Below are 141,829 nucleotides of genomic sequence, written 5' to 3' on the forward strand. Positions count from 1 at the left end.
AAAAAAAAACTTCAGAACATATAAACTACTTTGTGTTGGTCTGTGCACTAAAATCCATATAAAGTATTTTACTGCTAGATTATACCGGTCCCTGATGGTGCAGATTGATTAATATCTTCTTATCTTATTACACAATAAAGTAAGTTTCTGCATGAATTTCTTTCTTTTAGATGTAAAATCAGGAAACAAAGCAGATTAAATCAGAATTTAAATAGTTTATTTTAAGCATGTAGCAGGAAATGCCTAAAATAGTTTGCACCTCTGTAAAACATACAGAAAATGTATGTCACGCCTTTCTCTACCAATAAATGTCAGAAAGAAGAGTTATTGCTTACAAAGGCAGGTTATGTACATTATTACAAGCTCCTCACCTCTCATTACACGTTCACATACATGTTTATGATGAAATGCAAAACACACACACACACACACACACATACACACACAAACACTACACAGATATAGTCCTGAACACATTAAACCCTGACAGAGCTGTGGAGATCATCACGCCTGGCATCTGTGGGTGCCAGTGGATCTCTTTGATCTCCGACTGACCCTGGTGCAGGAAGAGCAGCTGAGGGGGCAGGTCCTTCACCCCCTCCACCCTCGCACCCACGTCGCACGACTCCACGGACAGATCCCACTGGCTGATGACGTCGTCCGCCCCGGAGGCAGCGAACACGCTGGAGTCCATGGGGCTCCACTCCACGGATGTGATGGGGCCGCAGTGCTGCTTGAAGTTGGCCACTGGACGACCCGTCTGGAGGTTGAAGAGCACAGTTAAGGGGTGGGTCGACCGTTTTATACTTGTTGATACTCAGATTTGGTCATCTGTATGCTAACTTTTTTGTGGCAGCATTAATGATCCTATTCAACTCTTGGAACCAAAGCTTAGTGTCTTTCCACATGGATTGAAAGGAAGGATTTAATTACCAGTGTAGCCATTGTTGTACTTATGTGTAACAAACATAAGACGGAACAAATGTCTGTGGTTAGTTGACGCTGGCTAAATAACAGGGCAGCAGATAATCTGATGTTGTAACATAGAAACCTATAAACGCTGTTTTTCGTGTTGCAGTGATGGAGATTTACTGAGGTCCCAGCAGGAATTGTCTCACATGTAGGCATCTGAGTAAGTTAGAAAATGATTGAAAAGCTGATTTATGTCAGTAATTCAATTAAAAAAATGAGATTGACAGAGTCATGGTTTTGATTAAGGCTCACACAGCTAGTGAAAACCTCAAAATTCAGTTTCTCTAAACATTTTCTTTATTACAGAAAAGGTATTTAAAGGGCATGCTAATCCCACTGACAGTTGTCCAGCAGACAGTCAAAAACAAAAAAATATAATTGCTTAAGAAGCTAAGTGTTCCCAAAGTGGTGTATTAATGGAAAGTTTAGTGGAAGGAAAAAGTGAGGCAGAAAAAGGTGGGCAAGCTTCAGGGATAAGCCTATTGAAGAGCCACCACACAGATTTATCAACGACATGGGCTACAATGGTCACATACTTTGGGCAAAGCCAAGCCGGAATCAGAAGCCTCTTTTAATGCTCACCCTCTACCGATGATCCACATGGACCTGTCTTTCAGTGTTTAACCCTTTCTCTCTCCTAGACATGGCGATTGACTGAGCTTCTACTGTGACTAACTCTATGTGCTTTCTTTCAGACTCTAACCTTGAAAACTGGCTCAGAGTTTATCTGTTCTTTCTTTCTAGGTGAAACGACTAAAGGAGCTACATCCATTAACATTTACTTTTCCTTCCCATAGAAAGTACTCCCGGATCAGTGCTTCTGTGTTCTTTTTGTGTCTCTGCTCTGTTCTCTCAAACCCCCAGTCGGTCGTGGCAGCTGAGCCTGGTTCTGCTGGAGGTTTCTTCCTGTTAAAAGAGAGTTTTTCCTCTCCACTGTCGCTACATGCATGCTCAGTATGAGGGATTGCTGCAAAGTCAACGCCAGTGACTGTCCACTGTCTCTACATGCTCATCCGGGAGGAGTAAATGCTGCAAGTCACTGACTGGATGCAATCTGCTGGGTTTCCTCAAAGAGAAAAACTTTTTATCCAATTTGAATAAATAACTGAATCTGACTGCACTGTTCAATGGTTACGATTAATTGGAATGTATGTACCTGACTGTTGTGAAGTGCGTTGAGACGACGTGTTGTGAATTGGCGTTATATAAATAAACTGAATTGAATTTTCAGGCCTAAGGAGAAACTGGACTGTTGCCCCTTGGTCCCAAGTCCTTTTTTCAGATTAAAGTAAAATTAGCATTTAATTTGGAAGTCAAGGTTTCAGAGTCTGGAGGAAGAGTAGGGAGGCACATATTGCATGATGCTTGAGGTCCAGTGTGAAGCATGTGTTACTGGGCTTGATTGGTCAGCAAACTGGCCTGGCATGAACTCCATAGAGGATCTACAGTGGATGGTCAAGAGGAAGATGAGAGGCACCAGACCCAACAATGCAGATGACCTGAAGTCCGCTATAAAAGCAACCTTGGTTTCCATTAAACCTCAGCAGAACCACAGGCTGATCACCTCTATGCCACGCTGCATTTCATGCAAAAGGAGGCCCAGTGCATGGACATGCTTTTCAGTAAGCTGACATCTCTGTATTAAAAACCCTTTATTGGTCTTGGGTAATGTTCTAATTGTCTGAGAATTTTGAATTCTATGAGCTGTAAGACTGGATCTTCAGAAGTAACAGAAACACTTCAAATATAATCGGTCTGCAGGAATGACGCTGTGGAATATATGAGTTTTACTTCGTGAACTGACATTTTAAAGCAAATTAACTTTTCAATAATATTCTAATCCATTGAGGATCTCTATTCAGCGACCTGTCTAGATAAATTGCTCTTGGTTCCTACCTTAAACTGTCGCAGGTCCCAAACCTTAAGGAGTCCATCGTCCCCTCCTGAAAGCAGGAACGGCTCGCTCTTGTTCCAGCTGATTACATTGACGTCTGACGAATGAGCTTCATCGGCAGAGAGCATCGAGCTGGGCGGGGAGCGGATATCCCAGATACGGATGGACTGATCAACAGAGCAAGATGCAAAAACCTAAAGGAGAAAGAAAACATTTAAACTGTTTTAACTGAACCCTTCTACCTCAACACTGGATCACAATCAATATAAATGAGGCCTGAAACAAACCAAATCCTGTTTTTGTTTCCTTTTTGACAAAAAAAACCTAAGCCAGCCTCAATTTGCAGACTGCTGACTCCCATACCTCAAACTAGTTTGGGGACTATTTCGATTATAGCTGCAACCATCTGTTGCGACATGATTCCAGCTTTACCAGGTGTTCCTTTACAATAAACATATTTTCATCCCTTCAATCACTTCACACGACACACCCTGTTTTGATTTAATTTCCCACAACCAGACACCAACCGAGCACAGAGGAGCCGTTGAGCTCGATATGATGTCATTAACGCACCTCTAATCAAAGCCTATGTAACCTACTCTTCACAAACTAAAGCTTTCGCTCAGCTTGTCTAAGTGGAGGTGAAAGAGAAAAGACGATGACCACAAGAGACATCCGCCACTGTGAGTGTGACCCACGGTGTCATTATTATTGTACATACTGTGGCTTCCGTGGGCGACCACTGCAGATCCTCCACAGACTTGCTGTGGGAGCTGAAAGGTCTCTGGTCTATCTGCCACGAGGTCCCACCCTCACGTGGCTCCCACACGTGGATGTTCTTCCTGCAGTCGCCGCTGACGAGACGACCTGGTGAGGGAAATGCAGCGAATCCATCAAAAATGGAGACTTTCTTTTTCGATACTTTTCTTTTTAAAGCGATGACTTACTAGATAAAATATTAGGCTTTAGGATAAATGTTCCTCCATCCTGATGCATATCTGGTCATAAGGACAAAACTCCTGTGTTCCAGTTTGATTCGTTAATGAAATCAGGTTAGGTTCTCAAGATCTTTCAAGTGCAACAAACAGCATCACACAAAAACATTTGGACAAACCAACTAATTTATTTAAAATCGTTTGGACCCGACTAAATGTTTAATTTGGTTCTAGCGGGATATTATATCATGTTTGCTGCCTACTTTGCTGAGAAGGATTTCTTTTCGATCCTATTCTGTCGATTAGATTTGTCATTGATTGTAGACCAGACATTAAGAGATAAAAACAAAAGAAAGCAGATTTCACTTAAATTATCTCCGTTACAGAAAGTTATTAAACTGATGTTATTACATTATCAATTAAGCCGGTCAAGCTGTAAGCAGCTAAGATTTCGCTCTCAAGGGCGTCTAAGATGGACTGCTTGAGCTTTAACTGAAGGTCAGCACTTTGGTCAGTGTCTGTTTATTATTATGTGCTGCAATTGATACAAAGCAACCCCTAAATACAAATTTCAGAGACATAAGCATCCAGAAAGATAACTCTGCAGAGGTCCCACTGGAATCACATTGAAATAAAAACAAATATTCCCATTTAATGTTTTTTCTGTCTAGGTTTGGTAAATTATATGCTGATCAGAAACTGCACAAATCTCGACTTGGATAGTCAGCCTAAAAGATCAACAAACTTCTGTGTTTTTTACTGGAATATGATTAGATAGACTAACATAATTCTGTAGTAGAAGGAAAAGCGTGTGAGGTCTGAAAAGTGTGGCATGGTTTTGTATTCACCCACCTTTACTCTGATTCCCCAAAATAAAATCCAGTGTAACCAGTTACCCATATAAAGCTTTTGTTCCTGGCCTCAGAGGTTTGTTAGAGAACATTGGACCAAGGAACACAGCAGACAGGTCAGGGATGAAGTGGTGGAGTTTAAAGCAGAGCTGGATTATAAAACACCATCTTACATTTTGAACATCCCATAGAGAACTGTTCAGTCCATCATTGGAAAGCAGAAAGATTATCAAAACGTATCAAGACACGACTGCTCACTTAGTGACAGGCGGAGCAAGGATAGCGTTAATAGGAGACGCAGACAGGAGGCCCATGTTAACTCTGCAGGAACTGCAGAGATCCACAGCTCAGGTGGAAGAATCAGTAAACAGGACAACCATTAGACCTGCACTCATTAGATCTGCCCTTTATAGAAGTGGCAAGAAAGTCATGGTTGAAAGAAAGCCATTTGAATTATTAGCTACAGGTCCTTCTCAAAATATTAGCATATTGTGATAAAGTTTATTATTTTCCATAATGTCATGATGAAAATTTAACATTCATATATTTTAGATTCATTGCACACTAACTGAAATATTTCAGGTCTTTTATTGTCTTAATACGGATGATTTTGGCATACAGCTCATGAAAACCCAAAATTCCTATCTCACAAAATTAGCATATCATTAAAAGGGTCTCTAAACGAGCTATGAACCTAATCATCTGAATCAACAAGTTAACTCTAAACACCTGCAAAAGATTCCTGAGGCCTTTAAAACTCCCAGCCTGGTTCATCACTCAAAACCCCAATCATGGGTAAGACTGCCGACCTGACTGCTGTCCAGAAGGCCACTATTGACACCCTCAAGCAAGAGGGTAAGACACAGAAAGAAATTTCTGAACGAATAGGCTGTTCCCAGAGTGCTGTATCAAGGCACCTCAGTGGGAAGTCTGTGGGAAGGAAAAAGTGTGGCAGAAAACGCTGCACAACGAGAAGAGGTGACCGGACCCTGAGGAAGATTGTGGAGAAGGGCCGATTCCAGACCTTGGGGGACCTGCGGAAGCAGTGGACTGAGTCTGGAGTAGAAACATCCAGAGCCACCGTGCACAGGCATGTGCAGGAAATGGACTACAGGTGCCGCATTCCCCAGGTCAAGCCACGTTTGAACCAGAAACAGCGGCAGAAGCGCCTGACCTGGGCTACAGAGAAGCAGCACTGGACTGTTGCTCAGTGGTCCAAAGTACTTTTTTCGGATGAAAGCAAATTCTGCATGTCATTCGGAAATCAAGGTGCCAGAGTCTGGAGGAAGACTGGGGAGAAGGAAATGCCAAAATGCCAGAAGTCCAGTGTCAAGTACCCACAGTCAGTGATGGTCTGGGGTGCCGTGTCAGCTGCTGGTGTTGGTCCACTGTGTTTTATCAAGGGCAGGGTCAATGCAGCTAGCTATCAGGAGATTTTGGAGCACTTCATGCTTCCATCTGCTGAAAAGCTTTATGGAGATGAACATTTCATTTTTCAGCACGACCTGGCACCTGCTCACAGTGCCAAAACCACTGGTAAATGGTTTACTGACCATGGTATCACTGTGCTCAATTGGCCTGCCAACTCTCCTGACCTGAACCCCATAGAGAATCTGTGGGATATTGTGAAGAGAACGTTGAGAGACTCAAGACCCAACACTCTGGATGAGCTAAAGGCCGCTATCGAAGCATCCTGGGCCTCCATAAGACCTCAGCAGTGCCACAGGCTGATTGCCTCCATGCCACGCCGCATTGAAGCAGTCATTTCTGCAAAAGGATTCCCGACCAAGTATTGAGTGCATAACTGTACATGATTATTTGAAGGTTGACGTTTTTTGTATTAAAAACACTTTTCTTTTATTGGTCGGATGAAATATGCTAATTTTGTGAGATAGGAATTTTGGGTTTTCATGAGCTGTATGCCAAAATTATCCGTATTAAGACAATAAAAGACCTGAAATATTTCAGTTAGTGTGCAATGAATCTAAAATATAGGAATGTTACATTTTCATCATGACATTATGGAAAATAATGAACTTTATCACAATATGCTAATATTTTGAGAAGGACCTGTACTTTGTGTTGGTTTATACTCAACTGTTCTATTAAGAATCAAAGGAACAAATTTAAAAAGATCTGAGGACCTTACCTGACCTTTTTACATCTTGAGTTTTAGCGATACCCTTGTTCATTATAAATCCCATCTATGTTTAACTCTCTGACCTTCCAACTCAACTGAAAAGGAGCCTTTTCTGTTCTACTTTTCCCCTCTTGTTTTTTTTAACGTTCCTTACACACTGAAGTCAGACTTGGATTCGGTCCCCTGTTTTCCTTCTGCTTAGGATCATGGCGAGACATCCAGCTCAACGGTGTTTTACACGAGCCACAAAAACCACTTAAATGTAAATGTGAAACAATTCAGGTATGTACAAGTCTTTCAGTTTACGTATTTTTACCAACCCTGGTGTATTTTTCCCCCATTTATTTTTGGTCTCTTATGACAGGGGTCAGGTTGTGTTGTATATAATTTGTGAAATAATATTATATTGGTAAAAAACCGAAGTTAATCAAAATTCCTATTGATGTGCTTAATTTTTGTATAATGTAGGAGCACCTGAGATAACAATGGAAGCAGTTTAAATAAAATTATTCATCTTCACTCATCAGTTCTGGTTCTAACCGTATTGAAAACGGTATTAAATATTTTGGGATTATCCTTTCACTCTAGCTGACATTATGCTGAAAGCCATTGTTATTTTTGGCCTACAGCCTACTTGCAGGAGGAAGACTCACTCACCGGGGACTTTAGGGGACCAATCAATGGCGAAGCCTTCACTCATGTGTCCTGAAAAACTGAACAGCGCAGTAGCTTCCTTCTGCTGCTGGACGAATGTCGCCATGGCAGCAGAACTGTGGACAGCATGCAGCTGAGGTCGAATGTCGAATACCTCCACCTGTCCCTTGTCCGACCACACAGCAGCCAGTGAGAGCTCCCCACAACAGGTCACCTGGAAATTCAAGAGATGAATTAGTTATTAAAGATTATGGTTTATTTGTTTATTATTATATATAAAAACAAAAAACATACTCTAACTCTGTTGATCCCTCCATAGTGAGGCATCATGGCCAGCTCCAGCTGCGGTTTCTTATCCTCTTCCTCCTCGTCTTCATCGCTTTCCTCATCACTGCTTTCCTCCTCTTCGTTGTCCTTCTCCGTTCCATGAAGGTTGTGCATGCGCATCACAAGCAGTCTGCAACAGGTTGAACATATTTGCCAAAACTTAAACAAGTAGGAGCGAAAGTGAAAACCTCCATCACCGTCCAACAGACTCTTGATTTGAATTCCAGCGCTGACAAATTTTCTGCTAAATCCTGACGGACGGGTAAATCTTTAACTGAAAGCAACTCTGTGGTTCCCATGAGAATTAAACTGGCATCTGCTCACTACAAACAAATGTACTGTTATCTGTGGCTTTATCTGGTTGTATTAAATGTTTTCATCACCCTGATTCAGAGTCCATATCTGATGTACAGGTCCTTCTCAAAATATTAGCATATTGTGATAAAGTTCATTATTTTCCATAATGTCATGATGAAAATTTAACATTCATATATTTTAGATTCATTGCACACTAACTGAAATATTTCAGGTCTTTTATTGTCTTAATACGGATGATTTTGGCATACAGCTCATGAAAACCCAAAATTCCTATCTCACAAAATTAGCATATCATTAAAAGGGTCTCTAAATGAGCTATGAACCTAATCATCTGAATCAACGAGTTAACTCTAAACACCTGCAAAAGATTCCTGAGGCCTTTAAAACTCCCAGCCTGGTTCATCACTCAAAACCCCAATCATGGGTAAGACTGCCGACCTGACTGCTGTCCAGAAGGCCACTATTGACACCCTCAAGCAAGAGGGTAAGACACAGAAAGAAATTTCTGAACGAATAGGCTGTTCCCAGAGTGCTGTATCAAGGCACCTCAGTGGGAAGTCTGTGGGAAGGAAAAAGTGTGGCAGAAAACGCTGCACAACGAGAAGAGGTGACCGGACCCTGAGGAAGATTGTGGAGAAGGGCCGATTCCAGACCTTAGGGGACCTGCGGAAGCAGTGGACTGAGTCTGGAGTAGAAACATCCAGAGCCACCGTGCACAGGCGTGTGCAGGAAATGGGCTACAGGTGCCGCATTCCCCAGACCTGGGCTACAGAGAAGCAGCACTGGACTGTTGCTCAGTGGTCCAAAGTACTTTTTTCGGATGAAAGCAAATTCTGCATGTCATTCGGAAATCAAGGTGCCAGAGTCTGGAGGAAGACTGGGGAGAAGGAAATGCCAAAATGCCAGAAGTCCAGTGTCAAGTACCCACAGTCAGTGATGGTCTGGGGTGCCGTGTCAGCTGCTGGTGTTGGTCCACTGTGTTTTATCAAGGGCAGGGTCAATGCAGCGAGCTATCAGGAGATTTTGGAGCACTTCATGCTTCCATCTGCTGAAAAGCTTTATGGAGATGAAGATTTCATTTTTCAGCACGACCTGGCACCTGCTCACAGTGCCAAAACCACTGGTAAATGGTTTACTGACCATGGTATCACTGTGCTCAATTGGCCTGCCAACTCTCCTGACCTGAACCCCATAGAGAATCTGTGGGATATTGTGAAGAGAACGTTGAGAGACTCAAGACCCAACACTCTGGATGAGCTAAAGGCCGCTATCGAAGCATCCTGGGCCTCCATAAGACCTCAGCAGGGCCACAGGCTGATTGCCTCCATGCCACCCCACATTGAAGCAGTCATTTCTGCAAAAGGATTCCCGACCAAGTATTGAGTGCATAACTGTACATGATTATTTGAAGGTTGACGTTTTTTGTATTAAAAACACTTTTCTTTTATTGGTCGGATTAAATATGCTAATTTTGTGAGATAGGAATTTTGGGTTTTCATGAGCTGTATGCCAAAATCATCCGTATTAAGACAATAAAAGACCTGAAATATTTCAGTTAGTGTGCAATGAATCTAAAATATATGAATGTTAAATTTTCATCATTACATTATGGAAAATAATTAACTTTATCACAATATGCTAATATTTTGAGAAGGACCTGTAGATGCTGTAATAAAAACGTTACACAACAACAGAGAGAGCCAAGAGCAAACGTTCAGCGCTTCACCGAAAGTGTTGGTTCACTGGGAGGATTTTACTGAGGTTCAAAAACACACAGGTTGACTCAACTTAATAATTAGGTGACTTCGAAGGACAACAAATTGGATTTTATTTTAGAGTTACAGAATAAAGGGGGTGAACACAAATACACTGTGAAGATTACTGAGAATAACACTCGAGACACCTTTAAAATTGTGTGAAACTATAACCCTGAGGGTAAAAACGGTCCCTCTCAATAAAGTTTGATGAATATATATTACATTTAATTTTTGTTTCACTATCAACACATTGAATCTTTTCACATACCTAAACACAGATTTTAAGTTTACCATAATTTAATTTATTAAAATTCTTTACGGGCATTTTTCCCTTGATGTGAAAAATACAAAATATCCAACATCTTCCAAAACAAGCTGCAAAGTGGAAAATTTGTTATGAAGAATTAACGGCCTTGATAATTACTTAGTAAGATCAATAATTTACATTCATTATTGGTATTAGTTATTAGAACAAGAAGAATAAAGAAGAATTAAGTAACTTCTGACCTGAACATACACAGTATGTATATAAAAATGCATACTTATATGTGGTCTATCACATAATATCTTAATAAAACCAACTCAAGTTTGTGGTTGCGGTGGGACAAGTAAAAGAAAAACGAGGCTTCAGAAAAACGACAAACAGAAACACATCAAACTTCAGGAAATCTGGTGAAAGTCTGCCGGTGTGCATTTCTGAACATTTGACAGTTTTATGGATTTATCTTCAAACTGTCTAAGAATTGCGTAAACACCTGACTTGGAGTCTAAACAAACGTAATCAGTTCTGTGCATGCAGAACTAATTCTACAACCAGTTCTGTTAAACAGAAGACAAATGTTTACACGAAGTTAACTAAACAACTACAGGGGTCTCATATTTCCATCAAATGGTATTAAAACAGAGAATCATCTGCTATATTTATGTCCCAGCATAGGAACAAGGCTGTATCAGAACAGCTGCCTCACATCAGCTCAAAATATGTGCAGATGTAACATTTCTGTTCTCTCTCAAGGCCTTCTTTTCCCACTCTCCCTTTCACAGGAAAAAACAATCACAAGTGTTAAGACAAATATTTGTTTTTTCTTCTAGTCATTTGTGCCGCGAACCTCACTATTGAGGTCCAAATACTGGCTAGAATTGTTATCGATCAGTGATGATGTGAAAATGAAAAAAAATCCCCCTCTATCAGACATTACAAAAGGTTTTCACACTGATTTCTCCTGCATTAGTAAATAATCCTGCACATAATCCTGAACACAGCAAGAGAAGCAGGGCGGTGGCAGCCTAATGCTGTGTAGGGCTGCAACTAACGATTATTTTGCTAATCGATTAACCTGTTGACTATTTTTTCAATTAATTGATTAATAATGGAATAGCAAAAGGTGCTTAAAATAATTTTTTTTTTACAGAATTTGGACCAGATGACGCTAAAGCTGTGCCACTTGAGTTCTGGATAGAAGATATTTACAGGCGAAGAAGGGTTTTCATCTTAAATGCAAAATGTATATATTTTTTGCATTTAACTACTATAAATGCTATGTCCAGTCTCTAAATGTGGAAAGCTGTAACAGACAAACCCCAAAGGGCTTGCAGCTATGACTGCAGTAAAGGTTTGCTCCACAAAGTCCTATCCCAAAGGAATCTGAATACCAGTGAAGGACACCTATTTGTAAAAAATAGGTTAACAAAATATAGCATTTATTCCACATCACACATTTGAACTACAGGTCCTTCTCAAAATATTAGCATATTGTGATAAAGTTCATTATTTTCTATAATGTAATGATGAAAATTTAACATTCATATATTTTAGATTAATTGCACACTAACTGAAATATTTCAGGTCTTTTATTGTCTTAATCTGGATGATTGTGGCATACAGCTCATGAAAACCCAAAATTCCTATCTCACAAAATTAGCATATTTCATCCGACCAATAAAAGAAAAGTGTTTTTAATACAAAAAACGTCAACCTTCAAATAATCATGTACAGTTATGCACTCAATACTTGGTCGGGAATCCTTTTGCAGAAATGACTGCTTCAATGCGGCGTGGCATGGAGGCAATCAGCCTGTGGCACTGCTGAGGTCTTATGGAGGCCCAGGATGCTTCGATAGCGGCCTTTAGCTCATCCAGAGTGTTGGGTCTTGAGTCTCTCAACGTTCTCTTCACAATATCCCACAGATTCTCTATGGGGTTCAGGTCAGGAGAGTTGGCAGGCCAATTGAGCACAGTGATACCATGGTCAGTAAACCATTTACCAGTGGTTTTGGCACTGTGAGCAGGTGCCAGGTCGTGCTGAAAAATGAAATGTTCATCTCCATAAAGCTTTTCAGCAGATGGAAGCATGAAGTGCTCCAAAATCTCCTGATAGCTAGCTGCATTGACCCTGCCCTTGATAAAACACAGTGGACCAACACCAGCAGCTGACAAGGCACCCCAGACCATCACTGACTGTGGGTACTTGACACTGGACTTCTGGCATTTTGGCATTTCCTTCTCCCCAGTCTTCCTCCAGACTCTGGCACCTTGATTTCCAAATGACATGCAGAATTTGCTTTCATCCGAAAAAAGTACTTTGGACCACTGAGCAACAGTCCAGTGCTGCTTCTCTGTAGCCCAGGTCTGGGGAATGCGGCACCTGTAGCCCATTTCCTGCACACGCCTGTGCACGGTGGCACTGGATGTTTCTACTCCAGACTCAGTCCACTGCTTCCGCAGGTCCCCCAAGGTCTGGAATCGGCCCTTCTCCACAATCTTCCTCAGGGTCCGGTCACCTCTTCTCGTTGTGCAGCGTTTTCTGCCACACTTTTTCCTTCCCACAGACTTCCCACTGAGGTGCCTTGATACAGCACTCTGGGAACAGCCTTTTCGTTCAGAAATTTCTTTCTGTGTCTTACCCTCTTGCTTGAGGGTGTCAATAGTGGCCTTCTGGACAGCAGTCAGGTCGGCAGTCTTACCCATGATTGGGGTTTTGAGTGATGAACCAGGCTGGGAGTTTTAAAGGCCTCAGGAATCTTTTGCAGGTGTTTAGAGTTAACTCGTTGATTCAGATGATTAGGTTCATAGCTCGTTTAGAGACCCTTTTAAGGATATGCTAATTTTGTGAGATAGGAATTTTGGGTTTTCATGAGCTGTATGCCAAAATCATCCGTATTAAGACAATAAAAGACCTGAAATATTTCAGTTAGTGTGCAATGAATCTAAAATATATGAAAGTTAAATTTTCATCATGACATTATGGAAAATAATTTACTTTATCACAATATGCTAATATTTTGAGAAGGACCTGTATTTTGTGTTGCCCTATCATATAAAACACACTGAAATGTGTGGTTGTGACACGGATTCATGTGAAAAACTTTAAGGGGTTTGCATGGCGTTATATTTGGCCCTGGGGATGCATTGTCCCAATCTCAGTTTAAGAGAAAGAAAACCACCCTAAACCCACAAATCAATCCCTGGCACCCATGTGTTTTATGTACTCGTTGTGTGTTATTTGATTAGTTTCTAACACAGATGTGCAAGAATAACAATCTGAAAACCAAAATCTAAATGAATGTGCGGTAACACTGTGTGCCTTGCGGAGATGTTTGCGCTGTACCTGTTTTTCAGAGCTGTTTCAGCCTGCGTACCCGCACACAGCAGCATGGACAGGGGGAACTGCTGCCTCCCGTCTCCGTCTCCATCCTTCACCACGTCGAAGCTCAGACAGGGAGCACCTGAACGACAACCACAGTCAAACTTAAAACATTTAGATCCAGGATGAAGCTCAATCAGATTAACTCCAGCAGAAGCAGAACATTCAACAGGCCGGGCCTGAACTCGCCTGTTTGACACTCGTGGTACATGCGGTACGCGGAGCGGTCCATCTCCAGTTTCTCTCCGGGCCGAAACGGCTCGATCCCGGGGACGTACACCATCTTCTCCGCCTCTCCTTCCTCTTCCATTTCTACCCCTTCATCCTCCTCCTCCTCCTCCCTGCCCGCTTCCTCCGCTTCCTCCATCTCGCCCTCGTCTCCGCGGTTCAGCGCGTGCTCATCGGGCGCAGACATCTTGGAAGGTTACTTCCGGTGTGTGAAGCGGCCACGTGGTCTGAACGCCCACTCCCTTCTTTCCCTCCTCCTCCTGTGCCTCGCCTCCCTCTCTCCCCCTTTTCTCTCTCTCTCCCACCCTGTTTACGGGAATTCAGCTGTCCTCTTTGGCTCTTGGGTCCCGGCTGCCAGGAAAGAAAAGCCTTTCAAAGATTTCTCATGAAAATATAACGCCAGCCTGTTGACTTTGCTGTGCATTGTCACCTGATCTCTCAAAAAGCCCCCATTACATGTATGCTTATCACTGGCTTGATCTTGCATGCTGTGACCCACCCAGGACAAGCTCTTTCAGTGAATCACTATTAGACCTATTTAGAGGAATTATGAAACCTCCGCCACTCTGGCATTAGTACCCCTGTCACAGACTGGAAACCAGGATTTATCCCAGCATCCCAGACAAGGAGACATCTTAAATATTTATGCAGCTGACTGGAAAACATACAAAGACGCAGGCAGGCTCCATCAAAAGTAGTTCACAGTTTAAAATTTAAGTACTTCTATCCCCATTTGTCCAAATATGTTTTTCTCCTCATGGATCATGACATAAATTCAAGGTAAACAATGAACATGCAAAACATGGTGCTGCCTTGGTGACAGCTAGGAAACGCACTTTAAGGGTGAGGAAGAAAATGGTGCAGATTAGATGTCTGAGTGTGTGTGCAAGCAGAGGCAAGTGCTAGCATAAAGATTGCACTTTTATTCCTCATATAGGTTCAGACAGAAGCTCAGTGCATTCCTCCCATGTCGGCAGCTTATCTTTGAGTTTTCTGCTTTCATCCGACTTGCAAGGTGACTGTTAGTGATCCGTTTGCGTCTTGGGAAAATAGCTTTCACAGTTCATTTCACATGCATACATTCTATAGATATAGGAATCCAGCGAGCATAAACAAAAGCATATCAGCACTGAAAGGACCACCAAAGCACCCAAGTCCTCTAGCATAAACAAGTAAATAAAGGATCACTTTGTTCGATTTAAGTAAATATAAAGAAATCAAAGATGTTAAAGCTGTAAAATAAAATGTATGAAAAGAAGCATTTTACTGTTTCAGTTTATAACAGAGCATTGATCTGTGCAGCAACAATTACGGCTTGATAAATGGCTTGGAGAGAAGATACACTATTGCCATCAGGTTTTCATCTCATTTACCAGAGCTAATTCACTCTCCACTTTTGACAAACAACAAAAAAAAAAAACCATAATAAATATAAGTTACTGGATAATTCTAATTTAAACCAAATGCTAACAATGCATATACCTACAGGTCTTCAATTTACATTTATGTACAGGAATAAACTCCCACAACATTCATTTGTAAACAGTGAAGCAACCACAAAGAATGGCTTATGTGCACTTACTAATTCAGTTTGGATCTCTTGTTAGCATGGAAAGCACAATTAGCTGGAGCTTGTGACTTTTTTACCCCAAGAGAGCGACTATAAGGGTTAACATATATTTGTTATAAAAGAGCAAAGTTTTAGCTGACTTATGGCATTTCATTCAGCCTGTGCATGTCACTTCATTTAAGCAAAGCTTACTGCATCAAAACTCAAAATAAATCATTCAGTGCCAGGTCAAATTTGCATTATTGTGCAATAAAACAAAAAACATTGTTGCTACCAGTACAGTCCAAATGACAAGGACAATAACAAGGGGCTCCAGAAAGCTGCAGAATAAAGCAGGGATAGAGACCTTCCACAGGACGATGATGGTTTACGGTCTATCATTTTCCCACGTTGGTGTTCCTCGCTCCTGATGCCTCGGGTGGTCAACAGTCTGACCCTCACTGGACCGAAGTCCTTTCTTTCAACAGAGGGGGGCAATGTGGGCGGCAGACAAGTTTCAATTGAAGGTGAGCAACCCACCTGGAGCCACCGAGCAAAAAGTTCTGACGTTAGATTTAAGAGTTCTTCTGGGGAGGAAGACAACGTGGGGTACTGGTCGAGATCCGTCTCCTCCTGAAACCTCTGAGAAAAGTAAATGATGCAATTAGAGGTTGTTAAGTCATAAAACCAGTGACATTTATAGCTTCAATGTCTTTTTATATTAACTCATAAAATTTACATGTGACAACAGGGACATATATCAGATAGACTGAAAAGCCTACCTCTATATTTTTGTTTCTTTTGACAATTATATCCAGTGTCTGCTTCAGCTCGAAGATGAAGGTGTAATTAAAATGCTGATCCCAGAGGTTTGTAAGGAGCACATGCCAGGACTTTACAAGGACCACTGCTGCAGAGAACACGCAACACTGCAGGGAACACCTCAGAGTTAGCATGAACAACAATGTGACAAATCACCACAAGAACCACATCAATAACACTAGAGAGCAGCTGTTTGTTGCAATCTGTTAACATACTTGAGTTTTTCTTGTTAAGTTTATGAAAGATATTTAAATGAGTGGGAAAAAGGAAATAACTACACAGGTTACAAAGTCAAAGATGATCCCAAAAGAGTTGATTTTTGTGAAAACTGCAGGACCATAAAATGTACAAGCAGTTTATGACCTGTGAGCCCTATGCTCTCTCTGTTAACCTGATAATTAACTCACCGGCTCAGTTTCGCACAGCATGCTTCGGGTGTAGTGGTGCACTACACGATAATCTTTAGGGAATACAGACCGCTAAAGGAGAGAGAGATGAGAAGCAAAGATCAGGATGGGTTTGCATTTTAACCAGTGTTGTTAAAGTGAAACATATCTTTGATAATTGTTACAAATCTGCAGTGACTAAAAAATGCAAAGCATCATTTGATAATTATCATTTGATAAGAAGCTACATTCTATTCCTTCACATCATTTCCTCGCGTTATTCTTCAGGTCTGGGCAGCTATTAGAAAGTTAAAACTTACAAAACCAGTTGGATTAGAATCAATTGTTGCCTTTATGTTCTCAACGCCTTTCAGGTCAAAGTCACATCCACCACATTGGACGATGAAAAGCAGCAGCAAGAGTAGACCTGTTTGACACATGAGTTAGGATGAGATGAGTAGATGACATTCAGACTATAGGTGGAAACTTTCTGTGGTTTCTAACATGTACGAGCTGCATACCTACAGAGAAACATTTCAACATATCCTGTGTCAATTAGCCATTTCTGCAGAAAACTGACGAAAATACTCTTGAGCTTTAGCTATACCTCCAACTGCATTACATTAGCGTGGCTGAAATTGTTACGACAGTAAAAGTCAGTAGTAATACCTGAATAAGCGTGTGTAAGAGTCTGCTTTACAAGTCCTATAAGTGTGCATTTTGAAATAAAAGCAAGTGTAAAAGCATTAATAGAATTTTTTATTTCTCACCTGGCATTTTATCTTTCTAAGAATGGACACTTCTCCATTTCTCTTGTTGACAGCAATCACTCTTCAGCTGTGGCTCTGTGAAATGCTAAGTTTCTCCTCTGTGGTTTGTTGAGGTCTCTGACAGAGCACGCTTCTGCCTTTTCTCTCTCTCAGTGGTCGATGTTCAGTCCCTTTGGTCCCATCCCTTAGTGCATTCTCCTTTGGTTTCCTCCGGTACTTTCCAAAATGTGTCCCATTAATCACCATACGCCATCATTCTCTTTCACTTTGGATTTTCCTACTAAACCCTGTAGTGGCTGAGGTCTTCTTTCGTTTTCAGAGCTTCCTTTTCTTTCCCCTCCTTTTTCTGCCCTGTAATACTGACCTGGAATTTTCCTGAATTTTAAGGGCTCCTGGGTTGCTTAAAACTGGCTATAGGATAAAGCGGCAGAGATGCAGACCCCCCTCCTCTCCCTCTGGTCATTCCTTGTGTTCTCCACTCAGACACAAGCGCCGCTCAAAGTGAAAGTGGATTGCCTGCCTGCTCCCTTTAAGTCCCAGCCCCTCCCACGCCACACGTTTTACCTCACTATTGACTGACCCTGCTCCCTCCCCCCCCCGCTCCCCACATTCTCTGACACCCTCACCCCCTTCCCCCCCTTCCAAACAGGGTCCAAGGAGGCTTAGTCATGCAGTTGGATCGTATGTTTCTCATTTGGAGTCTCCCCCGCACCTCTGTGCCTGCAGATCTGCTTGTCTTCATCCCCTTAGTCATTATCATCCTTATTAATTGTCTCATATTCTGTTTTTGTTTTTGCTTTAAATAAACAAAGAATCATATTCCCTGTCAATCTTGCAAGCAGGATTGCAACACTCCACTGCCAGAACATGCAAGTCATTCCATGTGTAACGGCTCTCTACAGTCACTGTCTTTAACACAGCTTCACAGATGTGCCTCATGTGATACTGAAGTCCAGTACTTGTGAGCAGCTGTCAACATCTTGTCAGTAACGTGTTGATCCGAGGCCTCGGGTCGTCTGAGGCATCCTGTTGCTTCTGATTTCAGCTATGTGGGATGTTAATTACTACTGAAAGGAGTGAAGAAAAAAGTTGTTTTTCTGCATGTTCTTTCTCATTGTTGGTCAGGGGAAAGTGGACCGCTTACCAGAGTACCATCTCTGCTGAAGGGAAATGGAAACTAAAGAACAGCAGCAAGCGCGCTGCAAGCAAAAAAAGCCCCCCTCCAAAACTCCCCGAGGCCTCATCAAGTGGAAACCTCTCGACCTTTACCATGCGCTACAATGACAGTTATAAATATTCGGCCCTTGTGCCGTCTTCCTGCTTCACGCAATAACTTGCACGTTGAGAAAATATGCAAGTAATTTAGAAATATTGTTTTTTTGGATCTAGGAGAGAGTCAGAAAATAAATTAAATCCAGATTTGAGTTATGAGACAAAAAGCATAACACCAGAAGCATTAGCCAACATGTTGCTTCTAGAACGAAAGCTACGTTTGATCCAGAACTTAAAAACTCAATTTAAGTGTAATGGATGGATGGATGGAAGGACAGACACGACATTTTAACAATAGCACAGCAAATAAAGACTGGAAATCCAAATCTTTTTCTACACTCTTATTTTCTTATCCAGATCTGGAAACTACTTAAATCTTATTCCATAGTTTTCCAGACTGTGCAGTCACCCTAGTTGCACAATCATCACATAGTTTCAGGTCAAGGAAAACAAATGGAAAAAAAAAAAAAATCTTCCCAGTTTAAACAGAGCCGTATGTTTCCGGGTTTTATTGGCCAAAGTCTGTGGAGCTCAGCAAAGCAAGAGATGCTTTGGATTTTAAAATAGCACAGAGGATCAGTGTGTGACTGGCTCATTAAGGAGCCAAAAATGTGCAGATGCGGTTGGCCCTAGTGCTGCGAAAAATTGTTCTGCAACCATTTTGTATATTTTGGAGTTGCAGAAAACCCTAAAAGTCATGTCTTACACCACTTGAGATTTGCTGGCTGACACCCAGTCAAACAAGTGAGTGGGAATTTTAGAAGAAACACTAATCTCCCCATGCATTAAGCACTTTAACACATTTTATTCTCACAGTTAACCACCAGATGGAGCCAATTGGAGAATAAAGAGCGCCAGACTGATTAGTTTATTTCTTCAGGAGGCATCGGCATTAATAAACAAATGCAATAGCTTTTGTATTAAGTTAAACTTCGCATTGAAGGTTCTCTACAAAAATTCCCTTTAACAAAAAAAGTCCCCATGCTTTGTCCAAAATTACTTCATCTGTTAATCTGTGCAGGATAATCATCTGAGGAGAGCACACGATAGATTTCTCATTACTTAAAAAGACAATAATGGATGGACATTCCTGTCATCCATTCACAGTGCTCCTTCATTCCACACTGAATCCATATATTTAAAAAAACAACCCATGGAAAGACTCACTCTTGCTTCGTTTAGCATTTGGATACTATTGCTGTCACTGTTCTTTTTTTTCAGCATGTCCCACCTCCTCCTCCTCAATTTATCACTGGCTGGGGCTCCTCTCCCCTCCTCGCACAGCTGTCATTAAATGACTCTTGTAGGTTTTGCTCAATCCGGTCATCCAGTACTTTAACAGCCTGACGTTGTCTTCCTCGCCAGGACCTGCGGCACCAAGCAGGGCCAGGACCTTCTGGGTGTCCTCCCTCCCACGACCGTCCACTTTGGAGAATTTGAACAGCACTTTGACTTTGCTGAAAGAGGGAGAATGCGTGATGAGACCACAATAATGTTTCTATGTTGACCTTAGTTGTTTTACTCACTTCATCCACTCCTCCTTCAAACACAGCAGGCAGTGAGACACAACATCCACAGACAGGTTCTCATTGGACAGGGCCACCTCAAGTTTGTTCAGCAACGTTGGACCTGGAAAAAAAAAACATGCCAAAGATTCAATTAATGTTAGTTTAACAACTCAACATTTGCTTACAGAACAAGTTTAAATTCAAGCTGGGGAAGGCTGGGGAGAGCCAAAGACCAGTTAATTACTTTCTGATGTGGATCCAGTGGATCGAAGTTTGTTTATGCGCATAACAGCTTCACAGCTTACACAATAACCACTGCTCTGGCTTAAATCAAACTGAATGAGGGTCTCAGTATTAACAAATCATACCGACTAGAATCCAAATTACAGAATTACAAGTTATTGGGGCACGGCGCTGGTGGTGTAGGGGTTAAGTGTGCGACCATGTGCAGAGGCTATAGTCCTCAATGCGGCTGTACTGGGTTTGAGTCCTGGATCTGGCGACATTTGCCGAATGTCTTCCCCTCTCTTTGCCCTCTTTCCTGTTTACCTACTGTCGCAAAATGAAAGATAAAGGCCTCTAGAGCCGTAAAAAAAAATAAATTACAAGTTATTCTAAGGGTCAACATAGATTGTTTAAAAAAACACCATTTGATTTTCTCTTATACTGTAGACGTCAGTCAGCTTGTCTCATGTTATTATTTTAAAGAAAAGTCAAGATTACAAACAGACTACAGCTAATATCTTAACTTACTTCTACATCTTTTGCATTTTATCTTTAGCATTTTTTTTTCTCCGCTCTATTTATGTCCTCTCTAGATGAGTTTAACGTTCAAACTTGTTTTATGTTTTCAGATTTTATCCCCTCTAGTAGAGATGCACCAACAAAACCTGATCAGTGAACACACCATGCCTAGATGCTACCAGGGTGCACTAAGTTGTTACTGTAAGAACACTGCTTTCAGTATCACAAAGTGTTTACAAATAAAGTCTAATTTATTGAATATGGCTGTATATTCAGCATTAATGTTTTAAAACAGCAATTTGGTTTTATTAAAAACTGTGACATAACAAAATGGGTTTGTGGTTACTTCAGGTGGTGCTCAGACTTTATTGTTGTGTTTTCTATGACCTCAACAAGCACAGCACTACTCTAAAGCTATCTTAGTGCCATCATCTCTGCAACTTAAAGCAGGTATACTCACCTCTGTCTGTCGGCTGTGTGTTGGCGCTGCTGATGGTGAATTGATAGAGTGCACAGAGTTCATCTTCACCTGCAGCTAAACCCTGACGGAGCTTTAAAGTGACGTCCACCAGCACTGAAAACTCTACATGACAAACAGAGCAGACATTACACAATCATCCCAAGGTGGCCTGCAGGCACCGCTGAACTGCATCGTTGAGATCAGGGGATCGTCTTGTACCTGAGGAGCTGACGTGGGCCGGGATAGGAACATCCGTGCTGAGACCCAGGAAGTTGCATTTGTAGGCCTCTTCATACTGAGCGCTGTATGGCACAGAGCGCACGCAGCCCACTGGCAGCAAAGACTAACAGGAGGACAAAAGTTCAGAGAATAAACTGTGCTGGATTAGAAACGAAATGATGAACTGATTATGTTGACCTGGGTATTAGAGATGCATAAAGAAAACAAATAGTGACCAGAATTGGACTGGTGACCGTTTGGTTAGTTAACTCACAAATTATATCTATTTCCAACCAGTGAAGTCATCGCCCACCTAAGTGCTACCAAGTCACTGACATCAATCTTCGCTGTGAATGCTTTTACTAAGTGAAGCAGACTCAGCTGATAATGGAAGGTCTGAGCATATTACCCAAAACAGAAAGAAATAAACATTTTTTTATTATTTGTTTGTTTATAACAAGTTGTGTCATTATAGCAACATTCATCAATATTTTCACATATCAATTGTTTTCCTAATATTGTAGCCCGAATTACAGCAATGTTGTTTGATCCTTTTCCAGTTTTTGACGATTGAATGTAATGGAACATGTTGGATTTGTAAATGTAGAGACCCAAAGGTTTCTGGCACAACCTCACCAACTCTCAAGGTGCATGAAGAGGGACAAAGAGACTCTTGGGAAATCTAGGGGGTTAAGGTAAGGATCTACAGGGGTTGGACAATGAAACTGAAACACCTGTCATTTTAGTGTGGGAGGTTTCATGGCTAAATTGGACCAGCCTGGTAGCCAGTCTTCATTGATTGCACATTGCACCAGTAAGAGCAGAGTGTGAAGGTTCAATTAGCAGGGTAAGAGCACAGTTTTGCTCAAAATATTGAAATGCACACAACATTATGGATGACATACCAGAGTTCAAAACAGGACAAATTGTTGATGCACGTCTTACTGGCGCATCTGTGACCAAGACAGCAAGTCTTTGTGATGGTTCAAACAATGTATCCTGAAGGCGGTGCTGTGTATCAGGATGACAATGCACCAATACACACAGCAAGACTGGTGAAAGATTGGTTTGATGAACATGAAAGTGAAGTTGAACATCTCCCATGGCCTGCACAGTCACCAGATCTAAATATTATTGAGCCACTTTGGGGTGTTTTGGAGGAGCGAGTCAGGAAACGTTTTCCTCCACCAGTATCACGTAGTGACCTGGACACTATCCTGCAAGAAGAATGGCTTAAAATCCCTCTGACCACTGTGCAGGACTTGTATATGTCATTCCCAAGACGAATTGATGCTGTATTGGCCGTAAAAGGAGACCCTACACCATACTAATAACTTATTGTGGTCTAAAACCAGGTGTTTCAGTTTCATTGTCCAACCTCTGTATTTTCTCTAGGAAACACCCTGAGTCTGTGGTGTTGCGGTGTTAAGCTAATCATACTAATTACGTAAATGTAATGCTAGAGACAGTTTAAAATGTAAGTTCCATGATAATTATGTATTTGCTTAAAATAATAGTGAAACCCTGTTTTGCAGTGACTGCTCTCTTGCCTCTGCTCCTCATATAAATAAATTATGACCCCTAAAAGCAGTAAAGCTAATATAAAATATGTTTAAATGTTGTTCCTAAATCTTAATGTATTATATTTTTAAAAATATCTCTAGTGGATACAAACTTAATTTGTGTAAAACCTAATAGCAAATACTGAATATTTTGTCATTTGAATTCATTTAATTCCAGGTAAGCAATGAAATCTACATTTTAAAAGTTAGCAACAATTATTTCAAGTTTTTATTTTATTGTGCTGTGTAACAAGGGTTAAAGGCTTGGAAGCAGAGTACCTTTAGCACAGTAAATGCTGACTGGATGAGTCCAGGGTCTGCACTTCTCCATATGACCTGATTTCCCATGAGCACATGCCATGCTAGCTGCCGAAAGTCATTCACCCCGAGGACCTGTAGACAAAAACACAAACAGCTCACAGAGTGTATTTAACCTAATGGAAATACACGACAAACATCTTTCATATATTTAAATGCAAATTTTTCTCATATTTTTCTGTATTTTGGTAATATAATCTCAGTTTTCCGTGATCATGCACAATAAAATGATGAACGTGCACATTTACCTGTCTCAAATGTCTCAGTGATTTCACTTTTGGACCAGGTAACTCATTTAACTTTGAAGCTTCGCACAGGAAGTCAAGGCCCAGTTTGCTCTCTGGTTGGAGTAGCTGTGACTTTGACCCGCCTCCTTCTGCTCCTTCCCAGCAACTCATTTCCTCCTCTTGCTCTTTGGGAGACAAAGAAAAGTGAAAACTTGTATTTTTTCAGGGTCACTTAACAATAATAACAATTTAGAGACACTTCACAGGAAGTTATTACAAAAGGGATGTATCTTTTCTGGGATGTGATTGTGCTCATTTTTTTTTTTCCAGCAGTGCCCTCTCACCTCTTAATTAAGACTATCCACATTACTTTTAATGACTTCATCTGAGTCAAAAGTGCAGTTCAGGAGTACTTTTACTGTCTGCAACAGTGCCGCTGGTGCTGTTTCGTCCTTGTGCTTGTTTATGTATCGTGCCTACACAACTTTTACCCTACAACACCATAATAACGTTGGGGGCTTTCCATCGTTCTCCATGTTGATGACAAAAAGAAAAACTATCTACCTGCGGTCAAGCTACATCTGTCATTAAACCGTCCACATCATTATGAGGTAGTTTCCATTGAATGAAAGATCTACCACATGAATTTCACTCTAAATGAACAGTTATTCATCCAAATGGAAACGTTGCGTATAGAATTTATTGTGTGTCAAAATCTGAAAACTTAATTGTTTTTGATAAACAAGGAAATTGTTATCAAGCCAATAACATGGTTATTGCTATGATGCATTCATGGAAAAAAAGTAAGTTAGGTTTTGTGCATAAAGAAAATATTTAAAAAAAGATTACCTACAGATTTGCATCTGCTTTGTTAGGGATACACCACTTACCAAATTTCATTATATTTTGAATCCTATCAAAGTAGTTTTTCTTGTACTTTTAATCTAGGTTTTAGTTTTCACAGTATTTGCACACATTTTTCTTCCCAAAGGTTTTCATACTCAACATTAATACCATTTATTGAGCGCAGAACATCTACCTGGAAAATAATAACAGCAGTCTTACTTTGTTGGCTACGTTTTCACAAATCATTAAACAAAACGATGCAGAAATGTGTCAAAGTGTTTTTTTTTTTCACTGCTTCTTTGCCACCTGAATAAAAAAAACAATAATACTTAGACTGATCCAGATTTTCCTGGCCGACACCAGTTTCGGATTTTCTTCGAAGTCTGGCCTGTCAATTACAATTTATTTTCTAAGGACTATAACACAGGGAAAAACATGAGCTGCGGGTCTCTTAAAGTAGATTTGAATCTAATAGAAAATCAAGGAATAAAAAAAAAAGATCCCAATTCCCAAAGCAAAGCATGTCCCTTACCTTTATTTATACTTTTTAATTTAACCCAAAAAGTGCATCAGACCACATTCTATTAATGCATTTATAGGTTGTAAATCGCGGGATATCTTATTTGTGATGCATTTAATAAATAAGAGAAAAAAGATTTTTCAGTATTTGACCTGACGACCCCGCTTCAGAGTCATTCAAGGGGAAACTGACCGATTTACATCTCTGACTGACTGCTGGTGCATTGCTATATACACCCAAAGACTTGTTATTTTTGAACGAGTGTGTTTTAATCTACAGGATCCCAGCCAGGAACTGAAAAACTCAAATACGGTTAGCTAAAAGGTTAAACTAATAAATACTGCTATTAAAATATAGAGAAATTTACATTTTTATCTTTTAGAAAAATAACATAATCCAAGCATTTTTCATTTTTTCATGTTTTTATATTCCTTCTCCCAACTCATTAAAATCATAAAAACCAATTTCCATACTTTTCAATGCTAATTTTTGTAAAGGCAGTGTTGAATTGGAAAATAAATCCAATAATTCTGCATATTTCAAATTGCCGGATAAAAAAGGAAAGATAATTTTCTGTATTTCGACGGACTCTTACTGTCAGACTAGGATGCCATAACTGTCTTCTCTGTGGTGAATATTACCAGGGGGAAATTCTTCCAGCTTCCTAGAGGCTTAGGTTTTATAGAGACAGGAATAAACAGTACTATTTTCTTTTCCAACCTGTTACTGCAACAACTCCCCAGCCAAAAAAAACACATGACCGACTGAGTTATTCACTGAACAGCTCAGTTCTTAGGGTACTAAAGAATGCTGACACATACTGAACCAGAAAGTCAGACTTGCTGTTTAAAATCCCAGACCAGAATACCATAAGTTCCCCTTTCTACCCATTCCCATGGTTGTTTTTTTTCCCGGCAACTTTTCGGAACCAAAGTCAATAAGTTATTGCTAACAACGCAAGAAAAGAAAAAGCAGCATTAAAAGTGTAGTGTTGTAATCTGCTGTCAAGCAACTGGCATAAGGGATTTATTTCCATCTACAAAAAACTAACAGTTACCGGGTGTTTTGGTCTCTGAAGGGGCTGCAGAGCACTTTGATGTAGGATAATTTTTACGATTTAATAAACAAATTTCTGTGACAGTAATAACGACGGGTCTCTTTTTTTTCAGTTTTTCAGGGTGTTTTTAATTGGATTGGATCACAGTGAGGGAAGTTGGGATGAGGACAACTACAGAATTTATGTAACTTTGCAAAATCATACAAACCAATAACGCCTGAAAATGTGTTGCTTTCATCAGAAACAGCTTTGTAATATAACTGGGTTTATGAACAGCTCCCAGAGAAGCGGAGGAGTCAGAAGTAAATATGTGCAAAGGATTTGTGGATAGGAGTTATTTACAGTCCAGACTTACTGAAAGATATGACGACGTGTTCACAGAAGCAACAAGATGGAAAAACCGATTAAGTGCAAACATGAAGCTGACATGAAATTCTCTCGTTTGCATTTTCAACATCTGATATGACTTTGTGTTATTGTCTGTTTCTTCATGAATGCTGATTCTGTACAAATATTAACATTACGTTCATGGAAATTTCAAGGTTATTGAAGTTTTGGAGTGATCTTCTACTGAAGAGTATGAAAAGTACACATTGTTACTGAATTTACATATACAGTGCACTAATTATTCTTCAGTATTATTCTGGGTCTATACATTATATCTCTAGCTTGAAAAATACTGTAATTTATAACTGTAATGGACAGAAACCAAAATGTCCGTGAGGCTCGGTTTCCCTAAATAGACCCCTTTTTTAAATTGCCATAATAAACTGAATTTGACATCATTGCATTTTGACTGGGATCAAATTTAACTGTATTTATTACATCTGAATCAGTTTGTATAACTGGACTGAATTAAATATCCATTTGTGTATATAAATAAGATTTGTTTGTCCCATCCTAATGGCTCCCAATTCTTAAAAGCGTAAATGCGTTTTTATTCAGCTCTCCGAATTATTGCTTTATAGAACTAGCTATTTGGATATTTGTAAAGCAGCTTTGCACGTCTAGAGACCGAAATCTAGATTTAGTTCTAAGCCAGTCTAATACATGAATATAAATAAAGCATTCCAATGTAGCTCTGGCTGTATGTTTAGGGTTATTGTCCTGCTGGAATGTGGACCTTCGCCCCAGTACCGTGTCTTCTGTAGCCTCTAACTGGTTTTCTTCCAGCATTGCCTTTTATTTAGCTCAATTTATCTTCCCTTCAACTCTGCCTAACTTCCCTGTGCCCTCTGAAGGAAAGCATGCCTACAGCAAATTCATACAATTTCTAAAACATTAGTTCTGTTCTGTGCTGTTTGGCATTTTAACCAGACCCAGTTTAAGGACCACAGGTGTGTTTCAACCTGAATTTAAATTTGTATAGAAATGAAACAAATAGTGAAATTACCCTTATGATAAGGTGATATAGGTGATATATAAGGTCAGTAAGTCACAAACCAAATGGGTAAAATGTGAAAATCAAGGTGTGACATGGCAAATAAAATGTCAGTCATTCAGTCAGTCATTTTCTACCGCTTATTCCATAGTGGGTCGCGGGGGAGCTGGTGCCTATCTCCAGCAGACTATGGGCGAGAGGCAGGGTACACCCTGGACAGGTCGCCAGTCCATCGCAGGGCAACACACACACAACCAAGCACACACTCATTCACACACCTAAGGGCAATTTAGAGAGACCAATTAACCTAACAGGCATGTCTTTGGACTGTGGGAGGAAGCCGGAGTACCCGGTGAGAACCCACGCATGCACGGGGAGAACATACAAACTCCATGCAGAAAGACCCCCGGTTGGGAATCAAACCCAGGACCTTCTTGCTGCAAGGCAACAGTGCTACCATCTGCGCCAAATAAAATGTATTTATTTTTTTTTATTTCAGATTTATTCATATGGATAAATTCCATTGAGACATGGGGTCTCATTTTCAAGAGAAAATCTTTTAAAGAATTTAATTTGAAAATAAATCAGTGTATTAGATTTATGCCCTTCAGAAAAGTGAAGAGAAATAGAAAAGTCTGGAAAAATCAAACATTTTTCCATACACGATTTTTTTTTTTCCAAACCTTTTCCAGACCTGGAAAAAGGTCAAATGAAATTCCAGACTTTTCAAGCCTGTGTAGGAACCCTGACCCAGGAAAAAAAATGGGACAAACCTCAGGGGTATTACTCAGAAAGTATTACTTACTGATCAAGTGGTCGATATGTTGATGGGTATTAAAGCTTTTATGATACTGTTAGAAACTTATTTCTTGATCAAAAACAACTCATAAACATCTTAATGTACAAATAGACTTTCTTATTTCTACTGGAGACGTTTCATTTAACAGATGATTTTACTGTCAAATGTTAAATTCCAGTTTTTACTAAAATTGCACAATCTAACAGCTGCATTGGAGTCTGGAAACTTTTCTGTAAATCTTTTAACCACTTCCCAAATCTTGTCTAAAATTATGCAAGTGCTGTCTGGAAAAGGAAAGGTATCTGGGTGTCGTCATGGCTTCCTGGCTGCACTGTACTGAGATTCAGTGACTCAGACTTTATCAGGAAGTTTTTCAGACTTGAAACAGGACACTGAGGAAACATGCGGCCCCGACTGTTACCATCCATCATCAAGAGGCTAATGCTTTCCCATTTTATGATATGGATCAACACTTCATACTGACAATTTTATCTTGGTTATATAGTCAATATAACATGTTGTATGATGTATACCTGTTTGCCTCTCTATAAGCACCAGTGTGTCCTCTGTGGGTGCCCCTTCAAGGAGCTTCTCTGTTAGCCGACTACCACTAGCCTTCAGCAACCTGGAAAACAAAAAATGAGAACACAGATCAGCATTATACAAAAAAAAAAAATGTTGGTCCTGGTGAGGGAACGTTTTTAACTTACCAGCTAAAGGAGCAGTGCAGACTAGCCCAGAGGTTGGGGTGCTGGGTGAGGGAGGTTAGAGATCGGGCCGCATTGCCGCTCCTCTGGTGTGGAAAAACTGCAGGAGAAAATACGCTGTTCATCCTCAGAGCTCTCTGGGGACAAACTCCTTGTTCACTGTCAAAAACCTGACAGGGGAAAAGATAAATATATATGATTAGAATGAGGATAATTTATCTATTTGTTTAAACCAAATAATAATGGCATGCAGTGTCTAAAATAATGACCCACCTTTAAAGCTGTGCTTTGCATACTATGTATTGTGAGCTTGAGGTGACGTAACAAGAAAGGCCAGGAGTTGATAAGGTAGATCCTGTCCATGGCGACCAAAACTATACTGTACCACCGCTGAAAACCCCTGGCCAGGCTGTCTTTGATAAAGAAGGTGTGTGAGAACACAAACCCATGCTGCTCATCGCCAAAAAAAATGGGCCCTTCACGCCCAGGACAAACCTGAAAACAAAGGACGAAAACAAGTTTAAAGAAATTTGGAATCAGAGTGTTTGAAAAATAAATAAAACTGTCAATTTAATGTAGTGGAATAGTTCAAAGCTTAATTTCTTTAAATGTTGCCTCCATGAATTCATGTGGTCATTTTTCAAGGGAACTTAAGGACTGGTTCTTTATAATTTCAGAAAGTTTTTCAAGGTTTTTATTTAGACTTTGGCAGTTCTTTATTTTCCGCCCAATTCAGACAATTTTAAGACAGAAGTTTGGTTTGTTTTCTTAATCCGCTTACCACTGACCTATAAATTTTTGAAGCATAAGAAGTCCCTAACCTAAAGAGTGTCGTGTTGATACATAAAAGACAAGTCAGGAAAGAGGAAATCTGAATCTTTAGCCACTACGTTACTAGCAGTATGTGTCATTGGCCGTGTTAGGACCAGGTATGGGGCAATTACCGGCGTCAAGGTATACCGAAGTTTTGAGAGGTTATTTTTTCAAAACCAGAAGCGATTTCCATCAATATCGATCCTGCGGTTCAAAGTGCTTTTAATTGAATTTGCTGGAGCAATCAGAGTTTTCTACACCTGCATCAGCACAGAGTGATGCAGCACTGCCCCACCCCCACCGGTTGCTGCATACTGTTAGTCAGCTGGTTGAAAGAAGGCTACTACACATTTCCTTTGCTTACAAGAAGGACAAATTTATCTCTCTGGAAATAGTTCCAAATGCAAAACCACAGACAGTTAGAGAAGAAAACCAGGGTGTCTTGTCATAATATACGATTTCCATCTCTTCCAGATTTTTTCGAGTTTTCCCTTTTGAACTCTCAATTAAAATATTATCTTTCCAAAGCTGCAAACAGTTGTGACACTGGGCATGAGCATTATTCCAAATAGCTATTTATTTTATGATTAATGCTTTCCAAATGAGAAAAGCCAAAAAGGATTTCCTTTATTAATTATAAATAAATATTAAGAAAGAAAGTGCTAGCCTGACATTTCATGAAATGTCAATCTGGGTTTCTTCCTTGCCAAACAAAGTGTGAAAGTAATTTATCCCACTCATATTGGGGCAGAATATTAATTCTAACTGATTCAGTTTGATGCTCACACTCTGATATAACTATTAAACTCCACTGCTGTATTTCTTCATGTATGGTCTGATTTAAGGAGTTACATTTTAGGCATCTGTTCATTTCTTTGGAATATGGCAGCAGTGTTCATTTACCTCACAGCTGAGACTGCGTACACAGGCCTGTCTGACCACACTGAAAAGCTGGGGCTGCCTAGGATGCTGATGGCTCAAGAAACGAATGCCTGTTTCATCATCGATGCTCACAAAGCCAGGATGAGATGCAGGTAGAGATCGACAACCCTGTGAAGAGTGGAAAGAAGGATTACAGAACTTTATTTCAAATACTGGCAATATACTCTGGGTCTAATGACCTTCAGTACACAAACCTCACACATCTCTCCTCTCTGTGTAGCAGAGCTGTTGGCCCTCATGGTCAGACCTTCGCCCTCCCGGTCAGCATCCCTGTCCCCTGGCACTGGGGTCCCCATCTGAGATGAAGGGTCTGGGGATGGAGGGTGCAGTGCCTCGGTGCAAAACAGTGTCCGAGGGCCGTGGAGCTCACAGAAGTGACAAAGAGCCACCAGCGCGTTCATCTAGAAAACATATGGTTTTTCAAATATAATCTACTGAATGAGAGTTTAGATTTTGTACAATTTACATCCAGTGGTTCACTTTTGTTTCCAGCCAGTACGCGACTTTACAGTGTTACACTTATGTACGTTTTACGTACGTTGTCATAACAACAAGCTAAACTAGAGTGTCTTACCTTGAGCGCAAAGACTGGTGCTAAACAACAGCTGCTTCACTACACATAAAAAGATATAAAAACCAACAGCGGTGAGAGTAAAAAAAGAACTCTTCCTAAAAATGTTTAACGAAAACTCATAATTTAGCGAGAGTAAATGGATATTTCCTGTACTTCCCCGTCTTTCCTGTTTCACGGTGATGTTAGCAAACAACAGAGGAGTCACATGACGTTGAGGCACGTCGCACGCTGACGCACGGCTGACAGCTGCAGTTGTTGGCGTCAAATCACATAGTTGAGACAAAATTAAATACATTTTCTTAGTATCCAAAGAAATTGGTTCATCACATATGTTTCATATTTTGCGGGTAGTTTTGAACTTTCAGTTGCACACTTAAACTCGCTTCGTCGACGGACTTTTTTTTAATTTTTTTAATAAACTACATTAACCATGAGTCTACTCGAGAAAACCGACTGGGTCAAAGGTTACTAGAAAGACTCACATCAATGGTATAACTTCATTTCCCTTTTTAAAAAAGATTTTTATGTTTCACACTTTACATAAATAGCCTGTATACGTGTTTTGGTGACCTTACAAACGTTTCTGCAAATCGGTTGGCTAACCAGGGACTTCCGTGTTTGTTTTTCTAGGTGTCTAGGTAACACTCAGGGTAGCAGTATCAGTTCACTGTCAGTAAAACACTACGGGGACACCACAGCCCCTCACAGATTTAGAAATGGCGTCAGAGTGTCCAAGCGTTTCCTTAGACTCTATGGAGAACCAGAGGGACGGAGGTGGGAGCCTCCTGAAGCCCACTGCCCTGACTGACTCACCGGATCCGAATGCTTGGTCTAGAACTGACCGGAGCAATGACACCCGGAAGGCCGCGGGAGGTAAATGTCTCTCAGTCTAATACTGTTGCTTCATATCATTGGTCATCATATTTACTAAAGGCGTTCATGCTTTTGTTAGAAATCCGTTTATTTAGGTGGTTTCTGTAATAGATTTGTTCCATTTACTCTAGAAGCCATAACAGTTATCAAGTCAGAGTCAGTTTCACCCTTTGCCCCTCGTTATTATCACTAAACCTGCTTTTTGTGAGGTGTAGGACATGTGTATTAGGTCTTCAACTTTTTTTTCTTCTTCTTTTTCTTTTATAGCGCCAATTCACAACACATGTTGTCTCAAGGCACTTCACAACAGTCAGGTACATACAGGTCCTTCTCAAAATATTAGCATATTGTGATAAAGTTCATTATTTTCCATAATGTCATGATGAAAATTTAACATTCATATATTTTAGATTCATTGCACACTAACTGAAATATTTCAGGTCTTTTATTGTCTTAATACGGATGATTTTGGCATACAGCTCATGAAAACCCAAAATTCCTATCTCACAAAATTAGCATATCATTAAAAGGGTCTCTAAACGAGCTATGAACCTAATCATCTGAATCAACGAGTTAACTCTAAACACCTGCAAAAGATTCCTGAGGCCTTTAAAACTCCCAGCCTGGTTCATCACTCAAAACCCCAATCATGGGTAAGACTGCCGACCTGACTGCTGTCCAGAAGGCCACTATTGACACCCTCAAGCAAGAGGGTAAGACACAGAAAGAAATTTCTGAACGAATAGGCTGTTCCCAGAGTGCTGTATCAAGGCACCTCAGTGGGAAGTCTGTGGGAAGGAAAAAGTGTGGCAGAAAACGCTGCACAACGAGAAGAGGTGACCGGACCCTGAGGAAGATTGTGGAGAAGGGCCGATTCCAGACCTTGGGGGACCTGCGGAAGCAGTGGACTGAGTCTGGAGTAGAAACATCCAGAGCCACCGTGCACAGGCGTGTGCAGGAAATGGGCTACAGGTGCCGCATTCCCCAGACCTGGGCTACAGAGAAGCAGCACTGGACTGTTGCTCAGTGGTCCAAAGTACTTTTTTCGGATGAAAGCAAATTCTGCATGTCATTCGGAAATCAAGGTGCCAGAGTCTGGAGGAAGACTGGGGAGAAGGAAATGCCAAAATGCCAGAAGTCCAGGGTCAAGTACCCACAGTCAGTGATGGTCTGGGGTGCCGTGTCAGCTGCTGGTGTTGGTCCACTGTGTTTTATCAAGGGCAGGGTCAATGCAGCTAGCTATCAGGAGATTTTGGAGCACTTCATGCTTCCATCTGCTGAAAAGCTTTATGGAGATGAAGATTTCATTTTTCAGCACGACCTGGCACCTGCTCACAGTGCTAAAACCACTGGTAAATGGTTTACTGACCATGGTATCACTGTGCTCAATTGGCCTGCCTACTCTCCTGACCTGAACCCCATAGAGAATCTGTGGGATATTGTGAAGAGAACGTTGAGAGACTCAAGACCCAACACTCTGGATGAGCTAAAGGCCGCTATCGAAGCATCCTGGGCCTCCATAAGACCTCAGCAGTGCCACAGGCTGATTGCCTCCATGCCACGCCGCATTGAAGCAGTCATTTCTGCAAAAGGATTCCCGACCAAGTATTGAGTGCATAAATGTACATGATTATTTGAAGGTTGACGTTTTTTGTATTAAAAACACTTTTCTTTTATTGGTCGGATGAAATATGCTAATTTTGTGAGATAGGAATTTTGGGTTTTCATGAGCTGTATGCCAAAATCATCTTATTAAGACAATAAAAGACCTGAAATATTTCAGTTAGTGTGCAATGAATCTAAAATATATGAATGTTAAATTTTCATCATTACATTATGAAAAATAATGAACTTTATCACAATATGCTAATATTTTGAGAAGGACCTGTACATTCCAATTAATCCTAACCATTGAACAGTGCAGTCAGAGTTAGCTTTTTATTCAAATTGGATAAAAAGTTTTTCTATCTAAGGAAACTCAGCAGATTCCCTCCTCCTGGATGAGCATGTAGAGACAGTGGACAGTGACTGGCGTTGACTTTGCAGCAATCCCTCATACTGAGCATGCATGTAGCGACAGTGGAGAGGAAAAACTCCCTTTTAACAGGAAGAAACCTCCAGCAGAACCAGGCTCATTGTGAGCGGCCATCTGCCACGACCGACTGGGGGTTTGAGAGAACAGAGCAGAGACACAAAGAGAACAAGAACTGCAATAACTACTACCAAAAGTTCTTCTTAATACCACTAAATAGTTTTTGTGGAGTAGGGAGAACACTGACAGACATGACTCTTAAACATAAATGTTTTTGATGGGACAGAAAACATTCTAGTGTCTAGTTTTATGATTTTCAACAGTTGACATTACTGTCAATCAGCATAAAAATAGCTTAATTAAAGTTTTCTATTTAAAATATTCTTACTTTCCCAACAAGCACATATATAATTTTATTTAGTTTGATGTCTTATTTAATTTTTCTGGAGCAAAAATGAAATGAAAACTAAAGACAGGAAAGAACAGTTTAAAATATGTCACAAGAATTAAAATGCAAAACTGCTATAATGTTAGTAAGATGCATTCTGATGTATTACCCTCGAAAACATTCATGTACTATGTATGTTTGAAGTTTAGTACACTTACTATAAAGTATTATATCTTGGAACACAGAGATTAAGGCTGCACATTATATTGAAAACCTATCGTTATCACAATGTCACTGGAGACAATTGTTTAATGCAGCATAAAAAGTTTTAGAAGGGAAAGAGGTAGTACAGTGGTCAGTTTGTTAAGGACCAAATGTCAAAACAGTAGCAGAAGCAGTGGAAATAATGAATTTTTATTTTTACCAGTTGTTTACTAGCAATGCATGACCAAAAACCTAAATGCTTTTTATATACCTTGGGTAGGTATAACAGTAGGAAATGGGATTCAGCCTTAGACCAAACTGACTTATGGACTTAAAAACAAAATGAGAGTAGGATGTTTACAGAAAACCCAAAGTTACACTTCTCTATTGTCCCTCTATGTTCTCATTTTGTCCTCCATATCAGGATCACAGATATCACACCAATATGTAGGAGTGTATCTGGTAAAACTTGTGGTCTTGGAAAAAAGACATTATTGCAATGACATTGTTGAGCCATCTTGCACTGGACAATTCCAGTATTAAAAAGAATGTTTAGCATTAGTTATTTAAAAAGTAAATACAAACAAACTGACTGTGATGCAGTCCTAATACACAACAACAGCCAAAAAGTTAAGATCTTAATGCACATTGATTTGAATTGAGTATTTCAGCTTTCTCCTGCGGTTAAAAAACATGTGGGGGTTAATTGATCACACTAAATTGCCCTTAGGTGTGCTTCGTGTATGGTTCTTTGTCCTGTTTTTCTCGATGTAATTCTGTAATTGTGTATGTATAGAAAATGAATGGGTCCGTATGACACCGCAACGTCAAAGACTTCAAGTGATCTTGGGATACAGTTTTAAAATGCCTGTCAGTTTGGTGGAACTTGAAAAACTTGGTATTTATAAAAAGTTGAAGAACTGTTGTTTTAAATGTTTTTTGCTTGACCACGCCTGCATTAATTGAGTGGGTGATTAATAGACTTCCTCAAAACCACAAACGGGCTAAGGAGAAAATTCACCCTTCTGTTTTCAGGTGTGTTGGAGCAGAACGCATGTAGATCATGCAGGAGACTGTCTGCTGAAGACTGGAGTTGCCCAGTTATTTATTGGCTGCATTTAAAGAAAAGGTTCGCTAAAATTTTCAGTCAGATTCAGATCAAATGTCTCACTTAACCTTGGCAAGCTAATCTGGTTTTCAGATTGCCCATTTAACGATAATTCAATCATCAGGAGCTGATTTCAATTACTTTCATGTTTACAAGCACATTGATAAGACATTTTATGAGAGAAACTAGCCTATTACTGGAAATGAATGGACTTTATGATGTTAAGTCATAAAGGATTAGAACATGTTGACGAAACCCTAAAAATCCGTTAGTTTGTAAAAGTCAAATTCTGTTCATTGTTTTGATTTTTTTTTTCCTCCTTTACCTTTAGCTTCATGAACTAACCTATATGTAGTAAGAGTGCGTTTTACCTGAGTGTTTATTTTTGTTGACCATTCAAATTAAGATACCATTTTTGAGTTAGGCTAGACAGTCAAGTCCACTTTGAGCAGTAAAAGTCAGTTGTACTTGACACAAGTGTGAAAAACTACACAAACAGGTGAAAATATGATACAAATAGTTCTTTTTGGCTCAAATTCTCTGTTTTTTTTGTCTTTTTATGCAGAAAGAAACTTCGATAAAATCAGAATCCTGATATTTCTGTCACATTGCCCATCCTAGTCTGATTTCAAAAGAATAAAATGTACTTAACATCACTTTAGGAGCCTATCCTGACAATCTGCCAGCACAGTAAAGAGGCAGTTGATAATTAACAACTTATTTCAGTTTCTTTGACATTAACTCACACATTAATAAAGTTTTTTTCTGTCTGACATTACCTTACTTGTGGGTTGGCAGTGAAATAGCATGTGTGGCTGCCTGTTTAAATATAACATCTAACTTTAAAATTATATTTATAATAATGAGAAGTATGTAATTCCTTACAGCATTATTTAAAGTCTGATTTAGACGAAATGTTGCACTTGATCTCAGCTGTAGTACAGTATGGTACAGCTGCAGAAATAAGAATATCCTGAAAAGGTTCAGTATTTTTTGTCACTCATTTCAAAAAGTGAAACATATGAGTTACATTTGGAATGATCACACACAGAGTGAAATATTTAAAATCTTTATTTCCTGTAATTTTGATGATTACGGCTTACAGATCACGAAAGCTGAGGTGTGGTGGTAACCCAGGTTGCTTTTATAGCGGCCAGTTTAACTGCATTGTTGGCTCATACATTTGACGGTTGACAGATTCTCATCTATTTTAGATTTACATGCCCAATGCTGGTTTTGACACAAACCTTTTAGTGGTTTAATGAGCTACAATGAATGGGCAGTCTTAACAATCCTTGAACTGCATGGTCTACTGTTCTAACTAATTGACTGTGAAAACAAACTCTTCAGTCCCCAGTATTTCCCACTTTCACCCAGAGCAGCTGGGATTCTGGTAATCATGTGGCTATCAAGGCAGCTGTATTCATGATGCAGTGGGGTGTAGACATATTTTCTGACAGAATGTTCTGCTGGAGCGGTTCCTGGCTTTAACAAATGAGTCAAACCTCAAGACTCTGACTCCCAGAGGATGAGAAATGTTACTGTCTGCCCTAACATCAGCATCTATCACTTTTTATCCAGATAAAACTCCTAAAGAACAAGGACATTGCTACTTCCTGGAATTTATAATGTCTGGAATTGGGTTATATGCTTCTGTGCCGGCTGGAGTCCTCTCGGTTCTCACAGGAAAGACATTAAAGCATAGTTTAGGTATTTGGGCTGTGAGTTACATTCAGTTCATTCTCAAAATAGAATAACAGGATGTGTGGTTGGTGTAACCTCTCAGCTGACCTTTCAGTCATTGGCATTTAGTCGTTGCTGCCTGTTACATTGTTGAAAGGAAAACATAATATCCAGAGAGAATCTTTGTGATGTAAACATTAGACAAACAAACACATATTAAATTGCTATACATGATTAACGATGATGGTTTTTTACACGTCTGCACATCATATTTGCCTGGTTAAGAGTTCATTCATCTAAAGACACATTTTCATTCTGCTAGAAAACAGCTGTAACATGGTGTGAATCTCCTGTTTGTTTTTGAAACATAAATCATCATGTTCAGTGACCTCACAAAAGCAATGTCGGTCATTGTGTCTTTATCCAGAAGCCATAAAGAGATGAGACGTGACTGCATGTGTGGCCGGTTTAGCAATTGACTCTTTCTTTGCTGACTTTGCCTTTGTTTTCCTTAATGGGATATTAAAGGCAGCACAACTTTCCTTACAGACTCCCATTCTGATTTTCTACCCATCTTCACCCTGTCTTCTCTGTTGTTGATCTAATTCATAGCGTCGGCACAGCAGAACACGGATGAATTAAAAGTGTGCCACTTTTTTCGGTTGGGAAAGTGTCACTTCGGAGGCAGATGTCGTCTTTCACACAGGTTTGCTCACTTCAACTTGTTCTCCATAGTAACTAGAAGGGTAATGGAGGTTTCTAACTCTATGTTTGAACTGTTCACTCATTTGCTACGTTGCGTTCTACTACGTTTTTAAATATTTTGTAGTCACCTGTTTATACTTGACACAGAGGCATATAGGTTTAATCGATATTTGAAATAATTTAGTAATCGGATAATTGTTAACTGAAGTATACAGACTCTAAAATGTGTCATTTGCTAAAGGAACAACCCATTCAGAGCAGTAAGTAGTCCAAAATATTACAAAAAATAAATAGATTTTGCATTTAAGATGAAAATCCTTCTTGGTCTGTAAATATGCTCTATTCAGGACCCCTCAAGTGGCATAGCTTTAGCTTCACCTGGTTCAAGTTCTGTAATAAAATCTCCTATTAAGCACTGTTTGCTATACAATTATTAATTGATGAATCAAAAAATATTCAACAGATTAATTGATTAGCAAAATAATCGTTAGTTGCAACCCTAGTTTAGTTAGAGATGCACAGAGAAATTGGCTGAGAATTTTTTTTTTCATTCCATTTTCAGCTTAATCAGCTCTGACTCGATGGCCAACTTAAACAAATAATTTCTTTCAAACAGTGAACACACCATACCTAGCACTAGCTATTTAAAGGAAAACAGGATTTTCTAGAACATGTCCAGACATGTATGCCATTCTTTCAAGCTGCGAGAAAGGGAGAGAGTGCAAAACTTTCCGCAGAAAACAGTTAGGCTGAAAGTAGTACACCAAGGTTGCTCTGTTTTATCCTTTTGAGATTTGAACTGAGTTTAGAAATGTTGGCACTCTTTTGAAAATCACAGGGTAAAGATTATAATCCTCATTCTCTAGTTTACACACCTAGAATCTACTGTTTTACTACTGGTAACCACTCCAACCATGCTCATCAGTAATATAAGATGCTAGTTAAAATGTCAAAATCCTGTTTTACAGCGACTGCTCTCACAAACATGGTATAGCATCACTACTCCAGATCTAAATAATAAATGAGCTGCAGAAAGGCAAGAAAAAACAGTGAAATCATATCTTCTTACGGTATAGTTAAGAGGAAAAAAGGAATAAGCTAAGACTTTTAATGACAGGTTAAAGTATTACAAAAATAAGAGACTGGAAATTGGCCACAAAGTCCTGATCAGGACATACAGGGGTTGGACAATGAAACTGAAACTCCTGTCATTTTAGTGTGGGAGGTTTCATGGTTAAATTGGACCAGCCTGGTAGCCAGTCTTCATTGATTGCACATTGCACCAGTAAGAGCAGAGTGTGAATGTTCAATTAGCAGGGTAAGAGCACAGTTTTGCTCAAAATATTGAAATGCACACAACCTTATGGGTGACATACCAGAGTTCAAAAGAGGACAAATTGTTGGTGCACGTCTTGCTGGCGCATCTGTGACCAAGACAGCAAGTCTTTGTGATGGTTCAAACATTGTATCCTGAAGGCGGTGCCGTGTATCAGGATGACAATGCACCAATACACACAGCAAGACTGGTGAAAGATTGGTTTGATGAACATGAAAGTGAAGTTGAACATCTCCCATGGCCTGCACAGTCACCAGATCTAAATATTATTGAGCCACTTTGGGGTGTTTTGGAGGAGCGAGTCAGGAAACGTTTTCCTCCACCAGTATCACGTAGTGACCTGGCCACTATCCTGCAAGAAGAATGGCTTAAAATCCCTCTGACCACTGTGCAGGACTTGTATATGTCATTCCCAAGACGAATTGATGCTGTATTGGCCGCAAAAGGAGGCCCTACACCATACTAATAAATTATTGTGGTCTAAAACCAGGTGTTTCAGTTTCATTATCCAACCCCTGTATTTTCCTAATGATCTCACAAATCCTCCAACTCAGACTACGTAGGAGAAACGGCTCTAAACTCAGTATAGTGTACTATATTGTGAACAAGTAAACCATTCAAACAAATGCTCATTTGTTTTAGATAACTAAAAACATTTTTAAATTTTTCGCTGCTTATTTTTAAAGAAGGTGAAAATCCCTGGGAAGTTATGTGCAGAATTTTGTGCATTATTTTTTCCTGTGTCATTTGCCTTTTAGTTGGGATATTTCTATGTTGGATTTGAATGGAAAATTGGATATTAGACTGCAATTAGATGCAAATAATTCTTGACATATTTTGTATTGTTATTATTTTTATTAATTGTGGAGCAAAACCCTAAATATAATTTTTTTATGGTTTATTAGGATTTTATTATTAACTTTTCAGTGACATCTCTGTCACCTTTTAATATAGGCTCTTATCTTTATAATTTGTCATGCTTTATGAGGGTATTTTTACATTTTTCTCCCCTCATGCTCTTGCTCTCATGTGCCAGTGACCCATCACCACATGATTCAGCATTCCCATCCCCTGACATGGATGACAAACAGGATGGAGAGAAGATGGAAAAACACAAGAAGAAAAAACCCACTGTGAATAAAGTAGCAAAGCCCAGAGACAACGAGGGCAAAGGTTGTTGTTCCTTATTTATTCGTCTTAACTTTGTCATTCGATAACAACATCATAATCTGAAGAGGCCTATATGTTTTTATCTTTTCTCTTTCTTATTCTTTCTTCTTTGTTTGCATGGAAATGATTGAATTCTCTGCAGCAGATGTGAACAAAAAGCCCCGTATGCGAACAGCTGATGAAGTTATATCTCGCATCCTGTGGGACACGTCAGTGGATGCTTCAGAGTTTGTGGTGGGCTACGTGGATCGCTTCCTTGGTGTGCTGGAGCGCCCATTCTGTGACTTCAATTGGGACACCAACCCCTGTGATTGTGACTACTCCACCGAGTTGGCTCTGCCCAGGCACAGGATCCAGTACTTCGCCTACAGAGGCCACCGCGTCTGGGACCGCCACAGCAGAACTGATAGGGTTTTTGGTTCCACCGGTCAATCTCTGGCTCCCCCCTTTGGAAAGGAGGAGGATGTAAAGGGTGAGACCTTTTCCTGCCTAGGTTTTGCGTAGAACAAAAGAAGGGGCCTTGTAAAATTATTCATACCCATTTTACTTTTCTACATTTTGTCACATTTCAACCACAGATTAAAATGTATTTTATTGGGAACTCTTGCAAAAGATCATCATAAAGTATTGCATGATTGTGAAGTTGATATAAAAAATAATACAAACTTTGTCTGCAAACTAAAATCTGAAAAGCTTATCATGCATTTGGAGGCTTCAGAGGTATGTTAGAGAACATCAGAGAAGTTTAAAGCAGGGTTAGGTTATAAATGAAACATCTTAAAGAGTAGGTTCAACCCACCATCTGAAAATAGCAGCGTCATGCTGTGGGGATCCTTCTCCTTAGCAGAGAAGCTTGTTGTGTCTTGATTGATGGAGCTAAATACATACTTCATATTTAATTTGTTAGAATATTATTGAAAAGTTCATTTATTTCAGTTCGTCAGTTCACTAAGTGAAACACATTAAAAAGATTAATTACACGCAGGCTGTTGTTTTCAAGCCTTTATTTGATGATTTTCGGCTACAGCTAAAGAAAACACGGCATTTAAGATTAGAATATTAAATCAAATCAATAAAAAAATATTTTTAATACAGAAATATGGGCTTAATGAAAAGTATTTTTAATACCCACTTAAATATATTACCGCAAGGAAACCTGCTCGAGGCTGCAAAAGACTTGAGGCTCAGCTTCCAGCTGGACAATGACATCCAGCCAGAGCTACAAGGACTGGTTTAGGTTAACGCATATTCATGTGTCAAAATGGCCCAGTCAAAATCCAGCTCTCAATCCAGTATACAAGCAGGATTTGAAAATGAATGTTCATAGATGCAATCTGCTAAGAAGACCTTGAAATAATTTCTGTCTCTAGATGTGCAAAACTGGGAGAAAAATATCACAAAACACCTGCAGCAAAAGTGGTTTTATGAAGTATTGACTCAGACTGGCTAAAAACAAACACCTGCCACACCTTTCAGATTTATACCTGTAAAACATTTACATTTCTACTATACATAATTATCCACTACTTTGAGCTGGCTTCTCACATAAACACCAGTGAAATACATTAAAGTCTGTAGCTGTAACACCTCAAAATGTGGGAAAGGTCAAGGGTTAGGAACACTCTTACAAGGCACTGTTCGTCTACACAATTACACTAACTGAAAGCGATCATTTATTTCAGAAGAAAATGACACAGAAGACCAGGAACAACAACAAGACATTGGTTCTGAAACAACAGAGGAGCAGACAAGGACTGTCTGTGGTCAGGATGAGGGTGAAACAGAGGACTGCTCTCATACCAAAAACAGACATGTGGAGGAAGACGGGCTGAATGAGATGATTCACACCTTTGCCTCCAAACACTGTGGAGGAAACACTTCTCAGGAACAGCAGGAATCTCATGGATCATGTGTTGCAGAGGAGGCTGCAAATAGGTCTGGTGTTTATTCTTACTGTAGGCTTTATCTTTAACTCATTACAGACAAAATTCTTTGGAAGAAATAACCACATTTGACCAAAATACGTGCTTTACCTCCATCTCAGCTGGATAAAATTCTTAAAAGTACATAATGCAAGTCTTCTTAGAGGATTCATATCAGATGCTTCAGAGTTAAATGAATTATACAGATGCTGTTTAAATATTTAGAGGACAACTGACCTTCAGTCACCCACTTTCCTGAAGCAGGTGAAAGAAATGAATGAATTTATTACAATTCAGACATGAAGATTTTTTATTTTAATAAAGTAAATCAGTTTTAAAACTGAACGGGTTTTAAAGCACTCTGTATTCATTCTACTTTCCTGGTTTAAATTTAGACTTGAGCCATCAACTGAGCACAATTCATCATTTCAAGAACACTATGGATGTGAGGATGTGAGAGAGGAAGGAGAGGACAGGCATTATGAAAAATGGGAAGAAACCTTGGAAGGCAATGAAGACACACAGGTGTGCATGGCACCTCTTGCTCTGGCAGAGATCGTTGCAGTTACAGTTTATGTTTATCACAGTTTTGATGTTTCTCCTCAGAATTCACCTCTGAAGCAGGTAGAAGAGAAGTGTGACGGTCGGCCTCCTAAGAAACAACCGACACACTTCATCAGCTTCCCGGCGAACACTCCTGCCATCCTCTCCTGTTTCCAGCAGCTGCAGGAGGAGCTCACCGCCCTCCTTCCTTCTTCTGCTCCTCACTGGCAGACCACCTCCAAGCTCCACGTCACGCTGTGCCTCCTGGTGCTGCGCAGCCCGGCCGAGGTGGCGGCCGCGGCGGAGATCCTCCGCCAGTTCGCCCATCTGGACCGCAACCCGCCCGTGGCCGTGACCTTTCCTGTGAAGCTAAAGCATTTCAACGGCAAGGTGCTTTACCTGAGCCCCCAGCCTCAGCTGCATCTCCACCAGCTGAACTGCGGCCTGCAGGAGGCCTTCAGGAAGGAGGGCTGGCTCCACAGGAGCTCCTACAACCCACGGTACCACCTTACTCTGGCCAAGGTAGAATACAGGGAAGGAGAGAGGATTTTTGAAGGAGTGGGGGACCTGAAGGTGGGGAGGGGTTTGAATTTTGGCCGGCTACCTGTTAACACCTTACACCTTTGTAGCGTTGGTGGCTCAGAAGTGAATGGTTTTTATGAGATCGTCTGCACAGTGACTCTTCGATAATGAAGAAGTATCTCCCATCTCTCGCACCACATCACATGAATGAATGTAAGTTACACCACATACATTAAATATATAGTGCTGCATACTATGAAGCAGCACGTGGCTTGGTGCAATGGGCTGTGTTCACATTTAGAAAATCCATTCCTTGTTTTACTTAAAATAATCACTTAAGACTAAGGGCTTTTGGCAATTATACTAAGCAAACATATTTTTTAATTCAAATGGAGCAGTTCTCTCGCTTAAATTATTCTATTATTTATATTTTCCTTAATTTACACATTTAGATATTTTAATCCTCTGATGTTCCTTCGTTTAGAGCTCCGTGTCCCTCGGACATAAGAAATGTTTTTTTTAAAGACTGCCAAAGACATATCACGTATCAATATTTTAATTATTTATTAGCTTCAGTGCTTACCATTCATGACCAATTTTCATTGTTTTGAAGGTGTTTCAATAGATGGAATTGGAAAAATAAATAAAAACTCAAATCAGATTGCAATGGTAGTGTACTGAAAAAACAGTATTTTGAATGGGAGTCAATGGCATGAAAAACGCTGAAGGGACACAGATTGTTCTATTTAGTTTAAAAGGTGTATTAAAAAATTGAAGGAAAAAAAATCCCCCCAAAAGACAAAACATTTTCTGCAATTTGCATAAATATAATCAAATATGTAAAATGGCAAAAAACACAAATTGTAGATTTTATTGACAGTTTAAGATGGAATGGTCACGGAAATTTAATTTTGTTGAAACAAAAGCGACAGAACTGAACTTTCTGGAGGCAATGATGTTCTATTTAAATCTTTTAGTTTCTAGAGACCAACAAAAAATAAACATTTAAATTAGATCTTAAATCAATTGTTAGACTTTTGAAGAGTGTGTTCTCAAGTTGGAAACGATCCCACTAAAGATTGAATTGTTGGAAATTCCCATCAGGCAGTTAGCACTTATGAAGCTGCTGGGATTAGACGTTTCAGCACGTTTGAGTACATTTGAAATAATAACAGGAACATGATGCTTTATTAAACTGTACCAGAATTAAGCATTTAAGTTTATGACTCTTTGTTTTAATCATAATTTTACAGAATGTCATTGGCTAAAGGTAATCAGATCAAAAAAATAACAGAATATGGTCTCTGCCTACATTGAAATTAGCTGTTTGTCATTTCTTCTGCCTTTTCTGTAGATGATGGATCTAACCTCTTGTTGGGATGAACTCTGGCCATTTTTCTACTACTTATGTAATTTGTTACAATGTGATAAATAAGTTGTTCCTAAAGGGTTAAACGTTTATCTTTTTGTTTTCGTTGTAAAGCTAACTAGGATAGCTCTCTGTGATTAATTCGATCATGAATATTCTATGGACTGTGTTCCACAAGACTGATCACTTTGTATTCTTCTACCAAATATTATGACTGCTGGTTTGCTTTTACAATTAAACATTAAATGGATGACTTTAAGAGCTGTGAGTGGTGATTTTCCTTTTTACTGGAGTGATGGATGCTGCTTTCCTCGCTCCCTAAGCTAAAGTCTTGCATACATAATGAAACTAGCTGTTTTCTTCCGCATTTTCCTTCCAGATACATACCCTTATATACACTATCCATAAGCTGAGTGAATGTGCGAGTTTGTTCCCTGGTTTGCTGCTGTTTGCTCCCTGCTTGCATTATCTCCCTTCCCCCACTCTCTTTCAGTGACACAGAAAAACCAATGCTGCCCCCTCCCTCTCCTCTTCTGTGCCTCTGCCCCGTTTTCTCCAATAGACAAACAATTTTACTCTTTTTTTAAATTTTTTTTTTTTATTCTTTCTTGTTGGAGTTCACCTCCATGTCTTTTCTTCACTTTTCTTGCTCCAGTCCCTCAGAGAGCATCTCTCTGAGCATGCACTCATCACATCAGTCACGTCGTTACACGTCCTCCACCGCCCTCCTTGTCACTAAATCAGTGTCGGTACTGTCCTGCAGCCTCCACTGGAAAACTGCCTTTGCCTACAAATCCATTGCACGCTGCTTTGCCCCTTTCTGTTCATTGTTAGTTGCTCCATCTCTCTCACCCTCCCTCCTCTTTCTCTCAGCATCCCTCCCTGGGAACCCGGATTTTTATTCTCCTCAGGATTTTGTGTTCTCTGCATCCCTCCTCCCCAAATTCATCTCTGTTCGTGCTTCTTCCTCTACTTTCAGGGCATCTTTTACCCCTTTAGCTTTTATATAAGCACAATTTGTATCCAAAGTGTGAGTGGTGTACCAAAGTCCCCCCCCCCCTCTCCAGTTTGTTCACCCAGTTTGGAGACACATTTTTACAGTTTGCCTTGGTAAACTGGTGTGGATTCACTCTGGTGGTCTGGGCAGAGATTGGTTGTTCTGATGGGCGAGCTTTCAGATGTTCGGTGGGGGTCGGTAGTATAACTGAGCCTCTGGAAGCCAAGACCCCACTAATCCGCGTTAACAGATTAATTATCTTGGAGCAACATCGTGTCACTGCAGCATTTTGAACTCACTTGGGCATTCAGCAACGAAGGGCTACAATGCAACGATAAAGAGTCCCTCAGGGGTGTCTCCTCAATCCTAATCCCTCCCACCCTCCCTCTTTCTCTCTTTCACTAACCCGTGCTCACCGAGAGCTCCTCTCCCATCCATCAACACAAGCACCTCTACACTGTCACCAGACGACTACATAATTATTGACCATTTAATATTTCAGCAGCCTTCACAGTTACCCCCTCGTTTTTTGTTTTTTTTTATCCCGTCTTACGTTGGCATGTCTCTGAGCCGTTTCTTTGAGGATGATGAATTTTCAAGAGCGTCCAGCGTTGACGGCAGGCAATATAGCTCTCTGAGCGGGTAAATATTTCACGGACACCGGCGAAGAGAGAGAAGACAGAAGGAGACAGAAATCTTCCAACAGCTGACCGAGGTAAGAAACTGATCACTCTCTTGTCGCCATGTCTTAATTGCTGCTGTTGATGCAGAGATTTATAATCACTGAAATGAAACATGAGATAATGTAGATGTGTATTTCATAAAATTATACAATTTGCTTGAAGGTTTTCTAGTTATCATTTCTAATTGATGTCCTTGTGAAAGCATTATTCCTTTTTAGTTGTGGGTGATTCATGTTTATCCCGTCAACCATCAAACCTAATGGAAGTATCCACTGATTGGCATTTATTGAAGATGCAGCTATGCAGATGATGCTGGAATGTTTTGATTGCATCCAGTTTTTTTTGTTTTTTTTCTACAAATTGAGGTTTTCCTCTTTCATTGATTTCAATCAATTAAAGAAGACATATTTTGTGCCCTCTCCTCCTTAACTTCAAATCATGTTGGACACTTCCCTGAGAGCTCCAGTCAGCTGCACTTTGAAGGATTTCACTTTTTCTTTTGTAATTTAAAGCTTCAAGATGATATAATGCTGTCTCATAAATTACCGGTTCTGTTAGGAAGCTGTGAAACAACTGCTCTATATGTAATCAAAAGAGATGTGCAGCTGCACAATATTTATATCGTCTAATTCAGAGCATTTGTCTTAGTGAAGGAGAGGAAAAAAGGTGCACTAAAGATGATCCTAAGTTCAGCTGACAGGCGAAGCTTTAGCCCCGTTCTCATTAGCTGCCTCACAAAATGGCCCTTTTTCTTTATATCATGGAGTCTCAGTATGCAAAGAGAGTTGTGTGTGAGCTTCACAAACAAACAAAACAACAAATGGTTTCTGTTTTTAAAGCCTTCAAGCTCATGCTAAGGTTAGAGCCTGTGGGTTTATTCCATCTCCACTTGTATTACCCATTTTGTCCCCTTTTCTCCCCATTGACTCGATTCATTTATTTGCCTTCAGTTATGCAACAGTAACAGGCATTATAATAAGAAGCTGGCAGGAGATATCACGTCACCTTGAGGCTTCCTCTCTGTGACAGCTGCTGAGTAAACCCCCCCCTGCCTCAGGACCCCCCAGCGACTCATTTCCATCAGCAAACCATTATATATCCTCCATTTTTTGTGTTTGGAGGAGAATCCTAACCTGGACTTTAACATGAGAACTGCCATAAATATCCAATTCTTCAGTCACATTAATGTGCAAAGAAGATGGAGGCTAAAGGATTATACTTTATTAATACCTGCCCTAAAGATTTTGATTTACAGGATGTAGTTTGTGTTGTCTTTTTTTTTTTCCTTACATTAAATGCACAACATTCTTTTTAAAATTTTTGCCATCAACCCTTTGCTTATTCATTAAACCTCTGACTTTTCAGTGATGTACATAAAATTACTTCTTAACAAACCTATACATACAGGTATATAAGATGCTTCTTGCTACAGTTTCACAATTAGATCAAGAAAGGTGCATGGGAACGTTTCTTCAGGCTGCAGAGCTGGATGTGTTGCCATGATCGCTGAAGGAAGGCAAACCCAAAACGAAACGGGCCGGATGATTATTCAGCAGCCACACCATTAGGATGAAGATTTTAATAAAACTCAGGAAAGAACTCCAGATCTGAACAATTGTATTACATTTATTGTTCTTATTAGAATCAATCTTTTCAACACTAATACAAAACGACAAAGCCATCCAATAAGGATAGGCTTTCTATCTCCGTATTACAACCCACGTATCCGGAATAGAACCACAGGGCAGCAACTGAATGTTCACAGAAAAAGTAAAATCTTCCTTACCAGAGAGAGGGAGTAAAGGGTTAAGTTTCAAGGCATTGACTTTACTCGGGTGTGAAAAACCTCCTTCCAAACGTTTTGTGATGCAGAAAATGTCCAAAACGAATGGATTAGTGTGGCTTCATCACTGCCACACCTGTTATAGCAAGGATCCAAACATGAGTAGAACTTGTTGGTAACTAACTTGAATCTGAACAGGTGACCTTTGAAAAAAAGAAGTAAGGACTAATTCCAAAACATCTAAAACGGAGTGGTTTGTGTTTTTCTCTCATTGTTTCTTCTCCGAGGGCTGGACTTGTTCAGCATGTTCCAGCTGAAAAGTGAGTTTTGGGAGGAGTTTACTTTTATGGACAGCTACTCAAATGATGCTAGGTTGTTCTGTGTAAAAATATCTTTAAAATGATTACACTGGCTCCATAACAAACCTGAAAAATACTGTTTGAGGTGGAAGTTGGGGATCAGTGGTTGAACAATATGGTCCCATAAAGCAAGACACTGCAAGAATTTAAGCGTTTTTGTGTTGAGAAAGTGTTGGATCACTAAATGAACTACCCCATAGGTTTATCATTAGAAAGGACAGAAGGACTCAGAAAGGAGGCACAAAAAGATGTCCTGGATAGGATCCAGTTCCATCGCCAGCCAGGACTTGGACTTACAGTCACTGGCCACTTTAATAGGTACATCTTGATAGTACTGTGCTAATTATTCATGGCATAGATTCAACAAGGTGTCGGAAAAATTCCTGAGAGATTTTGGTCCATGTTGACATGATAGCATCACACAGTTGCTGCAGATTTGTCAGCTGATCGTCCATGAATCTCCCTTTCCACCACAAAGGTGCTCTTTTGGATTGAGGGCTGGTGACTGTGGAAGCCACTGGAGTACAGGGAACCCATTGTTATGTTCAAGAAACCAGTTTGACATGGTGCATTTTCCTGCTGGAAGTATCCATCAAAAGATCGGTATTCTGTAGTCACAAAGAGATGGACATAGGCAGCAATGAATCTCAGGTAGGCTGTGGAGTTTAGGTGATGCTCACTTGGTACTGCAGGGCCTAAAGTATACCAAGAAAATTTCCCTCACACTCACACTGTTACACCACCAGCAGCCTGATCTGTTAATACAGGACAGATGTTTGAGCTACTATTGCCTTTCTTCTAACATCCACAAAACTGCCGCACACTGGATATATTCTTTATTTCAGACCATTCTCTGCTAAACTGAATGTTGTTTGTGCATGAAATTCCCAGTAGATCAGTAGTTTCTGTAATTCTTGAAGCAGCACGGCTCGCACCGACGACCACACCACGTTCACCTAAGAAGCAGTGGTCAGTGGAAGCCTCACCAAGTCATCTTCACCCCATCAAGATGCCTAAATGCACTGAGTTACTGCCATGTGATTGGCTGATTTGATATTTGTTTTAAAAAGTATCTGAATTAAACAGGTGTACCCTTTGACGTATTCAGTGCCAGTCCACCCTTCCTTTTGGATGACGTTAAGTGCATCTTAGGTGGATTTTCTGGATTTTCCAGATCTTTAGATCATGTTGTGGAATCTATAGGGCAACACACAACAACGTCAATAAGCAAAAAGATCTTTACAATGTGTCAACAGACAATTATTGTCAACTGGCACAACTAGATAAAACAAATTTGTCTCGTTCAGGTAATGACTGAATTAAATATAAAAACCTAGGAAAAATATTTTAACATGAATTAATGCAACTCACCAAATAGTTGCACGTCTTACGTACTTTCCTGGTTAAAGTTTGATCAATGTGGATTACACAGCTTTAAGTGAAATAGACTCATGCCTGTATACATCATGTTTAAACACCAGAGCACTCATGTGTGTTCACACCACTGAGGTATGGATGGATGTAATGTGATTTGAACCAACTTGTTTAGCACCATTTTAATAAGAGAAATGGAGTGCTGGCAGTGATTCGATTTGTGACAGTTGGGCAGCTGGACCCAGTAAGGTGAACAGGCTTACTGTAATGGGCTTAGAGCGGGCCTTGTCCAGCGTGGGGGCGATCTGTTAACTTGTTCTTGACCCGTAACCCAACCCAAACCCGAATGGTTATACTGTTCAGGGCGTTGTTGAATGAATATGTCGTGGGGCAAAGTCAAAATCTTTACCATGCTCTGTATTGAACTTGCAGAGGTTTGCCCTTGTTTGAGCTGCCACTGTGTAAGAAATCAATAGAAACAGAAATAAAGTAGAACACTGTGCCGAGTGAAAGTTTTATTTATTGAAGGATTTTTTGTTACTTTCCTTTAACATTCAACACAGGCCATCAGATTAGAATGAGCCCATTGATGCCGAGCTGTGTAGTTCAGAGCTCTGTGACGTCCAATATTTACTCTTCTAACATGTTTGTTCAAAACAGTGAAGCTGTGATGGACTCTTAATCTGGGCAGCCAGTGTTTAGCAGCCTCCTTCGTGCCCTCTGTTGCCTCCATCTCTTAATGAAGATTTCTCTGTGTGTTTTGACTAACCGAATTTGTCCTCTGTATTTACACTACTCTCTACCCCCATTGGCTGGCTTTGGGAAGAAATGGTGAATGCAGAATACTGAAGGATGTCAAATGCATCATTTTCATGACCTTTATGGTAGCTTGTCCTGACTTGTTCTGTATAACGTCTCAGTGGAAAACCCATCAAAGACTCTGCATTGTATGTCCCCTGTCAAATTTATACAACTCCATCAATTCATCTCTTTTCTCCATTGGGCTAATCCTGATCAGGGTCAAGTGGGGGGTGGGAGCCTAAGCCAGCAGTCACTGGGCAAGAGGCAAGGCCATCCTGGGCAGGTTATTGGTCCATCACAGGGCCGACACAGTGATGCACAAAGCAGGCAACCAGTGGCGGTTTCTTGCCAATTGACATGGGCAATTCAGGACCACCCAGGATGCCATCCTTTCAGAGGGTGGCAAATCTCTTGGTTGAAGGGAAATAAACAGATGTGCCTTTAAATGATTTTGTATCACTTATTCACATGCCTAGTCAGTATCATCTAAGTTGATATTGGTGGTCATGTCATTTTCTACCACTTATTCCATAATGGGTCGCAGGGGAGCCAGTGCCTATCTCCAGCTGATTATGGGCAAGAGGCAGGGTACACCCTGGACAGGTTGCCAGTCCATTGCAGGGCAACACACAAACAACCACATTCACACACCTAAGGGCAATTTAGAGTGACCAGTTAACCTAACAGGCATGTCTTTGGACTGTGGGAGGAAGCTGGAGTACCTGGTGAGAACCCACGCATGCACGGGGAGAACATGTAAACTCCATGCAGAAAGATCCCCAGCCGGGAATTGAACCCAGGACCTTCTAGCTGCAAGGCAACAGTGCTACCAACTGTGCCACCGTGCAGCCCTTTATTGGTGGTATTTTTTTCAAACAGATAAATTTTTTAAATCTGTATCTATACGGTCCCTGGTATTTCAATGAAAACAAAGGTATATAAGGAATATTGCAGTAGGAGGCAATAATGCTAGAATACGTGATATCTAAATTCAGAAGAACAGCCTGGAGATGTTGTAGAAGTTAGTTTTCTTTTAAATGGATTAATCCTCTACATCATCCTCAACATCTAAACAATACTGGAAGTAGCTAAATAATAGCTAAATTTGAGTCTTTGCTCAGTAACTACTTCTTCCAGTCTGTCAGCCTGATGTTGTAGCGCTTAGGTAAAAGATCAGATACTTTCAGATTTAGACTGGCTGTGACGACTATATGCTGTAAGGATGGGACAGGATTACTTTATGAGTGCGCCATAGTGAGATTATACAAAACAAAGACAGGAGCAGTCTATGGGCGCAGAGAGCAGATAAACTGGATGGTCCTCCAGTGTCCGTCTGATGTTAACAGAATCTGATGCAGATCAAAAAACACGTTGAGGTTGGTGCATAATAGTTTATCTTGTGTTTAAGGCAATAAATTCACTGAATTTCACACACATATCTAATGCATATTGAGTACATCTTAGTTCTGTGATCTCAGCTGCATGCACTGAAAGCCTACATGGCCTGGGATCCTGCCGATTCATCTTGTATTACGTACTATATGTGACAAAATTATTCATAAAGGAGTGGTTCATGGTTGTGCTTTCAATCCATACCTACAATCTGAAAGGAGCAGTAGAAGGGCAGTAGTGGGCATTCTCAAAGCAACTCTCTGTATCAGCGTTTTTTGAAATCCAACTCAAATGAATACAACGCAAAGAGCAATTTTAAACACCTCAACTTAGGAAAGTATTTTAGAAAATTAATTTCTAAAAATATGGCCCTGCGATGGACTGGCGACCTGCCCAGGGTGTACCCCGCCTCCCGCCCATAGACTGCTGGAGATAGGCTCCAGCTTCCCCACAGCCCACTATGGAAGAAGCGGTATAGAAAATGACTCACTGACTGACTGAAGTTTCTAAAATAAAGAATACGTTTTTCAATTGGAAACTCTGTTTGAATGTAGAAGGGAGATGCAGATGCAGCAGAAAAGGTTTTTGCGAAACGTCCGTGTTGGTGTGAACAGCATGCATGTTCCTGTGCTTTAACACTTCCAACTTCCAACTTTTAGATGTGTCTCTCTATCAATATACCTGAATCAAATAATTAGGCAATTAGGAGGGCTCTGTAGAACTCAAGTGCATGGGGAGGAAATTCAGTCCTTTGATTCAGAGGTATTGGACTTGGGACACATCAAAAACTTTAATGCAAACTTATAGATTTCCAGACCCCTGTTACCTGTCAGTCCAGTTGATCGCCTATCACAATGATTCTGAGAAGCTAAGACCTTGTTGTCTCTGCACTTTTGGATCCATGCTGTACTCAGGAAAACCCTCACCACTGCTTGCCTTTTTTTTCTTCCTCACATCCTGGTCCATCTGACCCCTGTGTCTTCTCTCTTGCAGGGTGGAGGAGGGGACTGCTGACAGTGGAAAATGGCTGCCATGATCACAGTGCCCAGCTATTCTCCTTCAATATGGGTGAGGATGTGTCATGCCTTGCCCCGGCTGGACCTCAGCATGCAGATGAGGGACAACATATTCGCCCCTGACAGCTGGGAGTACCAGCAGGTAACTCTTACCATAGCAACCTTGTAACCACTTTGTGCCACACTGCATAACAATCTGAGCCCTGTTTCTCTGTACAGAGGTTTAGTTTAGTACCTGTGAGTGGGATGATGGGCAATTTGTGCCACAAGACTCTCCTAATTGCTCCATAAATCCCAGAAGTTCCAACAACCTGCAGAGCCTTGACAACAGCATTTATAGCCATTTAAAACACGTGTTGTTGCTTTTTAATGGACCCAATTACAAGAGGGAAGATTGTACTTGAGCAGTGCAATTACCCCTCAACTCTTGCCCAATCGTTATTTTGCTTCTTGATCTTTGTTGAAATATAGCAGTGCATCTTAACTGTGCAAATCTGAGCTATGTGAAGCCAATTTAGGTTCCTTGTTTCCACAGTTGCTTTTGTTTGGATGGTGGTGGTGTTTCTGCAGCAAGAAAAGCAATATTTGAACTCTTTTGCTACTCCATGGTACAAAGAGTAGGCAGGTTAGGGAAGGAGGAGCCCAAATTATCCTGCAGAATAGAAAGACAAAAGAAACTGAAAGTGCTCGGTGACAGAGAGAGAGAGAGAGAATGAAGGAGGCAATGAGTAATATATGGAGGTTCATGTGCAGAAAACTGGGCAGAGAGAGGAAAAGACAAGAAGAGTTAGAGTGGGAAGCCAGAGAGAGTGGCAGCGAATGTATTTAAGTAGGTCACAGATTATTAATAGAGATTCAGTGGTGTGGATACAAGGAAAGAAAGAGACGGCAGAGTGGGGGGAGAGGAGAATGCAAACCGGAGAACGTGAGGGAAGCAGGGATGGGATGGGGAGTCTGAAAACAGGAGGTGAGAGAGAAGGAGTAAGGTGGAGGAACAGGGAGTGACAGACGGGCAGATGGATGAAGGATAATGTTGCGGAAATGTGTGGGAGAAAAATGCATTTTAGTGATGTTGACTTTGTGACATGGAGCCTGGTCAAAAGCAGAGTCTGATATGGCTTAGTGTTGTTAAAATCTATCATGGTGCAGACAGCTATTAAGGTTTTAGAGCTGAAAGCCTCTGAAATAAGGATAGAAGATAAACAATTATCTCAAGTTTGCAACAAAATCTTCATCTTTGCTTAAAAGCATTTTTGCATTATTTGTCTAAGGTGTATTTTAAGTTCACATAAACTTTTCATTGGCATCCCCTGGCTGTCATCAATGGCGGGACAGTCTGAGAAGCTCTAGAGTTCGACTTTCTCAAATTGCTCCCTTTTATTCATAATAATTTGGATTAAAATTACATAATTTTTTTCAAACACCCAATCACTCTTCTCTTCTCTTCTTTGTAACCCTCAGACTCTGCTGGTTTTGTCCAGTCTGTCGGCCATCGCTCTCATCATCTCCCTCCTAGTGGTTCTGTCCTTCCTCATACACTACTGCTGCTGTCAACGCGGAGACCGGAGCGAGGGATCGGAGGAGGAGGAGGACGATGAAGACGGCAGCACGGGTCACGGTTACAGCGGGAAGAAGGGGAGGGGCATCTGCTGTGTCACGTGGGTGGCGGTGGCTGCTGTTACTGTGTGCTGGTGAGAGGCGGGTGATGGACTTCATTAGTGGTAGTAAAAATGGACAAAATTGCAAACTGTTGTAAAGTAAAAGTCCCACATTTAGTCATTGTTTTTGACACACTTTACCTCTTACATTTAGAGAGGGAAGTAATAATACATCATTTCATTCAAGATGTATCCAAACTATATTAACATGGAAAACTATTAAACATCTCATTAAAACAGAAATTATTACATTCAAAAACTAGTTCTCATCTTGTCAGAAGAAAACCATGTATTGCTAAATAGTTGAAGCCGTTCAAACCATTTTTAAAATAGTCTTCTAAATCAAATGTGGCCTAATTCCTTCAATACAATTCCTGAATATTACCAGAGACAAACATGCAGTTTGCATTATATTCTGCACACTACATTTGAGGTTTTACTACCTTGTCATGTGACTCTTTGCCAGAAAAAGTTTTATTATAGTGAATAATACCTGGCAATAATTAAGATAATATCCTAATATTACAAACTACTCCTCCAGAATGATAGTGTGAATGCTAAAAACTAGCACTGAGGGTGTGATGGAGTTGAACCAAAGATTAAATGAAGGCTCAAGAACTGCAAACCAGTTCTACTTTAATGATTTTAAATACCTTTACAGTATTATGACCACGACATCTGATGGACCTTCAGCATTTCTACAAAGCTCTGGTTTGATGACACAAGGACAGGAGGTAGCGCTAACATCCAGAGCGACTGTAAAAATGGATGCAGCCACACCTCAGCAATTGTAATTTTCTAAATAGCTGAAGATGCAACAAAAAATATCAAAGAAATCATAAACAGCCCCAAAATCCTTAAAGCAATGGCTTATTGAAGTTTCAAACAACTTTGTTTCCAGCGTCTTTGGTGTGTTGCAGTGCTAACTCAAGCTTGTACAGAAAAAAGAAAAAGTAAAAATTGAGTTTTATTTGTCTCTTCTTCTGTAACAGTGCTACAGCTAAACATAATTTTGATTGTGTAATGTTACTGATAAGCTTTTGCAGGGCCGTGAAAAAAAGATGACATCAAATATCAGACACGGTAACATGATTGAAAGACGTTTTCCAATGATGGTTTCATTCATCAAAGTTAAAAAACTATTCAAACCAACCTGGCAGTATGAGGAAAAGTAATAGCCTCCCACAAACAGGTTTTTTTTGTACTTTTTGGTTAGCATGTCATTTTTGCCTTGAGATCCTCCCATGGAGACAATTTTTACCCAGTCTATTTTTTTTATTGATCAATCATAAACTCTTAGCTTTACTAAGGCAAGTGAGACCTGCCCTGCTTTAGATTTTGTTCTGGGTTCTTTTGTTACCTCCTGGCTGATTTGTTGGCGTTCCCCTGGAGTAGTTTTGGTAGGCTGGGGCTGGACACTCCCGTGGCACTGTTCCATGCTTTCTCAATTTGTTAGTAATGGCTCACACAGCTGTTCTCTGGGTCCCAGAGCACAAGATACCCTCTCTAGGCTGATATAGGTCTGTGACTTTCTCATCTGTTCCTGAATTTCTTTAAATTGGGGCATAGAGTGTTGTCTTTTGAGTTCTTTTAGCCTACTTCATGTTGTCAGACAGGTGCTATTTAAGCGGTTTTTTGTACAAGTCTGGCAGTGATCCATGAAATTGAATTAAGCATTCCCAAAAATGTGGTTAATAATAAATCATTTTAAGAGCAGGGGTAATTACTTTTTCACACAGGGCCAGGTTGGTTAACATTTTTCCCTTAAAATGAAAAAATATCATTTTAAAACAGCTTTTTTGTTAACTCCGTTTGTCATTGTCTGATATTAAATTTAGTTTGATTATCCAAATCATTTGTTTGACAAACTAAGCAAAAACAGAGAAAATCTGTTAGGAGTTAAATACTTTTCACAGAACTACATATCCTTCTTAATGCTAATCCCGACGCTAATAACTAGCAATCAACTGAGGATATGTTGCACCAGAACAATAGAGGAACTGAAGATGTGATAACCCAGAGCCAGTCCTTCTTTAGTGGTTTTAAATTCCTTTTAATGTTACCACAATGCCTGGCTGTTCTACAGCATTGCTGCATAACTACATAAGCTAACCGTACCACTCAGACTCACCATAAAAGATGGATGCAGCCACATTGTCTGAAAAGTTAAGTCCCTGTGGAAGTACCTCAAAGTGCATTAGTGCTAAGACGGCTCTGAAAGACTCATTCGAATAGCGTCAATTTATTTCTAAAAATATTGAGCCGATGAGTCATCACAGAGTCATTATAAGCTGTTATATTTTCTGTTTGATCAGCATGACAGTGCAAAACAACTCATTAAATGAGAAAATCCAGAAAAGCAGGAAGTTAAGCTGAATTTCAGTGCTTGAGATTATATTGAGCAGTAAAAGTGTTAACATCCATCTTGTGAATCACCAGTTGCCAATCATCACCTCCATCGTCATGTGGTTTTTTGTTTTCCACACAGTTATGTTATTTTACTGTTTCCCAACCACAGCCAACAACAGCATTGTGTGTGTGGAGCTTCCCAGTGCAAAAAACGTTGGTCCTTTTCCCACCAGTTGTTCCCCTACATCTTCGCTGATTGTGCTTTCATCGAGTCTGCACATTGTGGTTACCGTACAGTGCTCACAAATGCTGCTTGACATCTGTCCAACACGTGCCTCTTGTATAATGGAAGAATGAGTCACTCAGGGGAAGCTCCGCTGTACATCTAAAGCTTCACCCATCTGTGTGGTGCAAAGAAATCAAAGTGCACTTTAATGCTCTTAATGGTAATTATGTTCCACTTCCTGCACTTTTATATGCATTCAGACTGTATTGCAGGGTGTAATGTGCAGCAGATTTGATTTCTGCTGCCATAATGTTGTCCTCATTTGCAGACTGTAGGTTGATAGAGTGGTTCATGTCTCCCCCTCATGGACTGCAAGGAAATATTAGGCCTCAACCTCACTGATGCTCAACATGAAGGTTCTCTGTGCATGAATAGCAAATATAATGTTTAATATGCTCAATATAAGCCTTCAGATGAGGAGCTTTTGCTCAGACGTAGCTGCAATGGTTCAGGTTTCGAAGGTTGAAATACAAACACACATTTTCTATTTTCCCCACATGCTTTCTAATCTGGGTCACATACTTTGTGGGAGATTGGGTCATACCATTTCTCCTGCGTTTGAGGGGATTTGATGAACATCTGGCCCACGCCTTAATCTGAATATTTGAATAACGGAGACATCTGTAAACACGTTTCTATGTTTAACATTTTGAATAGATTTTCCCTCCCCTGGTGCTTATGTGTTAACCGCTAAAAGCCTGATTCTTTGTTTTGTTCATGCTATCGTCTGTTTATTATTTTTCCTCTGCTTCACTCTTGGTACACTCATCCAAAGCACTTTACATTTTTCATGTGTCACATTCGTTTAAAATGTGCACGCATATTGAATTAAACATTACATTTATCTGCTCTTCTATCCTGCTTTCTGCCTGTCACAAATGCACCCTCCAGCAATGTTCTCATGCTTTTTTTTTACTCCCCCCCACCTTTGCAGTGTTGCCATAGGCATCGGTTTCTATGGCAACAGCGAGGCTAATGATGGGATGTATCAGTTGACCTCGTCTCTTCTCACAGCCAATTACACGCTAGCTTCCATCGATCTGCTGGTGAGTGCTGCTTCCCCGTCAGGAAAATGTCATGCAGAGTGTATATCTGCGCTGCTTGATGCTGTTTGTTTGTTTGTTTGTGTGGGAGGGCAGGAGGGACAGAATGTGTTCCTGCTTACATGTGGTCAGCCCCACAGAGGAAGAGAATCAGGTGCAAACTTATTGATTTTGTTCCTGTGGTCTGGCAGCGGTTTGTGAGTCAGACTGCTAAATGTCATACATGCACTCCTCAACGACAGAGGTGCAGTTTAGTGACAGCAGGGGAAAATATGTAAATTATAGCAACACAAATTTGATTTTTATTTGCACAGAGATATACATGCGTGTCATTAAATAAAAAAAAGTCATCCTAAACAGAGGTTTGATAAAGAGTGGTTTCTATTCTTACAGTAAGAGGAGCTTTTCATCACATGATTAGTTACTGAATGTTTGATGTCTGCAGTGAGTCCTTCCACCATTTGTGTTTTAGTCCCTGGGCAATTTTCTCCAGACAGAAAAAAACACATTACACATTGTTCATCAGTACAAATTAACTAGGTTAAGGTCCTTTTCAAAAATCATGTGAATGTTTGAATGATACGCTGCCTTGCTAATGTATGCACACCCCTTGGACTTCTTAACATTTTGTCATGTTAGTACAAACCTCCATTATTGGGATTTCATATGACAGACAAACACAAAGTAATGCGAAAATGTGGAGTGAAAGACTTTATTTTTTTAAAATCTGAAAAATGTGGCATGCATTTTTATTCCAGGTATGTCTCCAACAGCTTTGCACACCTACAGACTTGAATTTGCCTGTTCTTCTTTGCAAATAGCTGAAGGTTTGGTCAGACTAAATGAGTGAAGTGATATGGATGCTTTTTACATTCATATTCATATATAGATGCACACATATCACACTCTGATGTTGAAAAGATTTTCATCATAACATTAAATTGGGCTAAAAGGATGTTTTATTCCATAGACTGTCCTCCTGTGAGTGCCAGAATGCAATGTTTATGAAGCTGTTATGATAAACCGTGTGTTTAGATACATGTCTGTTCATGTAAAAATAATGCTCTTTAAAGTAATGATGGTTTTCTGCTTATTTACACTCAGTAGGCATTTCAAATGAAGGCAACCTCTTCTTTTCCCCTGCTAAGAATATTTTAAAGCAAGGCCTGAGACCTTGAGGGAGATCTTGATTTGGAAATTCTTTCTCTCTTTTTAAAACCTGAACAAGACAGCTTTGAAACAGAATGTTTTGTGCTCTAAATTCCTCCTGCATCGACATCTAATGACATCAAGAAAAATCGAGCAGTGTCTCCTACATGGCTTGTAGCAAACTGGAAATTGGACTTTTTTTAGTTTTCTTTCAACAATAGCTTTCTTCTTGCCACTCTTCCATTGAGGCCAAATCTGTGGAGTGCATGACAGATTCTCTCTTCTGAGCTCTGGATCATTGCAGCTCCTCTAGAGTTACCTTTTGGCTTTTCTTCTGATTATTGGTCTTCCAGTCTATCAGTTAAATGGATGTCCATGTCTTAGGAGATAACTTTATTCCTGCCCTGTCTGCTGTGTTCCTTGGTCTTCGTGATGCTCTTTCTTCTTGAATGTTCTCTAACAAACCCTTGAGGCCTTCACAGATCTCTATACTGAGTTTATATTAGACATCTCTGGACCCCTTTTAATAATTGGTTGATTCCTGAACACCATGTATTATTTTTCACCACTACTTTGTGTTGGTCAAATAAGATTGTCATGAACTACACTGAATGACTTTTGTGGCTGTAATGTGGGAAAAGGGGGACTACTAGGAAAACATCTTCTTTTGCAAGGCACTTAGTTTCTCTGCACAGTTTTTGTGAAGAAAGAGTTTTATTAATACTTATACTGAATAACACTCTCTGCAGACTATTTTCCATATAAATGACAATGAGGAAAAGATGGATGCCAGCTCTAATCATTGGTTTATTTCCTTGTTTTGAACTCAATTAAAAAGGTTAAAGGATCAGAAAGAAAATATGTATAACAGGACTTGGTTAATATTTAAGCAAATAAATGTCTCAATAACATTAATGAATGAACAAAAAATTTATTAAATAAATTAATCTGAAGCTTGTGGATGTTTTGAAACCAGGCTATACAGCATATAAAGAATATTGGACCCCAAATTTTAAGCAGAGGAAATACATTTAATAATTGTACAACTTGTTTAAGTTTTTTGAATCGTTTCAGTAGAACACAGAGGTTTCATCCTAAATGGCGAAACAGTAAATCTGTTCAACATTATCACCTATTTCTGAATGGTCAAGATCCAAGAGTTTTTATTATTATTCTGAAACATGCAGTATGTGACCAGGAATGAATATCAGCACTGAGGTCATTGAAGTAAGTCGTTGAATAACAGCAAAAAATAAAAGATGCCTTCACTCATTAGAGATATTTAAAAATATGGAGATGTTAAGAAAGACATTGTTTACTATTTAAGAAAAATATAGATATGAACAAATTACATTTCAGCCTCCGCCTCCTTTTATTGTAAAGGTGTGTAAAAAGTCCTAAATGAGATTTTCCTGAATCGCAGTAGCATTTTCTCACACTAGATGTTTAAAAAAAACAACCTTTAATTTGAGTAATCACCAGTGCCACGCCTGTTGGTGCACCTAAAAGTCCTTGTAAAAATGTTTTACAAAATTTAAGTTGGTTGGAACTCTTTATCAGTAATCTATGACTTCCTGTTTCCTTTGGCTATAAGTAGGAGTTGATACAGAGACCATTTTATTTCAGCCGTTCTTCAAAATGCGAAAGACACCACTGATTGTGCCGTCTTCGAGAGACAAACATGTTTTATTCTTACAAGAAAACAGCCTCCAACTTAAACATGCCCATATTTTCAGCCAGAGCGATAATCAAAAAGTTTAAAACAATAAAAACTGTGACAAACAAGGCTGGATGAGGACCCAGATTTATTTTAGCAATACACAGTGAGGAGGATTTGGTACAAAAAGTCTTCAAATTTAAATGTTTTTAGTATAAAATTGTTCTACTGCAAGAAAAGATGAATATTATCTAAAGGCTTTTTGAACATTTTGACAAGTTGCGTGTGTAATTGGGGTGGGTCCTGTAAATGTAAATAGTGTTTGCAATTTTATCACTCGCTATATTGAATAGTTGGTAAAATAGTGGCTTTAAAAATCAATCACATTTCTGTCCTGCTAGGAGAAGTTTCTTTCACAATAAAAAAAAGTTTGACTAACTAAATACTTTTTAGGAACTTTGGGGGTTTAACTTATTAAATCTCCAAATTACAGAAATGTGCAGAATCCTTCTTGAATGGGGCACGGCGCGCCCCATTCACTTTACTTCCTGTTAGCCTACTTTGGAAAAATAAAAATGAAAAATAAATAATGGCCACTAAAGAATCCTTTATAAATTTCACAGATTCAGCTCTTTTCAAAGTCACTTTAACTTATTTCAAAGTCCAGATCTGATCTCTGGCCTATCAGTGAAGTTATAGACTATAGTGAGGCTCTCTGTCTCCTTCTCTATACAACCACTTCAGGATTTTATGAGTATTATAAGCATAATCATGTGTGTTTTGTGGTTTTTATCCTACATAGCTCCCCATCACATTCTTCCTTTCCTCCCCTATTAGATTTCAGATACCATTAATGGACTGCAGCTCTCTATCACTGGCCCTCTGACCTCCATGGAGGAGATGTTTTCCGGTAGCAAACCGTTCCTGGTGTCAACGAGGAACTGCCGGAGGTTGTCTGAGAACGTGATAAACCTCCTCTCCTCCATCTCCCTGGCTCGGTCTAGCGATGTGGTGGGGCTGGGGAATGACAGTGGTGCATCCATCACGCCCCTGACGCCCGTCCCGCCCTCTGTGGTTCCTACGGTGGTACCTACCAGCAGCTTGTTGCCCAACCCCTTCACACCCGGCTGGGCAGCCAACACAATGATGGTCAATGAGGACTACAGGTGAGGCTACAGTCCACTGGCAAACATGGGTTGTTTATCAAAATTTAAATACATTTCTCTGAATAAATATTTATTCAGTGAAACATTGTTTAATGTGGTTATGATCATCTTAAACAAATGCATTACTTTTGATACTGAAGGAGGCGTCTTTGTTTTCACCTTTTTCTAACATTGATAATTCCTGAACAGCTTCCTTAAAGATTTTAAACAATAAATACGCTCATTGTTATACTGCTTACCAGTACAAGACAGCATGTTTCATGGGAAAAAAATGTCAACGTACAATTCACATACAACACAAGTGAAAGTAGCAAATTGAAATAATGCAAATTGCAGTTTTTCATTTATTCTTTCATCTTCTATACCGCTTATTCCATAGTGGCTCATGGGGGAGCTGGTGCCTATCTCCAGCAGTTTGGGATTTATTTTAATAAAGGTCAGACCATAAGAAAATATTACATTAAGGTAAAGTCAGTTTTACAAATCAAAGATTTACAAAACGAAAAATCCATCCAAAGAAGAACTGTTTTATTAGATGTTTATGCACTTAGTGACACAGACTGTGGAGCAGGCAGAAGAAATAGTCCAGTTCAGGTGTGATTTGATGCACATCCAGACTAACGATATCGGGCGATTTGGCTACTGCTTGTAACGCCATCGCTTCAGTGGTCATGTTACCACTGACTCTGTGGTGCCATTCTAGCCACACCAGTTACTCGCAAATTAAAACACTTACGCACCCATTACTGATCTGCATGTGTATTCACTTATGTCCAGTGATAAAATCACTTCATGAATTAAATAATTTAATTGATAATGTTTGTGTTTTATGGCTTCTCTACTCATCTGTTATTCAAACCAAGCAAACATTTAAAGTTCTTTCCCTAAAAATAAGATAGAAAAGTTGGTTTAAGTCTATTAAGTGTCTTCTCAATATATCTTTCTTAAATGTTTTTTTTTGCCAATAAAATTACATTCATTTGCAGTCGTTTGTACTCGTACTCATACTCGTAGTCTTCCGCTTTATCCGGGACCGGGTCGCGGGGCAGCAGACTCAGCAGAGACACCCAGACGTCCCTCTCTCCAGACACCTCCTCCAGCTCCTCTAGGTGGAGCCCAAGGCGTTCCCAGGCCAGCCGAGAGACATAGTCCCTCCAGCATGTCCTGGGCCGTCCCCTGGGCCTCCTCCCAGTGGGATGTGCCTGGAACACCTCCCGAGGAAGGCGTCCAGGAGGCATCCGATATAGATGCCCGAGCCATTTCAACTGGCTCCTCTCGATGTGGAGGAGCAGCGGCTCTACTCCGAGCCCCTCCCGGATGGCCGAGCTCCTCACCCTATCTCTAAGGGAGTGCCCGGCCACCCTACGGAGGAAGCTCATCTCAGTCGCTTGTATCCAGGATCTCATTCTTTCGGTCATGACCCAAAGTTCATGGCTATAGGTGAGGGTAGGAACGTAGACCAACCGGTAAATCGGGACCTACGTTTTTCAGCTCAGCTCTCTCTTCACCACAACGGACCGGCACAGCGCCCCCATTACTGTGGCAGCCGCATCGATCCGTCTGTCGATCTCCCGCTCCATTCTTCCCTCACTTGTAAACAAGACCCCGAGATACTTAAACTCCTCCACTTGAGGCAGGAACTCCCCTCCAACCTGAAGAGGACAAGCCACCATTTTCCGGTCGAGAACCATGGCCTCTGACTTGGAGGAGCTGACCTTCATCCCAGCCACTTCACACTCGGCTGCGAATTGCCACAGCGCATGCTATAGGTCTTGGCTACAGGGGGCCAGCAGGACCAAGTCATCCGCAAAAAGAAGAGACGAAATCCACTGGTCCCCAAACCAAACCCCCTCCAGCCCTCGGCTGCGCCAAGAAATTCTGTCCATAAAAGTTATGAACAGGACCATTGACAAAGGGCAGCTCTGCCAGAGTCCAGCATGCACCGGCAACAGGTCCGACTTAGTGCCGGCAATGCGAACCAAACTCCTGCTCCACTTGTACAGAGACCGGATGGCTCCTAATAAAGAGCCCCCGATTCCATACTCCTGGAGCACCCCCCACAGGGCATCACGAGGGACACAGTCGAATGCTTTCTCTAGGTCCACAAAAGACATGTGGACCGGTTGGGCAAACTCCCTTGATCCCTCAAGTACCCTGTAGAGGGTATAGAGCTGGTCGAGTGTTCCACGGCCGGGACGAAAACCACGCTGCTCCTCCTGAAGCAGAGGTTTGACTATCGGCTGGACTCTCCTCTCCAATACTCTGGCGTAGGCCTTACCAGGGAGGCTGAGAAGTGTGATCCCCCTGTAGTTGGAACACACTCTCTGGTCACCCTTCTTATGAAGGGGGACCACCACCCTAGTCTGCCAGTCCAGAGGCACTGTCCCCGACCACCATGCAATGTTGAAGAGGCGTGTCAACCATGACAGCCCTACAACATCCAGAGACTTGAGGTACTCAGGGCGGATCTCATCCACCCCCGAAGCCTTGCCACCGCGGAGTTTATTAACCACCTCGGTGACTTCAGCCTGGGTGATGAAAGAGTCCAACCCCGAGTCCCCAGCCTCTGTTTCCACCACGGAATGCGTGATGAAGTATTCCTTCCACCGCCTGATAATGTCCCCAGTCGAGGTCAGCAGCCTCCCACACCCACTGTACTACTCAAAAAACTGGCAACAAACACCACTACCTCTAACAAAACAGACCTTCCTGACTGAAACAGAAGGGGAACTTAGATAGTGCCTGATCAGTCTACACAGACAAAAAAAAGGGTAAAACACAAAGACTTAACTAAAACTAACACAAGCAAGTCCCATTTCTCCCCCGTGGTCCTGAGTTGCGGTATGAACCAATTTGCAGGTCTCCACATTGGCTTGCTCCGCCCCTTTCCACAACTTGGTTCAGCCACAGGAATGGAGCAGGTGTCACTGAAGTAACTCTTGTATAATACAGTGCCGTGTTGTGTAAATTAACCAATTCTAAAACCAATTCTTTATCAATCTGTAAATTAAGTTCTGTATTTAAAGAACGCAAATTATAAGTGTAGTGAAACGTGTAATTAGCTACTGTAGCAGTGTGATGTTGGCTAGAGTATTATTTTTACAAGTTAAAGCTATTCACCTCTAAGAGAGACAATGAAAGTCAGTATAATGTGAGAATTAAGGATTCCTAATTGTTTTTAACATGGAAAAAAGCACAGTGTCGTCTGCATACAATCGACATTCTCATTTGGGACTACATCTGGTAAAGCTTTTATGGAAAGTTTAAACAACACTAAGACTGTTTTTTTTGTTTGGCTTTATCTGACATTTTGTATTTAGGATTATTTATTAACAGACTTATTTTGTGTAAATTATATTTCTAGTTTTAGTTGAACCCCTCTTATCTCTGGGTTTAAATCATTCTAAATATTATTAGAGACATCTTTTTCTGTGACTTTTTTTATTTATTAGCTCTTGACAATAAGCATTCGTTATTACTAGACTTGTGGTGTATTTTTTTTTGTGGTATCCTGTTAATCCTGTTAAGCACTTTTTTGTGTTTGTAATTCATTGCCTCCTGTTTTTATCTTAAATATCTTCTTATGTGTCTGTTGCCCTTATTGTGTATGGAAAGTGCTCAATATATAAAAACTGATTTATTGATGGTCTCTTCACTGCATTACCGTCAGTATAAAATTGGTTCTATTTGTATTATCACTGATGTGGAAATTTACATGTTTTGTATCTGTCTTTTTTAGGTGGCTGTCATACGTGCTGCTGTTGCTGCTCGACCTTATAGTGTGTCTGTTTATCCTGCTTGGACTGGCCAAGCAAGCCCGCTGGCTTCTCATTCTGTAAGTGAACTCAGAATTTTATCTCCAGAGAGAAACCATACTGCTCTGGACTGATGTACATAGCGTCCAACCGGCTTAGCAGTGTTTGCTGCACCCCCTCCTCACAGGATGACCGTGCTGGCATGGCTGGCTCTCTTCCTGAGCTGGGGCTCCCTGGGTTTGGAGACGGCCACCGTGGTGGTGAGTAAATCCAGAAAAACTGGGCAGGAATGGGAAAGATGGTTGGGGCTGATTTCTGTGTTTAATTTCTGTCTCTATTGTGCTAAACTGTGAACAGCCCAGCCTCATAGGGAATGCTGCAGTCATGGCAGAGAACCGAGACAGCAGTAAAATTGGGTCAGAGATTAAAGATTCAATGAGCGTGTGCACGCTTGTTAACAAAGTGCATTTGTCCACCCGAGTGCGTGTTATTTATTGCATGCAAGTCTGCTCACAAATTTGTGGGCGTTTGGCTTGGAGAAGTAAAGATAAAAGATGAAGAGAACTGCCTTCAGCAAGAATGAGGAGGGGACAGGAAGAGCTGGAGAGTTCATCTTAGGATCACTTCAGGAGACAGAAACAATCAGCCTGCTGTCAGTGGGACAGACTCAAACCTTGTGCTGCAGCTCGCCCTATTTGGTAATAAGATTGGTTGGTGTGGCGGAAGAATGTCTGTTTTAAGGTGTAAAAAGCAGTCACTGTCTGAGGGGAAGGCTTGATTCATCTGTCAAGAGTCTAAAGGGTGGGTGTTTTTTCTTTCTTTCACTGCTGTTCAGTTTAAGAGTCTGTGTCATGTGGGGTGGGTGGGAGATGTCCCAGAGCCTGCGCGTCCACACAGAGCCACTCTGTCCTTGGTTACTGACAGGGAAACAATGGAGCAGCTGTGAGCTGGCCCAGTCTGTGCTGTACTGGGTCAGTGCTTTCCCAGTCTGTCTGTAGGTCTCTGTGTGGGCCTCTCACTCCCTCTTCTGGTGGGGCGATCTCAAGCTGAGTCTTTTTGAGTGTAGTACTTGCAAAAGCATTCACACTCCTTGAACCTTTTCAGATTTGGTAACATTGCTACAATAAACATCTATGTATTTATTCAATCTGGATTTTGTGTGGTAGAGCAATACAAAGTGGCGTATAATTGTGAAGTGGAAGGAAAATGACACATCTGTAATTTTCTACAAATAAAAACTGAAAAACTGAGATTTGTATTAAACTGTGCATTTGTATTTAGGCCCCTTTGCTCTGATGCCACTAAATAATATCAGATTCAGATATTATCTTATCTACCTAAACAGATTGGACAAGGAGCACAGTAATCAGAGAAGCAGCCAAGAGGCCAATGGTAACTCTGGAGGAGCTGCAGAGAGACACAGTTCAAGTTGGAGACTCTGTTGATTGGACAACTATTGGTCATGGACTTTAACAATCTGGCCTTTAGGAAAGAATTTGCAAGAAGAAAGCCGCATCATGTAAGGAACACAGCAAACGGGAAAAGGTGTTCTGGTCAGATGTGATTTTTATTTATTTTTTTGGCCTACATGCAAAAAAATAAATAACGCCACACATCATCCTGAACACACCACCCTTATAGTGAAACATGGTTGTGGCTGTATCATGCTATGGGAATGCTTTTCTTCAGCAGGGACATTGAAGCCGCTCAGGGTTGGTGGCGTAATGGATGGAGAAAACTTGCAAAATACTGGGGCGTAGGTTCACTGTCCATCAGGATAACAACATTAAACATACAGCTAGAGCTGTAATGAGATGGTTTAGATCAAAGCATCTTTATGTGCTGGAGTGGCCCAGTCAAAGTCCAGAAAAACATTCAACTGAGTTTCTGTAGCAAGAATTTAAAATTTATGTTTATAGACACTCGTCATCTAATATGACTGAGCTTAAACAGTTTTTTTAAATTGGGTTAGGCAACAATCTTAGTCTCTACACATGCAATGCAGGAAGAAACATACTTCTAAAGATTTGCAGCAAAAGGTGGTTGTATAAAGTATTCAGTCATGGGGAATAAAAGAAATGCATGCCACATTTGTCACATTATTTGTAAGAAGTTTAAAAATTATGTATCATTTTCCTTCCACTTCACAAAATTTGTTTTGTGTTGGTCTGTTACATTTAATCCTCATAAAATGTATTAACATTTATGACTGTGATGTAAACAAAAAAATTGTTAAAGTTATAGAAATATGAATACTGATGCAAAGTACTAGATCCCTGAACCAAAGTGTATCCTTTTCAAAATAAAGACACAGGAAGGAGAGCATTTATTAAATAGAACAACAAAAGAAAAACAGGTTAAAAGATAAGAGAATCCAAACAAAATGACAAACTGGATGTTTGTCAGTAAATTATGGGCTGACATTAGATGTTAAACATTTTAATTAGGCAATGTTTCCACTAACTCTTTTCCTTGACATAATTTTCTTCCTTTTCTCTTTCCATTGTCTATCCATCTCTCCCACCATTTCTTCCATGTCATCCTCTCTTTCCCCCTCTGTGGTTCCTGCTGCAGGCCCTCAGCGACTTCTGCTCAGAACCAAACATGTTTGTCCTCAACTCCACCCAGATCACCACAGGCACCAGCTCAGGTATAGTACTGTTGCCAGAGAAGCTTTTTCTGGAAAAAAAACGGCTGAAACCTTTTTCTTGTTTGCGATGTCTGCTCTGTATATGATCCGCCACCCTAAATGTGCTTCTGATAGCAGAATCAAAAACAATGCTGGATGAATGTTCCTTTCTGTTGTGTGCTGATCTTTTGTGTGCTGCTGTTTTGCTGGCCGTTCAGATGTGTTGGATTATTACCTGACCTGCAGCAGGAGCATGAACAGTCCATTCCAGCAGGTAATGTGACCACATTCAGTCACATGGACATTTTTCAGCACATTAGACTGTTAGCACTGATGTCAGGCTTCCTGAAGGCCAGAAGTACAGATGTTCATGTCTTCTCAGGTTGCAGGTACAGTCAGAAGTTCACATAAACTCATAGGCATTAATGTCATATTTATTGTATTTGTGGCTCTTAATGATTCATTTGATCTTTTCCAAAGTAGAACAAATAAACAAAAAATAAATTCATGAATTTTAAAAACAAAGATTTGAAATTGTTGTGAATTTTTATCAAACCACACAGGGTCAGAATTATGCATACATTCTCATATATATATATATATATATATTAAGGGGTTGTATGAAACTGAAACACCTGGTTTTAGACCACAATAATTTATTAGTATGGTGTAGGGCCTCCTTTTGCGGCCAATACAGCGTCAATTCGTCTTGGGAATGACATATACAAGTCCTGCACAGTGGTCAGAGGGATTTTAAGCCATTCTTCTTGCGGGATAGTGGCCAGGTCACTACGTGATACTGTTGGAGGAAAACGTTTCCTGACTCGCTCCTCCAAAACACCCCAAAGTGGCTCAATAATATTTAGATCTGGTGACTGTGCAGGCCATGGGAGATGTTCAACTTCACTTTCATGTTCATCAAACCAATCTTTCACCAGTCTTGCTGTGTGTATTGGTGCATTGTCATCCTGATACACGGCACACCTTCAGGATACAATGTTTGAACCATTGCATGCACATGGTCCTCAAGAATGGTTCGCTAGTCCTTGGCAGTGACGTGCCCATCTAGCACAAGTATTGACCCAAGGGAATGCCATGATGTGGCAGCCCAAACCATCACTGATCCACTCCCATACTTCACTCTGGGCATGCAACAGTCTGGGTGGTACGCTTCTTTGGGGCTTCTCCACACCGTAACTCTCTCGGATGTGGGGAAAACAGTAAAGGTGGACTCATCAGAGAACAATACATGTTTCACATTGTCCACAGCCCAAGATTTGCGCTCCTTGCACCATTGAAACCGACGTTTGGCATTGGCATGAGTGACCAAAGGTTTGGCTATAGCAGCCCGGCCGTGTATATTGACCCTGTGGAGCTCCCGACGGACAGTTCTGGTAGAAACAGGAGAGTTGAGGTGCACATTTAATTCTGCCGTGATTTGGGCAGCCGTGGTTTTATGTTTTTTGGATACAATCCGGGTTAGCACCCGAACATCCCTTTCAGACAGCTTCCTCTTGCGTCCACAGTTAATCCTGTTGGATGTGGTTCGTCCTTCTTGGTGGTATGCTGACATTACCCTGGAGACCGTGGCTCTCGATACATCACAAAGACTTGCTGTCTTGGTCACAGATGCGCCAGCCAGACCTGCACCAACAATTTGTCCTCTTTTGAACTCTGGTATGTCACCCATAATGTTGTGTGCATTTCAATATTTTGAGCAAAACTGTGCTCTTACCCTGCTAATTGAACCTTCACACTCTGCTCTTACTGGTGCAATGTGCAATCAATGAAGACTGGCTACCAGGCTGGTCCAATTTAGCCATGAAACCTCCCACACTAAAATGACAGGTGTTTCAGTTTCATTGTCCAACCCCTGTTTTTATAGAATTCAACATTCTGCCAATTCTGGCAGATATTTGATCCCTCTTTTTATCAAAAACAGCAGAGCTCCGTGATAGAATATGACATTTGCTGTGTCCAGCTGGGAAATTTCCATGCTGCTAAATATTCCACAGTGAACTGTTAGTAGTATTTTAACAAAATGGAAGCGTTTGGTAACGACAGCAACTCAGACAGAAAGTCAATGTCCATGTAAAATCACAAAGCGCAATCAGTGGATGCTAAAAGGTGCACAGAGGTTGCCAACTTTACATGGAGTCAACAGCTACAGACCTCCTCTCTTCAGTTGGCCTTCAGATTAACTCAAGAACAGTGTATAGCGAGCATTTTTGGAATAGGTTTCCATGTCCTCGCAGCTGCATCCAAACTTTACATCACCAAGCACAATACAAAGCTTTGGATGCAGTGGTGGTAAAACATGCCACCACTGCATCCAAGAACATTGGAGTCATTCTCTTTGTAGTAAAACTTCACCTCTGTCATCTCTGTCTGGAAATGGACAAATCTGGGTTTGGCAGCTGCCAAAAGAACGGCACCTAGCTGACTGTGTTGTCTCAAGTGTAAAGTTTGGTGGAGGGAAGATTATGGTGTGAGGCTGTCTTTCAGGAGTTGGGTTCAGCACCTATAAAGCAGTGAATGGAACTCCTAAAGCTGCAGGGAGTTGTGTGAAAACTGTGGGCTTAGCTTGAAAATTTTAACAAACACACCTTACAGGTCCCTAGGCTTGCTCTCTGCTGTGCTATAGCCCTCCCTCCACAGCTCCTCCCCAACAGCAGGCTAGTAAGCGGGGCCCCAATGACAGCGGATAAACAGCTATGGGACATTCACTGGTAGGGACAAAACATCAACCACATGCTTTACATTGACTATGACCTCCCCATACCATTAGCATGGCTGCAGCACACCGGCAATCTTGAACTTGAGCAATGGTACGTGTTGTGCAGAGGAGGGGTATGAGCAGCGCATACACAATACTGACTGACCTTGCTAAGACGCTCCTCCTGGCTCTGATTGGTTGTTTCTGACCGGGAGCGTTGTATTTCTGCAAATGGGAGTAGGATCACTGGGAGGAGCCAGAAAGTTACCTATTGCAGATTTAATGCTTCAGCGTACCAAGACATTTAAAAAAATGTCATACTTCCAACTTTGTGGGAACAGTTTGAGCTTCTTCTCTGCCTGTTTCCGACCTGACTGCAAGGTCCACAAAGACATGGGTGAAAGAGTTTGATGTGGAAGAACTTCCCAAGTATTATAGGGATGAATTAGAGCTGAGATTGTGAGGTCCTTCAGATTAGACTGAATTTAACAATTTAATCTGTTCAACAATTTGTGTCTGGCACAACTTGGCATTTAATAAATCTAGGGACAATCTATTGCATGACAGGTAGACAACAGCACCATTCGGTGAAAGTGAACTTCTGCTACATAATAGCTAGTTTCTGAAGATGTATAAAAAGTAGGACAATAAAACTGATGCATCTGCACAAAGGCATAGAAAAGGAAAAGACAGAATGTGCCATGAAGCCGATACCATGATCTCTCTGTTTTAAAGGAACGGCAACACGTTTTGAACCTTTGTGATCTACCACCTACCACTAAGCATAATTATACAAATTTTCAGTTGGGATAAGGTCAGAGCTTACAAACCAGGTTACTTTATCCGTTCCAAAATCAGCTGTGATGTTTGTTTCTGATCATTGTCCTGTTGGAACAAAGATTTGTCCAAATTCCAGTGACCTAGCTGCTGATTTGAGATGAAGTTGGTGAATTTGGTGGTGGTCCTCAAGTTTGATTCAGTACCAGTGAAACAGGTCCTCAGCATAATGCTGCCACTGCCTGGCTTGACAAGTTTTAGGTTTCAAAGCCTCACCTTGACTTTTACAAAGGTATGTTTTCTTTGTCAATCTTTCGTCTCTTTTAATTATAGAGATTGTCTCTAGAAGGCATTTGGCATGTCGTTGCAAATCTCAGTTACTATTGAATGACAGGCACTTATTTCTTGGCTGGCACCCAGTGAGTCAGTGTTCAACTCACTGTACTGTTGACAGTGACACCGCTGTTTAAAAATCTTCCAGTTAATGGCAGGCTTGAACCTTGTGAGTTCTTAAACATCCTAACCAGGTTTTTCTGAGGGGGACAGTTTGGGTCAGATAGTTGGACACAGCTGGATGTTCCAGAACAACAGTGATCCAAAACATACATCAAACATACACTCAGAAAGCAATAAATTAAAGTAAAAGTAAAAATGCGAATCATAAGCATGTGATTGTACTGACTTCAGTGAATTTCTGGATTTTAGCTGCTGACCCAGTCTCAGAGGGCGCTCTCAAACATTCACACGCACCTCTCCAGTCTGGACAGGAATGCTCTGCCACAGTTTCCCAAAGCCGAGGTAAGGATCAGCTTTTGAAAAGGGAACTACAAGTAAAGGCTTTGTCAGGAAAATTCTCATTCATCAACTTTCTGCCACTCACAGAAATCACTCAGAGAGATTCAACAGATACTCAACTCCACAGAGGGCAACTTTCACCAGCTGGTGGCACTGCTGAACTGCCGAGGTCTTAATAAGGTACAGCATCAAAAGCAAATCCTCATTCCTAAAGCTTTGCCTCCAAACTTTCTAAGTAATCTGTCAATTTTGTGTCCTTTTAGGACTACATTGACTCACTGAAAGGGCTGTGTTACGACGGGATGGAGGGATTGCTCTACCTCTCTCTTTATTCTTTCCTCTCTGGCCTGGCCTTCACTGCCATCCTTTGCTCTCTGCCTGGAGCCTGGAGGAGCTTCCCTAGGTAAAAAAAAAGACATCAGTGCCTTCAAAAGTCTCGGTAATCTGTTAATTTTTCTTCAATGGTTCATTTTCGTAAGCAAAACACAGGAATCTCATATTCTTAAATGTTAATGACTGTTGACGGTGAACATTCCTACTTTAAAAGCAGAAAGACTGGCAGTACATTTATCTCGATTGAATTTAAAATTTTACTCCACCGATTTACAGCCCAAGCCTCCTACAAGAGCTCATTATGATTATAAACAGCACAGCTGCATCATATGCAATACTTCTCAACATTTAACATGCACAAAAACACTGCAGTGCATTCTAAGAGAAGTTAGACTTCCAATGTTTCAGTCTACTGGTGTGAAAACATACAGCCTTGGCTGATAGTGACATGGTAGCTAAATATTCACCACGGTCATAACGAGGGTTACTAAAGCTTCATGAGATTACTGTAGGGTTATGCAGTGTTACTGTTGTACCCTGACTTTGCATAACGCATAGTGTTAAAAATTTACAGTTAATACCATTTTTGCATTATGTCCAAATAAAAATGACAGTGTGTTCCACACTTACCTGTAAAAGTTGTAAAATGCATTAAAATAAATTAATATTGTATTGCTGTAGTAGAAACTCACCAACTTTTTTAGAAGAAATAAATGTAACTGTAGCACATCTTAAAATTCCTTCTTTAATCTTTAACTTGATCAGAGTTCCTATTTAATTTAAATTCCTAGTGTCTGTTTTACCACTTCTCTGGGGTATAAATATGTCATAACACCAAGACCTATTTATTTAAGTTACTTTTCAAAATAAGACAATGGCTGAAGGTAAATACTTGCTTCCCTGAACTTGCCTATATCTACTGTCATAACAATAATTAAAATGTTTACAACAGCTGAAATTGAGACAAACAAAGACAGAAGAAGACCAAGGTTTATCTTGCCACAGCAAGCAGTGAGAAGGACGGTTAGGGCAGTAAAAAATCTCAAAGGTTCACCTTAACTGCTGCAAAAAGTGCCATCTTGGGGTCATCAGGTCCTTTCACAACATTAGACACTATCTAGATTGCAGCTGGCTGTTTAGGGGGAGCGGTCAGGAAAAGGTTCTTCTCGGTCCTATAATCCAAAGGATAAACCTATAAAATGTTGGCAAACTCTACTGCAACTTTCACTGGAACCATGTGTTTTAGTCAGAGACTAGATCAGCTGTCACACCATTGCCTCTCTTACCATATATGCTGGCATTTTATAAAGCATGTTCTTTGGGTCCAAAAATGAGGAAATGAAGGACATTTTCTTGAACATCAAGTCACAAATGTATTTAAAGTATTTGTGTTTCTTTTAATGCACTCTCGTTCTAAACTGATGTTTGTATATCAGGATTAATGGTGTGGAATTCACAGTGTTGTGTTGTGTCATTGCCAGATATGTTACTTTTCTGTGATGTCACACCTTTGTTTCTTTATATTTCACATATTACCTGACAATCTGAGAATAAAATGTCTAATCTCTGATTGTCCCCAAGTGGCCAAATAATTATTAGCTGAATTATTCAGATAGAAGGGTATGTGTTGTTAATTTAAGCATCTGGCATGCCAAGGTAAAACAAATGTTTTGCTGTAGTGTTGCATTAGATTAAGTAACGTTTTTATTGGGTCATTGCTGCAATATTTGACTCACAGTTACGTTGAATCTGTAGCAGTGGTGTACATGTGCTTTATACATGGTGTGTGAAAGCCAGAGCACTTATAAAGGGCTGAATTTTTGGATATGTGCAAAATAAATCTAAGGCCGCCTGCTATTATATGGCTAGTGTACAAAGCATTGATGGCGATACCTGTGGCACCAGTGATTTTTGTGAAAAACCATAATTTTTACATGGATTTGAAACACCCTCCATTATAAACAGATGTACTCAATTTAGAGATGGTATATCTCTAAATAATTTTTTTTCAGTAGCGTGAGATTATACCACTTTACCAACAGTTCCAATAAATATGGCTGACACCATAGCCACATAATCTATCAATTATAACTAACTACAGAGACAGAGAGGCTTCCGTTTCTTTGCTCTCACGTTCTTCTGTTTTTATTTTTGTTCTTTCTTTCATGGATGACGACAGTGAATCAGAGGAGTACGACGACTCGGACAGCGAGAGTGAGGACCCCTTCACCTCCCATCAGGCACGTAGACAGGCATCCTCGGGGTCTCAGCGAGGGGCCATGGCCCCCTTCTATAATTACCCGGGGGCCGGGTGGACACCCCCCTTTTCTAGCGCGCCGCCCCTCCCGTGAGTAACACAGACACTCAGACACACAGACAGACAGACAGGAGACAGACTGACAAAACATGCCATATGTTTCCAGACACACATCAACCTTGTGATTTTGTTGCCATATCTGGACCATCAGACACCTTTACACTGCTGCCCCCATCTCAGATCAAGGTCCATCAGGTGCACTGCAGAGAAACACAACACAGAGGCCGAATGAGTAATGCTGTGAAGAGCTTTTGAGCTTTAGCAGGCAGCGTGCAATTTAAAATTCAGGTCCATCACTTCAGTACACAGATCTATTATAGTGTTAGTAACCTATGATCATCTTTACTCAAAGAAAGGCAGATTAGACACAAGGGAGTGCCAATAAATTTGAATTTCATCTAAAAGTTAATTATTCCAGTGAACAAATTTAAAAAGTGAGACTCAGATATAGATTTATTACATCTAGAGTGATATATTTCAAGGATTTGCTTCTGTTATTTTGATGATCGTGGCTTACAGCTATTGAAAAAATATTTTTTGGTTTTCAGAATATAAGAGTATTACAAAAGACCAATAAATGAAGGAGTTTTGAAATGTTATGTTAAAGCCCACACAATCATGGAGAAGACTACTGACAGTTATCAACCAGATGGTCATTAATACTCTCCAAAAGGAGGGTAAGCCAAAAAGGATTGCTGCTAAAGAAGTTGGTTTTTCAGAGTACTGTATCCAAGTATATTAATGGAAAGTTGAGTGAAAGAAAAAAGTTTAGTAGGTAGGATAAGGTGCAATTTGGGGAAGATTCCAAAGGACTGGACTGCACCTGGAGTCAATGCTTCATGAAGGACTACAGACAGACAATTCCAAGACATGGACTAAAACTGTGGCATTCTTTGTGTTCAGCCACCCCTGAAAGACACAATGCCACAAATGGTCATGACCTTGGAGAAGGAGAAACAGGACTGTTGCCCAGTGCACCAATGTTCTCTGTTCAGATGAAAGTAAAATTTGCATTTCATTTGGAAATCAAGATCCCAACGCCTGGATGAAGAGTGGAAAGAAACAGAATCCGCGTTGCTTAAAGTCGCATGTGAAGTTTCCACAGTCAGTGATGATTTGTGGTGGTGTAGAATCTGTGGTGTTGGTCCATTGGACTTTTATCAAGTCCGGAGTCAGCACAGCCTTCTACCAACTTAAGAGCACTTCATGCTTTCTTTTGCAGACATGCTTTTTGGCACCTGCCCACACTGCCAAAAGTACCAATGCCTGCTTTAATGACCATAGTGTCACTTTGCTTGATTTGCCAACAAACTGGCCTGATCTGAACCCCTTAGGGAATCTATAGAGTATTGTCAAGAGGAAAATGAGAAACAAGACCCAACAATGAAGATGAGCTGAAGGCTATTAAAGCAACCTGGGCTTCCATTACACCTCAGCAGAACCACGGGCTAACTGCCTCCATGCCACGCCGCATTGATGCAGTAACTCATGCAAAATTAACTGAAAATAACTACCTGAAATATATCACTCTATGTGGAATAAAGCTTCACTTTTTTGAACTGATTCACTGAAATAAATAAACTTTTCAATTATATTCTGATTTATTGGATGCATCAGCTTTACACCCTTTACACTATCTACATATCCACATGCAAATACACAGAGCTGCCAGGCTGAGCACATGAACTGCAGACAGACACACAGACAGGTCAGTGTGAACTAGAGTGTAGGCAGAGAAACAGACACAGCTCCAGAGGTCGGTCGGTCTGTCTGTGTGTCTGTGTGTCTGTCTATCCGTCTGTCAAGTGTTTTCAGGACAGACGATATAGTGCCGCTCGGGACATTTCACAGATCTGGTGGCAAACAACCTCCTTTCTCCTGGACAGCAGTTCAGGTTCACTGCTGTGCCGGAGGGGGAGGGTGTCATTGACGAGGCTGCGCTTGTAAAAATCTCTGGTGATGTAAGGCTCAGTTTGTGAATAGGTAAACCCTTCGCCTGCTATTTCCTCGTACCGCATCATCACTCTCATCTGTTTCTTCACCATGGCATCTGGATCCCTCAGGTTATCTCCTTGTGATCTGTCCTGCTGCTTCTATCTCTCAAAGATTCCTTCTGCTTCCTGTTTGGTTTCCCTCCTTTTATGCTTTCCCCCAACCTATTTAGTTTGACCTTACTGTAGATTACTCTTAGCATCATTGACAATATTACCACACAGATACAAATATACTGACATAGCTTAGGAAGAGAGCAAGCACTAAAACATAGTCCACTTCCCTTAAATTAAACCAGCTCTCTGGGTTTCATCTGTCAAATAAAACTTCATTAGAGAAAACATTACAGCTGTTATAATGATGAAGTAGTTTTTATTGCATGTAAGTGCAGATTTCTGCACCAGTCAGGGGTGGACTGTGTGTCTGCAGCTGGCCCTCACAGTGCTTCACATGAGTGCCAGTGGTGCTTATAGTTACACTAAGTGCTTGGCTTTTCTGCACTTTATTTCTAATCTCTCTCTTCTTCTTTCCTTTTACCTGTCTTTGGGTCCTGTCACCCTGCGGCCCCCTCGTTCCCTTTGTCATTCTGATTGTGTCTCATCCCTGCTTCCTCCTCTCTCCCTGCTCCTTCTCTCCCTTCCTCTCCTGTCCTTGTCTCTTTCTATCTCCATACAGGACTCCAAACGTTTCCTCCAATGGCAACCCTGGCTATGAGATCCTACCCCTGACTGACAGGCAGTCCCCACCCCCCTCTGTGAGTTCCTCTGTGCCCATGACACCATCACAATCTGTTTCATTTTCTCATTGCTGTTCGCGCTCACCACAAGGACAGAGATGTACTAAATTTGTGGCCAGTTTGTGTTTTCTTTTAACTTTGACCTCCTTGTACTGATTTAAGCTTTATTTCTCTTTAAGAACTATATTATAAAATACTATATGGAAAAGCCACATTCAAAAACATTTAAACATTGATTCTATGATAATTATTTACATCTGGAGCAGAGACGCCGTCACATTGTGTGTTTAAGAGCAGTCACCATGAAACACGGTTTTACTATTATTTTTAAACAATGACAAAACTATGAGGGAAGTAACATTTTAGGATGTCTTCAGCATCTTATATTAGGAATTAGCCCAATTAGCACAGGTGGCATTACTAAAAGCAAAGTCTAAGTGTCTATTTCTTAGAGTAGGTAGATCTTTAACTTAACTTATGATTTTTAAAAGGCTGCCAAATCCAAATCCAGCATCTTCGATGACTGACAGAAGCTGGAAGCTGAAAATGATTAAACAGACTAACTTTGCTGTACTCCATTCAGCCTTCCTGTTATCCGCTGAATGTCTTGCGCTCGCAGCCTTTTGTCACTCAGAAACAGCTTCTATATCTGAGCGCTGTTGCCAGCATGCTCTGTTAGCGTTTGCGTATGGTGCATTTACTGATCGGAAAAGATCCAGTTTTTGAGTGTCATACCTGATCACTGATGAGGGCCAATAAAGTGGAAAATCAGACCATTCTTGTCACTAGCTGATTCCTTACTGCCACTGTAACACACCGTCTAACTTTAAACTAACGGTAGTCTTGGATTTTCACTCCTATCATAGTGCCTACAGACATGCAAAAATAAAAAAGAAACTTTTAAACCTAATTTTTTTTTTTCTATTTAAATGTTTTCTTATCGAGATGTGTTAATTATATTTCATGATCCCTGCCGGTCCTTTTTAGTCAAAGCTGTTGTTTTCATGAAGCATTTGGGGTCCAAGAGTAAAGCTGAATGTCACACAACACAGAATATAATACAACAAAAATACCAGGTAATTGTAAAAAACAAAATGAATTTGCTGGACAAATTTACATTTATTTATCGCTCAACAAAATATCACATACATGTTCAAATATATATAGATACAACCCCACTAAAATTTGGTTAAAAGCCCCTTTCCAAGTTGCACCTCATCTACCGTCAACAAACTCCCGGTATAATTCTGGCTAGATTTAAGTTTAGGAGGTAGTCCTCCTGGACAGTTTATAATAAATTCAACCACTTCTTGTTCACAGATCCTCAATGCTAAGCCGGCACCTATGATGTCACTGGTGCAGTCGTACAAACGACATATGACATCATTGATGATGCATTTATGTTTAATGAGCCAGATATCAAGTTAATCCAGTTAGTTCTAATGTTTTAGTGTTAAATTCATGTCTTGTGCAGATCAGGCTGCTCTCTTCGTTTTTGTTAGGTGAATTTCAAAGATTTAGGTCTTTTGAAAAACACAACAAATCCATTTAACCTTGTTGCTTGTGTGCTAGTAAGGATGCAGTAGTTGTGGTACAGTAGAAGTACTTTGGTGATATTTTAAGATGATTTAAAGATGTTTAACATGTATTAGATGTCTGTATAGCCACCAGACTTACCATTGCAACCTTTGATGCATTTATCTCCACATGTCTGATTAATAAATGTTTTTCTCTAATTTGTCTTCTGTATGACATTTCTGGACCATCACGACCTGCCCTTTTGTGGAAGTGCAGTACTCTCCCAGCATGCTGACTGGATACGGGGGAAATCAATCACACCCCAACCCCTCCCATTCGAGGAACCTGTATTCACGCTAATTCTGTTTTTTTTTTTGCTAGAAATTGTATAGAAAAAAATGTTTAGTTTTCATATGAACGGACACTTTAATCAAATGAAAAACAAACTAATCTAAATAAAGTGAATGCTAGATGTGAATCAGTACCACTGAAAAATATTAAAAGCACTTAAAAGGAAGGGACTGCTGAGGTAACTGGCTGCTGGTTGTTGGTACAAAGCTATGAATCGACGCCTCATGGTCTACTTTCCCCCTTGTTTGTCGACGTGTGTAAACTGTGAACAGTGACGAGGCCAGTCTGAATGGTATTAATGCTACAAACGTAGTTTTATATTCTTACATGTATCTGTACCACCTGTTTTTTTTCATGTTTTTATATGAATATTGTGTAGAAAAAAAGAAAAAAAAACACTGGCTTGTAGCAAAACAACTCATTTTTTTGTGAATGGTTATGCAGTTCCTTCACTTGGTATATATTTTTATTATTATAATTATTACTTTTTATAGGTGGCAATTCTGTATTTTCCTTGTACTACTTAATGATACTACTCTGTATATTTCAATGTCGACCATATCTCAGTATTCATGAACCTTTGCCTAAAAGGGGGAAACAAAAAAAGAGGAAAAACTCTACCTTGTTTAATGAAGAACTACAACTGCCACTCAAGTCCTGGGAGTGGAAAAACTACAAATCCCACGCAAACAGCAGCAGGTACATGGCAATATGACCCTCGCTACTGGTGCTGCAGTAGCTCTACCGTAACAAGCAATAACTATGTACAGCATTGGGTTTTTGGGATCTCTCCAAGATGTTTTGTGTATATATGGTATGGTTTGAGAGTTCATTGAATCCCCCCTTCCCTGCCAACTGACCCTGTTAATTGAGTTTGTATGGTTATTAATGCTCCTTTTGAATGGCATCCTTTTACACTCGAGAGTCTAATATAAATAAAAATAACTTCAATAACCTGTAAACAGTCTTTTTTTGTGGGGTAAAGACAAAACAGAGCTTGCTTTGCAATAAATTAAAACAAGAGGTCCATGTTTTTATTATTATAAATAAGCATCAACAATAGGAACTCAAGGTTCACGTTTAGGATTAGTCACTAGTGTCCATCAGGATATGCATAGTTCAACAGGCAAGACAGAAATACAAAAATAAATACAGCAAACACTCAGAAAAAGTGTTTTGTTTTTGCATTTGTTGAGGATAGTTGAAAATGACCTTAATTTATTTTGTAACTCATCAAAATGAACACAAAGTAGTCTTCTGCTGTTGTCTGCTTTACCGCAGGTTAAGATTAACCTTTATTATAACATCTTATTAAAAAAAACAAAGAGGTAAGGTGTTCATTTTGATGAGGACACGCCTGGGAACTATGAAGCAGGCTTAAAACTCAAGAGCATTCATTTGTTCTAGCTCAATAACATCAGTCCTGCAAAGCTGTGCGACAACGCTGGCTTTCATCCTGCCGAACCACGTTTTCCTAATTGAGACATGGATCTGTGCGGGAACGCCACTGTGAAAACCAAGTGTTTAGGGTTAAAATACGGTAGTGTACAGCCCAAGTATTTTAATATGAGAACAAGAAACCAACAAAGAACCAGGCCTAAATTGAACTAGAAACTGCTGGAACCCCAGTGTCCCAAAAAATTTATCAACTGATTTCTTATGCAACAGTACAGCAAAGGAGACCTAAATCCACAAGAAAATCTGCAATAAAGTTTCAAATAACTAATTCAATACTTTAATGAGCTGTTCTCTCTGATAAAAATCTAGATATTTTTGTCGTGAAAACAAAACACTCTTTCATTTAGTAGAAAAAGTAGCTTTTTTCCCTTCGTTTTCCACTAAACTTGATTGACCCAGATGCAATCATGTGTGTTGATTTTATCCCAAATAAAATCAACCAGGGTTGCCTACAGCTTAGGTTACCAGAGCAGACATGATCCACCTTTGTGACGACGTAAACTCCCGTTTTCAGATTTATAGCTAGAGATCCTGCTTCATAGTTCAGCCATCCTGCCGTATGTGCCTCTAGGAGCACAAACACATTTACACCTCACAAATCTCACTCTGCAGTGCATAGAAGGTTAACGACAAAGAGGGAAAAAAGACCCAATGCAATTGCTTCACCAAAACATCCTCGTATGACCAAAACTAAATCAAATCAGTCACCCCAGAACACATTTATCTTCATATTTCAGTAACTTAGTTTCCATTAATACAGCTGATCAATCATTAACACAACCTGGAAGTAAAACCGCAAACGGTTCAGTCAGTTTGAATATGTTCCCATTTGTCTCAAACTCGCTCCACTTCGGCTCCTTCCTTGTTTTAAGGCTAATGTACTATGAGAATGACATGGTTCATACCAGAATGAAAGCTTCAACAGCTGTTACAATCAGAAACATCTTCATTAGCAGGAGTAAACTTCACCCTCTGCTTCTCTTTGGATTTTCCTTTATGTGTCAGTGTGGATGTTACGTGTAATTTAGTGCATTCCCTGAAGAAATTTCTTTAATGTATTGTTTAAAAAAACTAAAAGTCTGTTATTTTCCCCGAGGACTTTTGTTTTTCAACGCAAAAGTGGATCACTCGTTTGGGCTGTCGGGGTTTAACCACGAACCGTCCTCCTCCACCTCTCGTTGCACCACCAGGAGCATCTCTGCCACATCCTGGGAAAGCTGCTCGCTGAGAAATGTGCTGCAAGAAAGCGAGAAAGGAAAATATTACAAAAAGAGTACCGAGTCCAGAAGCAAAACAAAAGAGTGAAGTAACCACCATGTGACCGCTCGCATGGGAATGACTCGCTCACTGAGACGGAGTTCAGGCAAGGCACAAGAGCCAAGATTTGATGTAATCCAGAGCGGGACCACATTCCTACCGTAGCTCTGCTTCTCCCCCGATGCAGGCGGGACTCTTCAGTTTAGAGTCCAGGTTGTAGTACTGTCCGTTAACTTGCCGAACCGCGAGCCAGTGCCGCCGCCGTACCGGGAGGGACACGATGCCCAAAGAGACTCGGGAGGGAACGTTGAGAATGTAACCATGGACTTTTGACATGCAGAGACTCTGGACTGTCCTGTAGGTTTAAAAAAAAAAAAAAGACAGCGACAAATAAAAACTTTCTGTAAATATTCTTAGTTCAGATGATTCTAGAAGACTTCTTCATGTATTAAGCATCTTTAGCTCCACTTATAAACAACACAAATGGGTTTGAACTAATATCTCCTGAACTTCTCCAGATTTTGTCACATTACAACCACAGACTCCTTGTAATTTATTGGGTGTTTATGTGACTGACCAACACAAAGTAGTGCATAACTGTGATCTAGAAGAAAAATTAAATAAATCAAAATCTGAAAAGTGTGGTGTGCATGTGTATTCAGCCCTGCTTTGCTCTGGTACCGCTAAACAAAATCTACTACAACCATCCGCCTTCAGAAGTCACTTAATTAGTAAATTATTAAAAGTAGGAGTGTAACGGCACAGAAAAATTATGGTTCGGTACAATTTCCATTCGCTTCAGTCAAAAAATAGATCAAAATAAATGCATTTTTTAGATTGGCCAGCAATAAAAGAATGTTTTACAATTTCTGAAATTTATTTGATTTTATGATGTTCTAAAAATTAAAAAAGTGGAAAGTATAGACCTGACTGGAGATTTGATTTGATTGATATAAAGTAGTATAAGCAGGCAGACCCAATGCCTGGATAGAAAGATTTTTCAACAATAAGACCCCTTGAACACTGTGCCCATATTTGAGAATAAATATGATCAAATCTCTTTCTGTTGTTTTGATATTTCAACAACCTAGTGCCTCCGCTGTACCTAAACGCAGCATTCATGCTGCATTCAGGTGTCTCATCAAAGACAGGGAAGCTGAATAGGGTTGGTAGAAAAACAAATGGATGGAGCTAAATACGGGGCAATCCTTGAAGAAACCTGTTAGAATCTGTTTTTTGAGACTGAGGCAGGGGTTCAGTTTGCAGGAGGACAACCATAAACACAGTCCAACCAGAAACTGATGGAAAGGTTTAGATTGAAGCATATTCCTCTAGTCAGAGTCACCATGTATCATTTTCATTTCAATTTACAATTTTGTGCTAGTTTGGTTGTAAATTGATGTTTTAGCTATCAGACTCCCAGAGGGTGAGGGTTACTGGTGTTTTATCTGATATGCTTTTATCTTCCACTGGTTCCCCTCAGGGCTGTGTCCTTTCACCTCTTTCATTCATTTTATGCACCAATGGCAGCCAGAGTCAACATGAGGGCAGAAACATCATAAAGTTTGCCGATGACTCTTTCATCGTCTCTGCTTGATGACCAGGACTCTGACCATGGTTCTGTGGTGAAGGATTTCATTGGCTGTTATGAGATGAATGTCTCAAAAACCAAAGAAAAGCTAATTGATTTAGGAAAGAAGCCTCCACCATGCCCTCCAGTTTTTATCCATGGACAGACTGTTAACACTGTTCAACATCACAAACAGCTCAGTACAATTATCAACAACCGCCTGACCTTTGAGGCGGATTCGGTCTGTGCAAAGGCTCACGAGTGTAAATATTTTTATCGGAAATGGCAAAATTTCAAAGGAAGTCTAAAGCTATCCTTGCTGACCCAATCCACCCTCTTTACTATAATTATACGTTGCTGCCATTGGCTCGCAGATACATGGTAATAAAGTGCAATACTAAAAGGCACATATGTTCATTTGTTGGTGTTAAGAGTCAACCTCATTAATAATTTGACCTGATAGGCCCATATAGAGACGTAACAGCCTATGTTTGTATCCTGACCGTATCTTTAATGTTGAGGTTATTATTTTTGCGTCAGTCATAGTTGTCTTTGCTGCAAAACACATTTCCTCTTGGGGGCAATAAAGTTTACCTTGATCTCGAGCTACTTTGTGTTGGTCTATCACATAAAATGCCAATAAAACACCCTGAGATTTGTGGTTATGACGTAAAAATGTTTAACAGGGCATGAAAACGTGTGCAAAGCGCTATAATATAGAGATGGGTTGCTCATGCAGAAAGACATTTTAACACAACTTTACCACTCACCTGCGTTTATCCCACCACACTGCGGCCAGGTCCCTGCTCTGTAATGCCGCCATAATCACGTTGACGTCATAGTTTCCTGTGCCTAATACTGACCGATGGGGGTTTACCACACACTGTGGAGCCAACCTGGGAAGAAGGAAAGTTATACACTTTTTTTTAACACTGCTTAGGTTTAAATCGTTGAAAAGTGTTTTTATTTCCTTTACTTCTTAAATTACGTGTTATATTTAAAAACCCAACAAGAACATGACAAATTATGAGTCATGTTCATTCAGGCTAAAGGCTAACAATGTCAGCAGTGGTTTCTCTAGACACAATGGCTTTATTTGTGCGAAGCAGCACCACTGTTGTTTCCCCTGAAGGTTTCTCTTACATTTCTTAATGATGACTTTGTCTGAAATGTTGGAAATCCATTTTAGCAAACATTGTGGTTTGTTTTGTATGTATAAAGGCTTTGTCCCTTTTTGTAGAGAAGGTGGGCTGGTATTTTAATCATTTGAAAGGCCGTCACCTATCTTACTCTCTGCTTGTTGTCCAGAGGTAGAGCCTTTAACGTTAAACTGTTGATTAACTGGGAAACACAATGAACTGGGCCTGTTCTACTGTTAAAGTGGGTAAAAATGTTTTATTGTCTGTCACCTTAATTATGACAAGCCTTGTCTTTTTATGTCAACAAATACAGACTCAAGGATTCACCGAATAGATTTCTCCCGTTTTTGCTTTTTAGTGGCACGCTTTAATGTTTCAGATCATAAAAGAAAATAGCCAGAGTAAATCCAAAAATTTAGTTTCCAAATGATGATTTTATTTATTACAGGAATACAGCTATCCAAACCAACCTGAAAGTACGTGAAAAGAAATCACCCATAAACCTTATAACGGGTTGCTCCACCCCTGGTGGCAACAACTGTTCACGATATCTGACAATCCGTTTTTTACATTAATGTGGGGGTATTTTGACCCACTCCTCTTTGCAAAATTGTTTTAATTCAGGCACATCAGATGACTTTCGAGAATGAACAGCCTGTTTGAGGTCAAGCCACAGCATATCAAATGGATTTATGCCCAGACTTTGATTAAGCAACTACAAAACATTTTTTAGCTAATCAGAGTTGGACTTGGTGTGCTTTGGATCATATTTTCGGCATAACCCAAGTGCGTATAAGCTTAAGGTCACTAAATGATTGGTATAGAGCATAATTCATGTTTCCATCAATTGTGGCAAGTCATCCAGGTCATTCAATTCAAATTCAATTCAAAGATACTTTATTGATCCCCGAGGGGAAATTAGAATTCCAATACAACCCATCCAAACATACATCATGACACAAGACAATGAGGGGACGGGTCACCGAGGCTTTGCTGCCCACTCACAGGCGCTGCCCTTGTTAGATGAGAAAAGAGGCCACATTAGGAAAGTAGAGGGAAAAAATCATATTTCACACTTTATCCTTAGCAGGATACAGTTTGAGATTGCAAAAAAACCTCAGCACAAAGAAGAAACAAGTTGACAAAACAACATCATGCTGGGAACGGTGAAGTAGCAGAGCAGCCCAGACCATTATAGACCAGCACATTGTTTGATCTCAGTATGGTCTGTTTTGTGTTAATTTTCTGCCAGGCGTAATGGGACACACATCGCCCAAACAGTTCAACTTTGTCAGGTCAGTGTTGAGAATATCCACACAAAAAATCTTGTTTATGATCAGTATGTGTTTTTAGAAATGACTTTCATGCTCATTTTGGTCAGGGTATAACACATGGCTAAAATCTACAGGATGGATGGGACCCTGGAGATGCTCTGAGACTCTTTGGATACCAGCTGTTCCTGATTTGTTATATTTAAAAATGTCTCGTTTCTATTACGCATCCAGCGTTTCTCGTGAGAATAAACTCGAACACAATTTGACAGCTCGAGTTTATTTGTTGCTTTATAATACTGATGTCTTTTACTTTCCTAATGTTGTTTTGTTATTCTTGCCAACTGCAAAGACCCTGCTGATAAAGAAAAAAAAAAAAAAAAAAAAAACAGTCATTAACAATAACTGAGCTCAGATATTTGTTGTGATTACTTGTCCTTATGTCAGTGTAAGTGATTGGGTTTGTTGGCGTCACTGCTTTAACGTTACCGTTTACAGATGTCATCGGCTGTCTCCTTGGTGAACACCCGCTCCTGAAGCACGTTGTTGAGCGCATGTATGGCGCACAGCTCCAAGCGCTGCTTCTCGTGAAACACCTCCCCGTCACTCATACTAAGTCCTCAAACACTGAGAAAGTTAAAAAATAAATAAAAATAAAAATAAAAAGTAACCTTATCGAAACGAGTAACACGTTAAAGCTCCTCTCATGCTAGTTAGCATCTGCTTACCCTGGCAGGGAGGGTAACTGTGACAGCCCGCTGATTATACTGTCTTATTTCGACTGCTGACCGCCAGGAAAACAGCAGCAGAGTGAACTATTATTTTTCAACAAAAGCCAAATGACGCCACTGACCTGCTGATAAAGCAAACCCTTTAAATGATGGTACAGTCTGAACCCGGAAGTGGTCCTGTTGTTGTGATGCTGCTGCTGTTGAGAGGCTGTCGCACCCCCTTACACAGCGACAAAATAAGCTCCCTCCGTGTTGGTGAGTCGGTTTAACCCCCTGGAATAAAAACTAAATAAAAACTGTCGTTGAAGCCAACTTAGGTCTTAGGCTGGCGCTGCACACACAGATCTTAAACCACCTCCAGCAACTCTAAAGACAGTGATACTATGCTGTACTGCCCTCTTGTGGTGAGCCTTGTTAATGAAAGATTGTGACTAGTTGGAAAACAACCACAGGTTTGAGGAAATATTCTATTTCTATACATAATTAAGCACCCAACAAAGTATGAGTTTTATAAGATTGTGTGAAAGCACAGGTCTTCAGACAACTGTTTTTGAGGTGCATCCTTCAGATGTTTTTACAACTTGACTGGAGTCCATCTGTGCTAAATTCAGCTGATTGGATATGATTTGGAATGGAACACACTTGTCTGGATGTCTAACAGTCGGCAATGGATTTCAGAACAAAACCGAGCAGCAAAGTCCCAGGAATTGTCTGCAGACCTCAGAGACCAGATTGTGTGAAAGCACATGGAAGGAGGAAGGATACAGACAACTTCTTGTGTTAGTTTTATTTTTATTTTTTTGTTTTTTATTTATTTACCTAAAAATCGAATTGCCTTTTTACTTTTGTCATAAGGTCCTGGGTTCGACTCCCGGCCGGGGTTCTTTCTTCATGGAGTCCCTCTGCATGTATGGGTTCTCACCGGGTACTCCGGCTTCCTCCCACAGTCCAAAGACATGCCTGTTAGGTTAATTAGTCTCTCTAAATTGCCCTTAGGTGTGTGAATGAGTGTGTGCCTGGTTGTTTGTGTGTTGCCCTGCGATGGACTGGACTGCTGGAGATAAGCACCAGCTTTCCTGCGACCCACTATGGAATAAGCAGTATAGAAAATGACTGACTGACTGACTGACTTTTGTCATGAGGTATTGCGTGCAGAATTTTGATTAAAAAAATGAATTGAATTCATTTTCAATAAGGTTGTAGAATAAAAAGCTAAAAAAGTCAAGTATCATAAACACTATTTTGATGGACACCCTAAAACCCCAAAAAAGAAACAAAAGGTGTAAAACCTTAGAATTTAAAGGCAATGTACTTTCCTTTTATGATGGCGGTCTGCCAGTTTCACCTTTTCATGGCAGAAAGACTTACTGCGGGACTGTTGGATAAGATTATGAAACACTGGAACCTTTGGTACGGTATGGAAATGGACCTCAGCTACCTTTAATGAGTGCCAAGACACCCAGATAGAGCAGGATGAAAAATCCGAAAAATAAACGAGAAAAATATCTGCCTCATGACTATCATTTAACTCACTCTTGTAGTGCTCATATCCCTCATATCCAACTGCCATGAAGTAAATATCCTCTGTGTATGGTTATTAGGAGCTTTATTTGACAGAATAAAAGTTATTCAAAAAATGTTGCTAGTGGAGTAAAAATACTTATGAGTAGAAAAACACAAATGGACAGGAGTGTGAAAATAAAAAATAACATGGGATGTTAAACTTTTATGCCTCTTGAAAGGTTGAAAATGCATCACAAAACCCTACAAGCACAATAGAAAATATTTGTGACCTGTCAGACCGCAGATGTGGAGAAAAGGGCTCATTATATGCGTAACTGTTTGTGTCATTCAGCTTACACCGTGAAACAAACATGTCTAGGGTGAGGAAAAGGGCAGCCCAAATCTCTGCAGACACCACACATCCTGGATACCAACTTTTACCTTCAGGCTGGCTTTACAGAGCTCTATTCACGAAAACCAGCCGCCATAGAAACAGTTTCTTTCTCAAGTCTGCATCTCTGATGAACGCTTATAAATATTTACAAAAAAAACAAGAAACTTTTTCCCCTTCTTATTTATTTGTATTTAAAATGTCTTTATTGAGAGCAAAGTGGAACCAAAGTTAAATTCCTGTGTAGCACCAAAACCCATTTCTCTTTGCCTCCATTCAAAATGGGAAAGGCAAGAAAACATTGCGATTCATTTAAGTCGATGTATGGTAATCTTCAAATAAAAGCATATGGCTACAAGAAAATAACGCCTCAAATGAACTTGCTCGTATCTACAGCCAGAGCAACAATAACAAGTTTTAAACAACTGAAATTGTGGCAAGTATAGCTGGACAAGGACCCGTGTTTATCTTATCTCCACAGACATGAAGGTGGATAGTAAGGGAGAGGAAATCCCGGCTGTTCTCTGGTAAAATGAGACCACAAGTGAGTGTTACAGCAGTACATCAGAGTGTGGCATAAAAGAAGATGAATATGTGGGAAAGAGCCCCATGGTAGGTTATAGAACATACCATTTAGTGTATGAATGTGGTCCATTTGTGCACAATTGGAATTTCTAAGTTTTCAGTCTGCATAGTTCAACGAGAATTAGTTTTTCAGAGATCCTTGAGCAGCCCAGGCTGTAAAATCCTATGGGATTGCCTCAATTACAAAATGTTATAAATGAAAAACAGTTTACTACTACTTAAATCAGCTGCACACACAATAGTGTTTAACATCTATATGTGAACACGTTCTTTAGGTGTTTGAATGCATACATTTCTGAGGAATTCATTGTTATTAGTTTGTATTGCTCACATTAGTTAGCATTTAAAAACAAATGTTAGCAAATCTTTATGGTTTTCAAATATGTGTGACATAATTTTTACCTCCAAGTTCTGACTTCTGATGCAAATACAACACAGCATTGAAACGGGTCTCTTGTTTGTATGAGCAATCAAAATGTAAAAACACGTAAAATAAATACTACGAGTAATTGCTGCTCATTTTAAACCACCGTAGAATGCCTGCTTTAAGGGTATAAGTAGGATACTGCTGCTTGGCTTTAAAGCCAATGTGTTTGTCCTGGCCATAGAATGTGACTGGTGCCCTGGCCTCTCAAGTGTGGGTCTGGAGACTCCACCCTTCAGATTCTCTTGGCGCCGCTACCCTATGCTGGCGTTTAAATGATGCGGATCCAATATTGATCTGCGTTTCTGAGTTTTTTCAAAAGAACCAATGACTGGGGAGTATCACTCATGATTCTAACTTTGTGACGCTGATAGGACCGTTCTCTACGATGAAACTAGAATGTTGTACCGTGATTGGCTAAGCCTTTCTGACGTATCTCGCAACCAAGCCTTTCATTGGTCAACGGTGGTAGGTTAAACTGTAGAACGTATTTTAGTTCCTGTGTCAACGTATAGAAAAGGAAAAACAATAACCTACGAGATCGGGCTAAGTTTTCATCTGCGATAGTTCGCCTTTTATAAAAAAATAATAGAAAATATTCTTTATATCTGACAAAAGCCATACATTCATCGTCCTTCTCGAAGATGGTAAGATTGTTGACCGAGTCTATTGCTAACAGTTAGCTGCTAGCTTGATCCGACATTTACTCGTCGAAGGCTCTTCTGAATTTATAATTTTTAATTTGTTTTGTTAAATTATTATTAATAAGATAACTCGTTCATTTAGTCAATTCGTGTTACGACAAGAATAATGGTTTTCCAGCTGGTAAGTCTCGATACTAACTGTCCTAAGCTAGGTTTGTAATGCTAACCGTTTCCAATAATTAACTTTGTTAGATGTTCACTAGAAAACCTTACAGACATTTTACTTTTAAAGATGGGTTTAATGTGTTTTTTTTAATAATAGACCAGCGTCAAAAAAAGAGAGAACGTTCTTTTTACTCTTATAAGAACAGTTGTCTAAACATGATAGAGGTAAAACTATATCCAAGTTTAGTTGTAACTATGCTGTGTAAAAACCGATGCTGCAGCCATACTCTATTAACAAAATAGTGCTTGAGGAAAACGAGTGTAATGAAATGATGGTGATAGATTTCTTTTTCACGATTGAGTTGGATTTGTCTTTTTCAAGTGCTTCAACAATCAATGGAAATACATTTTTAGTTAGGTAAAACCATTGGACAGTATCGCAAAATATGCAGTTTAGAGAATAATCTGTCTTATAAACAGAGGTTTCGGGAAAATGTTTTTACTTCTTAGCAGTAAGTGTTTTCATGTACCAAAAATGTGCCAGCTTTAAAGAGCAAACTGTTACATCTTCCATTAAGATCGACTTTATTTTACGATGTCTAGTGGACATTTTAACTACATTTGCTCAAATCAACCAACAGCCACATCAGAGATGGCTATTTTCTTTCTCGGATTGGTACTTGAGCGCTGAAAAATCAGATTGTTTCCCTATTCATTAAATGCATCAAATAACTTCCGCTGTTTTTCATCTGATTGTACTTTTAACCACATTCTTCACAATTTAGAGCCATATGTTGTAATGCATAAATAGGGATACATTTGTAATTCCTTCATTTTCTGTTAAATTCAAGACAGCCTAGGAATCTGTAGAAAACTTTTTTGTTCTGCGTTAGTGCTAAAGTAACACACACAAAAAAAAAAAAAAGTATTTTCCTGGTCCAATTTATTGTCATTAATCAGTCAGTTACTGCATTTTCCTGTCCATATCGCCCATCACAATGTACTGGTTGACATGACTTATTATGTTCTGTCCTGTTTTAAATAAACCCGGCATTTCTATATGTCTTCATGCTTTACATTATGCTCTTTTTCATGGTTCAAACTTTAAAAGTAACAATTCAAGTATATCATCTGTTTTTGAGGTTTGCAAATGTCATCAGTTGGGTTTAGTGGTGTTATCACAGGATGATAATTTGTCACTTTAAATGGTTTCCCCTGTTTATTCTAAACTATATGATATTGCCCAATCTTACCACCTGCCCAGCTAGGTTAGAAGTTCTTTAGAGGTCTTTTTATACAACTTCTTGTTTGTTAAAGGTTTCATAATCTCTCTCTTCAGAACTCTAATGTAGAGAATTTGCCCCCTCACGTTCTGCGCCTGGTCTACAAAGAAGTTTCAGCTTTGGCCGCAGACCCGCCTGAGGGCATCAAGATCTATCCCAGTGAGGAAGATATAACTGAACTTCACACGTCTATCGAAGGACCAGGTAAAGTTTGTGCAGTGTAGCTAGCACTGGCTTACACCAGGCTCTCCACAGTAATAGGATCTGTGTCTTTGCATTTATTTGTTTATTTCTTTGGAATTTATGTAGCACTTCCTATTTTAAGGTAGTCATCAGCTTATTTACATTGTGCACCATACAACAGTTTGGATAATGTGCAGAAACATGCACTTAAATGCAAATTAAACCTAGTAGAAGTAACTAGAATTGTTGTGTAATGTGTTAATTTTAAAGTTTGGATTGGGAACTTAGACGACAAAAACGACAGTGTTTTGCAAACATATTCGTACCCCTTTAACCCTTTCAAAATTTGTGACTTTACAACCAAAAAATTCAATGTATGCCATTCGAAAACCAATGCATGGAATTATGTCACTAAATTACTGAATAGAGTCCACACGTGACTAATTTAATCTCAGTATAAATCAAGCTGTTCAGCAAAGGCTTCAGAGGTTTGTTACAGAAGATTAGAGAACAAACGACATCATGAAGAACAAGGAGGAAACCAGACAGGTCAAGGAATGAGGTTGGAGCGAAGTTTAAAGCAGGGTTAGATCATAAAGCTTCGAATATCTACTGGAGCACTGTTCAATCCATTAAAAGAATATTAAGTATCTGTCTGTCTGTCTGGTGCGAAAGAAGAGCACTGCACTGAATGTTTTTGTTTTGCAGACATTTTGTGAAACACAGCATGAAGCACTGGGGATGACTTTGGGGTTTGCAATTTCTAAAAATGAATACCATCATTACTCTGCTCCTATTTTTATAATGTAAGGACTTAATTGGTGTTGGGTGAGTCAGATTGCATGGATGAACCACAGTAAGTGGCCTCCATATTGCCTCTGCATTTATTTTTTTGGTCCTTGTTGTTTTTAACCAAGAAGAGGCAGAGACTTGAACAGATATTTCGCTCCTTCACACAGCACCTTCTCTGCATTAGATTACTTTTTAGGTAGTGATGCAAAGAGTGATATTATAGCCCATGTATTCAATTTGTTTTAGGTAATGTAAAGTGTTTTATAAGGTTATAGTTAGTAATAATTTGCAGTTTAAATGTGTCCTGTTACAGAGTTTGATCTAATATCTTCTGTTTTTCTTAGCTGACTCAGCTGCAGCTCTGTGACCCTATTTTTTTTGGGGGGGGGGTTTAACAATTTGTACAGAATAAGTTTGGCTCAGTTATGACATACATGCTCATGTGATGAATTATTTATACTCTGACAGAGGGAACACCATTTGCCGGCGGCATTTTCCGAATGCGACTGGTCCTCGGGAAGGACTTCCCTGCTGTTCCACCCAAGGGGTATTTCCTGACCAAGATTTTTCACCCCAACGTGGGTCACAAAGGAGAGATTTGTGTCAACGTGTTGAAGAGGGACTGGAAGGCAGAGCTCGGCCTCAGACATGTCTTACTTGTAAGGTTCACCTTTAAGTTTGCTTTGGAATGTATTTTCTGTGATCGACATGATTCTAAAACCTTTCCTTTGTCCTTTCCCCCAAAAAGACCATCAAGTGTCTTCTCATTCATCCAAACCCTGAATCGGCGCTAAATGAAGAGGCTGGGCGCCTGCTTTTAGAGGACTATGCTGAGTATGAGTCCCGAGCCCGTCTTCTCACAGAAATCCACGCAATGGGTGGGCCAGGTGGAACCTCTGGGGCACCTCAGGACCCTAATGAAGGCCCACAGCCAAAGAAGCACGCTGGTGACCCTTTGAAAAGAGCGGGGCCTAGCGTGGCAGCTGTACCAGCAGCTCTGGGCAATGGCGCAAACGGAGCCAGTACCACCAGCAGCAATAGCAACAGTAGTAGTAACATCAGTAATGTAGCAGGGAAAAAGAAAGCAGATAAAAAGCGCGCACTGAGGCGACTTTAACACCTCAACAGAGTTTCTGTGTGTATGAGTGCGAGCGTGAGTGTAAATATAAGTATTGAATCGTTCTGTTTTTTTCTGACTCTTTCTAGACTGTCCCTATTTACCTCTGTTTTGCCTCCAGTACGTTTTATCCTATTGGCACTAGAGGTTTGTTAACTACTTCCATACCTGATGACGACACTATGAAAAGCATCTGAATACAGATTTGCAGCAGAATCATGCCAATTATCTGTATTCTTCCTTTGAGCCAGTCTGACTGAACATCACTTAAATATGGCATTTAATGTCTATTAATGACACATAATTCCTATTGTTTTGGACTTTATCAGGTATTTTTAAAGTGTTTCTTGCTGCTGTGGTGGTACTGTGTACTGCACAGCTTGCCTTGTTCTTGAGTCTGAACTAGGACAAAGTTTTCAAATTGTGCTCAAAGGATTTTTATGGAAAATTTGCTATAAAGTACCCAGTTTCACTATCGGGAAATAAATGTTACTATTGCGCAGAAGTAAAGTTTTGTAAACTGTATTTTTCATATCATGGTGGTAATGGTATGGAAGAATTAACATTGGATTATAGAAGGTCTGTTGTTTCTTCTTTTGTTTTTTTAATAAATACATTTTCACTGTCCAGTATTTTCAAATCCTTGACATGTCCACACTTGGCTGTGTCGTGGTTGTGCAGGAAGGCGTAGAGCAGCAGCTGTGAGGGAGCAGGGTAAACTGGATGTCAGTTAACTTTAATGAAAAACACAAAACCAAATAAAATCTTTTGTTTTTACATTTGATGAGGTATGGTTAGCTTCTGCTACCCATGCTTCCCCAAAAGCGGTAAGTGCACTTGCTTAGTCAGGAACTACAGAAGGTGTCCATGTTTGCTTGAATTTCCTCAACCACAGCACTGGCAGCGTTAGGCTGATCTTTCCGTTCTGAATGCATGTGAGGCCCACCTATCTTGAAAGGCTCTGAAAAGGTGCTTGTGAAACTCCCGTTATGGGATCGGCAGATTGGTGGATATTTTGTGACCATTTAAAATTATTTGAAATAATAAAAAAAACATTGAAATACGACCAGTGAAATTAAATTGAGTCTTTGTTTTTTTTACTGTAAAACTACTGAGTATATAGTTTTACAGTACCGTATTTGAAAATGCCAAAGTACACCGAGGTGTTAAAAAGTTATGGTTTGAATCAGAAGGAAACCACAAGATATATGCAGGTACAAATTGATCCACTGTTTACAAAATGCCCGGTGCCATTTTGTTTTTTTGTACCTGAAAAAGACTGGTATGAAGGAGCAAGACCTAGAAAGATATTAAAAGGTGAAAAGGCAAAATGACCCTCCATGTTTTTCCTACATATTTACAGAAAAGACTCACTTAGCTGTTTTGAAAATGTTAAGGTTGAAAAACATGAACACTCAATGTGGGGAATGTAAAGGAACACCACCAATCACTCTGATTTAGATAACCATTTTTAAAAGCAAGCTGATTTAAATGAAGGCAGTTTGTATAGTTATTTGTTACTTTATTAGGCTCACCTGTTCAGTTGCTTGTTAACACAGTGCATAAAGAAGTATAGCCAGTGATGCCAGGCTACTGGTCTAAGTATTTTAGAAACTCCTGGGATTTTATTGCTTAACCATTGGGGTTTTTCAGAGAATGTTCTGGAAAAAGTCCAAACAGATCCTGTTAGCAGTGGTTGTGAGGACGATAAAGGCAACCAAGGTATGTAGAATACTATCTCTAAACCCGCAACATGTTAATTCTTAAAGCAGATGGGCTACAGCAGCAGAAGACCATACAGGTTGCCACTCTTCTCAGGCAGTTAACTCATGCTCAATAAAACTGGACAATATGAGACTGGAAAAATGTTGCCTGGTCTGATGCGTTTCAAAATTTAGATGGTCTGCTCAGAATTTGGCGTAAACCTAAATCTATTCTGCCTTGTATTAACAGTTCAGGCTGCTGGTGGTGGTTTAACAGTGTAGGTTATGGTTCCTTACCACTAGTTGAGCCTACCTGATTATTGTTGCTGACAGTGTCTATTATGTCTGCTGCACCATGTCACAAAGCTCAAATCAACTCAAACTGATTTCTTGAACTTAATGAGTTCACTGTACTCCAATAGCCTTCACAGTCGCCAATTTAATAGAGCACATCTGAGGGAGATTCATTGATGTGCATTTCCCAAATCTGCAGTAATTGCCTGATGCATTCATGTCAGTAAAACATCCATTCAACATCCCTTAGCAATGTTTCCAACACCTTGTTGAATCTAGACAAATTGGAATATGACATACGATTAATGAAAAAATATTTTAAACAGTAATGTCAGGATTCTGAAAAGTATGTTCATTTCTATGCAATTAATACTTTGTTGGGCATCCTGTGGTTCTGCAGAGGTGTAATGGAAACCAAGATGCTTTGATAGCGGTCTTCAGGTCATCTGCTTTGTCGGGTCTGGTGTCTCTCATCCTCCTCAATACTCCATAGATTCTCTATGAGGTTCAGGTCAGGCCAGTTAGCTGACCAATCAAGCACAGTAACACCATGGTCATTAAAGCAGCTTTTGGTAAATGGTAAATGGCCCGCACTGGTACAGCACTTTAACAAGTCCGAGGACCCCAAATCGCTTTACACTGCAATCAGTCATCCACCTATTCATACACACATTCACACACTGACAGTGATAGGCTGCACTGCCCTGAGGCTGCCACACAAGGCAAGGCAGTGGAAGTGTCTTGCCCAAGGACACAACGACTGAGACAGACAAAGCGGAGGTTTGAAGCAGCAACCCGCTGGTTACAGGACAAAGCCCTACCATCGTTGCCACCATCGGCTCACGGTCGACCCTGCCCACACATACCTTTGGCCATGTGGGCAGGTACCAAGTCCAGCTGGAAAATGTAATCAGGATCTCTATAAAGCGCGTCAGCAGAAGGAAGCATGAAGTGCTCTAAACCTTTCTGGTAGTTAAACTGTGTTGACTGTGGAATTGATAAAACCCAGTGGACCAACCCCACCTGAAGAAGTGGACCCCAAATCATCACTGACTGTGGAGGCTTCAGACGGGACCCCAAGCAGTGTTGATTCTGTGCTTCTCCATTCTTTCTCCAGACTCTGGGACCTTGGTTTACAAATGAAATGGAAACTTTACTTTCATCTCAAAAGAGGAGTTTGGACCACTGAGCAACAGTCAAGTTCCTTATCTCCTTAGTCCCGGTAAGATGCTTGTAGCCCGTGTGGAGGACTGGTCTGTGCATAGGTGCTCTTAATGCTCTCACTCAAGCCTCAGTCCACTCCTTGTGAAGCTCCACCAAATTCTTGAATGGATTTTGCTTGACAATCCTCTCAAGCCTGCAGTTACCCCTGGTGCTGGGACACCTTTTCTTACCTTTACCTCCCACCCAGCTTTCTTTGAATATGCTTGGATGCAACACTCTGTGAACAACCAGCTTCTTTAGCAATGACCTTTTGTGGCTTACTCTCCTTGTGGAGGATGTCAATGACTGTCTTCTGGACATCTGTCTTCCCCTTGATTGTGTAGCCTATGACCTCAGAAAACCTTTGCATGTGTTTTGAGTTAATTAGCTGATAAGGGTGTGATACTACAAGTTTCTAATATTTAACTTTTCCACGGTATTCAAATTTTTTCAGACCCTGACTTTTGGGTTTTTATTATGTGTACGCCATACTCATCCCAATTACAAGAAATAAACGCTTGAAATATTTCACTCTGTGTAATGAATATTTATAATATATGGATTTCACTTTCTGAAATAAAGATTTTTTCTGATTTATTTAGATGTATCTGTCTGCCATAAGGAATAAGGGCAGTTCTGAAGGTAAAAAGGGCCCACCCGGTACTTAGTGTACAATTTTATCTTTTGATACCGGCAATTATACCATGAGAATCTTATACAGGTCTATGCCCCTTAAAGTATGTCAAAGTGATGCTTTTACTGTCTGGCATATAAATTAGGACTCTGTTTTTGTTTAAAGCGGTCTCCTGTTCTGATGGAATAATCATTATAAGGAGAAGACTAATTGCATCCACCCCTGCAAACCAGCCAGTGAAAGTGCACCCGGCAGAGCGTCATTGGACCATAATGACGGGCTCCACCGGCCTCTGCCGCAGACATGCAGCAGCCCACCCACCTGTGTAGAAATAGCTGCCTGCCATGCAGGTAATTATCAGGCCCTTCTTAGGCACCTGGGGCTTCACATAACCCCCGTACATATACTCTGAGCTTCGTTTTTGAAAGTGCTTACCTCTTCCACCAGATGGTATCCACCCCATTTGGATCGTCCTAAACCCGGGGCCCCACATCTTTTATTTCAGGAATTATTTTAATCAAGAGTGATACTGTAGGCTGGATAATCCATTTGTTTTAGTATCATGACTCATCCTGTATAGGCCTGATGCTAATTATTAGAGCATATGGTTGTTATAATTTTTTGGGATAATTTTCATTCATTATTCAGTTCCACCGTAAATACTTCCCATTGAGTTTTCCAACCAGCCCTTTCCTTACGGCTCTTCGTAGCTCTCCCTCAGGCCTTTGCTCCCGTCCCATACTTAAGGAAACCTGAACTCTCGGTGTGGAGCTCAGAGTCTAATTGACAGTTTCGTTCACGCTCCAGTGTTAAAGCTTTTGCGCCAGTCCTCTCCCCTTCCCCGTTTTCATCGCTTTCATAATTGCCACCAACATAATGACACAGTTGCTGTGGCAACCATGCCTCTCTGTGTCTCTTTTCTTCCTCTCTGCCGTGCGCACACACAAAGCGATAGAAAGTAACATACAAACATAATCTCTGGATTTAGGTTTTCCACCGAAGTGCATCGGATTTGACTTTTTTTCCTTTAGTTTATATAAAAGTTTTTTTTTTTTTTTTTGTCGCATTAAAATAAACATAAAGAACCCGGGCGATGTATTTTTTATTTTTTTTTATGTGTAATGTTAGAAACTAGGCTCAGATAGTTCAGTAAGAGCTGATTAAATAGATTTGAACGCCAGCAATTGAACGGGTCATCGTCGGTATCAAACAGCCCGGAGTCGGGTCTCGTCGGCGTTAAGTCTGACGGACCAATCAGAGCGCTCCGCCACTGACGGACCTCCGTGAGGCCAGGCGCAGTTAGTTAGGCACCGAACCCAGAGGAACCAGCGTCAGTCAGTCAGTCAGCTCCAGCTTGAGAAAGTTAAATTGAGACTCTGGCGTCTTTTTTCCCCTTGGATAGTTATTCTGAAATTTCCGATGTGGGGTGCAGTTAAATTCTCACAGGTTTGAGAAAATCTGAGAACATTTCGTTTTTTCCCCCTTTTTTGTCTACCCCTATGATGGATTATCAATACGCCTAATGGAGAGGAAACAAAACAGAGATCGGAAGTGCTTTTGAAAACCAAAAAACAAAACAAAACAACAACTAAAACAGGTGACACATCTAGCAGCAGCGGTTCAATCTGTCCTCATCATCTTCTGCCACGATAACAGGCTGCCATCAGAGGAGCGCGGAGATGTACAGTGCGCAGGCTCTCCTCAGCATCCAACCCCAGAGCAGCGCACAGGTAAGACACGACATTATGCACCTTTTAGTACTGCAACATCATTTAACGATTTACATTAAAAAACAATACTTTCTGTGTCTTTGTGCATGGAGATGTGAGTTTGTCATGTGCGGTCAAACCAAATATTTAGGTAAAGCTGCGCCACACTGTAACATCTTCATATCTGGTTTTATTCTAGGGGCGCCCCCCCCCCCCCCCCCCCCCCCCCCCCCCCCCCCCCCCCCCCCCCCCATTATTTGAGCAGCATTAATCGACAACACTGTGGCGTTATGAACATATAAAAACCATTCATAAGACGCACACACACACACGCACGCACACACCGGCACGGATACACCCCCGCACTTTTAGCCTGTGCTGAATACATGCAAGTCATGTCCGTGCAAGTTGCGACTTATTAACCTAATGAAGGATGGAGAGCTGTCTGAGTGTCCAGTTCAATCGCCTTGTGATGCACAGGCGTTGCGCAGCACGCATTCACTGTTAAAGACACCCTCATCCGCAGCTGTCACTGTAATTAAACCTCTTTCAGATGCACAGTGATTGTATTCAGGATGTTTTCACCCACTGACATCACAGTGCGCTCTCTGTGAGAATGAGGAGGGGGAAAAAAGTGGCCATTTTGTTTCATTCCCAACAAACACCTGTTGAGAACATTGCATGCTCGGACATGCAAGCGCTCTCTCTCCTGCAGTGGAAGTGGTGGAGCCCCATTTGCTTTGTTGCAATTTAAACCTGGTTTGTTCTGTACCTGTTGTAGCTGTGCAACTTGGAGACTGGGGGTGGGTGGTGGAGGAGTGTACGTCTTCAAAGCTGTCCATGTATGTGAACCCTGCAACCTTTGGTTTTCATCTACTGCAGCACCCAGAGGAAAGCTTGAGACAGAGGAGCTGCAGAAACAATGTGACCATGGCATATGCATCATCTTGTTGAGAAAGAAATGGGCAGATGTGACTTTAGATATTTCTTCGACTAATAGGTGTATATTGGCTTCTGCCTCCTTTTCCCCCCCACCACCTTTCAATTTCTCCTTCACTCACACACGCAGACAGAGCTGCATTGCTATTCTGAGAGAGTTAGCTGCCTCAACCCACGCACAGAATCTGAGAAAGAGAGAGAAAGCCAGAACGAGGGAGAAAGAGGGGAAGGAGGGAGCAGGAGGAATAAAAAGAGAGAGGCAGAGACTCTGTACATGGAGGTTTACTGTATCCTTTACATGCAGTTTCAGATTCTAACCCTTTTGAGCGTTGCTAACAGCAGCTGATGTACAGTTCTGATTAGCGCTCTCCCCCTCTTTCTTGCGTGTGGCATGGACTTGCATTAGCAGATCTGTTTGTGTGATGTGCCGTGTTGTATTGGTAAGTGCTGGGAGAAATGTACTTGATTCTGTGCCACCCACACACTGCCATCCCACTCATGGTCGTCTCTGCATCTATACCTCTGGCTCTTCCCGCTCGCCACAATCTTTTTGCTCGTTTAAATCCCTACCCAGCATTTATCCCTCTGCACTCTTTTCCATCACTGGCCTTTTAAGGAGATTCAGTGTTCCTTCTGAAGACCAAACAAGCACACTAATATGCAATCAGCACTCTCTCAATTCATGGAAACCAGTGCATCCAAACAAACTGAGCACGCACAAGCGTTGATGAAAACGTCCAGGACTGGAGTCAGGAGGTTGTGACCCTCTGGGTGAGATGCAGTTTTGGTGGACTACCCACACAAGTTTCCTTTATGCTTGCAAGTCACAATAGACTGACCTATAGTTTTTTCTTGTAAAATATGAAATGCTTTTTGATTTTGCCTTACTAAAAAATTCCCCCCAAACATGGTACCTAATCTGTAAATGTCTTCATCCGTGCCAAAATACTAATTTAGAACATTAAAGTAGCTATGTCAGGACTCTATGTGGTGGTTTGACCCATGTCAATGAGATACGATAAAAAAAACAAAAGCATAGAACATGTGCTTAAAGTAAATGGTTCTGATTGTTTGAGTTATTATAAATACCGGTTCCCTTAACTGCGGCAAAAAGACATAATGTCTCAGTCTGTTTGATGAAATGTAAAGAAATCCTCAGGGAGGTGGAAGGCTAACAGCTAGTTACCCTGTTTTGCTTGATTCTAGCAACATAAAACAACTCAAGCGGAAAATTTTTATATCCATGTGATATAACGCCATCTTAGCAGATATTCAACATCTGCACTTTCACAAGAGACTGTTGATAATTTTCTGTTTTCTCAGTAGAAAACTACGTGACATTTCGGTGAAAGCTAATGGCTCTATCATACTGCCTCATCACCCCATTGTGACTCCGCTTAGACTCATTTTATAAAGTTTACTCCACTCTTGATGGACTTACAGCAGACTGACGAGTAGCAGGTGATCAGGCGAATTGATCCAGCCCGGAGCCGCAACCAACAGAGCTTTAGCGTAGTAACACAGAGACTCTTTGGCTAAGAACAATCTCGTTCAAAAGTGTTGACAGCCAATATCCTCTAATGTCGTGCATAATAACATTGACATGGTTGGTTTAAAAATGAACTCTCTTGTGAAAGTGTAGACATTTAATATCTGCTAATCTAGAGATTTATTCCTATGAATGTAGGTGTTTATATTTTGACTTGATTTTAATAGCTAAAATCAGCTAAAATTAGAGTCGTTTAACGAGCTTTGACCACTCTGATCTTTAATACACCCGAACGCATTAACCAGTATAAATTTATTGTAGTGACACAGACGTTTGACCAAGAAAACAGCGACAAACTTAATGGTCTCTTCTAAAGGTATAGCTGATTAATATCTGTCTATATAACTTTGAATCTTGTGGATTTAAAAATGTTCAGTTTGAGTGGCTTTAATTTGCTAAAATCAGCAAAAATGGTGGGTCCATTTGACTAGCTGTTAGCCTACCACCACTCTGAGATTGGCTTACTTGGTTTTCAATAAAGAGAGTTTAATATGAAATCTTTCCTCTACAAGTAAGGGAACTATTACTGCTAATAACTTCAGAGAACCTCAGTTGAAACAGTCTGAACTATCCCTTTTAAGGCTTACGGTTAACTTGGACGTGTTTGGGATTCAGGTTTAGGTTAGACATGAAAATCTGACAAATTAAAACGCCTCACAATAATGTAATCTTGCACTCCCTAAAACACAGCGTTTGCAAGACCTCCGTTAATAAAAAAAGAAGAATTATTTTGGGGCCACTGAAACTTACTGCCAAAATGGAGGCAGAAAATGCTTTAATCAACATGCTTTATCAGATTTTAAAGTATTTTTTTTTTGTTCTGGTACATGTTGCAGATCTGATTGTCGACTTGTTAACCCGGAGAGTATTCTGGAAACCAAGCTCCTAAGAGACGACAAGAAAATAACTCCCCCTCCCCCCTTTCAAAGAAAACTGTATTGGAACAATAGTCGGTGGACCTTGTGGGTCTCTTTTAATTCCACAGCAGAACCCTCCTAGGAAGGTTTGAGGAGCATATAAGTGAAACAAGTGGAGCCCTGGGTGATTTCAACGTTCCGTCTCCCCCATCTGTGCCTACATCCTCTGCTACAGATAGGGACGTTTTGATAATTACATATAATTATAATTTCTGTGGGAGACAGATCTGCCTCTGTCTATTATTGCCAACACCTTCAGTACAATAACTTCACACATTTACATATCTCTCAACAAAAGTGATATTCTTTAAACCCCCCGGAAATAAATCAGGAATAATTCTGCTCCGACTGAAATGTCACATGCAAAAGCAATGTGCCATTCATCTCATATCTAATTTAGGATACTGCTGAGTGACAAGGGTAACTTTTTTCTTTTTTCTGCCACAAAAATCTGATTAAAAACCATGGGATTTAGCCCTTGTTGCTCCATGTTTTACAGGCTGGGAGTCATTCTTCTACTTCATGCGTGCTCATAATTTTTTTTCTGCCTTCTGGCACATAAGCAGAGCCTTCCTCATTATCACCCACAGTTCGGTCACAGTAACGGCCTGTGCCAGGCAAGAGCTGACCAAACTGATCCCGATGGAGTTCTCTGAAATGAACTTGCATTAATGGACAATATTGATCCACGTTGCAGTCGCTCACTTTCAGATGATTGTTTAAAGGGCATAAAATCCCCAAAGCTGTCAGAGTTTTATTCGCATACAGTACTTCTAATGTTACTATCTGCTTAGAAGACAATTAAGTGCTAAATGTAGAACGTGCCAAATTTAACTAGTTACCAGAAGATGAAGAGAACAGACAAAACACTCCCTGTGAACCATTTCTCCAGTGCTAGAGTCAGCAGACGAATGTACAGGAACACCATATTTTACTGAATAAATTTGCTTTTCATTTTTTAAGGACTTTTGTGGCCAGAAATTGTGTCCAACAAGTTTTTTTTAAAAGATATGAGAATAAAGCTATTATGCTTTTGGGGCTCCTTCATAAAAAGCAATTAAAACAATTTTATTAACATTATCATTAAATACTGACACACACACACACACACACACACACACACACACACACACACACACACACACACACACACACACTCTCACAGATAAATTGACAGAATTAGGCTTTTTTGAGAAATGTTATTATTTAGCATCCCTGTATGAAACCCATGATACATCTCTGATATCCAGTAGGCTGTACATTAATTTTTTCACATGGTATTTTAGTGGGTTAAACTGGAAAAGCAGACAAAGCTTTGTAACTACATTGAATCAACAACAGAAAATAGGTGTCTTAGTCATGTAAAAATGACGCCCACCACCTATCTCAGAGTCCTCGCCGTCTCCCTGCTCTCTATCTTCGCTGCCCCACTTACCAGTGCAGTGGAGCCCTCTTCATACCCCCCTCCTCAGCATGTAGACCGCTCAGGGAGACCGTTCACAGAGCAGCCAGACACCGATTCCAGCTCCTCTCTCCTGCTCCTTGCCATCCAGGCCAATGCTAGGCCGGCTGCTCTCCGAAGCAAACCTAAAGCCCCTGAGGAGCTTCAAGACACCTCAGAGGGTGCTCTGGAGCCGCTTCCAAAACCCCTGGCCCAGGTGAAGTTTCCTAAGAATGCAACCTCTTCAGAGGGCCTAGGAGAGCATTTCGGGGCAGCCCACATCCCACCTCGCATTATGGATGGATGGACGGATGTATGTTGGGGTTACTACGACGTGATGGGACACTTTGATAGTGCTTTCAACTGCTCCAAAGACTCCTACATCTACTGCTGCGGAACCTGCCACTACCGGTTCTGCTGTCCAGAGCGAAGCCGCAAGCTGGACCAGGACAGCTGCAAAAACTATGACTCTCCAGACTGGGCCAAGCCGCAGACGGACGCCATGATCATACCCGAGGACCTGGGTGCCGACCCCGACTTTGATCCGCTGAAACAGCAGAGCCACAACACGGGATTCGTCATCGGCGGCGTTGTTGTGTTCATGGTGGCTGTCGCCGTGGGCATCAAGGTGATTTTTAACAAGGTCCAACAGGAGGCCAACCAAAGGGACCTGAATATGCCCAGGTAAGCCCACATCCCTATTTATCATCACTTCTAACTGCTGGATTAGTAGTAATATTCCATGCATGAATGGCTTATTAAAGATGTGTCTTCAGGACTTCATGCCAGGCATAGAATAATTTCATTACTTAAAATACATTTGATGTTCTTTCTGTAGCCTCAGTGAAACTAATGATTCCTCCAAGTAGGCATAGGCTACTAAGAGATTCTCACGGTATGATAACCTTGGGTTAAAACACCATGGCTTCATAGTAAACAAAAATGTATAACATGATTTCTCTAACTTAAAACAAAAAGCAACAATTAGTTCTACTGCTACAAAAATATCATAACATGTTGATCATTATAATAATGTTGTGTGCAATATTTTTTTATTTTATTATAAATTATATTATATAAATCTAAAATCTATTATAATATTTTTATTGATACATTTATTATTTTTATTTATATTATAATAATTATGGAAGTATAAAATAAAAACAGATATTTATAGTTTTTTAAAATTCTTTATTTAGTACAGAAATACACAGCATTTTATATTGTAATTTTTATTTTATTTTCTATTTATTGTGTAAATTGAAAAATATATTTATAGGTTTAACATTTTATATTTTAATTCAAGCAGTAAACATGTTATCTATAACAATTATTATTTTAATCTGTTATTCAATAAAATACATAAACTACTTATAAATTTAGAAGTAGTTAAAATAAAACCAATTATGCTGAATACTACACCTTTTTAGCTGAGCACAGACTAACACTGGGAGTCCAATTAGTCGGTTAATTAGTTGAGCTATCTGCTAAGGTAGCCAGTCTGCTGTCAGCTCCTTGATAAGCATGCCAGTCGTAGCTTACCAACTCTAGTTTAAAACTCTGTTCATGTATTTTTTGAGAGAGGAAATATTTCCAAAGAGCCGAATTTCGCGCTGCCTTACTTGATGCTCCGTACAGTTGGAGAAAAGTCAGATCACTCTTTGAAATGGTGTTTAGGAAGAACAATGTGATGGAAATGCCCTGCTCCAAATGGTTCTTTGTTGTCTTGTGTCTGTATGGTTATATTAAATCATAATTTGAATGTGCACAATAATGGAAAGCATGAATGCAATAGCTTCTAGACTATAATATTTCAAGTACCATGCATTTCCACTAGTAATAAATAATATATTTGGACAGTTGGATCGATTTTCAATACCTTTTCTATAGATCCTAGTAACCAAAATTCTAAAGCTCAGGGAGAATAATAAAGATTAACTGTAATTTATAATGTCACCTCAATATTCAACAGTAACATTGCAACTTTGTGTTTTCCTAATATTGTGCAGCCCCTGCCTAAAACCAGACAGGATATGTGTTTTGTCTTTTTAGAAGAGGGCACAGTTATCTATCTTTGGCAACGGTACTGGACGATGATGGTTGTTGAGCTACATTGAGTGTTTGTTTGTCTCTTAAATGTATTATCTGCGCTGCTAGGTCATCTTGAAACATACCACAAAAGCTCTTATCTCTTCATCAGACTCACATTATTTTCATGAATACCATCAGTTATGTCAAATACCATTACAAATGCTCTTTGATGATTCCGCTGCTGAATTATTGTCAGAAAAAAGAGTACTGCTGGAGATTTATGGCCAACCGTAACCCCTTGTTTCCCACCAGAGCCCTGGTTGACATGTTGCGCCACCAGTCGAGCCCGGTCCAGCAGGACGAGAGAAACAACAGCGTGGCTCTGACCGTAGGGGACGGACAGGGGACGCTGGGAAGAGCTCCGAAAAATCTCTACGCCCCAGGAGTGCCCAGCAAGGACAACAGATGTAAGGGCTTTTTGTGGAATTAGATAGAGCTTTTGTAACAGAGCCCTGGTGGACATGTTCTGTATGTGGAAGGCGCTCATTTATGTATTTTTCTCTTCTGTGCCCCACCACTGAGATTTCTTTATGATTAGGTGGGACTCAAAAATCCCCAGTGGCAGTGTACTTAAAAATGACTGCTAAAACAGCTTATTCGAGCTTAAAAACGTTAAATGAACACACATCAGGAGGTTTTCATGTAAATATATATTGTCAATGGCGGATACATGTGCGGCTTCATTGTTTTCGTTAAATCATCAATCATCTTCAAACTGCCTGACATCCATTTTGTGAGCTGATTACCTTATTTTTCTCTGACTTACAGTGGGCAATCTGCAGCACAATTTCATCCACTCGTCAGGCTCCAGCCCCAAACACACTGCAACTATCGGTAAGGCAGCTGTTCAAATCAGGGCTTCCATGCAAATCACCCAGATTCTTCATTTACTTCATTCACCTACATTTTAAGCTCAGATGTAGGCTCATTCTTTTGAACAATAATAATGATTATCACAGCTCCGGTTGCTTGTGTCGGTGCTGAAAGCAGGTTAATAAACCAGTCTCCATTTTTCTAGTGAATGTTAGCAGATTCACACCCTGCGACCATGCGGCGCGCTTACATCCAGAGGAGCAAATCTCATTTAACACGCAGTCATTTTCTCCCTGTGGTTTTTGTAGAACGCACCCCTCGGATGAACAACGCTCAGCTGGCAGCTGGAGGCACCCTGCTTTCCAGTAAACACAACAACACCAAATCCCAGCCTTCCTTCCACCACTCGCTGCACAACCTGGCCCAGCTGCCGCCCTCTTATGAGAGCGCCACCAAGCCCGAGCTCAACAGATACTCCTCACTCAAACGCCTCGGTGAGTGTTGTGATCTCCCACAAATGAGACACCTTTTTACTCCCCTTACAGTGCTGTTTCTGCAGATGTTTCATAACCACGTCAGCACTGTGACACTGTTGATGCAGAATGCATCATTAAGTGGTTTTGATTTTACAGTTGACATTTTCAACATAAGGTCACGTTATAACCAATGTATGATCAATGTAGTTTTTAGGGATTTGTCATGTACCAGCACATATTGGTACATAACTATGGAGCATAAGGAAAATTGTTTTTAAAAAATTCTTAAAATGTTCTATTATATTCAGCCCTCCCCCAAAAAATTTGTAAGTTTCAAATCTTACCAAAAATTCTTCATTGAATTTAGGTCTGGATTTGGACTGAGTCATTTTAAAACAAGATCAGCTTTAATCTAAACCAATATAGCTCTGGTTGTATGTGTAGGATCAATGCCCAGTCTCCCCACTGCATGATGCTGCCTTCACCACATTTTACAGCAGGGACGATGTGTTTTGGGATGGTGTGCAGTCTTGGTTTTCCACCACACAGTTCTTTGTATGTAGACAAAAATCCTTCAACTTTGGTCTAATCTAACCAGAGAAGGTTCTTCCACATTCTTGCTGTTTCCCCTACATGGCTTGTGCCCAACTGCAAGCAGGAGTTTTTTTTGGCTTTGTTTTAACAAAGGCTTTCTTCTTGTCACTCCACTGTAGCAGGCAGATTTGTGGAGTACACTGCTAATTGCTGTCCTGTCAACAATTTTCCGCAAACGTTGATCTGTCCTGACTAGAACGAACTTTGTTTTTGCCACCTCTATTAAACAAAATTCTTAGTTCATGTAGGTACGCTAAACACAGACATGACTAATTATTGTCAACATATCATCCAACCTAAGCTGTGGATATGTGCAGCTCCTCCAGAGTTACCATGGTATTCCTGGCTGCTTCTCTGATTAATGCTCTCCCTATTTGGCCTTTAGGGCTAGGTGGACCGCTATCTCTTGGCAAAGATGTACTGTATGCTTTCCAAATTCAGATGATGCAGTTTTCTGTAAGATGTTTAAAGCTTTGGATATTTTTACTTTCTGACATAGGTTATATGGGTAGTTGCTTAAGGTAGCATTAGAAATGGGGCCGCACAAGCACCAGAAAAAAAATGAAACTTAAACGTCAGTTGCGCAGAAGGAAAGAGTTGCAAAGGGTGCTTTTCATGTGTGAACCACCACTGGTCTTCATGATGGTATTTGCTCGCTAATAGTCTCTAAAAAGCCTCTTTATTATAGTAAAATAAATTAATTACGCAAAGGTTGACTATTTACCAATTGCTTCTTATAGCAATTGGTTGTATTGGATTTTAATTTAGGAAAAGGGGCAAAATAAAACACCACACCTTATACATTTTTATTTGTAAAAAAATTTAAAACCATGTTTCCTTTTCCTTCCACTCCACTATTGTGCCCTACTTTGTGTTTGTCTACCACATACAATCTAAACAAATTGCACTAAAGTTTGTAGTTGTAACATGACAAAAGGAAAAGTGGACAAAATCAAGATGTATCAATACTTTGTAAATAATTCAGCAACATATTGTTTGGCTTTCAGAGAAAGGACTTGATGAGTACTCGTCTGGTTACTGCACCACCAAGCGCCGACCCCACACAGCCCAGCCGGCCCTCCAATCCTCCCAGCACCACCTCCACTGGGGTGGAGACTACACCCTAAGTGGGAGAGGAACCCTTCCCAGGCACGCAGTCCGTCCCTGGATCCCGCCGCCTCCGTCTGGCATGCCTGCCTCTCCCACTCCCAATCCATACCCTCTCGATCCTCCTGAGCCCCAGTACAATCCCAACTACGACACTCTCTCCAAGCCTCCGAGGAAAGTAAAGTCCACTGACCAGCTGCTCAACATGGGTGACGTACCAGGCAACACTGGGACCCTGTCTCGACTGGCTAAGAACCAGCAACACCAGTACCACCATGCCATGGCTGTCTCCAACAAGAATTCCAACATGCAAACCCTGACCAGGAAGACCCAGGACAGGCAGGAGAGACAGGAGAGGATGCTGATGTCTCCGGACCACTTGGAGGAGAGGATGGGGGTCGGCGGGATGGGAGTCGTGGATCCCTATGCCCACACAGGAACTGGCATTGTTCCCACGCTGCCGCGCCAGCAGAAGGCCCAGTCCCAGCAGAACGTGTGCGCTACACCTTCCCTCGACCGGCACCACATGATCAAGATGAACTCTCACCCCACATCTGGGCGGGAGCAGGAGAGGAGCACGGGCATGACTGGCCACATGAGCGGGGGCGTGGGCTGGTCGGGAGAGATGCCCGGAGCCGGGGTAGTCATGGGAACGGGAACGCTGGGGGGCCACAGCGCCAGGAGGATGGCTTTTGCAGCAAAAAGGCAGAACACCATTGAGCAGCTACACTTCATACCAGGAGGGGGCGGCGGGGGGTCTGCAGGAAGCGCAGGAGGCAGTCAGGGAATCAGGACGGGAAGTAAGAACGAGGTGACTGTGTAAGGTCTGTGCCTAGAGTAGAGAAAAGCCCTTAGACGTAGGGGAATAGATCACCCTTCTGCATTTAACTATTAGATACAACTACAACAAATAAAACTAGAAGTATACAGTAGTAACAGTAACGTATTTAGGCTATACAAAATTGTGTTCTCTTGTAATCAAATTAGCTTGAATATGACTACTTATAAAGCTAAGAGTCTAGGTGGGGACACCTTTGTGATAGCCTACATCAGCCATATTTTGTAACCGATTTTTGCCATATCGCCATATACAGCAGTGCCATTACACGTAGAAGGACTGGACTGGTGAAACAAAACCAACAGAGGAGTTGTTCATGGTTTAGTTTATATATATATATACATATACACATATATATATATATATTTATATATATATATATATATATATATATATATATATATATATGTTTTTAAAGAAGTACTCAGGAGCCATATTAGATGTTGAGAACGAGACATTAAAAAACACATTTTAATGAAGCAGAGGACTTCAGAGGACAGAGCCAACTATCTGGACTGATGTCGATGTGTTAGGCTGAGGAAACCTGATCAGTCTCAAAGACCATTGTGCCTGCATGGGGAAGGATTTTGGATATTTTACATTTTGCAGAACAAAACCTCATCCTGACACAAAGAGACTGAACTGTGCTTCTTGCTCCATAACTGGGTGGAGGAGGCTGTTTTCCAGCAGGACTCCTCACCAGATTTCAAACAGAGGACGGACCCAAAATTAACAATCCAACACCTGGGTTGCCTAATTTTCCACGTGACCTTAGATTTTAAATCATCAGAGGAATGCACACTCTGACCATTGCTACACTACAAGGAAGCTGATATTCAAGGTGATATAAGGTCATTTTCATGGGCTGAAGGTTGCCCTGGTGTTTCCATTTATCGATCAGGCCTTACCAAATATACCAAGCCATCTATTTTAATATTACCCAAAAATAAGTGGTTACTCTAAAGCATGTGTTCAGTTTACCTCCAGAGAAGCAACTCGTTGTGTAGTGCGTTTGTATACAAAGAGCACAAAGAGGTTACACTTACACAGCTGTCCTACAAAGCCATCTTTTTGGGGATACAAAGGAAATATTCACCCTGGAAGTTGGTCTGACAATCACCACTTATTTAGTATCACACTTGATATAAGCCAGTTATTTTTTCTGCAGTCAAAGGATTGACTTTGGAACAAGCCTGTGAGAAAATAATCCTCAGAGTGGGATGAGAGACTCGGACGGTTAGGAAGCCCTTCACATCTTCAAGACAAAGAACTTGCTGTATCATAATGCACTTCAGCCAGTATAGGTTAGAAAAAAACATAAAAAAGTAGAAAAAAAAATCTTCATCAATAACAACGCTTATCAATACTAAGGGCTATCCTATATACTGTAGTATGTGATATCTGTGGTCCATATAAAATGCTCTCTCTTTCTATCGATTTTTTGTGTTGATATTGTCATGACGTATCAAGTATTAATGTGTAGGAACAAAAAAAATAACCAACAACATAAAAACAAGAGCAATTTAAACACAGTTCCAAGAGAAACACAGAGACAAAACTTTGCACAAACCAGTCCCCTGATATTTGCACCAGACACGAGCACGCTCCGTGTCGTGTCCTCAAGGTTTACATTCTGCACGAGCTCGGCCGAGAGCGCGACTGATCTACGGAAGAGGGTACTGCATTGAGAGAAGATTTATTTTTGTTCCTTATTTTTTATTTTTTCTATCAAGTGAAATCAGAGGTATATACGTGGGTGAAGAAAGGAACGTTTCAGCTAGAGGATACAAAGAGGCGAAACGCTGAAGAACAGAAACACACGACTCCATTTGGACAATCTTCCTATACACAGTGATAAATGTAGTTGTTATAAATATGATGGAGTGTTCTTATTAGTAATTATTATAACTGTTATGGTTATTATTAACAATTATCTTATGATGTGATGTTCTTTTTCTTGGTGGGATTTAAGTGTTTATTGTTTTTAGATGAATTTACATTTTCATGACTAGTTTTATTTATTATTTCGGTCATTAAGATTTTGAGAAGACTCCAAACCTCGATGCATGCCAGCTCCATTTCATTGAGAGGCACTGACAATGCATGCCTGGCATTTCTAAAGGGTCGTTAATGCTTCAAATGGCCAACCCTCCAGCTGTATGTACCGTGCCTAGACATCAGCCTTATGACTTCTTTGTCTCAAGTAATTACTTAGGTTTCCACTCGGGTACAAAAAAATGTATGGAACAATTCTGCAGCCTTCTAGCTCGACGTGCATTGAGAGAGTTTCGAACAAGTCTCTTCTGCAGTGGCCTGACTGGCTAACCTATGATGGGCTGTACGCACAAACCCCTACGATGCCATAATGTATGTATGTTCAGATGAATGTTTACTACAGAGGGAGAGAGCTAGAGGTCTACCCAGAACCCTGATAGCTTTGAAGTGCAGTGTCTTTTTTCAGGGAAATAGGACAGACAACGTACAAGTTGTATTTGATTTTTTTAACATAGAGCCACAAAAAGGTCTGTAGCAAAGTCTGTAATATCTCACAAGCCATAGCCATCGAAACTCATCATCACGATTTTATAAATGGTTAATCTAATTTGTGCAAGTATTGTATTTTGTATAGCTAGTACAATCAGAATATTTTGAGTGATCTCTTCAACATTAATTTGAGGATACAAAAAAAAACCTTACGTGTTAGTATCTAATGAACTGTACAGTGCCAAACTCATAACATTTTGTTGTCTTTTTATTCTCATAGCATCCATGTTGGCTACAGGGGTTATTTCTTTTTATCACAAAGGCGAACAGGCAGGTACACTGAAAAGCTTGCTTAATTCGGAGAGAAATGAATGAATATGGTGCGCATTTTTACCATGATGAATTAATTTCAAAGGGAAAATGCATAAAGACCATCTGAAATGGACAGGATAGAGTGTCCAGTAAAGAAGATTTATGGATTTATTTTAATGCTGATAGATTTAAACACAAACCCATTTTGTTATTGTTAAATGCATTGATTCCCTTGGATACAACAGTGACAAAGAATTTGTATAATAAAGTTGGTGGGAAAAATGTTTTGTCTTTTTTTTAATGTAGCGTGTGAGATGTGTCAAATAGAGGAATGTTGGACATTGTCACAGTTTACCGTAAGATTACGAGTCGATCAGAAATCGATCAGAAGTTTAATTTATTTGTTCCTTCACAATGTCTGCAGTTGATACACGCACGCAGGGGTGCTTCATGCATGAATGCGGCCCTGGGCCAGCCCCTCCAGTGTAATGTAGAACATTAAACTTTAGGTTTGACAAGTCCAAGTATTTTAGATTTTGAACCAGGAATCATCAAAAGCGGTCCAGATTTTTTAGAGTAGAGCAGTACTGAAAACAAACGGAGATGCACCGTGCTGTGGGTGGTCTATAATATTACAGCCATTAATATTATTAATTCAAATCATTGAATTTTTGACTCCCTGAATTAAATTTTCTTCCTCTACTTGAGGACCTCACAGCTCACCAGTAAACCTTCTTCAGTGCCTGGCAGCTTTATCCTGTTAGTGTAATCTTAACCAAGATTTACTTTAATTATTTTATAAAGTCAGTATGATGTTAGTCTGAATTAACTGCTCAATTATACACAAAAAAATCTTGACTAGTTAGCTACTGCCCCATCCACATTTACACTACTGGTTAAGATCTGTAGCTATAAAATTAATTCATCTTTTTTGGAAGTAAATACTGTAAAGGTGAAAACAATGAACACTGCAGAATATTTTCTTTTAATTCCCTTAAAGAATTCCTCATTGAAATGAACTCGGTCCCACACCCAGCGTCATTTGTGAAAGTTTAAGTTGTTTAATCCTTTCTAAATGTTTTGCTCTCACTGTAGATATGGGCAACTTTGGGCCAGTAACTCTTTTCTCGTAGCCCCTCCCAAACATTTGAAGCTCAATACATTGTCCAAATGCTTTAAATGCCATTTTTACTTGTATTTCCCATTTTGAAGTGTGCCATATATATGTATATATGTATACCCCAGAAAAACATAAAGTAATTAAAAGTTTCTCTACTCTGACTAATTAAAATAATTACCAATTTAGTTTTTTATGTATTTAATGGGAATTTTTAGGGGTGCCTGTCATGCACCTGTCCAGGATGTACTTCGCCTCTCTCTCAATGACTGCTGGAGATAGGCGCCGACTCCCCTACAACTTTTTTTGTGTGAGATTATGCAATGGCAATGAAAGATTAATTTATATAAAAGGCTTTTACACATGTTAACCAGGACTGCCACTAAACGAACTTCATCTATGGGAAGCCACTGAATGACATAATTTCCCAAAACAGCATTTGAGTCTGAACAACAGTGGGGGGCCAGGAAAATCTTGCAGAGAACAAGTAAAAATTGACAAAAATCAAAAGAGTTTATTCTGTGTTTTTAATGGTGACTAGACTAGATGAAAATTCAATATTCTATATTTAGTCCAAAGCTCAGACTGAGACTGTGTTTAACAGACTAGTCTGAGAGATGTTTGTGTAAACAGTTGAGACACAAGAGGCTTGGTCAGCAGTAATATGTTATATAATAGATTTTCTAATAGTAGCAATCAGGAAGCAAATTAATGTTGTATAGGGGGTCAAACCAGAAGCTGCAGCTACATTATATTAGCAGAAAGCCCTCCAGTTGTCTGTAGATTAACAAACAAACTAAAACTGTATATAACACAGGTGTGTTATGTTGTATAAGCCACATTAAAAGCCATGGAGTGCTACTGGGAGTGGACAGCTATACTTTAAAATGAAATTCACTCTAGTCCATCTGAATGTAGAGTTATATCGCACTGCTCCTGCTGGAACCTTGCAGCAAGACGGAGGCTTTACAGCTCATATTGTCAGCCTCATGTGAATACATTTATTGCTCTGAGATGAGCAAAGGCTTCAGTGAAAGAGCAGGCGGTAGCTCACATTGTTCTGGAGCTGAAACAAGACACAAGACACACACAAAGGACAGGAAAAATAAGATTTTTAGCTATTGAGCTTTGATGCCTGATTTGTGTTCTTGCAGTTTGCACAATTTACCACTAGGTGGTTCACAGTTTAGCATAGAATTGTCAAAAAAACATATAGATTAAATGTTTTGTTAAATGGGCTAGGCATAATTTATGCCTAGTCAAAGGTTTTCCCACACATTTGTTTTTATTTTTACTTTTTACTACTCAATATAAAGGACATTTCAGAAAAGTTATTTGCCCCCTTAACCAAATTGTTCAGGTTTTGCTTTTTTTTTCTTTCAACTCATCAAGCAAAATTTGACAAATATTTATATAAATTTATCTGACAAATATGTTCAAAGAAAATACAAAATGCAAGTTTTAAAGGATGGTTTAATTTATTAATATGGAAAAGAACCATGAATAAAACCCTAAACCTAATAATGGATTGTGCCACTCTTGGAGGAAACACCTTTTTATTAATTATTTGCAATTAATTATTTGCAATGAGTCTTTCACACCGCTGAGGTGGGAAGTTGGTCCACTGGAGGACTTTATATATGAATGGCCACAGCAGGTTCTCCCACAGCATCTCAATTGGATTTAGGTCCAGACTTTGGCTAGGCTACTCCAAAACCTTCATTGTAGCAAGTTAGACTTGCTGGTGTGCTTCGGATTATTGTTCTGCTTCCTCCTTCAAAGTGTTCTTGAGTTTCAGTTGTTAAGCTGATGAAATAACATTATCCTCCAGTGTTTTCAGCTAGAGAGCAGAGTTCCTGGTCACATCAATTACGGCAAGTCATCCAGGTTCTGAAGCAGCAAAACAGTTCAAGATCATCACAGTACCGGCACTGTTTTCAGTTCCCAGAATATTTTCCTAAAGGTCTTAAGGATTATCAAGATGTTCTGGAGCATTTGTGTTCTTTTTGGTCCGCACTAGTGTTGGCCTTTGAACTCTCCAGTTGAAGCAATTTCTGCCCAGCCCTCTTCCTTGCCGTTGAATAATAAAGACTAACCATAGCTCTTTATGGACTGACAGATTACAATGGCTTTATGTGGGTCTGGGTGTGGACATTGAAATTAAACCAAACTAAAAATGGTTAGTCAGTTAATTTATGCTTTAACAAGACGATGCAGCTATATTTTAACACAGAGCCAGCATGGATTTTATAATGTTCTGCCCCAAGAGGCAATGCACAGATTTAAATGTCAGCATCCATGATAATGTGTTTGGTATGAATAGCTTGTTTACTTTAATAAACAAATTCATTATTGAAAGCTGCTTTTTGTATTTAATTTTGTTTGTCTTTGTCTAACATTAGAATTTGATGATCTGAAAGATTTAAGTACGACAAAAAAGCAAAACAAAAGATATCTTTGAAGGTGGTAGATATTTTCTCATCGCTCTACATTAGATAAGGCATATGGGATTCTCATAAAGAAAAATGTGTTACTTTTGTAAAAGAAGACACAATTTAGCTCAATACTAGCGTTTTCACACTTCTGGAAAAATAAATCCCAGCCAGCTTCATCATACCCCAGAGCGTCTCCACCTCACCTGTGAGGTAGCTACACATTCGGAGCACTCACTAGCTGCTTTTTATTCCTCTGTGGTCCAATTACTCTCAGGGCGTCTCAAATGGTTTTAGGATGTGGGTGACTGTCGAAGTCCGATGATTTGAACACTACATCACTCTGCTTCTTTGTCCAGCAGAGCTTGAACACTATCGCACCTCTGCCTACATACTCCACAGTGAGAGACACATATGCAGACGCCACTGATTCTGTTGTAATCTTTGTGTTTCTTACTCTACCACACTTTTTCTTCTTAAAGGGTTCTTCAGTAGTGTTTTGTTGCTCCTCAGTTGTTAAAGCTGGTTTTACTAAACAGCTAATCCCTAGCAGTTTTTACCGCTTACACTCTGTGCTGCATATGGTCTTTAATTAGAGGAGATGTAACCTGGTGTTTTCTGACGCAGTTGACCTTATTACACCTCTCATCTGCAGCAGAGGAAATTCTTGGTCTCTTCTCATTAGTCATCAAAAAAATGATGAATTCAGTAGGAAATGCTAATTATTAAGTGTGTGTTGAATGACTGTGCAGTTATTATACTTTTTATGCCTGAATGCCAAGATCGGGAAGAGACACCTAAAGTATTGAGGAATTTTATAAAACTGAAGAAATAATGATTTATCCCGCTGTTACGCTGAGATACAAAAGCTGCTTTGGAGCAAAACAGTTGAATGTAGCATTATTATTTAATAACAGTTACTAACACCTTTTAAGACCTTTGTTCCAAGTGATCCAGTGTTGAAAAGCAACAATTTTGGCCATAACGGTTAGCACTAGTCTTACTAGCAAGGTTCCACATTCAAACCTGTGAATAGAGTTTGCAAGTTATCCTTGTGCATGCATTGTTTCTCTCTGGGTACTTCTTTCCAACTTCCAAAAACATGCATGGTAGGTTAGAGATTTATGCATTGTCCTTAAGGGACTGTCAGATGCTGTAACCTTATTACTCTACTTGTAAACCCACCACTTAGCCCTGCCAAATATTTACAAATATAAACATTTTACATACCTGAAACCTGTCCAAATCTATTCCTTCTGGGGGCTTATTTTTATTTGTTTGTGAGTGTAGATAAAAACATATATATATTATACAACCCCTTAGTGATGCAGAGTTTAATTAAAAAGACTGACATAATGTGAAAAAAATATCCTAAGATCTAACAATTTAAAAATATATATATTTTTAAAATAATATAGTATGGATTTTATAATGTTCTGCCCCAAGTGGCAATGCACAAATTTAAATGTCAGCATCCATGATGATGTAAATTTAAGTACAGATCGGATAAGAACTTTTAAATTGAAGGCTCAATTAGGTCAGATTAAAGGATTGTTTCGGCCCCGATATTGATCCAAGTAATTTAAGATTAGACTTTCTCTTGTCCACGGCACTTTTCAGGTGAGCCCACAGATTTTCTGTCAGATTTATGTTTGGACTCTGGCTCTACAATTCCAAAATTTATGAAATCATTCTAATGTAGGTCTGGTTGCATGCTTGGACTCCTCCAGAAAAACACATCTTTATTTTTCTAGCAGACATCTAAATGTTTTAGGTCAAAATTAACCGATATTTGGAACTGTTCATAGTGTCATCCGTCTTGATGAAAGACCCAGTTCCACCTGAAAAAAGAACTTTAGAGTATGATGCTGCCACCACCGTGCTTCATTTTGGGCATGATGTTCTATTGGTGCTGTCCAGTGTTGCTTTTGTGCCAAACTTACCTTTTGAATTGTGTCCTGCAACCCCACTTACAGACATATGGAAAATACAGAAGATTTGTGCCACATGCAGAACACAACCAGACCATGTTGGAACCTCATGCAGCTCCTTCAGTTTTGCAGTTGGACTCTGGGCAGCCTCTCTGACAGGTTTTGCATTGTCCTTTGAAACAATTTGTGGAAATGTCCACCTTTTTTGAATCTAGTGTAGTCCCACTGTCTTTATTTTTCTATGGTATATAAAAAATACAGTGGAACTTTGTGTACTCTTCTCCTTACCGAGACCTTTGTAAATGAGATCCCTTTGAACCGTTGTAACTCTCTTCTGCCATACATCGCATTTTGCATGAGGGCCAAAATGTGACATTTTAGTCTTACCTTAGCAGAGCACCCTTTTTCCAAATTTGCTGAGTCCCCTACAAGGCTTGTGGCAAACTGGACTTCTTGTGTCTTTCTTTTAACAACAGCTTTCAGTCTGACACTCTTCTATAAAGACCAGACTTTTGGGGTGCACATCTAAAAGTTATCCTGTCAACAGACTGTCTCCCCTGAGTGGTGGATCTCTGCAGCTCCTCCAGAGTCACTATGGGGCCTCTTAGCTGCTTCAGAATCAGAATCAGCTTTATTGCCAACTTCGTACATACAAACAAGGAATTTGACTCCGGTACACTTTGCTCACTTGCTTCTTCCTGGCTTGCCCAGCTTGTCAATTCAAGTGGAGGTCTTATTATTTTGCTTCTTGTGCCACACTATCTCCATTTTGAGATGAGAGAATGCATGGTGCTTTATGAGATGTTTATATCTTGGGATATTATTCTATTATCTAACCCTGGTTTAAACTTCTCTATCGCTGGCCTGCGCTTCAAACCTCTGAGGCTTTCACAGAACAGCTGTATTTTTACTGAAATTTCTTTACACACATGTGGGCTCTTAATGTGTAAGGAACCTCTAAAGGCAAACGGCTGGACTGGATTATATTGATCAGAGATAGGAGAGCTGAACACAAATGTATGCCACACTTTTCAGATTTCTACTTGAAAAAAATGAAAATTCTAAAATATTTTTTGTTATTTTGATAGACAGTTAATATATATCCTGACATAATATTGAACTGTATTCATAATGCAAATAAAAGAATGCACAGAAGTCGTTTATAGAGCTTTATGACTTATATATTACACACACAAGTGTTCTTACTTTGGGTTTTATCCATAAAAGTTCTTCCCACTTTTTTTTTTTTTTTACAATTTCAACGTTGTTTATACGCCTACAGGCTCAAAGACATTTTTTTCAGCCCTGACCAAGATTGATGACACCGGAAATATTCAGGCAGACGTTATGCTGTCAACAGGGCTGGGGTGTGAAGGTTGAATCCACATAAAACATCCGAATGGGTAGATTTCTAAAAGCGAAACCCAGTAGCATGAAGCCAAGCGGTGAATCCGCTACGAGCCCTAAAACACCGTCCGTGAGCCCCTTTGCTGCCGCTACCCGGAAACATTACAAGGGCCGGAAAGGACCAACGTTAGGGGAGCACACGTCACTCAGTTTTACCCAAAAAAAAAAAAAAATATATATATATATATTACCACCGACCGACAAAAAATTCTCCTCGGCCCTCAAATAATAATAAGCGAATGAGCTTCCACCCAGCGCGGAGCGGTCGGTAACCAAATGGCGAGGAGGCTGCTGCGGTGTTCGTCGGCGTTGATTTCGAGCGTTCACCCAGCTCAGCATCAGTGAAAATGGCTCTGGCTAACGACTGGAAAACAGCACGCAGAAATGGAAGCGGACCGTAGCTAGCCAGCAGGCAGTTAGAAGGAGAAGAAGAAGGCGTGCCAGGCCTCATCCATCTGCAAACTCTGCTCTGTTACTGGTTGCGTAGGTAAACATTTGCTGAATATAGGTTACGCAGATGTATATGCTAGCGTTAGCATCGTCGTGTTAACGTTAGTCGGCGTGCGTTTACGATTGTGCTTAGAGAGGATGGCTAACGTTAGCAACAATGTGGCTTTTGTAAAATGCGTGCGGCTGCACATAGCCAGACACACTGAGCCGGAGTCAAATATGATGCTAAAGAGAACCGCCAAGTTTAGTTTTTCTTTCTTTCTTTTTTTTTTTTTTTTTTTTTTTTTTTTACTTAATGTGAGCTAACACTGTAACATGAATTAGTGCAGCCGTTATTACTAGCGCTTAAAACTAATGTTTACACGGTAAAGCGAATGGGAAGCTGGTGTTAATTTTAGCATCTGTGCTTTTTTTTTTTTTTTTTTGTGCAGGATTGCTGATCTGCATTAAAACGAGAGACAGTCAGATATGCGTTAGATAATCTCTCATCTGCCAGGGGAGCTCCATCCCCATCCAAGGATTCATCAATTTAATTAGAGGAAACGGTACGATGTTTAGAGGTGAGCATAACCCCATTTAAAGTGAGTAAAGTCCACGGAAGACGGTCAACCTTCATCATTCTTAAGTGAAAAATTGATTTCTTCAGTTATTTTTTGTTTGTTTTCCCTTTTGTGTATCTATGTAGATCTGTTTATATGGTTAAATTGTTTATATGGTTAAATAGATTTTTCCTTATAGAGTTTAAATATGCACATACAATTATCAGTAGAGGTTTATGCTAACGTAATTGATTTTATCTGAAGCATTATCAAATTCAGAAATTATACCCAGATTATGTATGGAGGTTCAAAATTACGATAGAAATTCCAAGATAATTATTTAAAACAGTGAGACGTGACCCAAAATCACAAAAAATAGATACAATTTTAGATTTTCATCTAGATAGTAACATGAAACTACAAATGATATGAAGAAATGCCAGTTAAATGACATGTAATAGTGGTGTTATTCAGCCGATATGTCGCATTTATTACTGCGGAATATATTTTCACTTTTTAAAACCGTGAAAGAGAATTTTCTGCCTTGAACCATAATAACAGTCAGTTGGATCCTTTCCTACCCTGAGGTTATAGTGGAAATCTAGATCTTGTGCAGGCCAATTAATTTGAACCAGTAGTGTTATGCAAGTTCAAGTTCACTCTTAACAATAACTCTTTTTCAGTTCAGTTCACACATGTTGAGGTATATCTATCTATCTATCTATCTATCTATCTATCTATCTATATATATATATATATATATATATATATATATATATATATATATATATATATATATATATATATATATATATATATATATATATACAACAAAAATTTTATTTTATTATTACAGAATCTCAAAAGAGCTTCTCTTATTAACACGTCCTCCAGGTTAAGTTGTTAGAACACTAAACAAATTTAACATTGTAAAGAAAAGGTGCCCCACTGCAGCCACTCTTAAAGTACCAAAAGGATGCTAAAGTCCGGATTCAGTTTAAACTGATCTGACAAAGATTTCACTAAAGTAAATAGAGGAAAAGATGTGAGCTGTTGTTTTGTCTGTAGTTACCCAAATGAAGGTTAGTTAGAAAAGTTTAGATGTGACTAAATGCATCAAGCTGTGGTTACATTCCTCTTCTGTACCTGCAAACCTTCCTACAACCAAACTGAGGTGGAATAAAAACGAGAAAAGTCAGAATAATCAGTTTTAATGGTAAGGGAAGGAGGTTTTGGTTTACATTTCATTTAATGCAAAGAGTAATGCATTATTGTTGAGTTTAAAGTGACAGGATGTTTTGGCCATGCGTTAATTTATTTTTGACAGCCAGTGATTCAAAGTAACTTTTTGCGACTAGTTGACTGTCAGGAAATGTGGTAATGTGACTCCGTTATGTGTATTTACTACTAGTTGATCAGAGTTATTGGGATTTGATCGGGGTCATAATCTCTTATATTCCATAAGGGAACAATGGCCCACATGGGGTTTAAGAAATAGGGTCTAAACATTCTTCAGATATTTAGATAAAGGATTTACAACTAAATTATATGTAAGGTTTAAACATCTTTGATTATCTATCTCAATCTTTCATCCAAATAATTAGTTACCTAGAGACATGCTATGGGTAACTACATAATTACAAAATAGTTTTTTTTTAATGCAGACGAATTGAAAGTAGGTTAGGATAACATGATAGCATTTAGCAGAGTGATGAATTGACTTGGAGAAATTTTCTATCTATCAATATTTACCAGTACAATCAGTGGTTTTTCCTTATTCAGTTTCTGTGATCATGGTAAGTTATTACGTCCAAATTGTTGTCTGAAATAAACCCATAAGCTAAAATGTTGATGAAGATTCAAACCTTTCTTTAAGATCTGTTTTCAATCATTTTGTGCTTATACAAATTTGAATGTGAGAACCTGTTCCGTCATGGTCAGAATTTCTTATAATATAATGTAAAAAGCAGAATCTACCAACAGTAAGTAATAGCTTATCAAATGGACAGAATACACCTTTCCACCTGTTCAGCTAAAACCAAATGTTCTGCCTTATTATTATTATTTTTGGCTGTTTTGGTTACCTAGTCCTCAAACATGCAGCAATGTGAGGGAATATTCTGGCATGTAATGATAACATTCAGATTTACATGTGTGATTCATAACAGAAAAGATTCAGCAAGAAAAGATTAAATGGTCAGATAGTAGAGTATTGAAGTGAAATGGGTCACTATCTCCAGCGCTTTTGTTAAATATGCAAAATCTGCCTCTTTTCACACAGACGCCTACAAGGTGCACAATGTTCATTCACAGTAAAAGATGAGAATACCTCTGTGTTTTTAGTCAGTACGAGTCTAATAATAAAAACAGTTGGAATTTGTACCACAACTTTATTTGTGCACCACTCCAGCAGAACCGCTCTAAGGTAAGTCATTGCAAATGTTGAATGTTTTCTTTTGTTTGTTGCAGTTGCTGTAAAATGTGGGAATATCCTTTCAGATATGGCACAAATTGTTCACTTCATTTTCTTGTATTTAACAAATATTAATGGGTATGTAGACTTTCATCGGTTACATTTTTACATTTACAACAAGAGGTTAATTTGTTGTAAATAATTAGAAACAAGTGGTGACTAAAGTTTGCTCGTGCAAGGATTTGTTTTTGTCGCCTATTATATGTTGAAGGAAGTGATACTTTAAAACTGTCATGAATTCTGTTAAATTCAGATTATTGCTTGTCTAGTACTGTCTTTTGTGGTACACTTTGGATCCTTGATATATTTACAGCCTCGGACTTGATATTTTTTTTAAGGATCATTGTACTAAAAACTGGCCTTTTAGAGACAAATTTCTGTATTTTCACGTTTATCCTGTACATTTTTAGTAATTTTCCCTGTATTTTAATGAGATCTTGTAGAATAAAGCGCAATCTGTTTGTCTACATAAAGTTATTAATATTTTATACTAAGGTATGTAGAGCCCTTCTATGACTTTCACCCCTTCTTGACTTCTGTTTTCAGCTGTAGGAACTCCTTGGCTGAACATGGATGAGGAATCTTAGGTGAAGGAACAGTTATTCTCAAAGGAGACAAGAAATCATCATTTGAACTGGTTCCTCAATAAAAACCACTATAATTAATTTTTGATGCAGTTGGGTGGAACTCGTCTACCTTTTACATTTGATCATCAGTTTATCACCTCAGCTACCCCACTGAGTTTGGAAGTATAGTGTGGGCAGTGGATGATCAAGAGGGAGTGGCAGCACCAGAGGTAAACAATCTGGAGAGATGAACTTTAAGCTGTCTCCAAAGTAAGAACATAGTAGCGTAGTCCCACTCTTAGGGTAAAGTCTTGTCTTTCACCAGCAAGTGGTGGGATTACTGTAGCCGCTCCTAGCGCTGGAGGTTTGGCATCTGCACCCACATGTGCCAGTGAGTGTGAAATGTTCCAATTTGGAAAATACAATCTGGACATTATAGAGATGTTAAGTGGGCACCAGGCCCACCAGTTCAAAGGCCTTGGTTTAGATCGACAGCTACAGCATCAGCAGCAAGTGCAACTTCACCAGCATCAACTCCAGCAGCAGCAGCAGCAGCAGGCTGAGTCTTCTGGAGCTCTTCTGTCTGGACTTGGCTTGGGCCCCCTGCAGGGGTCAAGAGGTAACGCCTTTTCTGATTCTGCCTCCATTTTTGCCAAGATGAGTGCCCCTCCTCCCCCACCTTTACAACAACAGCCTTCCTCATCTCAGACCTCTCGCTCAAAGTCAAGCAAGATGAGCAACAGCTCGAGTCATTCTTCAGGCTACCCGCAGTTCCTGCGCTCTTTCCACCCGTCTGAGGCAGCACTAGCACAGGAGCAGTTACACCCAGGCGTAGGCCGCTTTGAGCACTTTACCGGGGGAAATGGCAGTAGTGGGAGTGCTGGGGGATTAGGAGGATTAGTAACATCAGCACCTCCACCCCCTCCTCTGCATCCCGGGCTCTCTGTCCCCCAGGCATCACCTGGCCCCTCCTCTTCTTCTCCCTCTCCATCAACATCTGTGGCCACCTCTAACAACCCTTCTAGCAGCAGTGCAGTCAGCTCTTTGGGACACCAGTTGGTTGGAGCCCAGTCTGATGCACGGAGCCTTCATCAACAGTTTAGTTGCATGCTAGCTGCTAATCAATATTTTCTTTCTGGTGTGCCTGCTAATGCTAGCTTAGAACAATTTCTAGTTCAACAGGGAACTCATAACCACTTAGGGATTGGGTTAAGTCAGACAGGTGGGGAGCCTAGTTCTAGTCTCGCACCACCTCCTGGTTTGCACTCTTCGCACTCACACAGCCACTCCACTCCCCAGCCCCAGCAGCCTACCCAGCAGCCGCCCCAACAGCAGCAGCTTCCACCTCACTCCCTTTCCCATCCTCACACTCATTCTCATCCTCACCACCCTCTCCACCCAGGCTCCCAGGCTTCATCACTGGGTGGCTTTGACTTCCAGGGCATTCCTGTACTCTCATCAAATCAGATAGCTTCACTGATGCAGCAGGAAGCAGGTTTGCCCCTACCCTTACCTCTTCACTTATCTTTATCGAAGGAAGATGGTAAAGGGGAAAGCAGCGGAGGCGGAAGTAGCGGTAGTAGTAGCAGTAGTAGTAGGAGGAAGAAAGCCATGGCCGGTTATTTGCCTCAAAGAAAATCTGATAGTGGTAATAATAGCAGTAGCAGCCATGCTCACAGTAGCAACAGTGGTAATCCAAGCACTACTAGTGGTAATGGGGGACTAGGTCACGGCCAACCCCCAGCTTTAATTGGTAGTGGGGTTGGTATGACAAATATGGGCGGAGATCCATCATCCCTTCTTGCCTCTTCATCCTCATCCTCATCAGTAGTCTCTTCTTCCTCCTCCTCTGCTCCCTCTTCCACTGCTGCTTCAGTCCTGGTTACTAATGATTCTCAGCTTTCTAAATCTGATAACCAGAGCTCAATGCAACCCAACACTTCAGAGTCCGATACAGAGCCCATTTATAGCTGTGGAGATTGTGGCAAAAGCTTCCCTCACCTATCAAGCCTTCGCAGGCATATGCGCATGCATGAGCCAACCACAGCAGGTACTAGCAATACTGCCACTACAGGCCCAAACCCTGTTTACATTAAAGCTCAGTCTGACCCAAGCCTTCCCCATTCGACCCAAGAAACTCCCCAACCCTCGTCAAATTCTTGTCCTAGCCCAGACAAAATATTTCATTGCCCCGATTGTGGCAAAGGCTTTAAGAAAAAGGGGCATCTGCTGCAACATGGAGTTATACACTCTTCAGCCCGCCCATATGGTTGTTCCACCTGCTCTCGGGCTTTTAATCGTAGAGAGTCACTGACACGTCATGAGAAGATTCATGAGGAAAAGCCATTCCGATGTCCTGCCTGTGGTCGTGCCTTCCGAGAGAGCACCTCTCTTCTCAACCATGCTGCCTCAGGCACCTGCGGCAAGCCAGGTAGGGGACCCAAACACCGGGGCAGCAAGACAGGAACTGATGGTGAGGACAGAGTCGAGGGAGGGGGTGGAGGAGGTAATGGAGGAGGGGGAACTTATCAAAGCAATAGAGGGGTTATTTATGGGAAAACTGAGGAAGAGGATGGTGTAATCATTGTGAGTGAAGGAGAACCTAAAACAGGTTTAGGATGTGATGGTCTGTTTCAATCTGGAAGGGGAGGGAATTCAAATGACAGGGACAGAACAGATGGTAAATACCCCACTGACTACTCTCGGAATCGTTACACAGGCTACCATGATGACCACCGTTCTCAAGGTAACCCATCTCCATGCTACTCTGGTGCTTCCCCCTGTGGAAGTGGAATGGCCGGCCCAGCTCTGAGAAAGGCTCCCTTGGCACCAACTCTACATCCACACTCACAGAGCCACAACCAGCACCACCATCCACAGCAACAGCCCCACCTGCCACTCTCTTCTCTTCTGGATGACACAGAGGATGATGTCACTAGCTCTGTCAATAATGCAATCTCTGCAATAACAGCAGCTAGCAACAGCGGAAATAGAGGGGATGATAGGGGAGACATAATAGGAGGTCTGCTAGGTGGTCTTGGTTTAGGACCTCTAGGCTCACCTTCCTCCACGTCTGGCATGGATAAGAATTTCCGAAGTGGTGGGAGCCAAGAGGCTATGAGCAGCAACCCACAGAATCCTTCTACTAAACCAAAACGCCCTCGCAAACCAAGAGCTAAAAAAGATCCTGCAGCTGGTGGACAGCCCCCAAAACGTAGGCAGTACACCCCCAGAATGGGGCCCAGCGGGCTCCCACGCACTCACCTTTGCAGTGTCTGTGGCAAGGGGTTTGCACGCCGCGAGACTCTGCGCAGGCACGACCGCATCCATACCGGTGAAAAGCCCCACCATTGCACCATATGTGGAAAATATTTCAGAGAGGCTTTTCACCTCAGCAAGCATCAGACAGTCCACTCTGGTGCCAAGAATTACAAATGCACAATCTGCGGGAAAGAGTTTGGTTACTCCCAGAGCCTTAGGAGGCACAGCAAACTCCACCAGAAAGGGGAGCTGGAAGAGGTACCCACAACACCAGCTCCAGAGAGCCTCAACAGTTTTAACCCAAATACTCAATGTAGCGTGGCGCAAGACAGGAGCCAGAACCCAGCACCAAGCACCTCTTCCTACTACCCCTACTCTCAAGACGTCAAGCCTCAAGACTCCAACTCTCAACCACAGCCTCCACCCCCACCCCAATCGCAACCTCCACCGCAGCCTCGACTCTACACCTGTGCTATATGCTGGAAGTCCTACCGTCATCACTTCCAGCTATCTGCCCATCACCAGATGGTTCATGAAGGTGGGGGTGACAAGTTCTTCTCCTGCGAGGTATGCGGGAAACAGTTTGCCTACTCAAATAGCCTCACTCGCCACAGGCAGTCTCAGCATGGGATTACCCGCGCTGAACAGTCTAACCCACAAGAAGGCAGCAGTGGGTCTGGAGAAAACAGAGGTGGGAGTGATGTTAATCAGTCAGCTTCTGAAAGTGAGGCTGCCACCAACGCCCTGCTTCAGATGGCTCCATCTACTGAAGGCCACGGAGGGCAGGGTCTAAGCGTTGTCACTCACAGTCACCAGCAACCACCTCCGCAACCACCATCTGGTTACTCCCCCCTCTTTTATGATGCTGCAACAGCCCAGTCCTCCAACTCCAGTGCTTCATCTTACTCTCAGCCTCTCCCCCCCAACTCCACAATCATGCCCCCACAGCATCCGCATTCCCCTGCTGGAGTGAAGGGAGAGCACATTTATCCAGCCGGATCCCGTAGCCGCACGCTTCACACCACCGCCCCATTCCAGCCCCTCACGGAACTGCCCTCCACTGAACATCACCATCTGCATCACCATCATCACCTCTCCCACCATCATCCCCATCATCAGTTAGACACCCAGTCCCACCAACACTTTGAGTGCAACATCCCTCTGGCCCACGATGAAATGAGACGCCACAAGAAGAAAAAAAAAAAGTCCGACAACAGAGAATGGAGGGAAAATAACTGGGAATCCCAGGATGTAGTGAGATTTGATGGAGTCAAACGGAAGAAAAAGATAAGCTGTACAATAAGAGGGCAGCAGAGTAAGAAACAAGGCTCTCTTCGTTTGACGATTAGGCGAGGAGGAGGATCTGGTGGTGGTGGGTATAGGCTTATCAACACTGGAGGAATGAAGGTACAGATCCTGTCATCTCTCCAAGTTCCAGTGAAACGGTTCGGATGTCCCATATGCCCCAATTCTGTGTTTTCCCGCAAAGCGGGGTTGCTGATCCACATGGCAGTTAAACACCCACGAAAGGCCTTGAGCACTCAGGAGCGGCTGAGGTGCAGTGTGTGTGGGAAGCAGTCTTACAGGCCTTTGACAGCCTTCATCCATCGAGCCTCCCATCGTGCCAGAGGGACTTTCTCCTGCCGTTATTGCACCGCTCGCTTCTGGAACGCTACACTTCTTCACAGGCACAAAGCGTCCTGCCACTGCAGGGCTAAAAGACTGCAGAGAGGAGATGCTAAGAGACTGAAGCTTTCGAAGAGACCCGGAGAAAAACAGATACACGACAGTCATGAGGAGATGCCATTCTTACAGGGACAGTACGGATTCTGATTCTGGTTTCTAAAAAAAATGGCATACAAGAAGGATTTTTGTTGCTCAGTTCTAAAATAGGAAAATGAGAGGTAAAAAAGGGACTGGCAACGGCATCTACTGCCTCTAGGAGAATTTGCCTCTTTTTTCAGTTGCATCTACTCTGGTATTAGAATGAGTGTGTTAACTACTGTAGAACATTATATTAAATATCACCAGAGATTCTTCCAGGTTATATTGGAAGGTGTTCGAAGGTGTTTTCAAAGACGTGACTGTTTCCATAGGATCATTAATTAACCCCTTAAGTGCATTGACACTATGCTTGGCTGACACTGTGCAGTTATCTAGACAAGTTTGGTGAAATGACCTGCTAATGTATTTCCCCCCTACACAACTAAAGTTCCCTGCTACACCTCTTGCTGTATGATAACATCTCTACTCTGTATTTTGTCTTGTTGTTGTTCACTTAGAGGCTCTAAGGAGTTTTTTTTTATGTAAAGTGCATTTATTAGGAGTAGGGACATGGGGACAAAGAACTTTTTTGTTATAGTATGTCAGTGCATGTTTGTTCTCTGGTCAAGTTTTTGCTGAGGTTGTGAAATCACTCCTGCAATATGTGATGGTTTATTCAGTATATCCCCAAAAGTTTGTAGTGTAAACTTGATTTGAGAGTTGCCCCTATATTCCTTAGTGATTTAATCACATATAGATGAAATGTAAATTTTTGGTAATTAGCATTACAGTGATCCCTCTCCTGCCAAAATGAAGAAGCCTTGCTTATGGTGTTCACTTTACTTCACTTATTTGAGGATATTCCTAGCTTTTATACCACAGGATTAAAAACAGGTTAAGCAAATCAACTGTAACATGTTAATCTCATGTTATTTTTATGCTCTTTTAGCAGTGATTGTTTCTACAGTACTTCTTAAAGGTGTGTTAAAAACAAGGACCTATCATGTTAGAAACAAATGTAATATTCCATGTATTTGTGTGTAACCCAATCAATCTTCATGCCAGTCTTCTACTTACCCCCTTATACATTTTAATTTTTGCTGATCTGCAATCATGTTATCACTGTCAAGCCTTGCATTTCTTTCTTTCTTTCTTTCTTTCTTTCTTTCTTTCTTTCTTTCGAAATAAGTTTTGAAGTACATCATGTCACTTTATTCACATATGACATGTTCATACCCCTGTCAAGGTTTTTGTTTTATTCTAAAGGAAAGAAATTCTAGTTTTAGTAGATTTCTATCACATTATTTACTGAGAAGTCAGTAGTTGATTATATTTCAGCAATGAATAAACCTTAAGTGTAAGCATTTGTTTTTCTTTTATTTCTACAAACAATATCAAGAGTATAGTACAATATAAAGGGTGTAACTTAACCAAAATTAGCATTGACGTTTGAGATTTTTATTTAGATATATGTAAAATGTGAGTTCTTAATTTTTAATCCCTTCAATGAGTTATCAGGATGTGGTTACTATAACAATAAATTCCATTAAAATGTTTATTGCTTGAGGATAGTTAATAGTTTTCAAAAATCAAATTTGACACTTGTGTTATATCAGTCCAGTTGTGCATTTTCTGTATCCGCTTAATCCTTGCAGGGCCTCTGGTGGCTGTCTGCAGCATGCAGTGGGCGAGTAATGTTGGTCACTAATCCATCACAGGACTAGTGTTATACTGGTGCATCTTAATAAGTTGGAATATCATAGAACACTTAATTTGTTTCAGTAATTCAATTTGCAATGTGAAACCCTTATATAGAATTATTACATGGAGTAGTGTATTTTAAGGTACTCGTACTCGTCGTCTTCCACTTTATCCGGGTCGCGGGGGCATCAGACTCAGCAGAGACGTCCAGACGTCCCTCTCCCCAGACACCTCCTCCAGCTCCTCTAGGTGGAGCCCAAGGCGTTCCCAGGCCAGCCGAGAGACATAGTCCCTCCAGCGTGTCCTGGGCCGTCCCCTGGGCCTCCTCCCGGTGGGACGTGCCTGGAACACCTCCCGAGGAAGGCGTCCAGGAGGCATCCGGTATAGATGCCCGAGCCACCTCAACTGGCTCCTCTCGATGTGGAGGAGCAGCGGCTCTACTCCGAGCTCCTCCCGGATGGCCGAGCTCCTCACCCTATCTCTAAGGGAGTGCTCGGCCACCCTACAGAGGAAGCTCATTTCAGCCGCTTGTATCCGGGATCTAGTTCTTTCGGTCATGACCCAAAGTTCATGGCCATAGGTGAGGGTAGGAACGTAGACCGACCGGTAAATCGAGAGCTTTGCTTTTCGGCTCAGCTCTCTCTTCACCACAACGGACCGGCACAGTGCCCCCATTACTGTGGCAGCCGCACCGATCCATCTGTCAATATCCCGCTCCATTCTTCCCTCATCGTGAACAAGACCCCGAGATACTTGAACTCCTCCACTTGAGGCAGGAACTCCCCTCCAACCTGAAGAGGACAAGCCACCCTTTTCCGGTCGAGAACCATGGCCTCGGACTTGGAGGAGCTGATCTTCATCCCAGCCGCTTCACACTCGGCTGCGAACCGCCACAGCGCATGTTGTAGGTCTTGGCTAGAGGGGGCCAGCAGGACCACGTCATCTGCAAAAAGAAGAGACGAAATCCACTGGTCCCCAAACCAGACCCCCTCCAGCCCTTGGCTGCGTCTAGAAATCCTGTCCATAAAAGTTATGCACAGGACTGATGACAAAGGGCAGCCCTGCCGGAGTCCAACATGCACTGGGAACAAGTCCGACTTACTGCCGGCAATGCGAACCAAACTCCTGCTCCGCTCATACAGCCCCTAGTAAAGGGTCCCCGATTCCATACTCCTGGAGCACCGCCCGCAGGGCATCACGGGGGACACAGTTGAATGCCTTCTCCAGGTCCACAAAACACATGTGAACTGGTTGGGCAAACTCCCATTTTAAGGTGTGTATTTTTAATTTTTTAGATCATGGCTTGCAGCCATGTAAGATGGGTCTGTTGAAAATCCAACCATTTTCAGAAAAGTTTTATATTACAGAGGAACAACAAAATAAAAACTATTCTTAAAACTGAAATTTCAACCTAATGAACAATATCTTCATGTAATTTATAGTATATGCACTAGGCACTTGGTCAAGGTTCCCTTGGCATGAATTACTACAGCAATGCAGCAGGGCATGGATCCAGCTGTGGCTCTGCCGAGGAAACCAAGGTTGTTTTAATGGCGGGCTTCAGCTCGTCTGCATTGTTGGCTCTGGAATCTAATCTTCCTCTTAACAATATTAAATAGGGGTAGATTAGGTCAAGTAGGTTCCATGTTGTTAACTTTCCACTGTGTTTTTCTTCCACTCGACTTTCCATTAATATTCTTGGATATTTCAGTCTTTGCTTCTTTAGCAGTGACCTTTTGTTGCTTACTCTCCTTGTTAAGGGTGTCAGTGACTGTCTCTTGGACAGTTGTCAAGTCAGTCTTGCCCAGGATTGTGTAGGCTATAACATAAACATAACATTCCTGTATTGAACCATTATTTAAATAATAAGACTGCAAGCTATAACAATCAAAATTGACCAATGTTTAGAATGTATTATTCTTTGTGTGACAAATATGTAAAATATGGGTTTCATTCTTTGAACTGAACTATTGATAAAACTGATGATATTCCAATTTCTGAGACGCACCTTTACATTCTGAAAATAAATGGCTCTTACTTGTGGCACCACAAGATGGCAGTAAGCAACTCGTTATACTGAACTTGGCCTGGTCGGGATGAGGGGGGCGGTCACATGGATGCAACTGTGATAGGAGAGGACTGGTGAGGTTGGGTGCTGATCAAGTATGTGAATGATGTGGCTGTTTTTGTTTACTGCAAGGTTAATGCCACAGAGTAAGCCGAAAATCTAGCAGTGACATGAAAGACATATTTAAGACATTAAATAAAACGACACAACATAGTTGTTTTGTACCTCGTACTTTCATTAAGTTATTTGAGTTATTTGGTTTATGCAGCAACAAAGTTGAGTTTTGTATTAAATTTACCTTGCTTGCAATCAAAACATACAGCATTATTGAACTCAGTGTAAGAATACTGATATTGACTTGTCTTTAATCTACGTGAACCTCTGCATGAGTCAGGAGGAAGACAGGTGAATTCCTGTGGCACGCTTTGTTTTCGTACGCGCTTTGCTATGTACAGTAGACGAGACAAACCCTCCCGCTTTCCTTCCATCCTCCCGACTGGTCTCACGCGGCAGTGGCATGCAGGCGGGGGGGGAATCCGAGCGGGCGGGTTTGTTCGACCTATTTCTGGCCAATGGCTCAGTCTTTGGGGGCGGGGCAACCGCTCTATTAGGCCAATCGGAGCCCGGAGCGCGCGAGGACTAGGCTCGCTCTTCGCGTGTCTGACCCACGTGAGCTAGAACAGCTATTGTACGCCGGCAGGCAACGTGCAGGAGCGTTCCCTCCGTCTGAAAAAAACAGCACACTCACGTTTTCCGTGGATTACAAGGGAAACTGGAAAAGTCGTACAGCTGTGACCAACCGGTACATAGGAGGAAAACCTAATTCAGCAACATTAAACCAAATTCTCGAATGTGGAGGCTTTACAACACAAATGTAGTTTTTCTTTAAAATCCACACTAAGAAACAAAATATGCCCCATACTAAAACTGATTATAAATTTACTGCTACAAAAACGAGAAAAACACAAAACAAACTAAGTCACGCTATCTGTACCTGTCAAACAAAAGAAATGTATGGCAAGCTGATTTATCATATAACAACTTGACAGGCTCTACAAAGCAGATGTGAATGTTACAGTTCAACCTGTTCAACAAGAACATTCGTACATGCCCTATCCACAATCAGAATTAAAAATATGTGTACATTTAATTAGTTTTTATAGTTTTTTTTAAAGGGAGAGTGTGCATTGTTAAACTAGTAAATGCATCCAGTTTAGCTAACACGCTAGATTTATCACTCTTAAACAACATTCTTGAGGAGACATTTTTTTTTTACTGCGCTGCTGTTTTATATATTTTAGTCATTTCATACCTATGTACTTAAATCATTCAGTTTATTTTTCATTGTCATTAAATATTTTCATTAATTGAGATAAATTGTCACACAGATGCTCAACTCTTATGTTACATTTATTTTGCATTGTCACCTATTTTCATTTATTTTACGTCTGATCCCCATTTACAAAATGTCCCCCTGTTGGGTATAAAATGTCCCGAGATAGAAGTTATCATTTAGTACTTGAGAGGTTGACCACGAAGCAATCAAAATCACAAAGGTACAAACTGGAAAAGGGGTATAATGAGCAGCAACCATTGGTATAAAATAGCAAGAAGTAGTTTTCTCCAATCTGAATTGTGGAAATAAAGTTGAATGACTCCAAATAATAATAATAATAATAATATCTACAGGTGGGTCCAAGAACTATTTTGGTTAGACCACTAGTGATAATCTCTCAGTTCTATAAGTTAGCTGTCCCAAATGGTGATCAGAATCAATGGCAACAGGTGTGGATGAAGAATCTTTGGAAAATAATATAATATAAAATCTAATCTGAATTAAATTTGTTTGAGATTTCTGCATTTTAATGATTATTTAAATTGTATCGTTATAAAAACACTCGGAAATAGGGCCTTTTGCAGGACATATCCCAACAGGACCATTATGACATTACATTTCACTGAAATAGATGATGATCCTGCAACTGCTAATCCATGTCAAAATGCAGTTTTTATAAGTGATGAAGCTATTATGATTAACTGTTTTAACAGATGTATGTGAATACATGTAAAATAACACTCTCAAGTTAAAAATACTCATCTAAAGGCATGTTGCCAACCTTGAGGATAACTTTTAAAATCTCTTTTGAAATACTACTTTGTGAAAAGTAAACAAGGTACCAGGCCTGGAGACATGATGGTGCAATTTCTGTGTGCTGTAGCTCTGAACCAGTCTGGGAACTGAGGGGAGATGGAGACAATGATGACTGACTAGGAGGAACTAAAAACCAGCACCAAGCGAGACCTGACAAGTTGACTGCTTGGTTAAATGTTGGCTGCAATGTAACTTTGTGTTATTGTTCACTGTCTAATCTTTGAGCTCCAACCAGCTTTATTGTTTTTGTTATTGTGCACATGACATAGGCTAGAAACCCAGCTTTTCCAACTAGATAATTTCAGTATTGTAAGTTATTTGGTTTTGAATTCCAAAGAAGGCAACCATGCCGGTGCCACATGAGAACAACTTTGAGGCCAGGTCGAACAAATGTGCAAAGATTCCCCAAAATGAGAGATAAAATGAGAGATTCAGAACCACAGTTCCAAGGACAGACTTAGGGTAAGACAAAGATGTCTTTTCAATTCAATTCAGGTTTATTTATATAGCGCCAATTCACAACACATGTTGTCTCAAGGCATTTCACAAAAGTCAGGTACATACATTCCAATTAATCCTAACCATTGAACAGTGCAGTCAGAGTTAGTTATTTATTCAAATTTGATAAAAAGTTTTTCTGTCTAAGGAAACCCAGCAGATTGCATCCAGTCATTGACTTGCAGCATTCACTCCTCCTGGATGAGCATGTAGAGACAGTGGACAGTCACTGGCGTTGACTTTGCAGCAATCCCTCATACTGAGCATGCATGTAGTGACAGTGGAGAGGAAAAACTCCCTTTTAACAGGAAGAAACCACCAGCAGAACCAGGCTCAGTGTGAGCGGCCATCTGCCACGACCAACTGGGGGTTTGAGAGAACAGAGCATAGACACAAAGAACAAAGAAGCACTGATCTAGGAGTACTTTCTATGGGAAGGAAAAGTAAATGTTAATAGATGTAGCTCCTTTAGTCGTTTCACCTAGAAAGAAAGAACAGATAAACTCTGAGCCAGTTTTCAAGGTTAGAGTCTGAAAGAGAGCACATAGAGTTAGTCACAGTAGAAGCTCAGTCAATTGCTATATCTAGGAGAGAGAAAGGGTTAAACACTGAAAGACAGGGCCATGTGGATCATCGGTAGAGGGTGAGCATTAAGTTGTTGCCCGCAGAAGCTCGGACAATTCCCCTCTCCAGAAAGGTGTCACAAGTAGACACAGAGTCAGGCCAGGTGTAGCTTCTAGGAAGAGAAAAGAGAGAACAAGGTTAAAAGCTGAAATAACAGCAAATAATGCAAAATTGGAGAGTAGTGTGAGAATGTAGCGAAGAGGGTGAAAGTGGTCATTTTCTAAGGCTGTTTTCTGTCGTCTCTAGATGTTGGACCTTAAAGGTCTTTTGAATTCTGGCACTCCCTTCTAACCTTTCCCCTTAGACTTAGGTTAGGTAATTAGAACCCCAAATTATGTGTAAAGCCTTGAGTTTACCTTTCATTAGATTATCTAAACATAATATGTCATTGTTTATGAGGCATTTAACACTCTACGCTGTACTTAAATGGTTTCAAAGAAATGGAGGTTGGACGGATCAAAATGGGGTGCGAATTGACCCGGAGCCCAGGAAAGAGTGTGCTTTAATTATATGGTACAACAACCTGCCTTACACAGCCTGCTCTCCTCGAGGTGCGCACGAGGGTAGGTGTGTCTCATAAATAAATGATGAACGTCGCCAAAACCGGCAACACCCCTCTCGCCTGTTCGCTAGGCGTGACGTCACGTGACCTGCCCGTGTCCGTTCCAGCTGAGCGCGAGAGGCAGAGGAAGATCGGACGTGGACGTCGCGCGGCCCGAACGCAAATCCCAGCCCGTGCGCCCGTGACTGCATCCACCGGATAAGGAAAAAAAAAAAAAAGTAGAGACAGAAAGACGAAACGTGCCCTCCTCCTCCCTCCCCGGCTGACGGACAGCAGAGCGCAACAGCAGAGGAGACGAGCAGCAACACAACTTGTCATCTGATCAACACACAGCTACTTCTTTGACCGCTGCTTCTTCTTGTTTATTTTTCTACACGCACATTTTTCCTACGAGGTTATTTTTTTTTTTTGCTTTAACGGCGGAAGGATTTGGGGGGGTAAAACTGTTATTGAGACCAGCACAACAAACTCGGGATACCGCTTGCAGTTCTGAGTTGTGACATATTGTTTTGCCTCCACCGTGCGGGTTTATTGCTTTTTTATAGACGAGTTTTCTGCTCATATGGTCTGACTGTCCCTCTGACTGTAACGTCTTGATCTACTCAACGGTTTAAAACATTCAACTACAATGGAGTACTTTGAAGAGAATTTCTATACAAGGAAATAAGGATCTCTACATAGCAATAACTGCAAGGTAAATAGTTAAAAGCCTTTATTATGTCTTATCAGTATTTTACACAATATGAGTGTGTACCTGCGATATAAAAGCGTTTATTTTTATTTTTATTCTGTATGAATTAATCTCAAGCTCTCTCTCTTTGTGTCCATCACCTTTCACCCCTCCTGCATGCAAACAAACAGCCCTCCAGCATTCTTGTCCTATCGGTAGGTTCTTTGGTCAGATTGCCTCAGTGCTTCAGGTGCAACTCCCCCCTTCCCTCCTCCAGTCCAGGATGTCCAGGCAACTCTCCCAGCTTCCAACCCCTGACCTGCCAGCTGGGGCAAGCCCACAGTTTGGAAGTTGTACTCAACCTGCAGGCTCCCTTACAGGGGGCCACGTCAACTCCATGGCCGGTTTAAAATCCCTCTTGCAGCAACCCATGAAGGGAGATCACCGGATAAGGAATCCATGTGACGCAAAAGGTGAGAAACTTTGTGTATCCATCTGGTGTTTACCAGTTGTTATGCTAGTGCCACAGTTCCACCCACTTATATTGTTATAAAAATACATAGTATCATTTTAAGCACTTTGCACACTCACAAAGCTTCACACCCCGGTCTCATGTGCCAGCACACATGCCTGGGATGACTCCTCCGTGACCCTCATAAGTATTCTCCTGGATTATAAATCCTGCTGCAGTTTAAAGTTTGGCTCCAGATTACAGTAGAGTTGTTGAGATGTTTGGGTTTAAGCTGCTCTATGTAATGCACAAAAATATTTGTTTGGCCATACAGACCTACACCATTCTGAGATTTGTTCAAGAATTTGCCTTCATTTGCAGTAAATTGGCTTTGGCATTTGCTTTATTGCGGCAGTTCACCTACCATCTGGTCCATCTGGGAGTTTGTGTTTATGATTGTGTAAGAGAGATTTAGAAAATAAGTGCATCCACCTGCCAAACTGGGTAGTCTGCATAAATATGCAGAATTAAAATCTAAAAAAAAAATAACACTTTCTACTTTTCCTCTTTGGTAGACAAAGACAGACTGGACCTTGATGAGGACTCTTTGGGGGTGTGCCCCATGAGGAATGGCAATGGAATAGTCAGCAATAACAGCAGTAATGGCTGTGGAGGTGGTGGTGGTGGAAATAGTGGACCAGGCTTCAGCCAGTTCCTTGGACCTCTCCTGTGGGATCGCACCCTGCCTGCGGATGGGGGGCTCTTTCAGCTCCAATACATGGACTTGGAGGAATTTCTGACCGAAAACGGTATGGGCAGCATGCACAACAACAACAGCTCCAGCTCGGCCCAGATCCCCTCGCAGAGCTCTCAGTCGGCCGTGCCCAACCAGAGCTCCCAGTGCCTACCGCCCTCGTCCCCACCGGGATCTTCGTCCTCGTCGCCCTCTTCCTCTTCTTCGCCATCCCTCATCGGTCTGGAGGTGGCTCAGCCGCAGAGCCTTGGAGGAGGAAGCGACTGTCTACATGGTGAGTGATAATTGTATAAGTTATCTTTATCGAAAGAAATTATCGGGGCAATAACGGTGAATCACAATATGTCTGGTTGGGATTGATACTTTTTTCTGTTAAAACGTTATTTTTAACATTGCTTTCATGAAAGCATCATAAAATATATTTGAAAATATGACAGAATGCTGTTACCGCTTTTAAGCAGCATTTGTTTTTTGGCCTGGAGCTTTGTGAATAACTAGTAATTTTATTTAAAATTATTTTCATTTTGGCAATAAAAATATTTAAAATGTTGATGCATTCCTTGATGATACAGGTGTTTGGTTGTGAGACACAACATTCATTGTTAAGGTTTGTTCTTATACCCTCACAACAACAATTGTTGAAAATAGTCCATCAAAGCTTTTTATAGTTTATAAGCTGAAAGGGACAAAATGTCCCATGCTTCTGATTTGAGATTATTTAATGGTGGTTTATATGCAGCCAAGGTTATGTGGTGTCTTTTATTTGGTTCTTCTTTGAGTTTAAACAAATACCAGTGACACAGCATTTTTCTGTAGTCTGGAATCAGAGTGAAGGCATAAGGTAGAGTCACATGGCTCTAAATGCAAAATTAAATTTAAACATAAACTGTAGAATTAGTTGCTTGTCCAACAGTTGGTTGAGGTTATGGGGAAAGCTGTACGACCACCAAGGGATTGTAAACAAGAAAACTCTTCAGCTTTTTGATGAGTCAACTTCACAGCAGTGACGAGAGGCTTTTCTGTGGCTTGGAATGTGTTCTATGTACATCAGAGACAGCGCAATCAGCAAACTCCCTCTCGCAGCCAATAATTGATGTGCAGTGGGGTCAAAACACTGCCGAGTGAGAGAAAGACACAGGGAGAGCAGTGTGCAGAGTGTTTGCAGTGGTGTGTCTTTAATCTCTCCCCGCTTCACACGCCACAGCCATGTGCACGCGTCGGTACACGTGAAGAGGATGGGAGTATTGCAGTGAGGGAACTAGAGGCAGGGCCAGGGAGAGATGGAGGAGGAGCACCACAGACAGGAGGGGGCAGGGACAGATCAACAGGAAGAGTTTCCTTCGCTGTGCTGCTGGACTTTTATTGCATTACAAAGATAATATACTAGTGTAAAGTATTAGAGAAAGATGTAGAAAATATATGCAGGATTGTAAAGCTGACTAGCCTCTATCTGCTTTATAAGTAAAAAAGGGCTTCTGGCCTTGTTGGAATGCTGTTGTACAAGTTTCGAACCACATCACCTTAAGATTAAAATCCTGATGTTGATTGTCAGAACATGTGAGTAAAAGAGTGCACCGAAACCAGTTTGCACATGGCATATCAGAGTTGCCCAGTTTCAGGACTAATCCAGGTGGTTGGGCTAACTGATTCCTGATATGGGGCTGTAGCAGCGTCGCACCAGGAGTCTAGATCTCCTGCATTAAACACGCAAAGATTTAAAGATGGTAATCCTGCAGATTGGCCAAAATGATCATAGTTTTGCTGTGATTAAGGCATTGGTATTTTTGAACAATGAGATATTTATACCTTCTTATCACCTGAACATTATATAGGCACAGTATACATTAAATATGTAGTTTCTAATGGGTCACAGATGTATAGATAACATAGTTAACATGTAGCTATACTGTTAGGGTGTGAAAAATACACATGTGTCCCTTTATTGGTCCCATAAAACAAAATCCAATTTTGATGGGGGGGTGGGGGGTTATATAACATATCCATTTGTAAATCTTTCTTTTAACCTAAGTTTTATTACAGCATAACAGTTATTGCCTTGATAACTGCTTTGATTACTTATCTCCTATCGATCAGATTGATTTGTTGTTGT

The 141,829-nt window shown here is 40.5% G+C and overlaps 10 protein-coding genes and 1 long non-coding RNA gene across 19 annotated transcripts in view; 7 read left to right on the forward strand and 4 right to left on the reverse strand.

The window, feature by feature from the left end:
* Positions 1 to 200: 200 nt before the first annotated feature.
* Positions 201 to 14,477, reverse strand: grwd1 (glutamate-rich WD repeat containing 1). Its single transcript, XM_047361048.1, has 7 exons — positions 13,681 to 14,477; positions 13,456 to 13,573; positions 7,741 to 7,903; positions 7,450 to 7,660; positions 3,588 to 3,733; positions 2,869 to 3,060; positions 201 to 760 (listed from the first exon to the last, which is right to left on the reverse strand). Exons 1-7 carry the CDS (start codon positions 13,904 to 13,906, stop codon positions 452 to 454), a joined length of 1,365 nt encoding a protein of 454 aa, XP_047217004.1. The 5' UTR covers positions 13,907 to 14,477; the 3' UTR covers positions 201 to 451.
* A 482-nt stretch (positions 14,478 to 14,959) lies between these two features.
* On the reverse strand, positions 14,960 to 17,796 carry zgc:174888 (uncharacterized protein LOC558116 homolog). Its single transcript, XM_047361049.1, has 5 exons — positions 17,247 to 17,796; positions 16,797 to 16,903; positions 16,498 to 16,569; positions 16,051 to 16,197; positions 14,960 to 15,910 (listed from the first exon to the last, which is right to left on the reverse strand). The coding sequence occupies exons 1-5, from the start codon at positions 17,251 to 17,253 to the stop codon at positions 15,560 to 15,562; spliced, it is 684 nt and encodes a 227-aa protein (XP_047217005.1). The 5' UTR covers positions 17,254 to 17,796; the 3' UTR covers positions 14,960 to 15,559.
* A 1,559-nt stretch (positions 17,797 to 19,355) lies between these two features.
* Positions 19,356 to 31,368, reverse strand: flcn (folliculin). The gene is made up of 12 exons (XM_047361014.1): positions 31,196 to 31,368; positions 30,816 to 31,022; positions 30,583 to 30,729; positions 29,140 to 29,361; positions 28,870 to 29,036; positions 28,693 to 28,784; positions 23,578 to 23,741; positions 23,291 to 23,404; positions 21,450 to 21,573; positions 21,231 to 21,353; positions 20,045 to 20,147; positions 19,356 to 19,975 (listed from the first exon to the last, which is right to left on the reverse strand). Exons 2-12 carry the CDS (start codon positions 31,020 to 31,022, stop codon positions 19,768 to 19,770), a joined length of 1,671 nt encoding a protein of 556 aa, XP_047216970.1. The 5' UTR covers positions 31,196 to 31,368; the 3' UTR covers positions 19,356 to 19,767.
* A 160-nt stretch (positions 31,369 to 31,528) lies between these two features.
* leng9 (leukocyte receptor cluster (LRC) member 9) lies at positions 31,529 to 45,309 on the forward strand. 5 transcript variants are annotated; one of them, XM_047361010.1, is made up of 9 exons: positions 31,529 to 31,684; positions 31,826 to 32,068; positions 38,096 to 38,189; positions 40,561 to 40,697; positions 40,837 to 41,166; positions 42,377 to 42,629; positions 43,012 to 43,141; positions 43,223 to 43,894; positions 45,036 to 45,309. In XM_047361010.1, exons 2-8 carry the CDS (start codon positions 31,912 to 31,914, stop codon positions 43,847 to 43,849), a joined length of 1,728 nt encoding a protein of 575 aa, XP_047216966.1. In that variant the 5' UTR covers positions 31,529 to 31,684; positions 31,826 to 31,911; the 3' UTR covers positions 43,850 to 43,894; positions 45,036 to 45,309. The 5 variants fall into 5 exon arrangements, with proteins under 5 accessions (XP_047216966.1, XP_047216965.1, XP_047216968.1 ...); XM_047361009.1 differs by having other exon boundaries at positions 43,223 to 45,309; XM_047361012.1 differs by having other exon boundaries at positions 42,380 to 42,629; positions 43,223 to 45,309.
* Positions 45,310 to 46,266: 957 nt separating this feature from the next.
* Positions 46,267 to 81,644, forward strand: ttyh1 (tweety family member 1). Of its 2 annotated transcripts, none has more exons than XM_047361007.1 (15): positions 46,267 to 46,762; positions 53,433 to 53,597; positions 54,917 to 55,146; positions 58,683 to 58,794; positions 62,435 to 62,763; positions 66,503 to 66,598; positions 66,706 to 66,778; positions 69,093 to 69,168; positions 69,366 to 69,421; positions 73,346 to 73,438; positions 73,523 to 73,615; positions 73,699 to 73,838; positions 75,948 to 76,115; positions 78,753 to 78,831; positions 80,608 to 81,644. In XM_047361007.1, the coding sequence occupies exons 2-15, from the start codon at positions 53,463 to 53,465 to the stop codon at positions 80,689 to 80,691; spliced, it is 1,764 nt and encodes a 587-aa protein (XP_047216963.1). In that variant the 5' UTR covers positions 46,267 to 46,762; positions 53,433 to 53,462; the 3' UTR covers positions 80,692 to 81,644. The 2 variants fall into 2 exon arrangements, with proteins under 2 accessions (XP_047216963.1, XP_047216964.1); XM_047361008.1 differs by having other exon boundaries at positions 46,286 to 46,762; positions 75,948 to 76,008.
* A 50-nt stretch (positions 81,645 to 81,694) lies between these two features.
* josd2 (Josephin domain containing 2) lies at positions 81,695 to 88,488 on the reverse strand. 2 transcript variants are annotated; one of them, XM_047361017.1, is made up of 5 exons: positions 88,231 to 88,488; positions 87,867 to 88,004; positions 85,738 to 85,863; positions 83,558 to 83,752; positions 81,695 to 83,376 (listed from the first exon to the last, which is right to left on the reverse strand). In XM_047361017.1, the coding sequence occupies exons 2-5, from the start codon at positions 87,986 to 87,988 to the stop codon at positions 83,265 to 83,267; spliced, it is 555 nt and encodes a 184-aa protein (XP_047216973.1). In that variant the 5' UTR covers positions 87,989 to 88,004; positions 88,231 to 88,488; the 3' UTR covers positions 81,695 to 83,264. The 2 variants fall into 2 exon arrangements, with proteins under 2 accessions (XP_047216973.1, XP_047216972.1); XM_047361016.1 differs by having other exon boundaries at positions 88,106 to 88,488.
* On the forward strand, positions 87,167 to 87,646 carry LOC124865692. The gene is made up of 2 exons (XR_007037649.1): positions 87,167 to 87,401; positions 87,488 to 87,646. It is a non-coding gene; the product is annotated as an uncharacterized LOC124865692 (long non-coding RNA).
* A 2,984-nt stretch (positions 88,489 to 91,472) lies between the features above and the next one.
* ube2s (ubiquitin-conjugating enzyme E2S) lies at positions 91,473 to 95,822 on the forward strand. Its single transcript, XM_047361268.1, has 4 exons — positions 91,473 to 91,658; positions 93,160 to 93,307; positions 94,547 to 94,737; positions 94,827 to 95,822. Exons 1-4 carry the CDS (start codon positions 91,656 to 91,658, stop codon positions 95,193 to 95,195), a joined length of 711 nt encoding a protein of 236 aa, XP_047217224.1. The 5' UTR covers positions 91,473 to 91,655; the 3' UTR covers positions 95,196 to 95,822.
* A 4,428-nt stretch (positions 95,823 to 100,250) lies between these two features.
* Positions 100,251 to 114,581, forward strand: LOC124866346 (protein shisa-6). Its single transcript, XM_047362094.1, has 6 exons — positions 100,251 to 100,759; positions 104,063 to 106,268; positions 107,928 to 108,082; positions 108,444 to 108,509; positions 108,797 to 108,982; positions 110,566 to 114,581. Exons 2-6 carry the CDS (start codon positions 105,511 to 105,513, stop codon positions 111,486 to 111,488), a joined length of 2,088 nt encoding a protein of 695 aa, XP_047218050.1. The 5' UTR covers positions 100,251 to 100,759; positions 104,063 to 105,510; the 3' UTR covers positions 111,489 to 114,581.
* Positions 114,582 to 120,990: 6,409 nt separating this feature from the next.
* si:dkeyp-69b9.6 (zinc finger protein 865) lies at positions 120,991 to 131,600 on the forward strand. Of its 3 annotated transcripts, XM_047360874.1 has the most exons (4): positions 121,015 to 121,673; positions 122,068 to 122,196; positions 125,195 to 125,833; positions 127,934 to 131,600. In XM_047360874.1, the coding sequence occupies exons 3-4, from the start codon at positions 125,617 to 125,619 to the stop codon at positions 130,306 to 130,308; spliced, it is 2,592 nt and encodes an 863-aa protein (XP_047216830.1). In that variant the 5' UTR covers positions 121,015 to 121,673; positions 122,068 to 122,196; positions 125,195 to 125,616; the 3' UTR covers positions 130,309 to 131,600. The 3 variants fall into 3 exon arrangements, with proteins under 3 accessions (XP_047216828.1, XP_047216829.1, XP_047216830.1); XM_047360872.1 differs by having other exon boundaries at positions 120,991 to 121,673; positions 125,195 to 131,600; XM_047360873.1 differs by having other exon boundaries at positions 120,991 to 121,669; positions 125,195 to 131,600.
* A 6,278-nt stretch (positions 131,601 to 137,878) lies between these two features.
* Positions 137,879 to 141,829, forward strand: part of dbpb (D site albumin promoter binding protein b) — an 8,975-nt gene continuing 5,024 nt past the window's right edge. Inside the window, exons 1-3 of the mRNA XM_047361779.1 lie at positions 137,879 to 138,538; positions 138,706 to 138,987; positions 139,541 to 139,993. Coding sequence (XP_047217735.1) covers positions 138,798 to 138,987; positions 139,541 to 139,993 — 643 coding nt within the window. The 5' untranslated portion in view covers positions 137,879 to 138,538; positions 138,706 to 138,797. The remainder of the gene's footprint in view (positions 138,539 to 138,705; positions 138,988 to 139,540; positions 139,994 to 141,829) is intronic.

Source organism: Girardinichthys multiradiatus, chromosome 3, assembly GCF_021462225.1.
Source record: "Girardinichthys multiradiatus isolate DD_20200921_A chromosome 3, DD_fGirMul_XY1, whole genome shotgun sequence".
Lineage (NCBI taxonomy): Eukaryota > Metazoa > Chordata > Actinopteri > Cyprinodontiformes > Goodeidae > Girardinichthys > Girardinichthys multiradiatus.

Bases quoted from the DNA above. Each gene is read 5' to 3' on its own strand.
- leng9 (XM_047361009.1), top strand. From the start codon at position 31,912: ATGGCGTCAGAGTGTCCAAGCGTTTCCTTAGACTCTATGGAGAACCAG. The intron at 32,069-38,095 runs GTAAATGTCTCT...TCTAATTCATAG, and splicing joins CACCCGGAAGGCCGCGGGAG to CGTCGGCACAGCAGAACACG. The intron at 40,698-40,836 runs GTTGTTGTTCCT...AATTCTCTGCAG, and splicing joins CAGAGACAACGAGGGCAAAG to CAGATGTGAACAAAAAGCCC.
- si:dkeyp-69b9.6 (XM_047360872.1), top strand. From the start codon at position 125,617: ATGTTCCAATTTGGAAAATACAATCTGGACATTATAGAGATGTTAAGT.
- ttyh1 (XM_047361007.1), top strand. From the start codon at position 53,463: ATGGCTGCCATGATCACAGTGCCCAGCTATTCTCCTTCAATATGGGTG. The intron at 73,616-73,698 runs GTACAGCATCAA...GTGTCCTTTTAG, and splicing joins ACTGCCGAGGTCTTAATAAG to GACTACATTGACTCACTGAA. The intron at 73,839-75,947 runs GTAAAAAAAAAG...GGATGACGACAG, and splicing joins GCCTGGAGGAGCTTCCCTAG to TGAATCAGAGGAGTACGACG.
- flcn (XM_047361014.1), bottom strand. From the start codon at position 31,022: ATGAACGCGCTGGTGGCTCTTTGTCACTTCTGTGAGCTCCACGGCCCT. The intron at 28,785-28,869 runs GTAAGTTAAAAA...TTTGTTTTCCAG, and splicing joins CTGCACTGCTCCTTTAGCTG to GTTGCTGAAGGCTAGTGGTA. The intron at 23,405-23,577 runs GTAAATGTGCAC...TTTTGTCTACAG, and splicing joins CACTGAGACATTTGAGACAG to GTCCTCGGGGTGAATGACTT.
- zgc:174888 (XM_047361049.1), bottom strand. The intron at 16,570-16,796 runs GTAAGTTTTAAC...TCTCTCCTTTAG, and splicing joins ATTCTAATCCAACTGGTTTT to CGGTCTGTATTCCCTAAAGA. The intron at 16,198-16,497 runs GTGAGTTAATTA...TGTTCCCTGCAG, and splicing joins TGCTGTGCGAAACTGAGCCG to TGTTGCGTGTTCTCTGCAGC.
- grwd1 (XM_047361048.1), bottom strand. From the start codon at position 13,906: ATGTCTGCGCCCGATGAGCACGCGCTGAACCGCGGAGACGAGGGCGAG. The intron at 13,574-13,680 runs GCGAGTTCAGGC...GTTGTCGTTCAG, and splicing joins GTACCACGAGTGTCAAACAG to GTGCTCCCTGTCTGAGCTTC. The intron at 7,904-13,455 runs GTACAGCGCAAA...AACCTGTTGCAG, and splicing joins GAAACAGCTCTGAAAAACAG to ACTGCTTGTGATGCGCATGC.
- LOC124866346 (XM_047362094.1), top strand. From the start codon at position 105,511: ATGACGCCCACCACCTATCTCAGAGTCCTCGCCGTCTCCCTGCTCTCT. The intron at 108,083-108,443 runs GTAAGGGCTTTT...TCTGACTTACAG, and splicing joins GCCCAGCAAGGACAACAGAT to TGGGCAATCTGCAGCACAAT. The intron at 108,510-108,796 runs GTAAGGCAGCTG...TGGTTTTTGTAG, and splicing joins CAAACACACTGCAACTATCG to AACGCACCCCTCGGATGAAC.
- ube2s (XM_047361268.1), top strand. The intron at 93,308-94,546 runs GTAAAGTTTGTG...ATACTCTGACAG, and splicing joins CACGTCTATCGAAGGACCAG to AGGGAACACCATTTGCCGGC. The intron at 94,738-94,826 runs GTAAGGTTCACC...TCCCCCAAAAAG, and splicing joins GCCTCAGACATGTCTTACTT to ACCATCAAGTGTCTTCTCAT.
- josd2 (XM_047361017.1), bottom strand. From the start codon at position 87,988: ATGAGTGACGGGGAGGTGTTTCACGAGAAGCAGCGCTTGGAGCTGTGC. The intron at 85,864-87,866 runs GTAACGTTAAAG...CCTTCTTCCCAG, and splicing joins GCCGATGACATCTGTAAACG to GTTGGCTCCACAGTGTGTGG. The intron at 83,377-83,557 runs GTAGGAATGTGG...GCTTTCTTGCAG, and splicing joins GGGGGAGAAGCAGAGCTACG to CACATTTCTCAGCGAGCAGC.